This window comes from Schistocerca cancellata, chromosome 6, assembly GCF_023864275.1.
Source record: "Schistocerca cancellata isolate TAMUIC-IGC-003103 chromosome 6, iqSchCanc2.1, whole genome shotgun sequence".
Classification (NCBI taxonomy): Eukaryota; Metazoa; Arthropoda; class Insecta; order Orthoptera; family Acrididae; genus Schistocerca; species Schistocerca cancellata.
Window position 1 is genome coordinate 260950197 of NC_064631.1, and position 131067 is coordinate 261081263.

The 131067-nt window shown below is 40.6% G+C and overlaps 1 protein-coding gene across 1 annotated transcript; it reads right to left on the bottom strand.

Moving 5' to 3' along the window:
• Nucleotides 1–11004: 11004 nt before the first annotated feature.
• On the bottom strand, nucleotides 11005–70901 carry LOC126190913 (transmembrane 9 superfamily member 4). Its single transcript, XM_049931543.1, has 10 exons — nucleotides 70751–70901; nucleotides 69287–69521; nucleotides 60840–61008; nucleotides 60342–60497; nucleotides 43999–44276; nucleotides 39672–39875; nucleotides 33198–33355; nucleotides 18274–18533; nucleotides 13777–13960; nucleotides 11005–13134 (listed from the first exon to the last, which is right to left on the bottom strand). The coding sequence occupies exons 1-10, from the start codon at nucleotides 70751–70753 to the stop codon at nucleotides 12895–12897; spliced, it is 1887 nt and encodes a 628-aa protein (XP_049787500.1). The 5' UTR covers nucleotides 70754–70901; the 3' UTR covers nucleotides 11005–12894.
• Between the last annotated feature and the right edge of the window lie 60166 nt (nucleotides 70902–131067).

Consider the following 131067-nt stretch of genomic DNA (forward strand, 5'->3'; position numbering starts at 1 on the left):
CAGTACTGCCACAATGGAGCATATAAGGCCATACTTGTCATCTTGTTGGCAGTCTTGTGACTCACTCTGAGAATGGCCAGACGTTACGTGGCCGGAATATCAGTGGAGAAAATTTCATTTGCGTGGCTACATGCCCGAAATTTAATGAACTATTTAATTAAATAGTCAGTCAAATTGTAGGAGGGGGCTAATCCAATAACTCAAGTCTGAAAGTGTACCTGTATCAGTGAGGAGGAGGGGTGAGGGTTGGAGGTTTCCTGAGGGGTGGGTGGAGCAGAGGGGCGGGTTGAGGAACAAGAGATTAAGGAGGTGTCAATGCAAAAAAAGGATTATCCCCAGGGGGTCTTAATCGTCATAGCAGAGCAATAGGTTTAGGACCTGCGATCAAAAGAGAACAAAAAGTTTGCACCTGGGTACATACTTGCCCCTGAATGTAGGCAACACGCACAAACAAACTATCTCAGAACATACATTGCTTTACTACTGCTTACTAGTATCCTAACAGTCGTGTGAAGTTAGTACCCTTTTTTCGAGAAATGTACATTTTTTTCATAGTTCTTGATAGATGTGCCATAGTTCTAGAGTTATTTGTACAAAATTTCAATATTTCTGCAGAATTTAACGAAGAAAACAACAATACTCGAAAAAAATTTCGTATTGAAAATGTTCTTTGTCAGTTTCCGCAAAATGTTAATTCATACAACAGTTCTGAGGACAGTTCTGAACAGAACTCCAAGAGTTCTATCGAAAATCATAATAACATTTTTTTGTGCAGCTAATAGTTAACGAGATAATTGCAATTTAAGGAGAGAATCTTTTCACTTCCTGTTAAGTTGGTACCCTTTTTTCAGAAATGTATATTATTTTCAGAGTTCTTGATAGATATGCCATAGTTCTAGAGTTCTTTGTACAAAATTTCAATAGTTCTGCAGAATTTAGCGAAGAAAACAATACTCGAAAAAATTTTGGTATGGAAACCATTCTTTGCCAATTTTCGCAAAAAGTACATTTGTACAACAGTTCTTAGGACAGTTCTGAACAGAACCCCAAGAGCTCTATCGAAAATCCTAATAACATTTCTTGTGCAGCTAATAGTTTACGAGATAATTGCAATTTAAGGAAGAAACCTTTACACTTAATGTGAAGTTAGCACCATTTTTTCAGAAATATATTTTTTCAGAGTTCTTAATAGATATGCCATAGCTCTAGAGTTCTTTGTACAAAATTTGAATAGATCTGCAGAATTTAGCGAAGAAAACAACAATGTATAAGATAGCTGCTTCAGGAACCCTTTCCTTCTGATACAATTCTTACTGTTGGCACCATAAATCACTTGTGCATAGATTCCAACCATATTGATCATTACAAAAATATAACCGTGGACCAACGGCGCACATTTCTTGTAGCATTGTAGAAAGCATTCAGCTTATCCATTGTGAAAATACAACACTTGACACTATTGTAAAATTTACAATGGATCACTTCCGTTTATCTCCAGTGTCAGCATCTATCGAATTATCTCCATGCAAACGCGTGCCGGGATCACACACTTCCCACTTCCCCTTTTTAGGTATGGAGGAAACTAGAGTTCAGTCTTGTGGAAGCCAAAATAGGAACTGTGGGCATCTCATCCTTTACTGATAGCAAACTCTCATCGTGCCAACAAAAGAAAAATTCTCCCTTCATTGCTCCATTATCAATCCAATACTAGTAAACCAGTTGTGCTTTCACATTTCGACCTGACTGATATATAGGTTTACACAGTCACAGAACAACATCGAAATGTTTATTGCTCAGTTGGTACAATCCTTCTCGTTGCAACACAACGTATATTTCCAAATTGTACAGGTAAAATACTTAAGAATCCACAAAAGCATAGATTTTAAATCCATATTTATTTGTTTTGATAGGTACATACTGGCGAAAACTGCACCTTCCACTGAATCCTTCCAGCTTCTTGTCTACTGTAAAATTTTCTCCAAGGGTATAAGATTTCTGGTAGCTGTGTACAAACACAGTAAATATTTCCCGAATTCTGTTAGCTTGTCTAATAGTCTACTTTCAACACAAATAGCGCGACTGTAAAATCTAAGGCACCCCACAATAAATTTGAAAGGTTTTATGTTCATTATGAGGCGAAATTTTTCAATGCCATCCCCATCAGTTCACACAGGTCTTCCAGGCTTTATCTGTTACTTTTGTTAACAACAGTTAAAAACAATTCAATAACATAGATTGATTTTACCCCTCTCTCATGCTAAAATGAAGCTTTTGACGCTCTCAAAATGCTTATTGGAATACAAAACTACAATAGACGAAGTATCGTCATCTATGAGGCAATTACAGCATCACAAAGGCTGCTTTGGCTACGCCTATTGGTCCAGGTAAATTTCGATAAATATTATCCTCTTTGAACAATATGCTTACATGCTTTGGATTTCTTCAACATGATCTAGTACATCCCACTTAAAATAATAAAATTCCTATAAAATAACGCTATCAGGAGCAGTGTATTAATTTGATATTTGACGTTCATCAACAGAGCACTAGCGTCGATACTGAATCATCCAACAATGAAAAGCATACAGAGAAAGGAAGCTATAACGAGAAGGCGCCAGTCCTGCCAATTGGAGACAAGTAATTTACAGAATCACACAACAATGAAAAGCATTAGGAGAAGAGAGGCTATTAACGAGAAGGCGCCAATATTGCCAATTGTTGAAAACTAATTTAGAGAAAATTTCGACGTGTATCAATCTGAACACATGCGCCCGATGGAATGATAATAAATGAGACCTCTCAAGACCAAAAAATAATAAATAAAACACAGCAACAATGCAAAAGTTTTAGCACTACATCTGGAAACAATTAACACATGAACTGCCGCTTTTAAACAATCGGCAAGTGACGTCAGCGTAGCAGTTACAATAGTGGTAGCATCAAGGCTTCTTGTGGTAGCATCAAAGCTAATGACAACAACAGCTGCACTTTTTAGGTGGCGCTCGCCGCATCGTGTTAAGGTGCCCGCCAGCACTGCATTTCAAAAAAATGGCTCTGAGCACTATGAGACTTAACTGCTGAGGTCATCAGTCCCCTAGAACTTAGAACTACTTAAATCTAAATAACCTAAGGACATCACACATATCCATCCCCGAGGCAGGACTCGAACCTGTGACTGTAGCAGTCGCGTGGTTTCGGACTGAAGCACCTAGAACTGCTCGGCCACCGTGGCCGGCAGAACAGTAATGAAACAGGTTTACAAATAGTTCACAGCTAACAGCTCAACCCTTAATCTTACAAAGGAACATATTAGGTAATATGATAGATAAAAAATCTACTCACTAAGCGGCTGCAGAAGAAGACACATATTAAAAAAGTAGTAGGTATGCAAGCTTTCGGAGCCAGTGGCTCCTTCTTCCAGTGAAAGGGTTGAAGGATAAAGAAGAGGGGTGAATGAAGAGGGCTGGATAGGTTTAAGGAACGGAGCAGAGTTTGGAAAAGTCATCCAGTCAGGGAAGACTTACTAGATGAGATGAGAAGGAAAGAAATATATTAGGTACTTCCAAACGAATCAAAATGCCTTACAAGAACAAGAAGTAAAGATCAATGAGTATACACTGGATGAGGTTCTTCCTGTGCATCCACATTGATAATAAATTGAGGTAGCACCAGCACATCGTTAAATTAATCAAAAAGTTCAGTTCTGCCTGTTTTGCAGTTAGAAATCTCTCTCACTGTCTTGACCCGCAGAAAGGATTTCTACAATATGTTTACTCGGTTCTGTCTCACTGCATAATTACAATGTCAATACAACTAGCACCTGTAAATGTGGCCGACAGAAGTGTGCAGTAAGCAAACTATATAAAGTTATTCGCTGAACATCTTGCAGCAGCTTTTCCAGGGACCTGGATATTCTTACACTTACATGCCAAAACATACAATGGTGTCCAAAATTAAAGCAACACACTGCTATTTTCCCATGTTGTGTCTGACTCACAGTACAATCATATAAAATGCCAACATGTGTCCGTACAATCGTGTTCTGTATGGAAGATGGCATTCCTATCCATGAACAACATGCCGATATTGTCAAGGTACCTATCAAATGAGGTAGGGTTTGCCGGATAGCTCCACATCCACAGTCACTGTGTATACAGTCACAGGTAATGCAGTATGGCATAAGGAAGATGCCTACCAGAGACTCTATGGTGGAGCACCATAAGAAGGATGGAAGCAAGACAGTCGCAAACTGATGTGACCTGAAGGCTTCATGTGAATTGTTCTGTTATTTCTTGGATGTGTCGACAATTTATAGAGACCAAAACAGTGTCCTGAAGACTGGGGCAGGGCCGACCATTATAGGGATGGGCAAAATTATGTGAACACCTGAACTTATTAGGGAATGGTTTATCAACAAGGGGTTGGACCCTCATTTGCCCGTAATACAGCTGCGATTGTTCTTGGTATTCTGGCATATAATGATTGTATAGTCTCCAGTGGAATTTTATGCCACTCTTCTATCTGAACGTCTACTAACTCCTGTGGTGATGAGGCAGGCAGAAATCTGCTCCAGAGTCTGCACTCCGATACCACCCACAGGGGTTTGATAATGTTCGAATCCGGACTTTGCTGGCCAGGGAAGACGCTGCAGTCCAGTTACATGATCCTCATACCACGATTGTACTGTCCTGGCTGTGTGAATGGGTGCATTATTGTCCTGCAATATGGCACCATTGCTGGGGAACAGAATGTGAATCATGAGGTGCACCTGATCACCTAAAATGTTCACATAATCATTGGCTGTGACACGGCCTTTGAGATTAAAGATAGGACCAGCAGAATACGACTGCCCACACCATCACACTTTCACCTCCATGCTTTACCATTGGAATCAAGCAATCAGGACTGTAGGATTCTTTTGGCATTATCCAGACGTAAACCCGGCTGAAAATGCTGACTCATTGGACAATACGACATGTTTCCACTGATCAGCTGTCCAGGATTTATGCTCCTGACACCATGTTTTACACTTCTTTGCATTGGTTGTCATCACTAATGATTTCAGTATAGCAGCTCGTCCATGAATATTCACCTTACAGAGTTCTCGGCAGACAGTGCCGATACTGGGTCTCGAAGATGGCTATTGAGCTCTGCAGCCATTTTAGCCGGCACAGCTTTTTGTTGTTTCGACACAATTCGTATTAGCGTATGACAATCTCTGTCATTTATTTTTGATTTGCGCCCACTATTAGGTTTACAAGATGATGTCTTTCCATGCTTTGTGTAGGCTGTCATGACTGTTTGAAACAGTTGCTCTTGAAACATTCAGAAGTTGGCTGTCTTGGTTACTGATGCTCCAGCTAATCGGACCCCCATAATGTGCACTCTTTGGAACTCATTTATGTCCTTCATTGCACCTCAGCCTCGACCTCTGAATACAAATATGAACTGTGCAAAACTCATAAACAACCTGCACTGATGCCTAGTCTGTACCACACACATACAGTCCAGTGCAGCATGTGCCTTACCTGCGTTGTTGACTGCCAAACACAACCATCCCATTATTACCACTGTTCACATTATTTTGCCTATCCCCTGTATGACATCAAAAAGAGGGTGCAGTGATACCACCATAGTACTGCATGGAAACTCGCATCTGATCTCTCAGCATCCACTGGACAGGTTGTATCGAGACAAATGGTATACAGAAGGCTTCGGCAGAGTAGCCTTCATTGTCAGAGACCTTCTACTTGTGTACCTCTGATGCATCTTTATAGAAGTAAACATCTAGAGTGGTCATCAACATGCCACCTGGACAGTTGAACATTGAGCCAGAGTTATTTTTGCAGATGAGTCCTGATTTGGTCTGGAGTAAGATTCTCAACGCATTCCCATCTGGAGGGACCGTGCAACACAATTTTGGAATCCAAGCATGGTGGAAAGACACAAATATGAGGAGGATCCTTAATGGTGTGGACATGGATTATGTTGACCACTGAATCGGCATGGTTTAACTGCTGTCAGGTATTGCAACGAGATCTTGAGACCTCACGTGCGGTTGTTATGAGGTGGTGTGGGCCCAGACTTTGTGTTGATGGACGATAATGCTTGACCTCATAGAGCACAGGTGTTAGAAATGGAAGATACTACATGCACAGCATGGCCTGCAAACTCTCCCAATTTGAATCTCATAGAGCATGTCTGGGATGTGCTAGGGATACAGGTTGCATTATGTCAGCATCCACCAACCACTCTCAAAGACTTACAGGCAGCTCTGCAGTAAGAATGGGTGTTATTGCCTCAACATGAAACTGATTACATCACTCATAGCATGCCCTGACTTTGTCAGGCCTGTATTGCAGCCAGATGTGGTGACAACACCATGCTGAGCAAATTAACCAGTTCCAGAATGTCTGCAAATCTTTTAAGTTGGAAGAAATGAACATGTTTGTCTACCATTATCCATATTGCAGTTGTTTACACTGTTTGTTCTTTACATTGTTTCTACTTTACTGCCTGTTTACAATGATTTGTGGAAAAATAATTGCAACCTTGCAAAACTGTCATTTGTTGCTTTAATTTTGGACACCAGTGTATATTCCTTAATGGGTCTGTGATTTATAACAGTGAATTTCTTATGAACTCACAAACAATACTAGAACTAAAAACGATTTCATTATAGGCTATGCACCACTATCTAGTGTTCAGAATGGAATTTTATGCTTTGGTGCAAAAGTGTGTAACAGGTTGCAGGAGACATAAGGCAGAAAACTGAAAATCTCCAAATATTCGGTATCAAAGAAGAAAGAAACTTCATCATCCACTATTACCATAACATATCAGAATACGTGGCCTCAGGGACTTAAATTCTGCAAAACTTTAATGTTTAATACAAATAGATATCTTTTATTTCCCAGTTTAAAACAGGTTATAGCAGTCTGTCTAAAATTAAAAAAATGCTTTGTTTGAAGAACTGCATTAAAAAACCACAGGTGAGTAGTAAGACACATCCCCCCCCCCCCTTTCAAAGCAGCTTTTTTTCTCCTGATATACTTATGTAAAGTAATCTGTAAGTAGTTCTCTTCATTAGCAGTCTGAATAGATTATCTCCGATCATGAGTTGCTAGAGTACTATACACAAGTAGCCTGTTTCTCAGCTCCCATTTTTATTTACTAATTAAAAAAAAAAAGTGCAAATGACTCCAAGCACTGTAGAACTTAACATCTGAGGTCATCAGTCCCCTAGACTTAGAACTACTGAAACCTAACTAACCTAAGGACATCACACACATACATGCGCGAAGCAGGATTCAAACCTGCGACTGTAGCAGCAGTGCAGTCCCAGACAGAAGCGCCTAGAACCACTCGGCCACAGCAGATGGCAATTCAAACAAAGCAATGTACAGTTTACTCTCCACTATCTATATAATGGCAAATTCAAGACCTCTTTTTAATACAATTATTAGTTGTGTGTAGTTTCATCCTCAAGTACAACATTTTTTATAAATTGAAGGAGTGGCTGCTGAGGTATTCTTTTGCTTTGGTTTTATCTACCAGTAACCACTGTGAATCCCTGAAGAGATACAATGTCCATATGAAAATGACTTTGTTCCAATAGTGTGGTTGTGAATTGCACATTTCATCCTACTCTTGTAATGATCTAAATTATCATTCGGAAGTATATCTATTGGCATGCAAATTTAAAAATCCCGACATCCTTGAAGCAGCTTCTGTAAGATGTTCGGTTGTCAATTTCACATAATTTGCTTATTGCACACTCCTGTAGACTAAATAATCTTTTTAGTCTTTGCAGCATTGCCCTGTAGATTATGCCATAAGACTGTATAGAATGAAAGCATGCTAGTGATCCTGACTGCAGGTCAACACAATGAGAGACACTTATAACCGCAAAGCAGGCAGAAGTGTGTGTGTGTGTGTGTGTGTGTGTGTGTGTGTGTGTGTGTGTGTGTGTGTGTTGTAATTTTATCTATATGCTAGTGCTATCTCAATCTGTTATATATCTGGATGCCCAAGTAATTCACACATGAGCGTCATCCAGAGTAATCTTTTTGATCTTCACTTCTTGTACCTGTAAGTCATTTTGATTTGTGTGGAACTGCATAACAACATTTTCTGTAAGAGATAAAATGTCTGTGAACCACCTGTTCCATTATTCTCCTGGCTGTGTCTAGTATGGATGTATTTGAGCCCTTTATCAATAATGTCATCAGAAAACATTACAGTTTTTGAAGGGTCCTTGAATGTCCTAGGTAAATCATTTATGTAGACTAAGAACGGAAGTGCGCCAAGCACTGAACCTTGTGACACAATAAAGACGTGTACCCAAACACAAGGAATGGAAAGCATGGCTGAGAAATTCGTACAACAACTGCTGAACAAAAATGAGGTCACATGGAAGCATGCTCTGCTCCGAAAAGAGTCCCAAAATGATCCAAACATTTTTTTTTTTTTTCAAAAATTATCACAAGTTACAAAACTTGATGCTATGCTTCAGATCCTGAACCAAAGCAACAATCAAGCCAGTCGATGACTTCAAGTTCACCTCGCCCCAAGAAAGCTCGTCAGGTGAAATCAAACATTAAAACAATGCTGATTTAATGTTCTTATGTGAGAGGCGTCGACCACTGAGAGTTTGTTCTGCAGAGTCAGACAGTTAACTAGGCAATCTACTTGGAAATTTTGAAAAGATTATGTAACAGTGTGTGACAGAAACAGCCTGATTTGTGGCAGTTAGGTGAGTGGTTTTTCCATCATGACAACACCCCTGCCCACACAACCCTGTGTACAACAGTTCTTGACCAAAAATGGTGACACCTATTCCTCACCCCCAACGCTCACCCGACCTTGCCCCATGTCACTCTTTTTGTCTTCTAGAATGGGAAGATGCATGAAAGGAATGTGTTTTGCTCATATTGCTGAGATGCTGTCAAGCATCACTAAAGATGAATTCAAATGTTTTGAAAAACTGAATAACAGATTACACAAGTGTATTAGTGCAAATGGTGAGTACTGAAAGGGGCTGAAGGTTTGTGCATAAATGTGAACAAATAATGTCAAAGACTAGATAAAGTAGCTCAAAATGTTCCATACTTCCACAAGAAATTTAAGCCACCAAGATAGTTTAGTTCATCTGGACATCTTTATCATTTTGCCTTCTAAAGCCTGTTACATTATTTATAAATCTGCGAGTAATACAACAACAACAATGTGAAATGGAATAAATATGTAAAATTGGTAGTATGGAAGACATGGATTAGTTGGAAAAATTGCAGGAAACTGCAGTTTACCTTTTAAATTTAAGAATAGTGCTACCTGATCTACAATACTCTTTCCATCTTTTGACTCATTACCAAACTTGCCTGATGGAAGATGTTTAAAGAATTTGCAATATTCTGTTAGGATCATAATACGTCAATATAAACCATATCAAATGGTAACAAAGACTAAAATTGAAATAGCTGGAAGAATGGTAATGTTCTCACAAAATCCTCTTAGATAAATTTAGAGAACCAGATTTGTGATATACTGTGCAATCACTCTATCTTCATTGTTTATTCTGGATAGGAACCACGAGGATAACATAAGGTATATTAATAAGCATATAGGAGCTCATTAAATCCACATTTTGCTCACTGCACACATGAAACAAGTAGGACACAGAGTAGTTAATAATGGTACAAAGCACACACTGCAACACTCTGTACAGTGGCTTATGGAGTACATGTGGTTGTAATCATAAATGCACCCATACCAATTAAAATTTAATATGTGAAATACATTAATTATTTCAAAAACTTTCTCAAGCACATTTATTATATGAGGTTCATTCAAATGAAACCGGGTCAGTGCATCTACCATTGCCTTACACATAACTGCAGGCACGGTGGCGCCATGTGCACCGTTCGATGTTGCATAGCACCAGTGTGGTTTCACGCCAAAGAGAAGGTGGTCACACAAGTTATTGTCCACTACCGAACATACTGGCAAGTAAGCAGGAACAACGAGGAGTGATTCGATTTTTGGCGGCGGAGGGAGTAGGAGGCCGTGAAATGTATAGATGGATGAAGGATCTGTGTGGTGAGTACAGTCCGAGTCGTTCGAGTTTTGTGGAATGGCACAAAAAATTCCTACAGGGGCGCGAGTCACTGGAAGACTATGGTCGTTCTGGACAGGCTCATTGTGTTACAACACGGGAAATGGTTGCAGACATGAATGCTTTAGACTTTGAGAACTGCATAATCACTGTGGACGAGATCCATCGGTTACCGGTTATCAGCATCAGCACCCACCCTCATCCCCCCCCCCCCAAGCAGCCTACTAGCTTCTTCAAGGATGGAATCTACTGGCTAGTGTCACAATGGGATAAATGTCTGAACAGTTTTGGCGACTATTTTTGAGTATGTGTTCTGTGTACAATTACATTTTTGAGTTAATAAAATCATTACCTTTACTTTACACTAGTGACCAGCTTTCATTTGAATGCCCCTTATAAATAACTGTCACAGAACAGTTATATAATGAAATGTTGGTTACAAATTGCAAAAAATTTTCATAAAGCATTATGAACCTATCACAAAATAATGTTTATATGGTAATGAAAGTTCAACAGAATGCAAATAATTTAGAAGTAAATAGGTGAATTCACTGAATGGTGGGCATGTAGAGTCACCGACAGGCACAAAAAAAAAAAAAAGAATGAAAACTTTGCTTGCTTTCAGATGAATTCTATTACAAGTTAGAGCATGTAGGCGCACCTGCAAACGCCAGGGCCACTACATGCATTCTAGCCCATAAAAGGATCCGTCCAGAAGCTAGCAAAGTTTTCATTCTTTTTTTGATGACTCAAGTCTGCCATTGTTCGGCAAGTTGCCCCTTTTACTCCTAAATTATTTACAAAATAATGTTTTACAACATTCAGCAACAAATCACCACACACTCTCATTCAAATGTGGACTATATTCAGGAAGAATGACTACTACTATCTTTACAACAATAAAACATTAAACCTTTATTGTATGCAGACTAATGAGCATTTATCATCATTGTTACCATAATGACAGACTTTAGACAGTACAAAGCTTTCCTCATTTATCTCAATACGAAAGCAGCAACCTTTTATTTGTCACTAAGTACAGTCTGTATCCAATGATTATGTAAATCTTACAGCAAGTTAACGGTTCTAGAATTAGAAGCATTTTGCATTATTCAAATCTGATGTTTAATTTAGAACTCTGAAGCAGTGCTAGTCAAAGTTGCATCGATTTCTTATAGCTGCCAACACTGCTTGTAATGCGTAGTTTTAATTACTGATGCATATATATGCCTTGCAGTTGCTTAAACACTGTTAAGCAATTTACTGATCTATGACTGTGTGGTTCAACCCAACTCTTGAAAGAACACAAAGAGTACTAAAAAAACCACAACAATAATGAATTAGTCTTGAGGATATGCAGTTTGTTTATTGGTAATTCATTTGTTTTACATTTAATACTGAAACTTCTGCGATCGAAGTGTCATCAGCAGTACCTGAATCAGTATAACTGGACAGTCCTTCCACTCCTTTGTCCTATACTAATAACCAATTCCTAGTACTTGTTTCCATGGTCAATAAATAAATACAATACATAAAACTATCACAGGTCATGCACATTTATTCAGGCAGCAAAATAATTTAAAAATGCCTGTTACAAACAAAATAACAAACAACTTTCACTTATTGATATAATGCTCCGTAACACACAGATTTCTTAAATTGTGCAATGGCTACAGAGAAGTACAAAATGGCAATAGAATCTATATTAAACTCTCTCTCTCTCTCTCTCTCTCTCTCTCTCTCTCTCTCTCTCTCTCTCTCTCGCACACACACACACACACACACACACACACACACACACACACACACACACACAGAGAGAGTTACTTCCACTTACTTTCAAACTTAATTACACTTGCAAATTTGGAAATATAAAATGATCTTTACTCCAACTGTATACGCTTTCAACATTAAGAGATGGGCACACAATTAAAGCTCCATCTGTGATTATAATTTTTTCAGTATTTAATATTACAACACACAAATGAAGCACTTTCCTGAACTACTGTAATCCAATAAGCACACAAGAGACTCCAGTAGTAGGACAATACATCTGTCAACCACAACTTCACTGAACAAATCTTTATAAGACATCATACGGAATAAGGTACACAATACACATTAACTCATAATTGTTAAATAAAATTGGTACATGTCAAAGTAGAGCATTCAGAGATATATTATGTTTTTACACTTTTTATATTACATAAAAATATATTTTTAAGAAACTGTGTTCATTGCTAGTAAATACAAGATATTACTACTAAACAATATCATGGTCAATAAAGAACATGCAAACACTTTTACACATTCATTTGCAAACTATACATCTGAGAAAACAGCCAGTACAGCACAATATTACTGATATAAATTCTCATCATAGAGAGAACACAGGATGCAGCTCTCTTATCACCACATTCCTGTCCAGTGGTAACATATGCAGCAAGCTCTCACTAATGAAGAACTTTATTAAAATATATTTGCACATTTAAATATATGATAATCACATATTAAAACTTTTTTCTTTTTCTTTTTTTTTTTGGTATTGTGTGACTGACAGTACTGAGACTATTAGGTTACCAAGCTTTACAATTTCTTTCACTGCTGCAACCACAGCTCTCAGTACTGCTTAGAGAGTGTTTATTTCAAACAGAACTGCAGAATTACAACCTTTAACTACAACAGTAAAGATGACATGAGGGATTCTCCAACTGCCAATGGTCCCCACTTTCATAAATAACCACAGTCCGTGAGATCTGCTGCACAACAAATTCAAAATATCAGTCAATCTTCACAGCAGCATAAATCTTCCGAATAAATGCATATGCTGCAAAAAAACCGATAGTTCCAGTAAGAAGCCAAAATGTTATCACCATAATAGCTGTGTAGCCGAAATATAACAATGTGGGAATGAACTCTGTTATTTCCAGCTTGCTGACAAAATAAAATACTGAATATGCAAAGACATATATTGCTGACCCTCCTGAAACTACAAAACTTCTCCACCACCAATGGTAATCCTGAAAAAAGAAAATGCACCAGTTACAAATAAAAGTCTTTGGCAGGCTGTACAGTAAACCAACAGATGGAGAACCAACTAACAGAAAACCAACTGACTTGCAGCATGTGTACATAAAAATATCTGGAGATCATAGACACTGTCCACGTGTGTGTGTGTGTGTGTGTGTGTGTGTGTGTGTGTGTGTGGTGTGTGTGTTACTCTGTATTAAATACTACACAAGTAATTTAAAAAATTGGCATGACAATCCACGGTCTGTGTGTGTGTGTGTGTGTGTGTGTGTGTGTGTGTGTGTGTGTGTGTGTTACTCTGTATTAAATACTACACAAGTAATTTAAAAAATTGGCATGACAATCCATGCACCCATGATGTTGAACATGTAATTTCTTTTTAAACAGCATACTATACTATGACAGTTACAGCATACATTTCTGAAAGGTTACATCTCGAACTACAGTGACTCTATCAGAGTACATACTCTGAATCAACATACACATTTATTAACAGTGAATATAGTCTTCCAAAAAGATTAACTAGTGTTCCTGCTTATATTAAATTCTTTCCTGTGTTTTCCTGCAGTTTAGGTATCAGGTAATAAACTAATACTTTACTGATTTTCTTAAAAGAAAAATGCACTGCTTACCTCACCACACAGCTGGAAGTACACCATTACAATTGATATCTGGGAGCATGATATCACCAAGATAATGAACACAAGGAACAGGAAACCAAACAGATAGTAGAATTGATTTTCCCAAATTGCAGAGAATATGAAAAACAGCTCAATAAATACAGCTCCAAATGGCAGTACACCTGCCATTAAAGTGCTGAAAACAAAGGAATAACAAAAAGTTGCTTATTTATGAATACTCCAAACTTCAATTCTAATCACTAACAAGACTCTCATTCTCTTCATTCTAATTAAAAGCCGTTTTCTGTTGTGGAACAGCACACTGACTTCACAGTCATTTATGGAGGAGGAGGGGGAGGGGGAGACTGAAGTTCTACTGGACATGAATAGGTGCGATATCTATTAAGAGACGGACAAACATGACAGTGTTCACATTGAATGACTTCAGAAAATTCTAGGAAACCAAACTCCAGTTAGCTGAAGCAGGTTTCATTGGTTGGTTGGCTAGCTGGTTGGATGGCTGAATAGTTGGTGTATTAGTCACACATTCCATGGGCCACTTTAATAATATATTATAATCATGTGAAATGAGTACATTTACAGGTTAATAAATTAATTTGTGTTTAAATATTGCAAACCATTTACAGATGAGTTCACAAAATACATAAAAATATTTTAAACGGAATTATAAAACTTCATAGTACATAAAGTAGCGATGGCTGAAAATTTATTGCCAGCTGCGTTTTGCAGGAGCCAGTAACATTACAGAGTTTATAGGACTGCTCATGAAGATTATGGACACTTGTGAGTGTAACTGCGAGAGTTAGAACTTATGAAGCATGCACCCCTCTGAAAACAGCAAGATATATTTGGATATCACACAACTCAGTATAATGACTTTCCAGTTCGGCAGCCTGATCATTTGGTCAACAACAACTGTACAATTGCGAGATTCAGACCAAACCACAATTTTAGTAACTATTTTTTGTTCTACTGTGATCATTTGTTTGTTTATAGAAAACCAAAAATTAATACAATGAACTTCACAGTTCACAATAAGATTTTATCAGCCTTCAAAATAGCACTTGTGGTTTCTGTACCACTCAACGTCCTGTTCACAGTCCTTCCAATTCAATTACCATCTGCATCTGGCAAAGCAGGGTGTCTTTGAGCTGAGTAAGAAGTCCTCCATTTTCTGCCACCATCTCCCATTCATCACACATTGACAGAGGTCCTTGGCACGAAGTCAGGCTAGTTTTCTTGCATGGTCCATTTCATTTGCAACCGTATGTTTTCAATGGGCTGAGGTTCGGTGCAGGAGGAGGTTAGCTGAGAAGAGAAATCTCATTCTCTTCTCCAAACCACTCCTGCACTGCATCTGTTACATGTATTGGAGACTGATCCTGCCGGAAACAGATTAATCCCTCAAGGTATATCTGTCACAAAGATGAGATCATAACATTATCCATAATATGAGTATATTGAGCAGCATTAAGTCTGACATTTATCTTTAAGTGTTTCAACACCAAGGGAACACTTCCAGCACCAAACTGTCACCGACATAAAGCCGCTGCAAAATTATTCGGAGATATATCTGAGATCACAACAGACACATCAGTCACTGTGGAAAATACTGATTTGTCAGAAAATATCACATTCCACTAGTCATTTACTGTTCACATCTAACACAATCACCATTAAGTTCCATGTAAAAGCAACTTTCTTCAGCTATATCTTGCTTTTCACCACTATCATCATTCTTTCACTATTGATGGCCAATCCTCTTCAGGACAAAACACGCTCTTCTGGAACCATAACTGCCTGCACCTCTTTACTTTTTACTGATAAAATTTGTGCCAACAAATAACATCTAGCCACAACAGAAAGAAGAGAGGGCACTAGTCACAGACCTTATGCTCGAACATGCGTTTTGAACTTAGTGCTCAAAGTATATTTGGGTGATACCTTATTTCATCATTTCACATCTGCTGACATGACGTGGGTGACCTCTTGTTTCATCATGTCATGCCTGCTGATGCAACCATTTCTTGCAAATGCCTAAATACAAACGTCTATGTCCAACTAGCAATTCACTTATTGCTGCAAGTAATGTCTTCCCAACCCACAAAAAAAAGAAATAATGCATGAGGGCCATTTTGAGATCCTGGCAGTGGCTGTTTGTGTGTATGAAATAAGCCTGAGCAATATTATAAGGATACACTAGTGCAACCTTCCGGAAGTTATTTGAGGGGGCGTACATTAGGAAACATGAGTTCTATCAGAATACTTTCAGTGTGACAGGAAGGTAAGTTTTCTGGTAAACAGCAATTTGCATTACTTTCTTAAAACTGCCAGAGTGACCTTTTGGATTAAATGGTCCTGGCTCAACTGTCTGGAAAACAAACATGAGTAAGTTGCTAAGTGAAGTACCGCACAAACAGTATATAGATTAAGTAACTAACTTTCAAAGCATGGTAAAAGAAACCCATTGATGGAATACACTCACAAATAATACCACACACATTAAATTTTATCTGTACATGCCGAGTATGTAACGTGGTCACAAAGATGTCAACCTCTCTAACATATAGAATCAGTCATAGATTTAATGAAACTGCTGCAGTCATTACTCTGCTAATAACTATCACTGACAATGAAAAGAGGCAAGACAGCAAGTAAATAGGCACAACCGAGTAGACAGACATATGAACTGATTTTATTAAGTGGATCTACGCATTCTTTGTTGGAGTGTCTACAATAAGAAATAGTGCAGATAATGAGCTAATGGAGGATCAGTGGATAACATAAAAATACAAGCAAGGGTTCCATGAATGCATAAGCCTGAAGATAATAACATGTGGTATCATATTGACATCCAGGAAATAACTGAAATCAAATGCAAGGACCCATAAAAATTAGAAATGAGAAATTCTCACAATTTTAATTATGAGGGTAATCCCAAAAGTAAGGTTTCCTATTTTTTTATAAGCGTAGAACTCTGTTTGTGTGGCAGTTGATCACACTGTTATGAAGAGTGCTTCACACGCTTTGTGTTAACATGCACACGCCGCGCTGAGGTGCTCAGTCTTGGCTTGGCAGCCATTGAGAATGGAGCACCCGTTGGATGTCACCGCCAAGTGCGATTTGCACACAGTTATTTGGTTTTTGAACGCAAAGGGCACTGCATCGATTGAAATCGATCGCCAATTGACTGAAGTGTATGGTGAGTCGTGCATGGATGTCAAAAATTCGTAAGTGATGTAGAGAGTTTGTAGTTGGTCAGACCGAAATTCAAGGCGAACAAAGGAGCAGGAGACCATCAATTTCTGAGGAGACAGTGTTGAAGGTTGAGCAAAGCATGCATGAAGATCAGCGGATCAGGATGATCTCTGCACGTTGGTTACTGGGGTTCCTGAAGCACCACTCACAGAATTTTAAGGGAAACATTGAACTACCGGAAGGTGTGTGCAAGATTGGTGCCACGCATGCTGACTGAGGACCACATGCAGCAAACGAGTTGATGCTTCCCGCGCATTTCTTCACTGCCTTGCAGCCGAACAGGACAACTTTCTGGACTCAATTGTCGCGGGTGACGAAACCTGGGCATACAACTTTACACCCGAGACCAAACAACAATCACGCCAGTGGCGGCATCCTTCTTTGCCAAAGCCGCAGAAATTCAAACAAACACAGTACGCCGGTAAAGTCATGACAACAGCTTTTTGGGATCAGAAAGGGGTATTGTTGGTCGACTTTATGCCCATTGGGAGCACAATTAATGCTGACAGGTACTGTGAGACTCTGAAAAAACTCAAACGTGTAATTCACAACCGGAGAAGAGGAATGTTGAACAAAGGCATACACATTCTCCTTGACAATGCTCGCCCACACATCGCTCAGCAAAACCGTTGCTCTCCTGCAACAGTTTCAATGGAACATAATCACCCAGCCACCCTATAGTCTTGACTTGGCACCCAGTGACTATCATCTGTTCCCTAAGTTAAAAACAACATTTGGCCGGAAAGCGATTCAGCTCCGACGACGAGGTGAAAGAAAAAGTTCATAACTTCCTGAACAGCATGGCAGTAAGTTGGTATGACATGGACATACAAAAACTGCCACAGCGTCTATAAAATTGCATCGACAGAATTGGTGATTATGTCAAAAAATAGCTAAATTTTCAAGCCGTAAACTGATGTAAACCATTGTAGAAATAAACATGTCTGTGTACTTATAAAAAAATAGGAGACCTTACTTTGGGATTACCCTCATTTTTAAATGCATTTTATTACCTTTAGAGCTAACCAGAACTTTTTAATTTACTATTCTGTTAACACCTCTATTCCATAACACTAAGACATATGCAAGACAGTTGAAAGTTTACCGCAAAATGTATGCAAATGCACTGAATGAAATAAGATACATTACATATTACTCAAAACATAGGCAAAATGGCAAAATAAGTATTTACTTGTCACTAAAAAAATCATTAAGTCATTGATCACTCACCACAGGAAAGGATTCATGTACCAAAGTTGATCTGGGACTTGACGTGGAATCTGATTTGTCCGTACTGGATGCTGGAAAGGCTGTTTGCGAAACCCAAAGTAATAACCCAAGTATACAAGTGGTAAGGAAATGCCAAACCACATGCATAACAGTGACACCATTGTGGAGAATGGTACTGCACCACTGGAATGTTTCCCCCAGATAAAAAAGTTTAAGAAGAAACAAACTCCAAAAACAATTGCTGGATAAAAAGTGGCAGTCTGAAACAGAACAAAACAGTATGTGCTGAAAGCTGATACTTACACTATCAGTACAGAAAACATAATGTACAAGAAACCAATGAGCACAAAAAAGGCAAAATAGAAAGATTAGGATTTAATGACCACACCAAGACACTTATTAGAGACAGAACAAGCTGGGACAGCAAAAGAAGGGGAAAGAAAACTCCTATTGTCATGTGACATAGTATGACTCATTCTTCCCATCTTATGTTTTTCTACCCCCTTAAAAAACCAATTTTTTGCTAATTTTTATCTTGTCTTCAATACATTTAAATCTTTTACACTCAATTGTTCAGGCTATCATTTTGTTTGTCCTGTTTACAGTGATGTAATTAGTTTTCACTTAGACATACACAACCTGAAAATATAATTAATTGATGACAGCATTACAGTTCACAATATGTAAAACCTGTGAGTTAACCAATACACTTGAGAAAGGTGACCAACATCAACAGAATATCTGTTGATAAAATACTCTGAATTATCAAAAACTAATTGACTGAAGAGATAATTAGCATTCAAGTTCACAACCATCCCAGATTTCATCATAACCATTCTTAGAGTCGGAACTTCGACTAATTTTTTGTTACTTTAATTTTTCTGTACAATATGACAGATAACCTTCATCAATTAACTAACTCATTAATAATTTCATGTAATTTACCCTAATTTCTATAAGTAAAAGGCAATGTCCCAACTGACTGACTGACTGACTCACTCACTCACTGAAACATCGTCCCCAGCCCAGACCACTAAGGATAGAAACTTTAAATTTGCAGAAGGTGTTTACCTTATCCTGCAACAGTTGTTTAAAAATGCATTTTTTAAATTTCCATGTTTATGGGGGTGAAATAGGAAATGAAAGGCTTTTGAAAGTAGGTTGTTATTAAGGCAATTTTTAAGGAAGACCTATGAAAACTGGTATCTGGTTCCTTAATGAGAAATAAAGAAACACAAGTTTCAGCAGTTTTGGAAATTTAACCCCTACGCTGGTGAAATAGTGGGTAAAAGACTTTTTTTGTCAGTAAATCATTATTAAAGAACTGCTTAAGTATTTTAAAAGCAACACTGATGACAACTGTTATTTGACAGAGTGGGGGAGAGTGGGGGGAGAGTGGGGGAGAGTGGGGGAGAGTGGGGGAGAGTGGGGGAGAGTGGGGGAGAGTGGGGGAGAGTGGGGGAGAGTGGGGGAGAGTGGGGGAGAGTGGGGGAGAGTGGGGGAGAGTGGGGGAGAGTGGGGGAGAGTGGGGGAGAGTGGGGGAGAGTGGGGGAGAGTGGGGGAGAGTGGGGGAGAGTGGGGGAGAGTGGGGGAGAGTGGGGGAGAGTGGGGGAGAGTGGGGGAGAGTGGGGGAGAGTGGGGGAGAGTGGGGGAGAGTGGGGGAGAGTGGGGGAGAGTGGGGGAGAGTGGGGGAGAGTGGGGGAGAGTGGGGGAGAGTGGGGGAGAGTGGGGGAGAGTGGGGGAGAGTGGGGGAGAGTGGGGGAGAGTGGGGGAGAGTGGGGGAGAGTGGGGGAGAGTGGGGGAGAGTGGGGGAGAGTGGGGGAGAGTGGGGGAGAGTGGGGGAGAGTGGGGGAGAGTGGGGGAGAGTGGGGGAGAGTGGGGGAGAGTGGGGGAGAGTGGGGGAGAGTGGGGGAGAGTGGGGGAGAGTGGGGGAGAGTGGGGGAGAGTGGGGGAGAGTGGGGGAGAGTGGGGGAGAGTGGGGGAGAGTGGGGGAGAGTGGGGGAGAGTGGGGGAGAGTGGGGGAGAGTGGGGGAGAGTGGGGGAGAGTGGGGGAGAGTGGGGGAGAGTGGGGGAGAGTGGGGGAGAGTGGGGGAGAGTGGGGGAGAGTGGGGGAGAGTGGGGGAGAGTGGGGGAGAGTGGGGGAGAGTGGGGGAGAGTGGGGGGAGAGTGGGGGAGAGTGGGGGAGAGTGGGGGAGAGTGGGGGAGAGTGGGGGAGAGTGGGGGAGAGTGGGGGAGAGTGGGGGAGAGTGGGGGAGAGTGGGGGAGAGTGGGGGAGAGTGGGGGAGAGTGGGGGAGAGTGGGGGAGAGTGGGGGAGAGTGGGGGAGAGTGGGGGAGAGTGGGGGAGAGTGGGGGAGAGTGGGGGAGAGTGGGGGAGAGTGGGGGAGAGTGGGGGAGAGTGGGGGAGAGTGGGGGAGAGTGGGGGAGAGTGGGGGAGAGTGGGGGAGAGTGGGGGAGAGTGGGGGAGAGTGGGGGAGAGTGGGGGAGAGTGGGGGAGAGTGGGGGAGAGTGGGGGAGAGTGGGGGAGAGTGGGGGAGAGTGGGGGAGAGTGGGGGAGAGTGGGGGAGAGTGGGGGAGAGTGGGGGAGAGTGGGGGAGAGTGGGGGAGAGTGGGGGAGAGTGGGGGAGAGTGGGGGAGAGTGGGGGAGAGTGGGGGAGAGTGGGGGAGAGTGGGGGAGAGTGGGGGAGAGTGGGGGAGAGTGGGGGAGAGTGGGGGAGAGTGGGGGAGAGTGGGGGAGAGTGGGGGAGAGTGGGGGAGAGTGGGGGAGAGTGGGGGAGAGTGGGGGAGAGTGGGGAGAGTGGGGGAGAGTGGGGGAGAGTGGGGGAGAGTGGGGGAGAGTGGGGGAGAGTGGGGGAGAGTGGGGGAGAGTGGGGGAGAGTGGGGGAGAGTGGGGGAGAGTGGGGGAGAGTGGGGGAGAGTGGGGGAGAGTGGGGGAGAGTGGGGGAGAGTGGGGGAGAGTGGGGGAGAGTGGGGGAGAGTGGGGGAGAGTGGGGGAGAGTGGGGGAGAGTGGGGGAGAGTGGGGGAGAGTGGGGGAGAGTGGGGGAGAGTGGGGGAGAGTGGGGGAGAGTGGGGGAGAGTGGGGGAGAGTGGGGGAGAGTGGGGGAGAGTGGGGGAGAGTGGGGGAGAGTGGGGGAGAGTGGGGGAGAGTGGGGGAGAGTGGGGGAGAGTGGGGGAGAGTGGGGGAGAGTGGAGAGTGGAGAGGGAGGAGAAAAGAAAAAAACAGTTTTTAAATGATTTTGGAAAATCAATCCCTTACGGAAGTGAAATAGGGGATGAAAATATTTTATGAAATTAGTTCATTATGAAAGCATTTTCAAAGCTAAATCTATGAAAGTTTCTACTAGGCTTCTTTTGAAATAAAAAATACATGTTTCACTGTTCTTGGAAATTCAACCCGTGAAGCAGCGGGCAATAAGCTAGTGGGCAATATGGCACTGAAACACCTAAGCAAGAGCATCCACTTCGTTGAGCAGTAACAGTGCATATGTATTTTTAAATCTCTAACCAACAACATTTTCTATAAACTAAAATTCCATAGAAATTGTTGTCTATCCAAAACAGTAAAATCTAGCCTACCTGATTTTCAAAGCAGAATGTACTTTATGAAGTAACAATTTAATCTTACACCCATCTTTCAGTAATCCAATGTCACCCAAAATTGGTAGTTCGCAGTTAGAAAGTCCACAAGTAAAACCTATGTCAGGTGCAAAAATATGCGCACTGTCATCTATGGAACTAAGAACTTTAATATTTAATAATTTTCAAGTTATTACTGTAACCTATATTAATGAACATTTTAAGTGAATTATGTTGTAATTAGCTGGAGTATGGAATATTATTTCCATCGAAGCAAGAGCTTGTTGGACAAAGTGATGCTCACTAACTGAATTAGATTAACTACTGAGGGGTAATTCACTATAATAAATTACAACAGAGTACTAAGTGCAAAATGTAACATTTTCAAGCAAATGTGTACTGTATTTTGTGCCACAATAGAATAATTAACTTTTCCACTAGACTGAGATTGTTAGGTAATGTAGGCGCTGGCCTTGTTCAGTGAACCAACAATTTTTCACTGTTAACAAACAGGTCACTGTTATTCCTAATCAAACTTTGCAAGGAATAAATGTTTGTGTTAATGCAAACTAAATGGTGGTGATTTGTACATTTTTATACATTCAGCGTCCCACCCTCATGTAAACTTTCAGCACAGCCGTGATCAAGAGGTGTTACTGAGGAGAGACTACAAGAACCAGGTCAGTGTCCTTTTCAACTGCATCATCGTGACATTTGCCTTAAGCAATTTAGGGAAAGTACCAAAAATCCTAAACCTGTACGGCCAGGCATAGATTTAACTGCCATTCTTCTGAATGCGAGTTAAGTGTCATTGCCGTACAGTACTCAATAATGGTCGTAGCTGGTGAAGGAGGAGCAATTACTGAAGTGTACAGCGTAAGGTAAAGAACTGTCTTGGTAAAATGTTTTATTGTTCCAGGTTCACTTAGCAGACCTCATGTATACAAGTTCTCAAAGTCTTTTGAAGGGTGATAGCCAGTCTAATTAAGACTGAAGACAATTCTAAAAACAGATTTTACTCGCAATACACACAGAGCACAGAAAGCCACAGTTTATTATGTTATATAAACAGCATTTTCTGCCAGGGAATAAAATTGTGCAATAAATGACCCATGAGAACAACGGCTAATTCAGGTAATGTATTCAAAAGGGAATAACAGTGTAACTTAAAAATAAATACTACATTGTCAAGTATTACTTAGGTAAAGTGTAGGGAATGGTAAAAATCTACTATAAATTAATAATACAACATCTCTGACTTTTTACAACATCCTAACATTAAAAATGGAATTGGAGACACTTTTCGAGTAATGTAACATTAAAAAAGGGTTAAATAAGTTTTGCTTAAAATTGTACTCACTGCCTCCCAAAATTACTTGTGGCAACATGCACATTGCCACAACCTGTAAAATGCTGCAATTTCGGCTACATGTTCTAAAATTTTCTTTTAAAAACATGGATAATATGAAAAGATAACTAAAAAATAAGAAAGGGATATGTACAACCTATGACAAAGTTCAGTGAACAGTCCTGTAACATTAACGTAGATGACCTATGAACTACAGTTACCTTACTGTCCTTCGAAATAGTCACCTCCTACAACTATGCACCACTGAGCTCTGCACTTCATGTCCTGGAAACTTTGCATGAAGTCCTCCTTTGTGATGGTGTTCAACAGCCGTGTCACGTTTCGTTGGGTGCCAGGAATATTATCAAATCTCTTTCCTTTCAAAGCGAGTTTGAGTGATGATATTGGCTGTGTGTGGGCAAGCGTTGTTGTGAACAAAAAAACAGGAACTTTGTTGTGCATACTGGGGTCGTAACCTGCGGAGACGTTGCATGAAAAGGGTCAAAATTTCAACGTACTGTGCAGCATTCAGTATTGTTTCGTCAGGTAGAAATTCCTTGTGGATAATTCCTTGACTACTGAAAAAGGTGATAAGCATTGTTTTGATGCATGATTTTTCGGCTCTGACCTTTTTCCAACACGGTGATGTTGGAGAACGCCATTCTATGCTTCACCGCTTCGTTTCAGAGTTGTACCAGAGACACCAGGTTTCATCCTTAGTGAATACGGTTCAGGAAATTGGGTGTCGCATCCATCATTTCACCAAAATCCTGTGAAGCCTCTAAACATGACTGCTTCTGATCATCAGTCAAGTGATGTGGCAGAAGACAATTTTTCTCTTCCCTAACTCCTGGGTAAGGATTTGTCACACAGATTCACGGTTCACCTGCAGTTCATCCGTTATCATGCGCACAGTTAATCAACTGTTGTTCATGATTAATGTCCTCACTTTCTCAATGTTTTCGTCACTGACGGAAGTCGCCGGTCATCCACTATGTGGACTGTCAGAAACACTTTCCCAGTCTCCTTCAAAACGAGTGAACCACTCTTACACACACTTAAATGGACAGTGTTTGATCCCCATAAACACGTACCAGCATTGCATGCATTTCTTTCAGTGTCTTACCAAGCTTAAAACAAAACTTTAAATTGATCCTTTGTTCATTCATTGTCCTGTTCTCAGTTCAGAACCAACGCACTAAAGAAGCACTTCATCCAACAGGTCTAACATGGAACACACAGGGTGCTCAACTGAACTATGCTGGGGGCAGATTACCAACACCGGGGGCTATGCAGGTGCAGTGTTGTGAGTTGCCAGTGTTGCCTGATTGACCGTTCTGACTTCATTCACCAAATTTTATTGTCAGGGGTTGTAGTTTGCTGATGACTTACAGAAAATATGGATGAGTCAGTCACCCAAGTAACATATTAATAACTCCTCCCTAGACTTTGTTGGACATTTCACAGAATCTTCAAAGTCGTGCCACATTTGTCTCATTGTCAACAAAAATAAAACTTAGGTCTACAAATACATCAGACACTACCCTAATGTCAGAAGGTAAAAGTAGTCAACTAAAATGTGGCACACTGTATTTGTACACCACAATCACCATACACTGGAAGGTCCTATCGTTGGAGTAAGAAGCCACGCATTATGCATTCTGTAGACAGGTGAGAAGGACCTCATCCCTTCTGCATGGTTGTAAGGAAATAAGCTACAGCCATGTTTGCTGATTTTGCTAACAGCAGCTTATTGTCCATCACTCCAACGATTCTTTTTCCCAACTAGACATGACTCTGTCCCCCAGAAGTGAGTTCATCACATGTCAGGGCGATGATCCATGAACCACCGTATTACCATTGTTTCTCTCCTTTGCTGCTACATCTGCCAATTTGTTGCTATGAATTACCATGTACCCTGGCAGCCAGCAGGACTACACCTCCTTCCCAAGACACTGTATGTGAGAAAGGCAGTTCTGTACATTCTGCTGTATTGTCTGCTGAGTATAGTATTGTAGAAACAGTAGACCACTAAAGAAGAGGGAGCGGATGAGGAATATTTCAATCCAAATGCTTCTCATTTGCTCCAATGCCCTCGAGGCTACAGGTAATTGCATAATCACAGAAATTCATGTAGTTACGGGAGCTTGAGGACACAATCAGGAAATATCACTGAGCCGAGACTTGTCTGTAAATACAGCTATAATGTACTGGTGCTCATATAAAATTTCTTTAAAAAAATTGTCCTAAAAACATGTGCCAGAGTGCACTTTCTCTTTTACCTCACTACCTCTAAAAATTACTCAAGGCTGCTCCTGTAAATTGGGTGGCAATCAGTCACAATACGGAATATGATTTGGTACTTGACCCACACAAAGTATCTAGTTCAAGCTTCACATACAACCCAAATGGTCTCATTGCTCAGAGACAATTTGAGAAAATTTCTTACATAGCAAGGCTAACAATGGTTTGGTACGCTCAAGACTGAAACATAGAGAATCTTACATGCCTGGCCCACCATTTGCTGCTTGATGGTAAGTGGTAGCCTCTAGCTTCAGCACAGAGACTTGGTATAGGGCTCGTCCTGAAGAACGTGGTCAGAATCAATGGTGTGTAGGTAAGTAGGTCTCTATAATCCATATGCTGTGCAACCATAATCTAGCCAGAATCTCATGAAAACTTTATAAAACTCAAGCAGACAGGCCCTGTATCCTACCCTGTTGTTGTTGTTGTTGTTGTTGTTGTTGTTGTCTTCAGTCCTGAGACTAGTTTGATGCAGCTCTCCATGCTTCTCTATCCTGTGCAAGCTTCTTCATCTCTAAGTACCTACTGCAACCTACATCCTTCTGAATCTATTTAGTGTATTCATCTCTTGGTCTCCCTCTACGATTTTTACCCTCCACGCTGCCCTCCACTGATAAATTTGTGATCCCTTGATGCCTCAACACATGTCCTACCAACCGATCCCTTCTTAAAGTCAAGTTGTGCTACAAACTTCTCTTCTCCCCAATCCTATTCAATACTTCCTCATTAGTTATGTGATCTACCCATCTAATCTTCAGCATTCTTCTGTAGCACCACATTTCAAAAGCTTCTATTCTCTTCTTATCTAACCTATTTATCGTCCACGTTTCATATCCATACATGGCTACACTTCATACAAACACTGTTAGGAAAGACTTCCCGATACTTAAATCTATACTCAATGTTAACAAATTTCTCTTCTTCAGAAATGCTTTCCTTGCCATTGCCAGTCTGCATTTTATATCTTCTCTACTTCGACCATCATCAGTTATTTTGCTCCCTAAATAGCAAAACTCCTTTACTACTTTAAGTGTCTCATTTCCTAATCTAATTCCCTCGGCATCACCTGACTTAATTCGACTACGTTCCATTATCCTCTTATGCTTTTGTTGATATTCATCTTATACCCTCCTTTCAAGACACTATCCATTCCATCCAACTGCTCTTCCAAGTCCTTTGCTGTCTCTGACAGAATTACAATGTCATCGGCGAACCTCAACGTTTTTATTTCTTCTCCATGGATTTTAATACCTACTCCAATTTTTTTTTCCTTCACTGCTTCCTCAATATACAGATTGAATAACATCGGGGAGAGGCTACAACCCTGTCTCACTCCCTTCCCAACCACTGCTTCCCTTTCATGCCCCTTGACTCTTATAACTGCCATCTGGTTTCTGTACAAATTGTAAATAGCCTTTCGCTCCCTGTATTTTACCCCTGCCACCTTCAGAATTTGAAAGAGAGTATTCCAATCAACATTGTCAAAAGCTTTCTCTAAGTCTACAAATGCTAGAAATGTAGGTTTGCCTTTCCTTAATCTAGCTTCTAAGATAAGTCATAGGGTCAGTATTGCCTCACGTGTTCCAACATTTCTATGGAATGATCTTCCCCGAGGTCGGCTTCTATTAGTTTTTCCATTTGTCTGTAAAGAATCCGCGTTAGTATTTTGCAGCCATGACTTATTAAACTGATAGTTTGGTAATTTTCACATCTGTCAACACCTGCTTTCTTTGGGATAGGAATTATTATATTCTTCTTGAAGCCTGAGGGTATTTCACCTGTTTCATACATCTTGCTCACCAGATGGTAGAGTTTTGTCAGGACTGGCTCTCCCAAGACTGTCAGTAGTTCTAATGGAATGTTGTCTACTCCCGGGGCCTTGTTTCGACTCAGGTCTTTCAGTGCTCTGTCAAACTCTTCACACAGTATCGTATCTCCCATTTCATCTTCACCCAAATCCTCTTCCATTTTCATAATATTGTCCCCAAGTACATTGCCCTTGTACAGACCCTCTATATACTCCTTCCACCTTTCTGCTTTCCCTTCTTTGCTTAGAACTGGGTTTCCATCTGAGCTTTTGATATTCGTACAAGTGGTTCTCTTTACTCTGAAGGTCTCTCTAATTTTCCTGTAGGCTGTATCTATCTTACCCCTAGTGAGATAAGCCTCTACATCCTTACATTTGTCCTCTAGCCATGCCTGCTTAGCCATTTTGCACTTCCTGTTGATCTCATTTTTGAGACGTTTGTATTCCTTTTTGCCTGCTTCATTTACTGCATTTTTATATTTTCTCCTTTCATCAATTAAATTTAGTATTTCTTCTGTCACCCAAGGATTTCTACTAGCCCTAGTCTTTTTACCTACTTGATCCTCTGCTGCCTTCACTACTTCATCCCTCAGAGCTACCCATTCTTCTTCTACTGTATTTCTTTCCCCCATTTCTGTCAATTGTTCCCTTATGCTCTCCCTGAAACTCTACAACCTCTGGTGTAGTCAGTTTATCCAGGTCCCATCTACTTAAATTCTCACCTTTTTGCAGTTTCTTCAGTTTTAATCTACAGATCATAACCAATAGATTGTGGTCAGAGTCCACATCTGCTCCTGGAAATGTCTTACAATTTAAAACCTGGTTCCTAAATCTCTGTCTTACCATTATATAATCTATCTGATACCTTTTAGTATCTCCAGGATTCTTCCATGTATACAACCTTCTTTTATGATTCTTGAACCAAGTGTTAGCTATGATTAACTTATGCTCTGTGCAAAATTCTACAAGGCGGCTTCCTCTTTCATTTCTTAGCCCCAATCCATATTCACCTACATTTCCTTCTCTCCCTTTTCCTACTACAGAATTCCAGTTACCCATGACTATTAAATTTTCGTCAGCCTTCACTATCTGAATAATTTCTTTTATTTCATCATACATTTCTTCAATTTCTTCGCCATCTGCAGAGCTAGTTGGCATATAAACTTGTACTACTGTAGTAGGCGTGGGCTTTGTATCTATCTCGGCCACAATAATGTGTTCACTAAGCTGTTTGTAGTAGCTTACCCGCATTCCTATTTTCCTATTCATTATTAAATCTACTCCTGCATTAAATCCTATTTGATTTTGTGTTTGTAACCCTATAGTCACCTGACCAGAAGTCTTGTTCCTCCTTCCACCAAACTTCACTAATTCCCACTATATCTAACTTTAACCTATCCATTTTCCTTTTTAAATTTTCTAACCTACCTGCCCGATTAAGGGATCTGACATTACACGTTCCGATCCGTAGAACGCCAGCTTTCTTTCTCCTGATAACGACATCCTCTTGAGCAGTCCCCGCCCGGAGATCCGAATGGGGGACTATTTTATCTCCGGAATATTTTACCCAAGACGATGCCATCATCATTTAACCATACAGTAAAGCTGCATGCCCTCGGGAAAAATTACGGCCGTAGTTTCCCCTTGCTTTCAGCCGTTAGCAGTACCAGCACAGCAAGGCCATTTTGGTTTGTGTTACAAGGCCAGATCAGTCAATCATCCAGACTGTTGCCCTTGCAACTACTGAAAAGGCTGCTGCCCCTCTTCAGGAACCACACGTTTGTCTGGCCTCTCAACAGATACCCCTCCGTTGTGGTTGCACCTACGGTACGGCTATCTGTATCGCTGAGGCACGCAAGCCTCCCCACCAACGCCAAGGTCCATGGTTCATGGACATCTATAAATAAGTCACATCAAGATATTCACTGCCTTCTAGGTCCTTTAAGTGTGGAATCAAGTATGAGGCTCAGAAACTACAAAACTATGTCCCTCGTTGGCAAGATACCAAAAGATTTTGGGTACAACCCTGGTGTATGATCGCTCCATTTAGTGCCCACTACTGGTGGAGACTGAACAGAGTTAGTCCCATGGAGTGCACAACCAGCTCATTGGTGTCCTAGGTGTGCTACACATAATTGACTCAAGAGGGCACACAAGCACCCTTTTGGAGGTGGAATGTTCCTCAAAGATAATGCTCACAATTCAGTAGTGACGATGTGGTGTATACTCTTCCTAAAGGTACTAGTCACACGCAAGGTGCTGCAGGCAAGTAAGTGAATATGACTGTACTTCTGAATAGTAGGTTTCCGTATCATTTGTTTGTAACAAACTATGGTAGATATGTTAGGAGGCTTTTTCATCTAATGTAAACATCTCCCCCTCCCTATAAAACAAACCTGCTGCCTTGTGTGGTTTTCAATGTTCTAATACAACACATTGCCATCGGTGTGACCATTAGGCCACGTGGCCTGTTCTCGAACTTCCTGAGAGACCAACCATGGTGTTCCTGTGTCCTGTGACATGCTGTGAGCAAATGTGTAAAGGAATTACATTAAACAGCAGCTGTTGTTACATAAAACCATATTTACTGTCACAATTAATTTCAGCCCCTAGGCCAATTTCAAGTAATCAGGAAATGGTTATCACAAAAGAAGTTTACAATCTGTTGTAACGAAAAAGCACCCTTCATATCAGGCTGGACAAATGACATGTTATTTTGTCCAACAGTGCTCCTCATCTTGGATATACTGCATAACTAATTACTAATCACTTGAGAATGGTCTAGAGGTCAAAACAGGTTGTAATAATAAAAAGAGCTGGTTTTTAATAATAACGAGTAACAGGTAATGATGCAGCATGTCCAAGATCAGGAGCATGTTAGATGAAACAACAGTATACAGTTCCCTTTCTATGCCCTTAATGAGGAGAATTTTCTGAACAGCATGGCTACTCACCAGTTTTGGTGAACTAGCCCAATTGTTGCACTGTGGCACATCTATCTGCTATTATAATCTGCAATAATAAACAGTTACTCTTGTCAGACACACAGTTTTTCAAAACAGAGGTTTCCCTCTAGTCCAGCTATTCAAAGTACACCACTGATAAGGTGGAACATGAAAAGCTCCGTATCTGCACAGTGTCAGAGAAGGTGTGCACCACACTTTGGATAACCACTTATGACCAGGCTCAAATCCATTGATACTTCTTTCCTTATCAATCGTGCATGCAGCTGTTGAACCAGTGGCCTATACAACGTCCGACAATATCCCAGTAACATGACATGCTAAACGCCATTGTGGCAACAGCTCTCACTGACGCTGCAACCTTATGTAATTCATATGCTCCTGAGTGTACTTTCACATTATATAACAGCAACATAAAAAATTAAACAATGGATAATCCAGGATGGAATGTAACAGTACCAGAGAAGGAAAGTTGCTACTCACCATATGGCAGAGATGCTGAGTCGCAATAGGCACAGCAAAAAGATTCACACAATTATAGCTTTCGGCCATTAAGTGTAGTTTCAGCTCTCTGAGACTGCAGACGTGTGTGCAAGCTGCGTTTGTGCGCGCGCGCGCGGAAATGCGAGCGCGTTTGTGTGTGTGTGTGTGTGTGTGTGTGTGTGTGTGTGTGTGTGTGTGTGTGTGTGTCTACTGCTGACAAAGGCCTTAATGGCCGAAAGCTATAGTTGTGTGAATCTATTTGCTGTGCTGTGCCTATCGTGAGTCAGCATCTCTGCTATAAGGTGAGTAGCAACTTTCCTTCTCTGGTATTGCAACATCAAAAATTCTCAGCTTGGCATAGAGACATTGATTTTTTTTATAAAAATGATAGATCACTATTCCCTACATAGAGGTGGTGTTGAGATGCAGGTGGCAAATGGAAATACTGAACTTTTGAGCTGAGAACTCTCATGTTTTCAAAACTCATCTAGTGCAGTCCCCATCAATCACTCTTTCCTTCCTGACTGGTAAGTTTCTCCTGCTCTGGGGTTCTGGGCAACTTTTCCAAACTCTCCCAGTTTCCTGCAGTTATTTTTCTTCACCCGTCTTCCTTCACCTTCACACTTTGTCAGGAGGAGGAGCCACTGGTTCCAAAAGCTTGCAAATTTCAATACCTTTATGTGTGTTTTCTCCTGCCACTGCTTGTTGAGCAGATTTTTTATCTACACAATTACATCAAAGTATATTTTCTGGTGCAACTTGCAATGTGTAAGGCAACAATATTAAAACTAGGGAAAAAAGGTTATTCTTGAAGTTATGTGGAACCAGCCAGCATAAGCCTTAAACAAGCAAAGTTTGATAATGTGAACGAGTTTTTAAGTAAATTAAGGATAACTGATGGACATTAGGTGAAGCTATTTTACAATAAAAATTCCCTCCCTCCCCCAAACTAAGGTACTGACCCATACTTCTATAACTATAGCTCGTGTCACATACACTGGCCTACTACTGGCTACTTCATATATAATTTCCAGGATGAATTGTACTGTCCCTAAGACAGCAGCACTTTATGTATGGCAAGCTAGGTCAGTTTGTAAAAGTGTTATGAACTTTAAAAAAAGAGTGACTTGTAATCAAATGGCTGTGGCAACATACTGTATAAACTCTGTTCTGCATGGAAGTCAGCTTACAGGCACTGGAGCATTTGAGTAATCTCCAATGTTCTATATAATCCATCAAAGAGAATCAGATTTGGCATAAAGATACATAAAGTATGCTCTTCTCTTCAGAGAATGGATGCTGTTCTAATCAGAAGATACATGCTGGAAGAGAGGAACTGTGAGAGACTCTGGGGAACAGAGAACTATTAACATGGAACAATTAACATGGAACAATTAACATGGAACAATTAACACAATTAACATGGACAACCAGTGTAGCTCTACCAACCTGCTCAGGGATTTGCTAGGCACAACAACTCACTCATGCTGTAAGACCAACAAGAAAAAATATGCCACCCGTGCTCAATAGAACTAAACTGAGGAAAGAGGAACTAACATTTGCTTTATGAAACAATATTCTTGCAGTGAAATGGGTTGCTTGGAAAAACTTTCACCTAATGTCAACATTTAATGACAGACCAGAGTATTTGGAGGTGCTGGACAAAAGGTTAAGACCGAACTGTTTTATCGACTTCAACCAAGAAATGGGTGGAATTGACAAATGTGATCATCTGTCCTCATATCCACTTACGAGAAGATTTTCAAGGAGTATCAGAAGATGTATTTATATCCCTGGACACACCAATGTTAAATGCAAGAATAATTTGCCACATACTGAACCCAGCACCCAAGACAATTTCAATGACATTCTGGCTCATTGCGGCAGAGCAGCTCTTGAAGAATGTACTTTTCCATTCTACACTTGTAAGGGACAATAAAGTAATGTAGAAATTCCACTAAGGCTTCAAGCCGCAAGCTGGAGAATTTTCCAGTGAAAATAGTGCCAACTTGGACAAAAACTAATTGCTCTAGAAGGAGCAAAATATGTTATGAATGAAGAGAACATGGGGGAAACCTGTTTCGAATGTAATGTTTGTTTAGTTGCCCTTCATGTGGATGAATGTTTCACAATATACCATACACAACTGGACAACATATGAATGTTTGTGACAAATAAAAAACAATCACTTTTTGTAAGCTGTAGTGCTAATGACTGGAATTACTGATTTAGCATAACCCGCGAGTATAAATTTACGTATTAATCACAGAATTTTTCCGTCAAGTAAAAATTTGTTCTATATGTCTCCTGCCGCACTTATAACAAGGAATCCTCGTATATACCTGAAAGAAAAAAACAATTCCCTAATACATCCTTGTTATGAATTACAGTGGTGTAAATGCGGCACAATACAAAATGCACAAATGTCCCAACAAATAACCTACCAGAAAAGCTGCCCTCTTCCATTCTCTTCCTTTCATTGTCTTATATAACCTTGCAGAAAAATAACCAGCAATCAGACCCATAAAGACGTAGAGAAAAATTGCTGCAGTCATGAGGGCTCCCCGAGATGCCGGTGAAAGCATGCCCAGCATTGCAAAGACTAAAAAACAACACAATGGAATAATAAGCACAGATGTATGTACGCACAATGTAACATAAAAAAAAATCAATACAATTTAAGTCCGTTTAACACTGATGAAACACACACAGTCAAAAGACAAAAATAATTACTATATCACTGTCTGCTGGAGGCACACTTAATCAACTCATATTTGGAAAGACTTCAGTCTCATACATCTCAGGATGTGAATGTTTCGCTCATTCAAGTTCTGCAAACAAAACCAAGAAATAAACATTCTGTGGGAGCAACACCATGAATGAGGTTAACTAATCTTGTGTACAATTATTGTAAACACCATCTCATTCACAATTCAAAGAACAGTGTTTCAACAACAAAAAATATGCAAATAACAAACTGATCATATTTTAAACTTAATTGACAAACTATTATGTATAAATCTGATGCAGAAGAAAAGAATTGTTATGTATTTAATCATAAGCAACTTTAAGATCCGATTACCTATATTTTTTCATGTGGTCAAATGTAACAGCAAACATTAACAAGAAAAGGAAATCATTTATGAAAATTGCAATTATATTCTCTCAATATTCACACACACACACACACACACACACACACACACACACACACCAAGAACAGTTTTATCTCCCAATGTGGCGGCATGTTTCACGTAGGTCAGTAAAAATAACACGTAATTCACTTAATTTCTCAAGGCAAACATTCACTCGTTCACAATGTCATTAAATGTAATGAACTATATTTTCTGTATTGGTAACATCATTTCTGTATCTCTTGTAGCCATACTCCATAGCAGTAAGACTGTGGTACAGATACATCTTGTACTGCCCCCAGAATTTTACGAAAGTCTGGAGACACTTGTGTTCCAGCCGTTTCGAACACGCATTATTTTAAAGCAGGGCATAAGGATGAGCATGGGATACTGCACCCATTTATTGTTTGTGCAGGCGAAACTGGCAGGGAGATAATTCGTTGGTGCTGGCAAGTGTTCAGCACGACCTGCCAAGAATAAACAAATACGGCCCGGAAGCTCCGTGGCCGGCTGCAAAGAGTAATGTAGTATTGTATTGTTAAAAAACAAATGGAGAGACTCAAAATAGTGACTGTTTATTAGACATTGAACTGCTGTTGAGAGTACATGGACTGGGCGTGGATAGTCAGCCAGATAAAAGCTTATGTATTAATTGTGTTCAAAAATGTGTAATTAATTGATTGTGGGTGCCCGGTAATGTGTGGGCTTAGGTCATAAAGTTTAGTTTTTTTTTTGTACAAAGTGGAAATAAATATGTTCTGGTACATTGAATGATATTCCAAGAGTATCATATTTTTTAAATAAGAAGAGAGAGGGGAGAGAGTGAAAATGTCCCCTTCCTAGCAGTGAAATCTTCGGAGAAGCGTCCGGTGCTACCAGAAGACATTGGCGCTGCAAGAAAGCAGAACCAGCATTCTTCAACAATTAAGGCCACGAAAATGCTTAAGCTGTATAGAGAGAGCTTAACATTACACCAGGCCACCAGTCTGTAATACTAAAACACTATGCTGGAACCTGATACAAGCTGTAACGTAGTGGCAAATTCAGTTTTCAATTTCGTCTAAATATTGACTGAATTTAAAAAGTTTTCATAATCTACTCATTAAGCAGTATACTATTATGTTAACACTTCAACACAATAAGATGAATATTACAGTTCAAAACTGTGTCTTTGTCTTGAGGCAGCATAATGCATGGCACACAGATACCCAGACTTCATTCACCCATTATTTGAGAATGATAGCAATTAAGTGGCTTCCAACAAATTTTACACACAATTTCAAATCTCTATGAAACTTTTTCTCACCCCCCCCCCCCCCCCCAAAAATGGTGAATGGGATAATGTTTATCGCTTACTACATGTTTGCTGTTCATGCAATATCAGCATTAGACATGAAGGTTTAATTTATTACTTCTTTACTACTCACTATATTTGCAAACAATATCTACATATATTATCACTCAATGTATCTGCAATATTGTATCATTGTACCTCACACAGTTCAGGAGATATGTAAAACATGGAGATGTGGAAAAACTAGCTTTTGCTTAAAACGGAGTGCAAATTACCCTGTTTATATTCATCTAGTGTTTCACAATGTGAGCTCTTAGCAACTACCAACAAACTTTAAGCACAGTGTCAAATCTTCCCCAAACGTTTTCTCACTTAACATGCTTAAAGGAAAACATGTGACACATTAACTTATTTATAATTTAAGCTGTTTTATATATGGGAGTTCGATTCTTCAAAGAAATGAAGGTTTTCTGATTTGAAATACCAATGCACTGTGCACAAATGTCAAATTCTACATCTAAATAACTAACAATGTTTGATGCATATAGAATCCCCTTTTCGCCATAGTTTGTCTTCTTTAACAAGGAAGCAATCCGACAAGAACCAGAACAAGCCCTACATTTTGAACTTAGGTTCTCTTTTCCTTCAGTCCCTACATTATTTCTGTTGGCCCTCTCTCAATGTTGACATTCCTGCCTCCTGTCCACCACTAGAATATCAGCACAGTCTTCCGTATACAACAAACGACTTTTACCATGTAACTCTCAGCTTCAATCTATTTTCATCTGTCTTTATGACTTCTACAATATGATCAAGTGCCCAACTTCATGAATTCTGATGATGTTGTTATAGCCCTTATGCTTCTGTCTTGAGCACTACTTAAGCTTATTTTTAACAATAACACAAATTCTTCCCTTTTACATTTATGAATTTTGTGTAAAAATCCTAAGATTCCCAATTCCAGGTTTAAGCAAAAATAAAAATGCCACCATCTATCACATAACTCTACAACCCTGTTGTCATGCTCTGAAATGAGAAATATCCTCCCCATCCATCACACATTGGTATTCTGCCAGCCACCAAACCTATGCAATATCCTTGTCTGTCCCTGTTCCACCCCTGCCCCAAACCCTTGCCTCATGGCTCATATCCCTGCAATAGACCTAGATGTAAGACCTGTCCCGTACATCCTCCCACTACCACCCACTCCAGTCCTGCCATCTCCTATTGTATCAAAGGCAGGCCACCTGTGAAAGCTACTACATGGTCTATCAACTTAGCTGTAATCGATGTGCCATGTTGTATGTGGGCATGACCGCTCACAAAATGTCTGTCCACAAAATAACTACCGCCAAACTGTGGCCAAGAGACAGCTGGACCACCCAGTTACAGAGCATGTCACCCATACTTGACTTCAACAGCTGCTTCACAGCCTGTGCCATCTGAATTCTCCCTACCTACATAAGCTTTTGTCAACTGTACAAGTGAGAACTATCCCTACAAAGTATCCTACATTTCTGTAACCCCTTGGATTCAACGTTCACTAGTCCCTGGCCTCCACCTGCCTATACTCTTCCCTGCTCCCACTCCCGCAAGTGCACCTAAATAGTCCTTTCCACTTCTTTACTCTCCCCTTCTCTACTCTTCCCTTCGCTCCCTCTCCCCTTGCCCTCTAGCACAGCTACCCGATACTGCAACTAGTAGCCCACCATCCTGTCCCCACTACATCCTTCCATACTCCCACAGGCAGCACTAGCATTTTTCACCATCCCTTCTCTGCTAACTCTCCTGTATCCCTGCTATCAACTTCAGTAAAAATCACTGCTCACCTCACACACAGTTGCACAAGGCATTTCCACCCACCCACAGAATACAATGCCACTAAACCTTTCATATTTTTGTTACTCCATCCCAGATTTTCCACATTTTGTACATGTAATTTCCACTATTAGATCTGAAATAATTGAGTGAATGAATTAATGATATTTTCCTCCGACTACGCCACAGAATCCAATGAAAAGTACAGTGAGCATCTAAAGAATACGTGTATTCTATTTCACAAACTCCAAACTCTTCTTTGAAGTGAAGTGGTACAATCCTGAGAAGGAGATCACACACACTCAAAAACCACTGAAAAAAAAAAGGTTTTTTTCCATCATTAAACAACCATGCAAAGCATGAAGGGTTGAAGGTGACTAATTTATGACTCTGAAGTTCAATGTAATTTTAAGTTACCTCTGTAGAGGTCAATACATTATATGGAACCTACATTAAGATTAAATTATTTAATTGGATAGATAAAAAATCTACTCACCAATCAGCAGTAGAACACACACATAAAAGACTGTTGTGATTGGCAAGCTTTTGGAGCCAGTGGCTCCTTCAGGCAGAAGGGTTGAAGGGGAAGGAAGGAAGGTGAAGGAAAAGGACTGGAGAGGTCTACAAAAAGGGGTACATTTTAAGAAAGTCACCCAGAACGGGGATCAGGAGAGACTTCCCAAAATCTACCCCTTTTCCTAGACCTCTCCAGTCCTTTTTGTTCACCCTTCTTCCTTCCCCTTCAACCCTTCTGCCTGAAGAATGAACCACTGGCTCCAAAAGCTTGCCAATCACAACAGTCTCTTGTGTGTGTGTTTTGCCGCCACTTGGTGAGTAGATTTTTTTTATCTATCCAATTAAATAATTTTATCAGTAATTGTTTGTTTTCATTGTTCTACATTAAGATGAGACATAAATGTGTAAATAAACTGTGTTCTGGTTAATGCATACTCAAAATTTTGATGTGTCATACTACTGAAGTTATGTCTAGGTAAATGTACAGAAAACTTTCTTCTTTCTGTTCTCCCTGTAACTGTATACGACTTGAACCAACTAGTACAGTAACTGAATTGTCCTAGGCAACAAGAACAACATCCTAGATTTTGTTTTGTGCTTGTTTATCATGCTACAGCTCCGATATAAGTTGGGGTTACCTTTACTTCTCCCATCGTGAGCACTATACTCAGGATTTTCAACTAATACATGAAATGTTTTTCTTTTATTTCCGAATGCTGTATCTTCCTACATTTAATAACAATGGTTTGCTTCTAGCACATAAATGTGCATTTCTGAAAAACAAGAGATTAGCCTAATTTTAGGTTTTGGTATTAGTATTCAAACACTCAGTAAGGACCCAACTAGACTGTACACAACAAATGATTTTCATAAGGTGATGCAAGTCTGAAGGGTTACAGAAAGTTCCTGTGAACCACTAGTACCCAGCATGGTAAATATAATACTACCTTCCATTTTTGAAATCTTAATAATTTTAGCTGGGAATATGCAAATTTACAGCCAAACTGATTTTCAGATACATGATTTTGAAGGTGATAAACTTATTTTAACAAATAGATGATAACAGTTCTACATGAGCATGAATATGGACTACGTCTCATCTCCATACTCCTTCGGACAATTAATCAAGACAACAGCCACAAAAAGAAACGTACACTCACAATGCGAGAGCTCTGATGATTACATCTGCTCATAACACAGCAGACAACATGTCTTCTGATACAACAGATATGCATTGTCTACTGAATAAATATGGAGCAGTAACTTTTGTGGTATTGAGTATCAATACCACACCACGAGTATCAATGTTGGCAATGGAATTGGAAGTTTCCATTAGATGCCAATAGCGGTCATGCAGGATCAGGCATATCCATTAGAGCATGCTCCCTGAGCCATGCCTTCAGCGGCTCAGTACCACAGGTGGTTTCTGCCACTGCAATATAGACGGCTTGCGGCAGCCAGACAGCCGACTCGTGGTCAGAGCATCTCCAATATCTGATGCTATGTAGAAGAGACTTAATCATGACTCCAGAACCATCACTCATGCTTTAATTCAGAGAGCTTCCTCCTTGTTGACACTAACATGGCAGGACTCTACTTCGTGCTGCATTATTTGTAACGAGTCTTCATTCGCTTGGAGAAATACAAGTTTACGGAAATCCTCTGTTTACTGTGTTAAATTTTTCACTCATCATTTCTGCTTTTGTCCAGCTTTCCTACAACAGTTGCCACAACACTCTGGAGCCCGCCTCTCCTTACCATCGTGTACAAAGTCTTACACAACAACTTTCATTATCAATTTAATGGTTATTAACTAGGAGACTTGTGTAAAGAATACTAAGAATATAACACTGAACCTGACAAAGCTTTCATTTAAGTATTTGAATGATGTTTTGTTACTGTGCTTACTGAGCAACAGTAAACTTACTTCAGATCATACTGAATCCCTGTTTTTCAGATGCTAGATGAGCAAACTTCATGCTTCAAGCGTATGTAACAACTGGTTTGTAACAACTTTCAGTTTTGTGATTATTTAATACTAAATCACAAACTGAAGAAGTTGTAGCAATTTATTTGGCCATTAATTTACAAAAAACTATACACATCTCACAACATTATTTAAACTCTAACTAACATGAAACGTAGTACTAACTTACATATTGTTATCAGTGCCATGAAAAATATCTGGATCCCACTTCCAATGACTGCTGCAAACAATCTTGAGTAACGTGGTGGTCTAAACACATCACCATGAACTAGTTTCCATCCAGTCTCTTCAATAGTTTCATCAGGTCCCTCATCAGCATTATATCTAGCAATGTCTCGCCGTAATGTCCGTACCATAATCATTGTTAATATGCCTGCAATATAAAGATGATACATTTCAGATTTTAGCTTTGACACCAAATCAGTAGAGACTCACATTACACATTACAAAAATTACAGAGCAATTATAAAATGTAGTCAAAATATAGTTTATACTCTCTCGTTTGTTTCGAGTATACTTTTCTATCAGACGCACCTTGACCCTACGCCCAGCCAATGACCAAAACTTATTATTAAAACAGAGAACAGTGCATGTCCATGAGAGTTAACAGCCATTTAAACTGTTACAAACACAGTCAAACCACACACAATGTTTTGTATACGTAATTTAAAACCTGGATGTAACGACCACTTGCTCAGTTTGTATGTGCCCTTGAGATGCAACTGACATTATTAAAACAAGGCTGGAACATGAACACAAGATAATGAAATCATCACAAACAAATAACTTTGAACTAGGTCCCTCACAAAGTACAAAAGTCTCTCGTTCACAGTTGTTTAACACAGTGACTCCAATTAGGTATAAGCAAAACTGTTTCATAGGAGATGAACTGCATTATGATGGAAGATGTTTCTCTACATCCCATCCTTTGGACCATTTAGATTCTTGTACCTCTGGAATTGTCACAGATTTCTCCAGCTTAGTTGTTGCCTGCATTGCAGATAGCTTAAGGCTGGTGTACCAGCAGTAAAATGACCTCTCTTGGATCTTTCTTGTAGTGGACACCACAGCCAAGCGTACTGAATGAGAGACACACCACGATATTTTTGAGATCCTTGCCTGCTCATACACACAGTTTTTGCTTAAAAAGGGTGTTTACCCACACCAAGGTGCCATAGGTATGTAAATGGCACCATCTCTCAGTTAACTCTCAAATCTGCCTTTTTAAGCCACAACTAGTTGTGTAACTAGGAAGTTAACTAAACAGAAAAATATATACTATCTCTTGGACTCATTTATGTTGAAAGGAAGCAAAGAACTTCCCAACTGTTATGCCTCATGAAAAAGTCAGTTGTCCTGATGACTGTGTAGCTAATGAGAATGATTTTAATATAACTACTGGGGTAAATGTGGTCCTTGCCAGGTTTCCAGGAGAATCATCAATATCACAATCCTCTATGAATTGGTACTGCTAACTTAATTTCATTAAAGAGGCCGAAGAAGTTGACCACTGATCTTGTATAATACGTTGTAACATTCTAAAATAAATTTTAATACATCACAGCACACTGGCATGAAACTGGCAACCTAAAATCTGCCTCCCACATTTAAAACTAATAATTCACAGACTCAGTACTGACTGAATTAACATTACAGTAGAGCCCCAGTATTCCAAACTAATTAAACTAATTGGGCCTGTCACCTGTTCGGATTCAGAAATGTTACGATTGTTTGAGGGGAAAAAATTATATACGGTATACAGCTATTGGATAGGATAAACAGCAACAAAGTAACCTAGCATAGCGATGTGAGGAAGTGGCAATGTTGCGAATACCACGCACAATACTCTCCAACAACACAACTACATAGCCGATCACATGTGGTAGTTGCTAACTTGTTCAGGGGAGCTAAATAACAATAGTTTCGCTGCTGTTAATAGATATTCAAGTACAGTACTGTGTAAGTCGATCCAAATTATTCTGAATAATTTGGATCGACTTACACAGTACTGTGTTCACTCTTATCACCCATAAATTAATACGACACATAAAACAAGTGTTATCCCAACCCCACAGTATAATGTCAAACAAACAAAAACATAGTTCCTGAACATTAAAAGAAAAAACTGCAAGTGCTTAAGCTACTTGACATTAGGGAAAGACCTACAAAATTGGCTATTGAATTTGGTGTTGGGAAAGCCACCATCAGTGGCTGGATAAAATAAACCTCAGGACAATTGAAAGCTTCTGCAACACAACTGGTGCAAAAACTTTGTAACACCACCACAACTCCACAGGGATTTTCTTGTGGTTTACTCAGAAAGGCAAAAAGGTGTTCCTTGTTAATGGTGAGCCAACATCTACTGCCAACAATGGGTGGTTAGACCACTGGATAAAGAGACAGGATATGACAATTAATGATAAGTGGAGAAAAATTAGCAACTGATATTGCCACCAAGGATGCATTCTTACATAAGTGTGTGAACTTGATATCATCAGAAAATTACTTGCCCCATCTAGTCTAGAATGCTCAAAAAACTGGACTGAATTTCAAAGGACTTCCTGCAAAAAGTCTTGCTTCAAAAAAAAGTCGTCTGAAACAGGTTCCAAAATGAATAAACAACACATTACTGTTGTAGCCTGTAGAAACGCCACAGCAACAAGCAAATTATTGCTCATGTAATTGGAAAGTGCGCAAAACCAGGAGACCTAAAAAGATATGAATATGAAAGCTCTCCCTGTTTATTACAAAAATCAAAGTAAAGCTTGGACGACACTTTTGACTGAAAATGCTCATTACACCCTTCAGAAATGCCGTCAAATGTAAGTTCTATCTTGCAACCAATGGATCTAGGTGTGTCACAAAAGCTTAAGTTGGATACCAGAAAAATCCTCTACAATTTCTAATTGAAAGAGAGAACTGTTACATCTTAGAAAAAAATTACAAAAACAACAGTAAAGAATGTTATCTGTTGGCTATCTGAGGCTAGGGATGAATCTAACAAAGATGTAATACAAACGTTGTTGAAGAAACTGTGGCCAAATTCTGTGTTTGAAGAAACCCCATCCATTCTGCCATCAGACAATAATGATATCCATCAGTTTGTCCAAAAATCCCACGGTACGAAGAAGCAGGGGAAAATTGCCTTCAAGAATGGATATCAATCTATGATAACGGTTATCAAGAAGTGTCTGTTGAAGCCATTGTCTCCAGAGCCCAGGATCAACCCAAAGACAACTCAAAAGATAATAAAAGAGAAGACACCCCTGAACGTACTGTGTCATATTCTGACGGTGCAGATGCACTTGAATTGACACTATACTATGTAGAACAGCACACTGTTGCCACACCAACCAACATGATGTTCACGTGATGCTGGCACATCATCATACCATCAAGTAGGTTCTGTTCTTCATGGAAAAATAAGATTACCAATTTTGCACATTACTGTAAGTGAACATTACAGTACTGTTTCATAAGCGTGACACTGTACTGCAGTTACCAATGCAAACATTTCGTCCCGAGAAACTGTATTTCAATAATGAGTTGTTAACTTCTACAGTACAATAAAATCATTTTTTTTACATTAAAAATAAGCTTTTTATTTATTTTTTCCTCCATCCCAGATTTGGTTCTGACTACACAAAATTTTGGATTTGCAGGGTTCCACTGCTTAATTGCTCTTCTCAACAAAAAGCAAATACCTTGATTCGCAGAAATTGTGATACTGGTCAAATGTTCTCTGACTGTTCAAATAAATGTTAAGTATTAAAAAACATTTTTTACTTTGAATAAGTGTTAGTGACTGTCACACCTTTACTAAATATTGATGTAGTGGTCTGTCACTAACAAATTTCATGCAATTAATTAATTACTTCCTACCAGAAGTATTATTTACATTTGATCTAGTAAGTCAGTTTTACAGTAAATTTGTACTGTAAAACCTCTTTCCCCTACAACCACATCTGAGATTTCAAGAGAAGATAGAAAAGTGCCAAGATTACAGCAACATAAGTAAATAGGTGAAATGGTGCCTGCAAGAGCAAGATACAAGATAAATACAGCCATTGGAAATCAAGTTATTTAGCAAAATTATAATGGACAGAAATTTTAAAATGGAGACAACACAATATCCTTAAGTAAAAAGTATGATGAGATAGTAACTCCACGTGTGCTCCTATTTTCATTTGTTTTCTGTCTGTCCAAAAAAAACATTTTGTCTCAAACTGAGGTTAAATTACCCTTGTATTGTCTCATTTCCTTATCTCTTGACGACAGTAGTGCCACTTCCAGACCCATTTGATGAATGGATCTATGCTGGACCGAGGCAGTTCCACGTGTTAAAACTCTCAATATTTGGATGTCTTTGTGATCGTTTGATACTTTTTGCATTTCCTGATTTACTTCATGAGGCATATTAGAAGAATGATGATTTAACAAACATAATTTTGCACTGCATTACAAGACACATTATCCAAAGACTATTTTTTACTTACCAGACAGAAACAGGACGACAACCAGAGAATTCACAATAGAAAACCAGTGGATCTGAACATCATTCATTCCTAAATATATATCCCATCTGGATGCCCAACTGATTTCTGATGCTTTCCATTCAACTGAATATGTGAAGAAAAGCTTTGTTCCACCACGTTTATTAACAAATTGGGGCCTTGGATTCTCACGAATTATACATGTGTCACCAGTAACTGTTAAATCTGACTGATCAACACTTTGAGCTTCTACTTCAAACCCAACGACACGATAAACATCCCTGAAAATTGAAGTAATTCACATGTAGAGAATATAAATTTTGGACCTGCAATATACTTAGATTTAAATAAGTAAATTCTCTTACAGAAAAATATTACTTCCACACACACACACACACACACACACACACACACACACACACAAAACAATGGTGGTGGTAGCAGCAGTATTAGAAACTGTCAATCAATGTAGTTGCAGCAACATTGTAGTAATTAGCTGCTGGACTAAAGAATTCTGAAATTGAGGGGAGCAGAGAGTCTACGAAATATTTATAACAGTAAGGAAGAAAAGTTATCACATATTAGAAATGTGAATATGCCACTACAATAACATGAATACCAATACATTACATTTAACACATCAGACCACACTAACCCACTATATAACACTCACAAGTGGGATACATAACTCTACAGCACAAACAAATTGTGTTTCACACTTCTCCTTATACAATCTCTAACAGAAGTCAATCACCACAATGCCTACTGTAATAAAATACACCCCACAAATGCAATTCATTTCACCAATGATGAAATGACCAACACAGAGGAGGTACAGAGAACTCCACACTGCCCCTGTGGCTAAGGAATGGATGTAAAATGAAAAGGTAGGAAGGTTAAGTACGGTTTAAGTTTCCACTGACAATGAAGTGATTGAAGGCAGATCACTAGGCTGGATTGGGGGCAGCCATGCCCTATCAAAGGAACTATCCCAGTGTTCACCCTACATGACATAGGGAAATCAGGGAGAAACTAAATCTGGATAGCTGAATGGGGATTAGAGCCACCATCCTCCCAAATACAATTCCAGTGTCTTACCACTGCACCACCTCAATTAGTAAAATGGCTATGGTGTAAGAGTTACTGACAAGGAACTTATTGTCCCCACTTCTAGCTGCTCTTTGCATTAATACACAGCTTTTCTCTGGCACAGTACAGTGACAATATGTAAGCAGTGCATGCTGAAATCTTCCATTTCTGGTACTGCTATAATCTAACTCTCTTTATCTCCAGTATGTTTTAGCATCTACACCAGCGATACTTCATAAAAAGATGTTTGGATCTCTATAAAGGTGTCCACGAATTTCAAGGTGATCTCTCTGCTTTTAGGAGCATGTTATGAGTACTGTAAAAGACAAGGAATTTTACTTGATGGTCAAGGCAGGTGTAAGTCCTGAAAACTACACAAAGCAAGTAGAAGAAAGAGCCACTATGTTTGCCTTCATGGACAGATTTCTGAACACAACTACACCTGTACTACAGATTTCAGTAAATTGTGTCAGATGATGGTAATGGTGTCAGCAAAATGAAACTGATTACACACACTGTGATGTGAAGCAAACATTCGATTTTACAAAATAAATACTTTGCTAACAGAACCAGTGATTGTGCCCACATCACAGTAAGTGCTCTTTCACAGTGTGGCATTGGCTGTGGAGCCAAGGCCATAAAATTTTTGGATACTGACTGTGAAAGCTGGAAGCCACTTTTACATACATTTAATCAGTAACATATGGGGTATTTCAATGGCAATGATAAATATTGCATAAGACAGTGGTTTCAAGTGAGAAAGGTTATACAAAAATGTGTCCAACTTTCAATGGATGTGACGGCATCCTGAAGTTAATGTACACAGTTTGCCTATCTCAAGCAGATAATCAGCACTCTTAAATCTGATGTTTTGGGCAAATAAGGCTGAAGTCCACTAAAATCTGCAGTGACTACCTAATATACTGGCACACATTTTTGTAGTTCCTGAATACGCTAACATGACAATTATTTACAGGTTTTAAATTAAATTCTCTTGCTGCCTGTGAAGACAACCACAGTACATTTCCTAACTGCAGAGTAATGAGTTCACCAAGGTCCTCTTGGGTTTTCAGCTACATGGAATTAATGCATTTCCTAGTACATATTCCTACAGAACATGGCCTCAAGTATCATAAGGATGAAGTGCAAGTCGTCATTGAGTCATAACAATTTAGTCCCAGTTGTATAGCCATTTAAAGTTGTACATCCATTCCACTTAAAAACATACAGTAAACAATATGTCATACTGGCTTGTACTATTTTCATACCCAGTGGCTAGAATTTCCACACAAGAAATGAAGTTTGATGGCTGGAATTTTGTTGATACATAAATATTATTCATGTTATTCATTGATAAATTTACTTTCTTGTGCAGCGGATCAACAGTATTGGCAATGTGATAAAAAATCATAACCAATGTGGAGGTATAGTTTCCACATCACTTCTCTATAATTACCTTATTTATCCAATTATAAGAAGAGGTTTTTTCCCAAATTCATGATACAAAAAATACAGGTTCACCTTATATTCACAAATTAAACTATTGCTGCTGAGGTCAACATTTTTACCTTGTTTAGTACAGTCTATAGGGGTAGTCTTATATTTGGAGATAAGTTTTGGCTAATGATGTCATATACACATTTATTTTGAAGAATTGAGGAGGGTAAATAGCTTTTAAATTCTATTATCTTACAAACTGTTGTTGTATTTGAACATATTTGCAATAAACTTTCTCATAGATGTATGGATATCGTATACAAACATTAATGCCACTTTTTAAGTAAAGGTAAGAATCAAATACAGAAATGTCCTTTGAAAAACATTAGTTTATTCAGAATCCAGACCAAAATTTTATTTGGTTGCAAGAGACCATAAGTGGATCGCAGGTCATGTATTAGAATACCAGGAGAAACATTACCAGCTTTCAATTGGCTTTACAACATGGTGACAGATTAATTTTCCTTTTTGTTTCAACTGACTAACATGAAATGTCTGACAGAGGAAATACTTCACGTTAAACTGTCTGTAATTGTTAACGCAAGAATAATTTACATCAGCAAGACCCGTCATGGAGACAGTACCAACAGACAGCGAGACAAGTGGAAGTTTAAGAAAGGGACTGAATTTTAGTTGCAATCTTTTATTTATGTATTGGTTGGTGTTGTTACATATGACCTGCACACTACAAGATATTGCAGCTTGTTTCTCACAGTTGCTCAAGTTCAGCATTTTGGAAGGGTTGGATAGGGTGCAGTGACACCAGCTTGGCTGATAGCTAGGACGACTGCAGGGAGGGGAACAGTGAGCAAGCAGCAAATTTCTTTGTGTTGCCACTATGCGAATTTGTACCACATACTTTGGTTTTTTATGAACATCTGCCACATTTAAACTGCAGTTTGCCTGAATATATTTGCAGCCAGAATCGAATTGTCTTTAAAACTGGATGAACACTCAATAACAGTATTCATTTCTGCAGGAGAAGATGGTAGTGTAGAGAGGGGCTAGAGTCATACTTACATGTTTCTTGCTGCAATGTTGTCAACACTCACCGTGAAGTAGGATGGGAATGAAAGGGAGTGTGTCAGCTGCTGGCTCTGCGCAGCCATCAGGAGAGCAGGGAATAGACACTGCGTGTGGAAGCAAAAGACACTAACATATTCACGCCAGAACAGAAGCAAAATCAGATACGTATCTGGATTAAAACAACTATGTTCTCACGATCCACTCTAACTAAAACCTCAGGAATAGCAACATATTCGGAAGAAATAGCCAAATTTTTGTGGCAAGGAAGATATATATTTCACAGCTGCACTGTTGGGATGACAACGATTATCGGAAAGAGAGATACTACAGATGACAGTGTTAGTAAGCAAAAATGGTAGAAAAATTAATGTAAACCATCTATTTGTTTATTTCTCCTAGTATTACCAAATTGTAGACAATACGTGGTGTAAGTTTAGAATTGTTGTTGTTGTGGTCTTCAGTCCTGAGACGGGTTTGATGCAGCTCTTCATGCTACTCTATCCCATGCAAGATTCTTCATCTCCCAGTACCCACTGCAACCTACATCCTTCTGAATCTGCTTAGTGTATTCATCTCTTGGTCTCCCTCTACGATTTTTACCCTCCACACTGCCCTCCAATACTAAATTGGTGATCCTTTGATACTTCAGAACATGTCCTACCAACCGATCCCTTCTTCTAGTCAAGTTGTGCCACAAACTTCTCTTCTCCCCAATCCTATTCAATACTTCCTCATTAGTTATGTGATCTACCCACCTAATCTTCAGCATTCTTCTGTAGCACCACATTTCAAAAGCTTCTATTCTCTTCTTGTCTAAACTATTTATCCTCCACGTTTCACTTCCATACATGTTTACACTCCATACAAATACTCTCAAAGATGATTTCCTGACACTTAAATCTATACTCGATGTTAACAAATTTCTCTTCTTCAGAAATGCGTTCTTTGCCATTGCCAGTCTACATTTTATATCCTCCCTACTTCGACCATCATCAGTTATTTTGCTCCCCAAATAGCTAAACTCCTTTACTACTTTAAGTGTCTTATTTCCTAATCTAATTCCCTCCGAATCACGTGAATTAATTCGACTACATTCCATTATCCTCGTTTTGCTTTTGTTGATGTTCATCTTATATCCTCCTTTCAAGACACTAACCATTCCGTTCAACTGTTCTTCCAAGTCCTTTGCTGTCTCTGACAGAATTACAATGTCATCAGTGAACCTCAAAGTTTTTATTCCTTCTCCATGGATTTTAATACCTACTCCGAATTTTTCTTTTGTTACCTTCACTGCTTCCTCAATATACAGATTGAATAACATCGGGGAGAGGCTACAACCCTGTCTCACTCCCTTCCCAACCACTGCTTCCCTTTCATGTCCCTCGACTCTTATAACTGCCATCTGGTTTCTGCACAAATTGTAAATAGCCTTTCGCTCCCTATATTTTACCGCTGCCACCTTCAGAATTTGAAAGAGAGTATTCCAATCAACATTGTCCAAAGCTTTCTCTAAGTCTACAAACGCTAGAAACGTAGGTTTGCCCTTCCTTAATCTAGCTTCTAAGATAAGTCATAGGGTCCGTATTGCCTCACGTGTTCCAACATTTCCACGGAATGATCTTCCCCGAGGTCGGCTTCTATTAGTTTTTCCATTCGTCTGTAAAGAATTCGCATTAGTATTTTGCAGCCATGACTTATTAAACTGATAGTTCGGTAATTTTCCCATCTGTCAACACCTGCTTTCTTTGGGTTTGGAATTATTATATTCTTCTTGAAGTCTGAGGGTATTTCACCTGTTTCATACATCTTGCTCACCAGATGGTAGAGTTTTGTCAGGACTGGCTGTCTCAAGGCCGTCAGTAGTACTAATGGAATGTTGTCTACTCCGGGGGCCTTGTTTCGACTCAGGTCTTTCAGTGCTCTGTCAAACTCTTCACCCTCTTCCATTTTGATAATATTGTCCTCAAGTACATCACCCTTGTATAGACCCTCTACATACTCCTTCCACCTTTCTGCTTTCCCTTCTTTGCTTAGAACTGGGTTTCCATCTGAGCTCTTGATGTTCATGTAAGTGGTTCTCTCATCTCCAAAGGTCACTTTAATTTTCCTGTAGGCAGTATCTATCTTACCCCTAGTGATACTCGCTTCTACATCCTTACATTTGTCCTCTAGCCATGCCTGCTTAGCCATTTTGCACTTCTTGTCAATCTCATTTTTGAGACGTTTGTATTCCTTTTTGCCTGCTTCATTTACTGCATTTTTATATTTTCTCCTTTCATCAATTAAATTCAATATTTCTTCTGTTACCCAAGGATTTCTACTAGCCCTAGTCTTTTTACCTACTTGATCCTTTGCTGCCTTCACTACTTCATCCCTCAAAGCTACCCATTCTTCTTCTACTGTATTTCTTTTCCCCATTCCTGTCAACTGTTCCCTTATGCTCTCCCTGAATCTCTGTACAACCTCTGCTTTAGTCAGTTTATCCAGGTCCCATCTCCTTAAATTCCCACCTTTTTGCAGTTTCTTCAGTTTTAATCTACAGTTCATAACCAATAGATTGTGGTCAGAGTCCACATCTGCTCCTGGAAATGTCTTACAATTTAAAACCTGGTTCCTAAATCTCTGTCTTACCATTATATAATCTATCTGATACCTTTTAGTATCTCCAGGATTCTTCCATGTATACAACCTTCTTTTATGATTCTTGAACCAAGTGTTAGCTATGATTAACTTATGCTCTGTGCAAAATTCTACAAGGCGGCTTCCTCTTTCATTTCTTAGCCCCAATCCATATTCACCTACATTTCCTTCTCTCCCTTTTCCTACTACAGAATTCCAGTTACCCATGACTATTAAATTTTCGTCAGCCTTCACTATCTGAATAATTTCTTTTATTTCATCAGACATTTCTTCAATTTCTTTGTCATCTGCAGAGCTAGTTGGCATATAAACTTGTACTACTGTAGTAGGCGTGGGCTTCGTATCTATCTTGGCCACAATAATGCATTCACTATGCTGTTTGTAATAGCTTACCCGCATTCCTATTTTCTTATTTATTATTAAACCCACTCCTGCATTAATCCTATTTGATTTTGTGTTTATAACCCTGTAGACACCTGACCAGAAGTCTTGTTCCTCCTGCCACCGAACTTCACTAATTCCCACTATAACTAACTTTAACCTATCCATTTTCCTTTTTAAAGTTTCTAACCTACCTGCCCGATTAAGGGATCTGACATTCCACGTTCCGATCCGTAGAACGCCAGCTTTCTTTCTCCTGATAATGACATCCTCTTGAGTAGTCCTCGCCCGGAGATCCGAATGGGGGACTATTTTACCTCCGGAATATTTTACCCAAGAGGATGCCATCATCATTTAACCATACAGTAAAGCTGCATGCCCTCGGGAAAAATTACGGCCGTAGTTTCCCCTTGCTTTCAGCCGTTAGCAGTACCAGCACAGCAAGGCCGTTTTGGTTAGTGTTACAAGGCCAGATCAGTCAATCATCCAGACCGTTGCCCCTGCAACTACTGAAAAGACTGCTGCCCCTCTTCAGGAACCACACGTTTGTCTGGCCTCTCAACAGACACCCCTCTGTTGTGGTTGCACCTACGGTATGGCTATCTGTATCGCTGAGGCACGCAAGCCTCCCCACCAACGGCAAGTTCCATGGTTCATGGGAGGAAGTTTAGAATAGGTATAATTTAATTTTTTGGCAGATACTTTGTCAATAAAATACTTTGGGAGTTTTGATTATCCACAGTACGTTAAAAATAAAATTTTCTCAAGCAGCATCTTTAAAAAAAAGGGGGGAGGGGTGTCTTTTATCTACGATTGCCTTATACTTGGGTAAATAACGTTATGTGGTATAGTGTAATACACAATGTGTTAATTAGGGTTGTTGTCTTATATAGTACTACACTGTCTTGCAAAGCTGATATACTGAGATTTATTGCAATGTTCGTGGCTTCTTTTGCTAATCATAGTGACCATGTTCTTTGAATTGCCAAAGGTCCCTACACCTCCTATGCATCAAACAACACATCATTTAAACCTAACATTTTCCTAAACTGATGAAGGTGGTTCGATGAACCCTTTGCCAGGCACTTGGGGGACAAACTTTATACCGCGTTGCCTGAATATGCTATATATCAGACTGTGGTATATGTGGTTTCTACACACTTTCACAATGAGAAGTTACAATTTTCATTGGGTGTTGTTAAGCACGAACAAAATTTCACGAAAATATAGAGTACTTGCATAACCTATTGAAGCAACAGTGTTTGGTAATAATCAAAACGAGCACAACGATCATAATGATCATAAATTATTCATTGTCTATATTTCTGTGCGCTTGTTACAATGTCACAGAAATGGAAAGCATATTCTTTAAGTGATAAACTGAAAATTATTGATCATGTGAAGAATGGTTGAACTAAAGCAGTTTTATTGCATGAGTGTGGTGTAGCTGAAGGAACACACTGGGGATGGGTAAAAGAAGAGAACGGACTTTGAAGTTTTGTAAAAAGAATGAAAGTGATTTGGAAATGGACAGAAAAAGGACTGGACTAGGAAAAGACAGTGAACCTGATGAACACCTTTAGACGTCATTTTTATTAAAGGCCACGCTGAAAATTTTCACTTTGATTTACATGGAAACAAAGATTTTGTAGCTTCTGACGGATAGTTTTTTACTGCTGGACAGTTTTCAAATTGAACCTGCTTCACAGTTTCCTGAAATTCTACACAAAGTAATGAGTAATGACAGATGAAGTTTAAATAACCATCAAGCATGTAACTGTGATGAAACGGCACTTTATTATCGATTGCTTCCAACCAGAGAGAAAGGAAAAAAAAATTTTTTTTAATCAGGAAATAATGTAGGTTTGAAAACGAATAAAAAGAGAATAACTCTCCTTAAGCAGAAACCTCTTAATACAGCTGAAAGTAAAAACCCCAGATGTTTCAAGCATATAAACACGTCATCATTACAATTCACTTACAAGCATTCAAAGGATGTTCGGATGACATATGACATTTTCAGCAGCTGGTTTCAAGAAGAGTTTGTTCTGTCAGTAAGAAAGAACCAAAGGTCACTTAAGCTGAGAGAAGAAGTTCTACTAATATTTGATCACTGTCCAGCTCATCCACCTACTGATGTGTTGCTATCACAAAATAGAAAATCAGAAGTTTGTTTTTGCAAAAAAAAAAAAAAAAAAAAAAAAAAAAAAAAAAAAAAAAAAAAACTTTTTTTGTTTTTTTGATGGGGCGGGGGTGGGGTAGGGTGGGGGGTGGGAGGGTGTCATCAGTCTTTTAACTGGTTTGATGTGGCCCACCATTAATTCTTCTCCTGTGCTAACCTCTTCACCCCAGAGTGGCACTTGCAACCTACGTCCTCAATTATTTGCTGGCTGTATTCCAATCTTTGTCTTCCTCTACAGCTCCCTCCAGTACCATGGAAGTCATTCCCTAATGTCTTAAGAGATGTCCTATCATCCTATCCCTTCTCCTTATCAGTGTTTTCCACATATTCCTTTCCTCTCCAATTCTGCGCAAAACCTCCTCATTCCTTCCTTACCAGTCCGCCTAATTTTCAACATTTGTCTGTATCACCACATCTCAAATGCTTCGATTCTCTTCTGTTCCAGTTTTCCTGCAGTCCATGTTTCACTACCATACAATGCTGCACTACAGACTTCTCAGAAATCTCTTCCTCAAATTAAGGCCTATGTCTGATACTAGTAGACCTCTTGGCCAGGAATTCCATTTTTGCCATTGCTAGTCTGCTTTTGCTGTCCTCCTTGCTCTGTCCATCATTGGTTATTTTACTGCCTAGGTATCAGAATTCCTTAACTTCATCTACTTCATGACCATCAATCCTGATCTTAAATTGCTCGCTGTTCTCATTTCTGCTACTTCTCATTACTTTCGTCTTTCTTCGATTTACTCTCAGTCTACATTCTGTACTCATTAGACTGTTCATTCCATTCGGCAGATCATGTAATTTTCCTTCACTTTCGCTCAGGACACCAATGTCATCAGTAAATTGTATCATTGATATCATTTCACCTTGAGTTTTAATTCCATTCCTGAAACTTTCTTTTATTTCCATCATTGCTTCCTCGATGTTCAGATTGAACAGTAGGGGCAAAAGGCTACACATCCTTGTCTTACACCCTTTTTAATCTGAGCACTTTGTTCTTGATTGTCCACTCTTATTATTCCCTCTTGGCTCTTGTACATATTGTACATTACCCATCTCTCCCTATAGCTTACCCATATTTTTCTCAGAATTTCAAACATCTTGGACCATTTTACACTGTTGACTGCTTTTTCCAGGTCGACAAATCCTATGAATGTGTCTTGATTTTTCTTTCGTCTTGTTTCCATTATCAACCACAATGTCAGAATTGCCTCTCTCGTCCCTTTACCTTTTCTAAAGCCAAACTGATCATCATCTAGCACATCCTCAATTTTCTTTTCCATTCTTTTGTATATTATTCTTGTCAGCAACTTGGATGCACGAGTTGTTAAGCTGATTTTACGATAATTCCCACACTTGTCACCTCTTACAGTCTTCTGAATCGTGTAGATATTTTTCCGTAGTCAGATGGTATATCGCTGGGCTCATACATTCTACACAACAATGTGAATAGTCATTTTGTTGTAACTTCCCCCAATGATTTTAGAAATTTTGATGGAATGTTATCTATCCCTCCTGCCTTATTTGATCTTAAGCCATCCAAAGCTCTTAAATTCTGATTCTAATACTTGATCCCCCAATCTCTTCTAAATCGACTCCTGTTTCTTCTTCTATTACATCAGACAAATCTTTCCCTGCATAGAGGCTTTTAGTGTCTTCTTTCCACCTATCCACTCTCTCCTCTACATTTAGCATTGGAACTCCCATTGCCACTCTAGCTTTTAATGCCACCGAAGGCTGGTTTGACTTTCCTGTACGCTGAGTCTGTCCTTCTGACAATCATTTCCGTTTCGATTTCTTCACATTTTTCAGGCAGCCTTTTCGTCTTAGCTTCCCTGCACTTCCTATTTATGTCATTCCTCAGTGACTTGTATTTCTGTACTCCTGAGTCTCCCAGAACATTTTTGTACTTCCTGTTCTCATTGATCAGCTGGAGTACTACTACTGTTATCCATGGTTTCTTCGCAGTTACCTTCTTTGTACCTATGTTTTTCTTCCCAACTTCTGTGATAACCCTTTTTTGGTGATGTCCATTCCTCTTCAACTGTACTGCCTACTGCGCTATTCCTTATTGCTGTATCTATAGCGTTAGAGAACTTCAAACGTATCTCGTCATTCCTTAGTACTTCCGTATCCCACTTCTTTGCGTATTGATTCTTCCTGACTAATGTCTTGAACTTCAGCCTACTCTTCATCACTACTATATTGTGATCTGAGTGTATATCTGCTCCTGTGTATGCCTTACAATCCAGTATCTGATTTCGGAATCTCTGTCTGACCATGATGTTATCTAACTGAAATCTTCCCGTATCTCCCGGCCTTTTCCAAGTATACCTCCTCCTCTTGTGATTCTTGAACAGAGTATTCCCTATTACTAGCTGAAATTTGTTACAGAACTCAATTAGTCTTTCTCCTTTGTCATTCCTTGTCCCAAGCCCATATTCTCCTGTAACCTTTTTGCCTACTCCTTCCCCTACAACTGCATTCCAGTCCCCCATGACTATTAGATTTACATCTCCCTTTACATACTGTATTAACCCTTCAATATCCTCATATTTTCTCTCTCTCCATCTTCAGCTTTTGACGTCAGCAAGTATATCTGAACTATCATTGTCGGTGTTCATTTGCCTGAACTGTTCACAACAACACACTGTCTGCCCTACTTTCCTATTCATAACAAATCCTACTACTCCTGTTATACCATTTTCTGCTGCTGTTGATACTATCCTATACTCATCTGACCAAAAATCCTTGTCTTCTTTCCATTTCATGTCACTGACCCCTCCTAAATGTACATTGAGTCTTTGCATTTTCCTTTTCAGATTTTCTAGTTTCCCTCCCACATTCAAGCTTCTGACATTCTGCACCCTGACTCTTCGAACACTATCCTTTTGTTGAAGATTCAACCTTTTTTCATGGTCGCCTCCCCATCAGCAGTCCTCTCCTGGAGATCAGAATGGGGGACTATTCCAGAATCTTTTGCCAATATAGAGATGATAATGACACTTTTTCAATTACAGGCCCCATGTCCTGTGGATACAAATTACATGTCTTTAATGCAGTTGTTTCTGCTGCCTTCTGCATCCTCATACTGTCAATCATTGCTGATTCTTTCACCTTTGGGGACTGTTTCCCACCCTTAGGACAAGAGTGTGCCTGAGCCTCTGTCCGTTGCTCCACTCTCTTTGACAAGGCCGTTGGCAGAATGAGGATGACTTCTTATGCCGGAAGTGTTTGGCTGCCAATGCTGATTATTAATCAAAATTTAGGCAGTGGTCGGATTCGAACCCAGGACGTTTTGATTACAGGGCATCATATGAGCATTTATGGCCATGAACTGCCCACTTCAATAGTAAATTCAAATGGGGTAACGGAAATGTTCTTGAAATCTGCAAATATTGAGAGTGTTGCATATTCAGTAGGCCTGGCATGGCAAAGCATCAAAGCATCGGTCCAACCACTGTTAGGAATTGCTGGAAAAAGCGTCCCATTGAAGAAAATGCAAAAGATGAATGGTGTAGTGACATAGATTTCAACAGCAATGATATCCAGTCTGCATGTGATGTTCTGCAGTGGCAATATTGATCTTTAAGACTTGAACCACAACGAAGAACCAATTTCGGAAATCACAGATAACAAGGAAATTTTTTATGGTGTTCGAAATGAAAGGAATGAAGCAGTCAAGGGCGAGGGCGATGAAGATGAAAGTATACATGATCTTCCCTGTACACGTGAAATACTGGATAACATAAGTAAAGTGATTACATGGTGTAGTGCTTTGAGAATTTCCACATAAATTCCAGAACCACTCGGCCATCTCGAAGACACAATATTTTAAATGTAAGTGAGAGAGAGCCTATTTACTGCGCATCACCTTTCTGTGTGTGCAGGTTTGAAGTTTATTGTGAGATGATATAGGTGTGGCTGTCGAACGGCACCAGCAAGTGTTTGCCAGTCGCGCCATGAAAGCCGTAGTGAAAGAACAAGGAGTGTTTATGTATTCTGTGCTGTTTTGTAACTTTGACAATTGTAGTGGGAAAAAAAAGAACAGTTGAGATATTGTTAATTAATGCTTGTTTTGGACTTTGAGAGGACATGACGTGTATTCAGATTCATATTGAAAAAGAACATTGTTATGAAGCCAACCCTACCTTATTTGTAAATCTACTTTGTTTCTACGCTTTGGAGATGTGGAAACAGATTTGTAAAAGTCTGATGTTCAAATATACGTCAGTAAGTGAAGGAAAAGAAACTGCGTACATCTGCTTATTTTATAAGAAGAAAGAGTCTTGAGAAATTCCTGGTCCTAGCAAATATACTTCGGAGAAGAGAAAAGGAGGTTGCAGCAGCAAGCTAACCAGCATGGAAAGTCAGTTAACAATCTCAAGTAAGTCGTATCGTTAAAGAAGTGGGTGTTTACACACATACTTCACCACTTAAAGTCATTCAAAGCGTTAGAATGGATGGAGCGACAAAGTGAACAGAGTGACAAAGCAAATCAAACCAAATTGAGTAGCTGTACCTGAGTATAAAACAATAAGCACTAAGGAAACTGCATGAAATGACATACCAAAGAAGGTAACAGACTTTTGAAAACAGTAGAATAATGACATACTGTAGCTTGTAGGCAGTGATGCAAATTTTCATACTGTACTTGACAGTTTACTTTATACACCATACTGAAATTCTTGTTATTGTTTGGTCAATGTTTGAATGAAGTTTGTCTAGTTGCTGCACTCTACTTGGCAAGTTTCCGAAATGTTTTACTTCTAATGTTCTTTACAATTAAATACAGTATAGTACCAAGTGTACAATATTGCATTACATGTTCTTCTCAACTTACCATGTTTAGTTTGTCATTACAAGCATCACTCTCGCTATACCATGTTGACGCTATAATGTGTGAGTAAAGCGTGTCACCCAACAACTGAGTTATACTGAACTATTACTGTAAGGGTATATGAAAGGATCTAAGTGATTAATTACACCATTAGCACTGGAATCAGTCAACTGAGAATTATGTAGAAAAGCCCATCTGGTGTGTTTCAATAAGGAATAACCAGACAAATTTAGTTTTATGAATTTCACATGCCAAACAAATCTACTGAACAAAACATAAGGAAGCAGAATTCACCCACAAAGGAGGCCACTTACAAACTTTCATCCAAGAGTATTTTTCATACTCATGGTACCATTATCGATTCTCCTTCACTCCTGTCTCAGTGTTAAATAACTTCTCCTTAGATCTGTGAACACAGATACCACAAGACAGACCTAAGTGGAGAATTTTATGTTACGTTTGTGTGACTGCACAAATAGTTGCCACAAGATGGCACGTGAAAGCTCAACCTGTGAGCATATGTTACATTCTACCTAATCTTGTGATCAGAAATCTGCTTTTTGGATCAGTCCACAAACAATGAATGTACAATCTGTAATAAATATGCTTATGTTTGATGTGTGAAAGAACAGTTAGTGTCTTAGTGCTTTTATGAGCCTTGGAAACTAACAATTACTGTGAGTTTCTTAAACCTCAATGAAGTTTTAAAATTCATAAAATTATTCTTCACTTTAAAATCAATGAAGTTCAAATTGAAATGACAATTGAAATAAACTGAATACTATCTCTAGTCTATTTAAAACCCTTTGTGTATGTAGTAGTTGTGTGTGAGGAGGAATGACAGAAGCTGAAGCTCTTTTCAAGCTGCTTATACGAGGGTCAATCAATAATTAGAGAGACAAATCGGTATGGAGGAAAAAAGCATTTATTTTACAAAACAATACTATTCCTACTTTTCAACATAATCCCCTTGAACATTTATGCACTTGTTCCAACAGGCAACAAAATAACACTATCTTGATGTTTGAACCAATTTCCCACAAACTTTTTCACGACCTTGTCGTCCTGGAACCTCTTCCCACGTAATGCCTCTTTCAGTGCACCAAACAAATGGAAATCACTAGGTGCTAAATCAGGACTGTAAGAGGAATGAGGCAGTACTTCCCAGCCCATTTTGTCGATGGTTTCACGGGTTAGGTGAGCAAAATGAGAACATATGTTGTCTTGCTTGAGAATCGCACCTCTCCTCTGAGATCCACAGCATGTCTCTCTTTCTCTCATGGCTGGCTTCACAGTTGTTTAAAAGCAAATCAAGTAGTATTGCCTGTTCATTGTACACTGCTCTTCGAGATAAGTCACAAAGACACTGGACCTTCAGCATCCCAAAACACCATCAACATGACTTTTCCTGCTGATGATTGGGTCTTGAATTTTTTCTTGATAGGATAGTTGGTGTGCTTCCACTCCATGCATTGTCTTTTAGATTCTGGATCATCAAAGTGAACCCAAGTTTCATCACAAGTTAAAATTTTGTTGAGGAAGTGCTCACTTTCTATTTCATAACATTCCTTTAGCTCTGTGCACACTCTCAACCTTGTTTCCTTGGATAGCTGTGTCAACTCCTTTGGGACTCATCTTGCACATGTTTTGCATTACTTGAGCTTGTTACAGATAATGTTATGAACTGTACTACTACTACTACTACTACTACTACTACTACTACTACCACCACCACCACCACCACCACCACCACCAGTAGTTTCCACAGTCACATGGCGGTCAGCACGAATAATGTCATCAATTTGACTTTCAAGTGAGGGAGATGAAACTGCAACTGGTCAGCCAGAACGGTGTTCATCAGTCACTACTGAGTCAAGACCATTTTTGAACTGCTCTACCCACTTGTAAAAATTTGCACAATTCATACAACCTTCACCATAATCTTTAGACATTCTACAGTATATATTCACTGGTTTCTCGCCTGCAGCAAGTAAAAAACGAATAATAGAATGTTGTTCAACTAATGTGGAAGTTTCAAGCAGACTCACCATCTTGAAATGTATTTTTGAGGTTATAAACAAAACAATATTGATATATCAGCTGATCAGGGCTCATCCCAGTGATGTCAACTTAAAGCCATAAAAGCACCAAACTTGCCCTACTAACAGATTTTTCCCCAGACCAGTTTGTCTCCTTATTAATGAATGACCCTCATATTTTTGTCAGAAATAATTTCATTTAGTGATGTACTCCCTTTCACTGCATCTGTAAGCCAAATCAACACTCCTAACTCCAAACATGAAAATTAAATTAGACTAAGTGTAAACAATGTTTTGAAAATACTGATCTCAACCCACCATTAAAACTTCAGAATGTGTTATATAAAGATATCTATCTCACAAGCCAAAAAGTCTATCTACTGGGGGATAAGCATTCAACTGTCCTCAAAGCTTCAATGGTTCGGTAAATACATGCAAAATTGTTCTATTTTAATGACCAAAGTAGTTGTGTCACTAACACACAATCCAGATTTTTGTGACTTAAATGTTTTAAATTACATTTTTTAAAACATTCAATGCTCAAGTATAATTTCATGACAGAATAAAGGCACAGATAAAGCAACAAGCCCAACAAAAAATGAAACTTAACTGTAAGTGAACAGGAACAGAATATCACCAGAATATAACTTACTTATTTTCTGTGTGGTACAGCAGGATTAGCTTCAGATGATTATTAATATAAACTCCCTCACGTGTGCTACCACCAAGCCGGTAGCCATGCTCGTACTGCACTTCTCCCGTCTCAGGATTTCTTTTCCTTGTGGCACATGGGAGATTATCTACCAGCCTGTTGATACATTTTTTTTTAAGGAAACAACATTTCACTATAAAACACAGACAAATATAAAAATATTTAAGAATGTTATTAAAACAGAACTCTGTTCTACAATTCCTGAGCATACATTCTATCAATGTTAAAATTCCAGTGCCTACTGACTACACCTACATCATTACCTTTACAGAATGACATAATGCTTATTCATCTGACGAATCAGCTGTTATTATTTTATGATTGTGAAACTTTAATACAGCAATAACAGTCACCATTTACTTATAAAAATTAGTGAAGGGAGGTACTGTGATACCGAAAAGAATAATCTTATTAAATGAGAAACTACACAGTACTAACAGGTGGACAAAATATTCATGCTGTATTCGGTTGATAGCCTTTTGTGAAGCTTCAGCATCCCAGTTCATTGGTCCATGAGAAGGATGACACAGCAATCGACATTTAATGTTTTCAGCCATTCGAACTTCATATGGTGTGTTGACTATTCGATCGCCTCTTAACACTTCACCTGAAAAACAGATAAAAGAAGTCCATTAACCCCAAGTTTAAACAATGAAAACTAACTTCATTAATGTACCTTAATATACAATTCATCCACAACTGAATGTTTATCAATGACTGCAACTGATTATGCAATACACAGGAACAACTTTCGTTTACTGCTTCAATTACTTTTTAAATAAAAAGTCTTATGTTTTCTGGTCAAGACATCACCAGATGGATTTCATTCACAATTCCTTAATACATGTCATGTTATAACATTTACTGTTAATAAACCACTGTACTACCAACAAATACCCTCTGGGGAAGAGAATGCATGATTATGAACAATTATTACAACAGGAACACAATGTTCATATAAATGGTAAATGTTGACCACCCACCAATATGAGTGCACTCACTGGATTACTTACTTCTTTCTTGCAATTTACAGCAGTACATATACAAATAAACAACACTCCGTATTGGAAAAGTAATCAAATTGCTTCACCATACGAGACGAAATTTGCTTGTGTTATAAAAACAAAATCTATCTGGATGTAATCCATGTAGACTGTCCTAATACCTCCATAATCCACTTGTAACTCAGAACTGGTATGCACATTTCAGTAGTCCAGAGAAATACAGATCACAGGAAACACAGCTTTGCATAACTGGCTTTTCTAAGTAACATCGAGGCACGTATTACCTCATAAGTAACAACAAAATAATGCCAAGGGCAAGAAAATAAAAAGTGTGATTTATTGGCACTGTAATGTTAAAAATATTTCCAATTTGTCGTAAGACCACTAGTGACAGCATGTGAGCATCTGTCAAACCTAACAATAGAGGGAAAATGTGATTTAGTACTGTAAGTTCTTCCAAAAGTAATTCTAGGTATTAATTATTCATGAATTATCAATCAAGAAAAAATTATCAACGAGACACGTTGCCGCAAGGTGTAGCATTTCCTCGGAAAATTTTACTCAAATGTTAAGTTACAGATACTGTCAAACATAACAAAATGTTTATGGCACAAATTACTTGAATATGAAATACACCACTAACCAAACGTCCAACACAAAATACATCAAGTATTTTCTTCTGATGATACTGGTGGTTAAGTAGGCCTACAGAGGAACCAAAGGATGGGGCATGAGAGAGGGGGAGGGGTGTATTGTCAACCCAAATACAAATAAATTAAAGAAGGCACTCTGAAAATATAACAATAATAATAATAATAATAATAATAATAAAACAATTTTAAAAATTTAAAAATAATAAACAATAAAAAATTTAAAAAATGTTGTCTGTGGCAATTTACTTTCCTTCACAAATATCAAACAATAAACCAAATTGCGTTTCTGCTTATCAGGCATCAGCTGATCCACACAGAAACAAAACCTCACTTGAAGGGGAGCTTTCAGCAGGCAGCAGTTCCTTCATACAGTAACATATATATATCAATAAATAAATTAAACCCATTTCATTCCTGTTGTGCCTCCCTAGCCGTGAGTTCTCTATGATTTTCCTACTCAGCCCTTGATTAGTCCACTCCAACTGCCATGCAAATTAAAGGAAGACAAAAAATTAGTTGCACCTAAGAGCAAAAGTTTTTAACAGAGCACATAAAGATCTAAGAAGAAGTGAAGTACAATGGCCGAGGGGGTGCAGAAGGATCAGGCAATTCCACAAGGTTGGCTACAGTTGTGTCTAGAGTTCCATTTCCCTGATAAACTATCTTTTTTAATAACTGTTTTACATTTAACTTTCGCAAAAGGAGGCAAAGTGGAGCATGTGTGTCCACAGCATTCCCATGTTGAAATGTAAAATCCAATTTGGAAAGACAGACCCACAAAATTATCATTTAGGAAAGACTGGCCACGTGAGATTCATGATGAATCATCATGCAACCTATGTATGATGTTATTGGATCAGCCACAGCAGCTAATGTTTGTAATGTGATGGAAAAATTTAATTATTTATTTAATAATAATTAAAGAAAGTTGGTATACTACATTCTCACACACAGTGGCACATTTGGCACTACAAGAGCAGTCAATTTTGACATAAAATTGGGTTCAGCACTGCATGTGTTCATTTACAGGCCCACTACTGTAGACAAGACCTAAAGGTAACACCGAAGTCCCATACATTCATTACTAGGACCCAGATTTTAATGACTGAAAAAATAGCAAAATATGCAAGCATCTATAACCTAAAATTTGTACAAATATGACATTACAAATAAAATATGACTTAATGTAAGTTTATTTAAAAACATTCTTGTTGAATTTTTTATATCTGATATAATACAAAATTTACTTGTGAACTAATTGTTAGTATAGTACTTACTTTTTGCAGTGTTTGAAACTGTAATTTATTTTTGAAATATCTGCATGTGTCTCAAAAAACACGAAGTACAGTGAAAACAATAACACCTATCCACACAATAAGACCATGTTTTTACTGCTGCACATCACCTGTTTGAAAATATTTCAAAATCATTAAGACATTGTGCCCATCTTTAGTTTCTGCAAAGTTGCACTGGATCACATTGTGCATTTTCAAATTTTTTATTTTCAAAGATCTACAGTTACTGCTGAGGATAGCTTTGTATTTAGAAAAGCTCCTCTCCACATCACAGGAGTGTATCTGAAGGTGGTGAGATCACTGCAGGCTTGCTTTGATTCACTGCCTTCAAGTAGTGGCTTTTCCAGAAGGTCTGTCACTAATACTGCACACTGTATCCAGGATCCCACTGGTGAACATTTTGCAATTTGTCGCTCACTTTCTGAGCCCCATGACCAAGAGCTCAAGCCAGCTCATTCTACACATGTTGCACAACAACCAGGGTGTCACAATTGAGTACCAATGGCTTCTAGTTGCGCAATGGCTTTTGATAATACTGAAAAGTTGGCATTGATGTATGCCAAGTTTTCATACAAATATCTGTAAAGGGTGCTTTCACAGTTTTGATAGTACCCAATTCATCGCTATCAATTTCACAAAAGTTTATCTTTATTTTGGTGTAGCTGAAGCAGTAATACTCAGTCGCATTAAGCCAAGAGGCCCATAATCTAAGAACAGGCTGAGGGGGGAAGGACAGTGAAGGTATTCTCCTTTCATTTCTGCACATGTAGTGGAGCATTCTCGTAGATTTTCTTGCCACAGGAAATTAATCTGTCCACATCACGGTAATCTGACCACACATCATCTGCAATTTTGCATAACACATGTGCAATGAAAAATCAAACTGGGGTAGAGACTCTGAAGCCCCTTTGCTGCTTTAGCCATCTCTTAGTAGTAGCAAAACACTGATTCTTTTCACAATAGCTGGCCACAGCAGCTTCATAGAGTTGTCAAACAAAATGGCAACTCTCTCAAGATCTTCACGCATTAGGAGGAACATTGCTTCAGGTCTGCCAACTTTTACAACACCACAAACAACATTTGCAACATAAAACCCATTCACATCAGTTGTTTCAACTATGGGCATTAAAACCTTGTGGTCAGTAACACTAGTTTATATTTGTTGAGCACCTCATCATACCATACAGGTAAACAGTTCTTGCTCAGTGTAGATTCACCTGGAACTTTATCTGTTGTGCTCTTCTTGAAGAACTGGCTGAAGTTTAGATTCTTCAGCTTCTCCAATGAGATGTAACAAGACACCATCATCTCATACAAGTCCTTGAAGAATAATTTCACAGTGGAAGTTTGACCTGTCCACTCAAATACAGCAATTGTCTGCTGTCATTTCCAGCACTTCTCTTCACACAGCTGCTGTGGTTGGTAATATTACAGTGTTGTTGCACATAAAGTGCTTTTCTGCCCTAACCTTAACTTCACATAGATTACAAAATAATGTTTCCCCATTTGGTTAGTGCTGAAAAAACTCTCCAAAATCGTGAACAAAATCTTGCAACTTCATGCTATTGGAGAACTTTACTTTTGGCAAGTTGAACCAGAGGGAGCTTATATTCAAACGGAATAGTATGACCGCATGTGCGATGTTTATTATGTCAGAAGGCACTTTTGTTAGAGCTGAGATCGTTCTGTCAACACCCGTAAAAATGTCTTAAGTTCAGCAAACTAACTAGTCTGTTATGCTGCTTTTGTATTAAAGTTCTGATACATAAAGCTTTATCGTAATTGTGTTTGTGTTAATTTGTGACATCACCTGGACTACTGCAAAACACACATAATGTTGGCCAAAATATGACTTTATATGCACAATAAAAAGAACTTTTTTCTACACTATAATTCCTGGATTCATGCAGAAACTTGCAAAATTCACTGTAACATTCAAGAAAAAAGACCACGACTTATCATTAAGATCCAGGCACTATTCATTACTGATTCCAAGTGCACTAATTTAACAGCAGGACACAGGGTGAAGGAACCACCACCATTAAAACCACCAGAAGTGCTATGCATAGCAGTAGTTTCAATTTATACAAAGCACTTCCAATACCAGACTGCCTTTCCATTTTCTCATACTGGCTGGTCAACACTCTCCTGACAGTGAGTGGCCAACAGCAGAGGGCTCGCAAATCTCTGGGTGGAAGGCAGAGGTGGGTATTTGCCACATGGCTGCCCTTTATGCCTCAAAAATAGGTTTGAAGTATTCCCCATCACTGAAAGCACAATGATAGATGGTGTAAAAGAGGTGTCCTGCTTCACGGTGTAGTTTCCTGTTAAAATACCTAAACAAATCAGCCAATATATTACTTCCCTCTACATGTATCTCAAGAAAAGACCATGAACATTAAATCAGAGAGATTCAAGCTAACAGAGGCTTACCAACAATCATTCTTCCTGAAAACCATTCACGACTATAATAGGAGAGAAAGTGACAGGTGCACAAAGCAACCTTCATCGCACACACCATGAAGTGGTTTGACGAGACTGACTGTAGGTTCAACATAAGGAAAACACAGAATAATCTAAACAAAAGTTTGATTTAACGGGGATGTAAATCTCACTTCTTACAAGCATCTTAATGACTTCGGTATTTTTTGGACAACTTGACAATGGATAAAGAATCAACCACAAAGGACTGCTAAAGTGACAGTCAAACTGTCATGCAAATACATACAGCAAAACTGATGTTTGGGCAGTATCACTGACTCCACCCACTTGTTTGTGACAACAGTGAGCTGTCCAAGCTGCAGCTGCAGACAGTTTATGGACGGTTGACAACCACCTGAACTCTGAGAATTTTCCTCCCGTTGATTGTCTCACACATTTGAATAGCTGCTGTTTCTTCCCACGTTTTGCGTTTGCTGCAAGGTACTCAAACTCTGCTTTGAGTAATATTTTTCAGATAAAGCAATTAAAACTTTTTAAACAAATCTTCGTATTTTATTTTCTTGTTGTGAATTATAAAATACATTATTTTCTATCAGCCAGTGGAAGTTTCTGTCTTTGGAGTGTAAAGCGAAGAAAAAATTATCTTAGGGATGAAATGTTACAAGGACAAGAACAAAAAAAAAAAAAAACATTATAAAGGTCATATATTTAAACTGACTGCTTTATATATACTTAAATGTATGTGTATTTCTACAAAACTAATCAACTAATCATCAATTCAGTACATTGGCAATGTGCACTAGGAAATGTTGCTTTGTATATGCCAATGGACTGCAACACAAATTAAATACATATTTTCCATTTATCTAATTATTTGTGTGTTTTGGGTAACTGGTTAAATTTCTGAAATTCCAAGATATTCTCTCCTGCCCCCCCCCCCCCCCATTTTTTATTTCCAATATGGTGATCACTGAATACTGTCATCATGTTATCTGCCTTCCACAACTCCCTTTGGGTTGTTAGAGAATGAGAGAATCTTTAATCAGTCTTTGGTGCAGGTTCTCCAACTAGTCTCTGAGCAGAGGACAACAGAAAATATGCTTACGGCCCTATGGAAACATGATGGTTACAGCTTGAAAGATGAGGCACTACAAATTCATATTCTTCTGCTTTGGTGCCAACTATACACTGCATCCAAATTTTTATTGAAATCAGTCCCACTAACAACAACTACACTACTACTGAAAATGCAACTTCATGGAGGACAGTAAAACAATAAATTTTACGTATTGTGGGTATGCAGTGTAACATAAAAAGTGCACAACTAAATTTGTACGGAATTTGGGGATGTACATCCTGCAAAATTCAGCACACAGAACTGACACCTCAAGCAGCAACAATGGCCCTAATGTGACGGGACATCGAATTGAATCGAGTTTAGTTGGCCAACAGAGGAACGACATTGCTGCCGCAACTCTGCACCCCATGTGATCGATTACAATGGGTAGTGAGTGCTGGTGCACCAGTATCTTGATAATCCTTTACCAGATGCTTTCACTGGGTGAGAGATCTGGAGAACTGCTGGCCGAGGCAAAAGTCGAATACTCTGTTCGTCAATGCTGGTCAGGAAAGCATGGGTGACAAAATCCCATATCATCTTGCTGAAAAATAATGACATGTAGGACACAAGGACAGGGCTCAACCACCACCCTTAACAGTTCAGAAATGTAATACTTTTAGACCAAATCATCAGTTGTTGTAAGAAGAGGTGACTGTATTGTAGATCAGCAGTTCCCGATTGATGGGCCGCAGGCAGTGTGGCAGTGAATGCTGGTCAAGAGTCAAGGACAAGACAAAAATTATCGGGAGCCTTAGGGCTTTCACTTGTCAGTCATCAAGGCAATGATTAAAGAATGAAATAAGAGTTAAAATACCCTCTGGTATCCTATACTACTCACAAGGGAATGTTCCATCCTGTAATGCCAAAACCTATCTTGTCTCCCCCCCTCCTGCCAACAGGATGAATGAATTAAAAGAAGCTGCTATGACGGACTGTCAGTATTTTTTTAAATGTTGCAAATGATCAATATCGTGTGCCACAAGGCAGCTGGAAGTGTCCACCCCTACAGACTGTGCTACAGTGTTGGCGTGCAGTATCGGCTGGCTGCTCACCACTGTTCACAAGAATGACTTGCTTGGATCTGTTCTTCTAACATCGAAACACAACAAGAAGAAAGGTTAGTGTTTTATGTCCTGTCCACAGCTAAGACCATTAGAGATAAAGCTTGGCTCAGATTTCATACTATTGGAGAGGAAAGGAAGTGGCGACGGCTCTTTTAAGAAACGATCCCAGCATTTGCATGGAGTGAATTGGATGACCTTTGAAAACCATTATCTGGATGGCCAACCTGAGATTGAACCCAGCATTCTCCTATGCCAGTTGAGGGTGTTAGCCACATCAGTAACTCATTAAGTCCCTGTGGAGATAATGTAAACTAGTTATCACTGAGTTTTCTTCATAACTCTCAGCTAACAGAATTTTGTGGAACTGCAACAGAGTTAGCTACGGGGGCACTATGTTTTCTTCACAGAGTTTTTGTGATGCTGTATGCACAGCCAGTGCTCACCTGTAAAGATAATGTGATGCTACTCCAGTGTCAGTGTTGCCAGTGGGAAACCCCTGTTGGCCCACCACATTCCACTGACACATCAACAGAAGCTATAAAACAGACACTGTACTAACAGTATGTGGTGCTTCCAATATTGTGGTGATATCTATGTGGATATTTGCCTTGCTGCAAATAAACCCATTTCCTGATTCGAGATATGTGACATGGCTGTATGATCCTGTATAGCTGAGTGAACCATGTGTCTGTCCTTTTAGGTGGCAGTCCCTTGGGGCACTTGAAATGATGCATGACATTGAGCATAGCCTTCCTGAATCCACAGATTCCACATATGCTCATAAAACAAATACCAGCAATGATCACAGGTATTTGTTAGCCTTTTTTTTCCATCTTGTCGCCCCACCTCCCCTGTAGGTTTTTAGGTTTCCTTTTGCTTCCTTTTCACTCTATTTTTAACCCTACACTTTGCACAACCATTTTAATGTTGATATTTTCTTACCATACTTTGCAATAAGTGCTGATTATACTGACTTTTGGTTCTGTCTAATGAACTATAAAACTAATTTATCAGCATTGCAGTACATGAAAAAATAAAGTCAACATATTGGAAAACCAGTTTGCTCCCAGTGCAAGTATTAGGCTACCTGCATTTAAGAGCATAGCAGGAGCTATGTGATACACAGATACAAAATTTCAATCAAAGTAAAGGAAACTTAAGAATTATACATTACAAGAAGGCAGGCAGAGAGACTTACAAAAGATTACTGACACCTCAAGTACAAGATTTACACAACAAAGTAACTGCAGAAGAAACATATTGCTCTAAAAGTCCTGCAAAACAATTTGTAAATTAAAGTGGATTACCTAAATTTTCTGATTTGTATACAATGGTCCCATTCTTAGGGCGACAAAAATCCAAAGAATAATATTCATATGGTAACTGTGTGTGAGTACTGGTCATTTTCACTGCCTTAACATCTATCCGAGATCCCTTCTTGAATTCCACAGGTGCAACACCTGGTATGTAAAATGCTTCTCCAACATGACAGCACACTAGTACCGAAACCAATGTCAGATAACTTCTCACCATTACCTGTAACTAGAGAAATAAATCAACATAAACACAAAGCAACAATAGCCAAGACGAACCATAAATACAACCAAAACACAAATAACAAAGGCCAAGCCCATGACCAAAACACTGTCATACTAATTTATTTATTACCACTTTACAATCACACAAAGGAAAAAATGCGGGCACAAAAAACGTAATTACAATTTTTTGTAACAGCCACCATAAGAAGCAAAAACAATATATGAAATAGGCAAGTGTCAAGAGGAATAGGATAAAAATAGTGTAATACAACAATGAACTTTATGGACGACCTTTGCTCGCTCCTACAGCATTAAAAAAAAAAGTTTATTCCAACGCGGCCAGGTTTTCTCTGCAGTGAGGGGTGAGGCAGAGGGGAACAGTTATTCTAACAGCAAGAGACACTAACTAGTAAATGTATCACATTTTATTCGCAATCTCTCAGCATTCTACTCGTGCAGTTTCCATGGAGAGAGAAAGAAAGGAAAAAAAAAGAAAAAAAAGCATGAAGGCCTACAGCATGTGGGTAACAAAAGGTGAAAAACTTACAGTATTGACAAAAATGCCACATGTCGAGCACATGGAACTTCGTAAATGCCCCTACAAAACATTCCAACTAACGCGAATTAATTACGAATACTTTCTTAACCTCAACGATAATAAGTGAAGTTTACAACAAAGAAGAGCAAATCAAAATTACGTCTTTCACACTGTAATACGAGAAAAACTATTGCATGAAATACTGTATCCCGTCAAGGAATCTGTTGACTACTTAAGTGTACAAATTTTGAAACAAAAACATGAGTAAGGGATCGTATAACTATCATAAAACGGAGAGAAGAGCTGTAAGCAAACATGCTAAGGCAAGACAAAGGGTTGCCGGCTTTCACGGCACATAACATATATACTCAAGTGAAATGCCAAATTATCCATCATTAAAACTTCTATTGGTTGAATCTCTCACATTTTAGTAAATGGTATGCTATGCGGTAACGTCCTGTCATTGATATCTCACACTTGCTCCAACAAACTGTCACTATGTTGACAAATATGATTTAACCAGACATAGGATAAGCTGAGTACATGGCTACGTATCCACCGGTTCCCTGTCTAGTGAAATGAAAATATCACAGTGGAATAAGCAAATATCGTAGTATACGGATAACAACTTCCATAAGGTAACGCTGCAGCTACTCTATATCATTACGACAATAGAATATACGAGATCCACTAACCATAATTAACAAATTTTCACACCAACTTTAATTGCCACCGTGTCATAAAACTACTGCTACAACCTCATGTCCAAAACACTGATTACGTTCGCATGTATATTTCGTATACACACAGGCGAATAGCTTGGAAGAGATATACATACACCGACTCCCATCACTGACGTTTGTATAAGCGATATATTGCAATCGATAAATAGTTAAAAACATCACAAAAAAGGTTAGAATATTCATAACTTATTCGTTGTAATTACGTCTACTAAATCATACAAGGCAGGGTATATCACAGAGTGACTATATAAATTATTCTTCAGGAACTGATAAGAGATTTTATTTAGTTCATAGTTAAAAATTAACTTAATAGACAACGCAGAATCACAGTTGTGAGATTTTTTTTATTCTTTTTCAATATCTGAATTGCATGATGACCCATAGTGTTTTTGCTTAAGCCAGTGTAGTTACATCTGTTTATCAGTTCCGTCCAAGTTACGTTGTTTCAATTTTGTATGAAAGAGACCAATTTTATAATGAATGAAATATGTTTTTGATCACATTCTTTCGAGTTGTCATTTTCACGTCGTGGTACAAGGATCTATAGCAGTTTCTAACAGTTTATTGATGTTTATTATTTAAGTTGCATTGTCTACGACAGTAGCAGTATAACTTTCGAAAAAAAAATCGGATAAAACGCTACCAAGCAAATTTCAAGACGGATGAAATTTACTTGTGCCAGAATTGTGAAATGCGTAGTGCCTGTGAAATTCGGGATGAACTTATTAAGTTCCATTGATGTTAGCACAATATAGTGTAAAAGGCGGAGTATTGTATGTGGACTGGAGAGGCATATTGATTTTTTTTTAATTTGATAAATATTTCTAGCTACAAATTGGAAACTCTCTCTCTCTCCCCGTCTCTCTCTTTCTATCTGTCTGGCTACCTGTCTATCTACCTACCTCTACCTTTCTCTCCACACATGACAATTCCTGTATCATTTACATTAGGATGAAATAGAAGACACTATATTATGACTTATCTGAGTGGCGGAGAAGGGCCAAAGCTAGCACAGCCTGCGTTGTTGCCAAATTTATTCAAAACGTCAGCTGTCACTACACTCTGTCATGCCTTCCACTTTGTTGACGTCACCACACCCACGCCTGCTCCTCCCTCCCCTCTGTTATTTCCCTGTGCCAACTTCCCCTTCCCTCCACCACTTGTGAATTGGCGGGAAAAAAGGCCCAGTCTGTGTTGAGCTGCTGGAGAAGAAGAACATAAGGTATGGTCTGCATGTATTACACTGTAGCCTTGCAGCCGCCGTCACCATCCCCACTTCGCACCATGCACTAACCCCACCTGTCCCTACCTTCAGCCATCTGCAGCCCCCACTTGGGAATACACAGGAAAAAGTCACAGTCTGTGCTGAGCTGGTGGAGAGGAAGGGCATAAGGTACTGTTTCTATTCGTTTTGGTCCTACAGATGCCTCCTCATTCTGCTGTTCCCAGCTGCCTCCACAGCCATCCACATCATTGATGCCATTGACTGCATGTGTGACGTCTACAAACTCTCTCTCCTACCCCTGAGGGCTCAACTGAGCTGGTTTACAGTGACACCACTGTATTGCTGTATGCTCTAGTCCACATTACCACTCGACAAACACCTTACAGCCCTGCTGCTCGAAACAGCGCTCTCTTTATTTCTCGTCCTTTTCTGTTGCCCCAGAGGGCTCACCTTCGTGCACAAAGGTTTCTGGTAGGAGCTGACAGCGCTCTCACTCGTGTCTGACCTTTCACAACCCTTCAGCTAGTGTGGTAGACCGGTCGAAGCTACTCTTTGAGGCTTCTCTTTGCTGGTACCTCTATTCCTCCCTCTTGTCTATACCCGATTGAAACACTTAGCACTGAATTGTGGTCTCTTGAGCGTACTCCCGCTATTCAGATATAGTATTACACGTTAAACAAGTGCTATTTCGTGTTAAGGTTTTCCAGAAGTTTCTCTGAACCGAGACATCCCTTCAGCTAGAGTGTTAGACTGGTCAAAGCTACTCTTTGATGCTTTTCATTGCTGATACTTTCATACCTATACCCGCTGGAAATTCTTATGGTCTCTCTTTCGTTGGACTTACTATCATGTGAGAGATGCTCACAAAACTGCTTTCGAAAATAATGAAGTCCACGTGCATCTGACGACGGAATTCAATCAAAAATCCTCCCTAAACGTGCTTACAGATTGTGTGCAAAGATTGCACAGCGAACATGTGCGAAGCTGCCAGGCCTGAGTCTGCAGTGATGGCCTGCAAGCACATGGGCAGAACTGCAGGGTCTTGAGTGCGCAGCAGCAGCCAGTGGGCGATTCCTCAACTGCCAGGTGAGTGATGCCTGCACATCGCAAATTGCAGAGGCATTATGTGCAAGAGCTCGCATTTAGACGGTCCCCTATACTTGCTACCAAAAACCTCATCTTTGTACCACAATTTTCGTGATAAAAACTTCGAAAACATTCGAAAACACCACTCACCTATTATACCAAACACTGTATAGCCCCAGTTTCTTAACGATACTCTCTGGCGTTTTCGTCCTATTTCACTGTCTCAGAGGACTTGCACTGAATTAGTTTGCAATACACCCTTCTGAAACCTCATCCACTAGAAAAAACTCTAAAATTACGGATCTTATAACAAAACTGGTGCTCAAAACACACAGATCACAGTGCCACATCTGATGGAATATGTATCAGAAAGATCTTCTAAAACAACCACCAATCGAAATTGTCGTGCGAAGCAGTTACATGCCACCCACATTGTCATGAAACACACCACCCTCCCTACTTTCAGATCATTATACACCGTGCTAACACATGAAATCGACCAAAGCATCGAAAAAACCTCGAAAAATCAATGTAATACAAAACCAGCAACCAGAACAGTGGAGGGAGCCACAAGTGTTCACGTAAGTGTAACAGGACCAACTATTTAAGTTCACAACTTGACAGGTGAAGGGCACTGAGAGGGGCAACCTCCTATTCTTCTTCTTCTCCCCTCTCCCCTAACCCTCGCGTTGGTTTCTCCGGTCTGCTTGCATGTTGTACCTTGTTGGTGGTAGAAACAAAGAGGAAGTGGTATTGCTTTGATGTGGAGAATGGTTGGATGGTGATACAGCATTTCCAGTCCAAAGAAACTACTCATGGACGGAATCTCCACCTGCAGAGCTTTCAGAACAAGATTTACTTAGAGCCACGTGGGATTAGCCGAGTGGTCTAGGGCGCTGCAGTTATGGACTGTGCGGCTGGTCCGGCGGAGGTTCGAGTCGTCCCTCGGGTATGGGTATGTGTGTTTGTCCTTAGGATAATTTAGGCTAAGTAGTGTGTAAGCTTAGGGACTGATGACCTTGCCAGTTAAGTCCCATAAGATTCCACACACATTTGACATTTTGCTTAGAGCTGGCGACAAGAGCTTTTTGCCAGGGAAAGCATTCTCCAGCATGTAATTGGGTGGTGGAAAATCTACTGCTGAGTTCCTCTCATATAACACGCTGTCATTTCGCAAAACTAAAAACACTTGAACTTTCCAAGATAACTCATCAATATTCTCATCTATCATATCTAATTAACATGTATCCAGGGGCGGTGGCAAGGGGGGGGGGGGAGCTACAGGGGCTATAGCCCCCCCCCCCACATGGAGTATCATATTACACTAGATAAAATGACTCCAACAGATTCAATCATTTTTTTATAATTATGTAGCAATATAGGTTACAATGCAGTCCAAACATATTTTAACAAAATAATAAGAGCGGCAAATAGCTTACTACCTAAACCAATAAATATCATTTATCTTAAAATAGGCGTCTTATTATTTACTAATACACATTTTTCACCCTGAACTCCAAAACAGTTACCAAAAACTATTTTAAGCAATATCAAATTTTACCAATTTGTCGGTAGAGAACCCCAACTCTCCTTTTGTTAAGCCATATTCCATTCCCCCCCCCCATTAGACACCCCTTGACCGACTTCTAGAATAGTCCCTGCATGTACCACATGAAAAGATAAGGAAACGTCACTGCACTGGCCAGGTGCGTGGTAGCTCTCCTGCGTTGCCAAGTGGGCCCTCCCTTGCAGTTATTGGTGGGTGGTAACCCATGAGCTGGAGGGGACGGGGGGGGGGGGGGGGGGGGAGCCAAGATGCAGTGAGCGCCAAAGTGCTGCGACCGGCACCTGTGTAACATGAGGACCACACTGATACATCACAATCAATCACAATCATGTGTACATGGCGTCAAACTTTTAACATTACTGGATGATACCGAGCGGGGTGGCGCAGTGGTTAGACACTGGACTCGCATTCAGGAGGACGGCGGTTCAATCCCGCGTCCGGCCATCCTGATTTAGGTTTTCCGTGATTTCCCTAAATCACTCCAGGCAAATGCTGGGATGGTTCCTCTGACAGGGCACGGCCGACTTCCTTCCCAATCCTTCCCTAATCCGATGAGACCGATGACCACGCTGTCTGGTCTCCTTCCCCAAACCAACCGACCAACCAATTACTGGATGATAGCTACCAAGCGTTATGAAACACTCCTCCACAGTTCTTGCATCCCTCCAATCGCCCTGAAACATACATCAGTATTTACTGCAAATATCAAGACATGGTGAAAATAAGGTCTTTTGCTAAAATTAAGACACAGCTCTCCATTGCTTATAACAGCGCACTATAGAAAACGGAAACTTGGTTGAAAACATGTATTATTTCGTAACATCCAACGGAGTACAAGGTTGGGGAGGCTGACAAATCATTAAAATTCTCGATGGAAATGGGGTTTTAATTACCAAGTCTCTCCAAATAGCCTAGCATTCATGTACACGAAATTTATGTTGCCATTTGGCGTAAATACATACACACACACACGCACATACACACACACACACACACACACACACACACACACATGGTAAAAATGTGGTCTTTTCTGGGCGTTACAGCATGTATAAAGGCGCACTGTAGTAAACTAAATTGTGTGTTTGGAACCTCTGTGCTACTCTGTCTGTGTTATTTCATAACATCTAGGCAGTGTGAAAGGTCAGAATGTCATCAAACTTTACGCTCCATAACGATTGCATTTGCTAACTATCCTACAGCCTCCATCTGCACTGTTAGCTGCTGGTTTGAAAACACTCTTAAAATAAGCAGGGGAGCAGTACCGCGCCCCATGAGACAAAGCGCTTCACACTAAGGTAAATTAATCATGTTCCCACATTCTTTGTTATTTGCAAACACCGTCTTTTCAACAATCCCTCACAGTTGTGACTAGGGCCTCCCGTCGGGTAGGCCGTTCGCCGGATGCAGATCTTTCGAGCTGAGGCCACTTCAGCGACTTGCGCGTCGATGGGGATGAAATGATGATGATTAGGACAACACTCAGTCCCTGAGCGAAGAAAATCTCGGACCCAGCCGGGAATCGAACCCGGGCCCTTAGGATTTACATTCTATCGTGCTGACCACTCAGCTGGGGGCAGACCCCTCACAGTTGATCTTACACCATGCGACGTCGAGCTTTCTACGTACAGCTCCGAGAAGGGCGTCCTGTTGCCAGTAAGAAACGCTGCCTTCCGGTGTCTTGTGAGCACACACACTGTTCCTTATATTGAAAATATCTTCACTTTCCAGTGTGAGAGCAACACCTCAGCGTTCTGTAAACAGAAAACCATGATCTAAACATACAACATCATCCAGAATAATCTCGCCACGCAAAAGATACGCAGTGGTAAATATACATAGCACTGTTAACATTCTGCAGCGTATTCTCCTCTCTCTGCACGCCAAGTGATGCTTGTCCTGAATCACTCGCCACAGTGAAGCAAAGAATAACGCTTTCCTGATGCATACATGATTTAATCACAGTGAGATCAGTCTGTTCCAGGATTCTCTTGTCATGTAAGCAGCGACTATCTTTTTAGAGACATCGGTACTATGACAGAAGAAGTTACATCAGGTCACCATCAGGTGATGTAAGCAGCCAAATGATATCTCCTCAAAAACGAGACGCACAATTAAATGCAGAGCTCATTTTCTTCAGAAACAATCCAAACTTATCGAGTTTATGTCTTCCACATTTTCTCAGTAAGAAACACCTCCTCTGTTCTGTGATGTGAGAGCAGTTATTCTTGTGATGTGTAGCTTTTGGTGTTAATGTCGATTTATATTTCAGTGTCTAAATAGTGACTGTATGGTGGTGCAAAAGCTGAAACGTCCCCTTAGAACAATTTATATACGACTGTGCTGATAAACCTCTTACACTATTTGCTTTTCAAACAGCTGAGCAAAACTGAACGTACTCAAACATTCACTAAAGTGACACACAATATTTTTAGCGCAACGCAGTCTGACTATCAAAGATCCCTGCAAAAGAATAGCCCTGAGTAACATTAACCTATACCTTTCACAAATCACTTACCTCACAAAAATCTTCGTTACTCGAACTACTGCAATACAGCGAGCGCCACTACTGCCAGCTAAATAATCATAATATATGTAATTTCAAAACTCCGCCATTTCCTTCCACACATCCACCACTGCTGGCGGCTCACCTCTAACTGCGCAACGCTACGCGCTGTTCACATCCAGCTGCCGCTGCCCAACACTACAATGGCAGACAACAATGCAAACTAGCCACAGGCTGCACAGCACAGCCAGTGATTTTCATACAGAGCGCTACGTAACGTTGCCAATAAGAAAATATAAACAGCCTACTTACATAGCCCCCATGCTCCCCACAAAAAAATTTTACAAATCGTTTTGGGCAGTGGCCAATAATGATTTGAAAAATTTTTTCATAATTACAATAACAAAGATATCAAATGCACACACTTATTGATACAATGTTGGTCAAAAGCTAAAATTTTCTCACAGTCCATAAAGACAGTCCTGATCATTCATCACAGTAAAACTGCCGTTTCTTTTATCAAAGTCTGAGCAGTAAAAGACAATGCACACCGAAGTAGTGGATGTCCATGCAGTCTTGAAGAAGTAGTGTTGTCCTTCCAACAGAAAGACAGTGCTGACTCTTGACATGCTGACAGGTAATGGGCCACAACAGAGCAAACCCACAGCAGAGTCAGTCGAAGTTGATGAATATTGGTAGGTAGGTCATCACAGAGTAGACCCACTGTAGTCCTGGTAGAGATTGTGTTATTGGTGGGCCACCAGAGGTGCAGACCCACTGCAGTCCTTGTAGAAATAATGGTATTGGTGAGTCATCAGAGATGCAGACCCACTGTAGTCCTTGTAGAGATGGCCAGCAGCCATCTGTTGCGACTGTGCTGATAAACCTCTTACACTATTTGCTTTTCAAACAGCTGAGCAAAACTGAACGTACTCAAACATTCACTAAAGTGACACACATTATTTTTAGCGCAACGCAGTCTGACTATCAAAGATCCCTGCAAAAGAATGGCCCTGAGTAACATTAACCTATACCTTTCACAAATCACTTACCTCACAAAAATCTTCGTTACTCGAACTACTGCAATACAGCGAGCGCCACTACTGCCAGCTAAATAATCATAATATATGTAATTTCAAAACTCCGCCATTTCCTTCCACACATCCACCACTGCTGGCGGCTCACCTCTAACTGCGCAACGCTACGCGCTGTTCACATCCAGCTGCCGCTGCCCAACACTACAGTGGCAGACAACAATGCAAACTAGCCACAGGCTGCACACAGCACAGCCAGTGATTTTCATACAGAGCGCTACGTAACGTTGCCAATAAGAAAATATAAACAGCCTACTTACAAAGCATATCAAAACTCTTACAAAACTAGAATATACAAGAACCCGCTATTCATCTTCTTCTAGTATAGGTCTGTGGAAATGGCTTGCTTCCATGTATCAACACATGCATATTTAGTAGTAGCTTGCCGTCGAATATGAAATTGACTGTTTGTGTTTTGCCTTCATGTGAAAGATACTGTTCCATATCGCTACTTCATGCTTTTCAAATATATGTAATAGCTGCAGGCAAAAGAATTTATTTACAGACATTAACTTTGAGTACTCTCAGACTGATAATTGGATGGAACCATGACCGCTTTTTATTATCATCACACACACCTACACACAGAAACTACGTACTGAAATCCACCACGAATTTGGCCCTGAGTGTTAGTAAACTCCAAAGATATCTGTTCATAATGAGTCTGACAGTATCACATTTACCACGAATCTCATCTGCAGCGATCGGTTCTTGTCACTGCAAAGTGCACTAACCAATATTGCATGTACATGGTATAAAACGAAGGGTACACAGAATTAGGAAACATCACATAAGTGAAACACATCACAAATAATAATGAGTAGAGATATTTATAGATATCTGAAAGGCATTAGGTACAGTACTAAACTAGGAACAAGAGGCACTGCATCGAATGTTCATCCTAAATGTAAGTAACTTGCATATGTCTCTAGTAAGCATAACACCATGGCAAAGGTTATCGATATCCATAAAAGATTTATAAAACAGATCCAGCAGCAATGTAGATTTTTTATCACTGACGTTGTTGTTTTCGGGTGTAAAGTATTGTCTATAGGCTTCAAAAATGGTTCAAAGGGCTCTAAACACTATGGGGCTTAACATCTGAGGTCATCAGTCTCCTTATTTACAGGCACAAGTGAACTAATGTAACCATTAGATTCCTTTAGGAATCAAGCACTATCGTCGTAACTGCCGTCTGCTTCACGTCTGCTGTGCAGCGAGCTACCTTAATTTAAGTATTAACTGTATTTTTCTTACTTGTCACTTCTTCTTCCGTGTGTATTTGCTTTTAGGAAGCTTTAATTGTCGGGTGCTATTAATAGTGTTCCATAGATTTTGTGTTCGTTTTGAATACAGTCAGAGAGAGTCCCTTTAGTCAACCATAGTGCCAGTAGTGCTAGTGTTTGTTTTCAATACAGTCCAGAGACAGGTAGTGCTATTTTCATTGTTTTTCTACAAGAAGTGGCTATCAACCACAGTTTAGTGAATAAACAGCCGCCTTTAGTGAATTAGCAGTCTAGTTAAAGGTTGATTAACTCCCTTCAGTAAATTGATTCCTTAGGATGGATAGGATGTGTGACTGCTGTGTACGGACGCAGGAGGAGCTGGCCACTGTTCGCGAACAGCTGAGCGTGTTGATGGCCGCGGTCAGTCGCCTTCAGGCTGCTGCCTCGGAGTGTAGCGGCAGTGGGGAGTCTGGTGCGTCGCAAGGTAAACCCCAGGTGTTACATGCTTCACCCACTGTCCCTGCTGTCGAGACATCTTCGCGGGTACCGGGCGCGGTTGGGCCACCCTCTCCCCAAGGGGAGTGGCGGGTTCAGCGGCGTTCGCTGCGCACGAGGCGGAAGGTCAATGTGGAGGCTGGCCGTGTGGCATCGCCCGCTCTGCCTGTGAGTGGACATCTGTGGCTGCTCCTTCAGCAAGGTCCGAGCAGGCACACGGGGGAAGGGGTCTATTAGTTATTGGGAGCTCCAACGTTAGGCAGGTGATGGAGCCCCTTAGGGAAATAGCGGGAAGGTCGGGGAAGAAGGCCAGTGTTCACTCTGTCTGCTTGCTGGGGGGTCCCATCCGAGATGTGGAGGAGGCCCTACCGGCGGCTATAGAGAGCACTGGGTGCACCCGACTGCAAATTGTTGCTCATGTCGGCACCAATGACTCCTGCCGTCTGGGTTCAGAGGTCATCCTCAGTTCGTACAGGCGGTTGGCGGAATTGGTGAAGGCGGAAAGCCTCACTCGCGGGGTGGAATCAGAGCTAACTATTTGTAGTATCGTTCCCAGAACCGATCGCGGTCCTCTGGTTTGGAGCCGAGTGGAAGGCTTAAACCAGAGGCTCAGACGATTCTGCGGAGATCTGGGGTGCAAATTTCTCGACCTCCGCTATCGGGTGGAGAAATGTAGGGCCCCCCTGAATAGGTCAGGCGTGCACTACACGCCGGAAGCGGCTACAAGGGTAGCGGAGTACGTGTGGAGTGCACATGGGGGTTTTTTAGGTTAGAGAATCCCCTCCCTAGGCCCGACAAGACGCCTCCTGAGACGCGGCAAGATAGGAGTAGGCAAAATGCAACAGGGAATAACAATATTAATGTGCTAATAGTAAACTGCAGGAGCGTCTATAGAAAGGTCCCAGAACTGCTCTCATTAATAAACGGTCACAACGCCCATATAGTACTAGGGACAGAAAGTTGGCTGAAACCAGACGTAAACAGTAATGAAATCCTAAACTCAGATTGGAATGTATACCGCGGAGACAGGCTGGACAGTGAAGGGGGAGGCGTGTTTATAGCGATAAGAAGTGCAATAGTATCGAAGGAAATTGACGGAGATCCGAAATGTGAAATGATTTGGGTGAAGGTCACGGTTAAAGCAGGCTCAGACATGGTAATTGGATGTCTCTATAGGCCCCCTGGCTCAGCAGCTGTTGTGGCTGAGCACCTGAAGGATAATTTGGAAAATATTTCGAGTAGATTTCCCCACCATGTTATAGTTCTTGGTGGAGATTTTAATTTGCCGGATATAGACTGGGAGACTCAAACGTTCATAACGGGTGGCAGGGACAAAGAATCCAGTGAAATTTTTTTAAGTGCTTTATCTGAAAACTACCTTGAGCAGTTAAACAGAGAACCGACTCGTGGCGATAACATATTAGACCTTCTGGTGACAAACAGACCCGAACTATTTGAAATAGTTAATGCAGAACAGGGAATCAGCGATCATAAAGCGGTTACGGCATCGATGATTTCAGCCGTAAATAGGAATATTAAAAAGGGTAGGAAGATTTTTCTGTTTAGAAAAAGTGACAAAAAGCAGATTTCAGAGTACTTGTTGGCTCAACACAAAAGTTTTGTCTCAAGTACAGATAGTGTTGAGGATCAGTGGACAAAGTTCAAAACCGTCGTACATTATGCGTTAGATGAGTATGTGCCAAGCAAGATCGTAAGAGATGGAAAAGAGCCACCATGGTACAACAACCGAGTTAGAAAACTGCTGCGGAAGCAAAGGGAACTTCACAGCAAACATAAACATAGCCAAAGCCTTGCAGACAAACAAAAATTACGCGAAGCGAAATGTAGTGTGAGGAGGGCTATGCGAGAGGCGTTCAATGAATTCGAAAGTAAAGTTCTATGTACTGACTTGGCAGAAAATCCTAAGAAATTTTGGTCTTATGTCAAAGCGGTAGGTGGATCAAAACAAAATGTCCAGACACTCTGTGACCAAAATGGTACTGAAACAGAGGATGACAGACTAAAGGCCGAAATACTAAATGTCTTTTTCCAAAGTTGTTTCACAGAGGAAGATTGCACTGTAGTTCCTTCTCTAGATTGTCGCACAGATGACAAAATGGTAGATATCGAAATAGACGACAGAGGGATAGAGAAACAATTAAAATCGCTCAAAAGAGGAAAGGCCTCTGGACCTGATGGGATACCAGTTCAATTTTACACAGAGTACGCGAAGGAACTTGCCCCACTTCTTGCAGCGGTGTACCGTAGGTCTCTAGAACAGCGTAGCGTTCCAAAGGATTGGAAAAGGGCACAGGTCATCCCCGTTTTCAAGAAGGGACGTCGAACAGATGTGCAGAACTATAGACCTATATCTCTAACGTCGATCAGTTGTAGAATTTTGGAACACGTATTGTGTTCGAGTATAATGACTTTTCTGGAGACTAGAAATCTACTCTGTAGGAATCAGCATGGGTTTCGAAAAAGACGGTCATGTGAAACCCAGCTCGCGCTATTCGTCCATGAGACTCAGAGGGCCATAGACACGGGTTCCCAGGTAGATGCCGTGTTTCTTGACTTCCGCAAGGCGTTCGATACAGTTCCCCACAGTCGTTTAATGGACAAAGTAAGAGCATATGGACTATAAGACCAATTGTGTGATTGGATTGAGGAGTTCCTAGATAACAGGACGCAGCATGTCATTCTCAATGGAGAGAAGTCTTCCGAAGTAAGAGTGATTTCAGGTGTGCCGCAGGGGAGTGTCATAGGACCGTTGCTATTCACAATATACATAAATGACCTGGTGGATGACATCGGAAGTTCACTGAGGCTTTTTGCAGATGATGCTGTGGTGTATCGAGAGGTTGTAACAATGGAAAATTGTACTGAAATGCAGGAGGATCTGCAGCGAATTGACGCATGGTGCAGGGAATGGCAATTGAATCTCAATGTAGACAAGTGTAATGTGCTGCGAATACACAGAAAGATAGATCCTTTATCATTTAGCTACAAAATAGCAGGTCAGCGACTGGAAGCAGTTAATACCATAAATTATCTGGGAGTACGCATTAGGAGTGATTTAAAATGGAATGATCATATAATGTTGATCGTCGGTAAAGCAGATGCCAGACTGAGATTCATTGGAAGAATCCTAAGGAAATGCAATCCGAAAACAAAGGAAGTAGGTTACAGTACGCTTGTTCGCCCACTGCTTGAATATTGCTCAGCGGTGTGGGATCCGTACCAGATAGGGTTGATAGAAGATATAGAGAAGATCCAACGGAGAGCAGTGCGCTTCGTTACAGGATCATTTAGTAATCGCGAAAGCGTTACGGAGATGATAGATAAACTCCAGTGGAAGACTCTGCAGGAGAGACGCTCAGTAGCTCGGTACGGGCTTTTGTCAAAGTTTCGAGAACATACCTTCACCAAAGAGTCAAGCAGTATATTGCTCCCTCCTACGTATATCTCGTGAAGAGACCATGAGGATAAAATCAGAGAGATTAGAGCCCACACAGAGGCAAACCGACAATCCTTCTTTCCACGAACAATACGAGACTGGAATAGAAGGGAGAACCGATAGAGGTACTCAAGGTACCCTCCGCCACACACCGTCAGGTGGCTTGCGGAGTATGGATGTAGATGTAGATGTAGACATACAAGGACATGGCACTGACGCATAACTTAATTGAAATATCTTGAAAATAAGCTTGCAGGAAATAGACACAAGTCCTTTTACTTAGGAAAGAAAATGATCATATAACTTTAACTATCCACCCAAATTTAACAGATAGAATCAAAGCTTAGTAAATCATTCGATAGCTATACCTATTATCCATAAAGTGAGAAACTTGCTGTTCCAACTCCGAAAATTTTGTGGACTTTTCATCACCATCAGCTGTAAACAAGATCAATAGACAACTAACAGCATCGGAGGCATCTAGAAACATTTTGCAGTGGATATGGTGATAAAGCCATTGAACAGAGCATGGCAAGAAAATGATTTCTTATTTGAAATTACAGACACATCAGGTTTTGATGAAGATCGTTTAACACAGTAAGCTATATTCATCCATTTCAGAATGATTGAGAACTAACACATGTAATGAATTGTGATCATTCCATGGTCATGTAGCACTTGAATCCAGTGGGGGTTCAAAAATCGTGTGTATGGTGAAAGTTCTCTTGAAATAATAAAAATACGAGTCAAAGTTCTCTTTGAATAATAAAAATAGGACTGACATACTGTTTCTGATCGAAAGCTCTGAGCTGTAACAATAAATGACCTGTCATAATGAAGATTGCACTATCAATATGACGGCAAAGTTGCACTGTGATACTAATTAATTGTCTTAATTTAAAGGGAAGTTTTTCATACTGTAAAAGTTATCAACCTGACTGCAAGAATTTTGAACAGTATAAACTGCCTGAATAATGAACTTTGACATGAAACCTACAACAATTAGATTTGCAAGACTGATCACAAAAACTGTCTCTGAATGATATAAGCTGGTCCTGATTGGAAAAAAAGAACAAAATATTTAGTCCTTACCTTTATTCAGCACAGATCTGGATAACGTGTTGCAGTATTGCTCTGTCTTGGCGCCACTGTGCTAAAGCTGCAAATTACTGTATCAACACAGAGACACTCAAGAAGTGTAATTAGTTCTCTGTTAATTGCAAATCGAAGTATTGTCCGAACACACTTGGTTCCATAATCAATTAAAAACAGTAAGAGGATGGTTGGTAAAAAAAATGAAATATGTGGATAAATGATAACATTACGTTTTTTGTATACTGTGAGATTTTAAATTTGATGAACATCTTAACATCCAAACAAGATGCCTTCCTATCTCTCAACTCCAACAGTTCTTAGTACAATAACCAAGTTAGTCCGATGGCGCAGCAACAGTGAAAAAGAAGTAACATCATTATAATATTTGCCTCTTACATCCCATTAGACTTCCTCCTTCACAAATCAGTTTCCTTTACAATCATGTTGATAAAACGCAGCGCTAAATTGAGACTTTACATTTGAAACATAACATTGTCGTTGCTTCCTCACTCTAACACAGATTAGCATTATCTGCTTCATCACTCTAACACTGCTTAACATTGATGGGCCCACTGCCCTCGCGAGCATCAGAGATACTATCCTCACTTCTGTGATATAGTTTCACAAGATCGCTGCTAGCTCACAAGCGATTCAGATACCAAAATTATACATGAAACCTGTCAATGGTTAGCGATTGCTGTAAGTCAGAATCACAAAGTGAGCAGGTTGCATCAGTGCCTGCTCGCCAACAATTGGTTCATGAAAACACCAACCATTCCCATCCTGTATCGCTACTGGTGACAGGAAACGATGTTTTGATACTAACATAGGGGAAAAAGAAAGTAATAACTGAGCCCAAACAAAGCAGACATGTAAACAATATCATAGACGTTTCGTGTATGGTACTACTGTAGATGGAAGTTTGGGTTAATCGCCCAAAAACATCCATCATCACAGCGCTAACTTTGCAGGCGTAACACGTAGAGCTTCAATACAAGTCCGCAATATCATGTCATTACAGGAATGAAAACTATTGACTTGTATCGTTCAATATAATGAAGAGTGATCAGCCCAGGGGTTCTGTACATATCCTAGTCGTACAGATGGTAAAATAACAAACTGTTAACTGTCTAGAACTCTTTGACAGCCTGTTAATGTTTCTAATTAGAGACAGGAAAGGAGACATGAAATGAGAAAAATCCAGAGTACATTTCATCTGAGCCAGTGGCATGCATTGACGAAGGTGTATTTGTGTTTAAAAACTGATTATTCTAAAGACAGAAGTAGACTGAGGCACCTGCATTACGCAGATGTTGGTGCAGCTATGCACCAGCTGAATACATCCACAAAATAGACATTCTCCAATTTGGAGGAAGCTGGTAGTGCTCATGAACCTTGGATACAGTGTTTACGTTAACAGATGATAATAAAGTCCAGACCTCTTCCACCAGTTTAAAACGATTGTGCTAGTATTCATAGCAAATAACTAAAAGACGAAATTACATTCGTTGGTTCAATGCTCTCACTCAAGCGATTTGTTAAAGGAGAACTGTTGATGGGTTTGTAGCTCTATTTCTGTATACAGATAGCTGAGTTTCATTTGTCTATGGTAGGAGAAACTGTTGAAGTCTGTCACAGAACGGTGGGAGGTGACTATCCACCTCAATTTACTGGTGAATATATAGACAGAAGCTTAATAAACATAAACATTGTCCATAGTAGGCTGTAATGCGATGTTTATTTAATTGTGCGATTAGCTAATTCAGACTAAGCGTCATTGTAAGGCACCTGTAAACCCAAAAATAAAAGGACTAAACTGTCTACATAGATCATCAGTTATAAATACAGGGTTATTACAAATGATTGAAGCGATTTCACAGCTCTACAATAACTTTATTATTTGAGATATTTTCACAATGCTTTGCACACACATACAAAAACTCAAAAAGTTTTTTTAGGCATTCACAAATGTTCGATATGTGCTCCTTTAGTGATTCGGCAGACATCAAGCCGATAATCAAGTTCCTCCCACACTCGGCGCAGCATGTCCCCATCAATGAGTTCGAAAGCATCGTTGATGCGAGCTCGCAGTTCTGGCACGTTTCTTGGTAGAGGAGGTTTAAACACTGAATCTTTCACATAACCCCACAGAAAGAAATCGCATGGGGTTAAGTCGGGAGAGCGTGGAGGCCATGACATGAATTGCTGATCATGATCTCCACCACGACCGATCCATCGGTTTTCCATCTCCTGTTTAAGAAATGCCGAACATCATGATGGAAGTGCGGTGGAGCATCATCCTGTTGAAAGATGAAGTCGGCGCTGTCGGTTTCCAGTCGTGGCATGAGCCAATTTTCCGCGGGCTACGCGTGAAACTTGCCCGCACGCGTTCAACCGTTTCTTCGCTCACTGCAGGTCGACCCATTGATTTCCCCTTACAGATGCATCCAGAAGCTTTAAACTGCGCATACCATCGCCGAATGGAGTTAGCAGTTGGTGGATCTTTGTTGAACTTCGTCCTGAAGTGTCGTTGCGCTGTTATGACTGACTGATGTGAGTGCATTTCAAGCACGACATAAGCTTTCTCGGCTCCTGTCGCCATTTTGTCTCACTGCGCTCTCGAGCGCTCTGGCGGCAGAAACCTGAAGTGCGGCTTCAGCCGAACAAAACTTTATGAGTTTTTCTACGTATCTGTAGTGTGTCGTGATCAAATGTCAATGAATGGAGCTACAGTGAATTTATGAAATCGCTTCAATCATTTGTAACAGCCCTGTAACATTTAACACACCTTCCATCAACATAAAAAATTACTGAACAAGTTTGTTACTTACATTTGCATCATCTGTATTTCATGTCGTTTCCAAATCACTCTTATTTACAAATAAAAAGTAGGCAAATTACGTCATTTTTCGAAAGGATCCACACTACAGTAACAGCTTATAAGGTAGTAAGTAGCAGGATAAGGGCGGCGTCACCCTATTCTGCATTGTTGAATAATTTGTTCAAGAAAGCGGATCCAAGATGGCGATCATTCTTGTAGCAACGTTACAGTCACGTCATGGAGGGAAGTTCAAATTTTGGTGGCAAAATAGGTCAATTGAACTACTTCCACTAACCTAACCCCCTCCCCTCCACCATCGGGAAATTGGGCGGGAAAAGGAGTTAGTCTGTGCTGGGCTGCCAGATAGGACAGATGTAAGTCTTTGCTTCGTAAGCATTGTTTATTTGAACAATCTAGGTTGTCATAGACGATTGCTCCATCTAGTGTGTTCACCACGATATCTGAGGTCCAACTGACCAAGTTCACAACACCGCCACCAGAGGGTGCTGTCGGCCCTCCCACTCTCCCCTCCCATTACGTAATCCAAGATGGCGGTCAGGGGAAAATTGCGGGGAGAGGACCTTAACATGTGTCTAACTGATGGACTGGGAGGACAGATGAAATTATTTACTGTGTTCTCTGAATGAGATGTCTGTCCTGGGGAAGGAGGAGTTTTACAGATACGTTACCTGTAATCATGCAGCTGAGGACTGTGTCCATAGCAGTGATATTTGGTGAAGATGAATACTCTTCATCAAATAATGAAGATGCAGTGATTCTTGAGTTTCTCCCGGCGTATTTGATAATCAAAATATCCACGGGTGTGCTGCTGGTCTTAGTGTCCAACGGGCACAATATTTCGGCGATCATACATGTCGGATCTCCGTGCCGGCACGTTCACAGGAGCTCAGTCCGTCAGTTCACCTGATGATGGCGACATGTATGATCGCCGAAATATTGTGCCCGTTGGACACTATAGACCGGCAGCACACCCGTGGATATTTTGATTATCAAATACGCCGGGAGAAACTCAAGAATCACATCATACACTTTTACGGGGAGGAGATGTATCGCAGCATGAAGAAATTTGAAAAGTTGCGCCACCGTAGATGTCGTTTGCTAAGTACTCTTGCCTTTCTAAAGAGATGTCGTTCCGAGAATGTTGTTCCAAATTTTGCTAAGGTTATGCATCACATCGATTCTGCAGCAGCTAAGAGAATCAAGAAACGAGCCAGCCTCGCATTGGTACGTGAGAGAGTGCAATTCACCCGCCGGAGCCTTGAGTTTATCTCACAGGAATTACTCAAACTACATTTGCAACTGGCTAGTAAGTTCACTTCTTTTTCCTGGGATTGGATTGATGGTGTCACCTGGGTGTCAGCTGATTCCGCCCATAAGAAGGCTACGGGACGTCAAACAGCTAAGTTCTCACGTCTCCTTGACAAACCACCTCTGCAGGTGGTTGAGTGATGATGCGGTCTCGGTTTTGCAGAAAGGTCTCAACTTCGCTCCCACCCCCAAGTTCACTCCGGTCGCAGAAATTGTTAGTGCTGTTGAACAGGTTGCAGCTCGACTTCCGCCAGAATCAGCCGAGGAAATACGTCGTGAAACTTGTCGTGCGTTGACGAAATCCAAGCCGATGAAGTCAAATATCAGCAGTAAAGAGAGGGCGGCCATTCGTGATCTGAGGGAGCGCTCTGAAATTGTTGTCTTACCGGCTGACAAAGGCAATGCTACAGTTGTTGTCTCCCATAAGGACTACACTGATAAGATGCAGAGCCTGCTAAATGACGATTCCTACCGGAAGATCAGCGTTGACCCTACAAAGAAGGTGGAGAACAAGATGAGGGCGCTTCTCAAGGACGCAGATTTACCGGAGGGTGACGCTAAGAAATTGTTACCTCAAGGTCCGGTACCGCCTAGACTATATGGACTCCCGAAGGTTCCAAAGAGGGGGTACCATTACGCCCCATTGTCAGCAACATCAGGGCACCTACATATTTGTTGGCCAAATACCTGACGGGAATATTAAGTCCTTATGTGGGTAAATGCCCTCATTACATCCGTAATTCCGTGGATTTTGTTAAACGCCTTGATAGCTTCAGGTTGGAGGAGTCAGATATCATGGTGAGTTTTGACGTCGTTTCCTTGTTTATGAGGGTACCCCTTCGAGAGTCACTAGAATTGATTAGTCAGAAGTTTGACGAGAAGACCACTGAACTTTTTAGGCATGTCTTGACTTCCACGTATTTTCTTTTTAATGGAGAATACTACGAACAAACGGAGGGAGTCGCCATGGGTAGCCCACTCTCACCAGTGGTAGCGAATTTATACATGGAGAACCTCGAGGATGAAGTCCTGTCGTCATCCATATGGAAACCCACTTGCTTTTTCCGTTACGTGGACGACACGTTCGTCATCTGGCCACATGGTATGGATAAACTCGTTGACTTCCTTACACATCTAAACTCCATACACCCCAACATCAAATTCACTATGGAGACTGAAACGGAGGGTAAATTACCTTTCCTTGACGTCTTGGTCAAGAGAAGGGCTGACGGCACCCTAGGTCATGGGGTGTATCGGAAGACAACGCACACTGATCTGTATTTGCACGCAGACAGCTGCCACCACCCTTCACAGAGGAACGGGGTACTTAAAACTCTAGTACATAGGGCGCGCACTATCTCTGACGCAGAGAGTCTACCCCAGGAATTGGAACACCTGAGAACTGTATTTCGAAAAAATGAGTACTCAGAGTGGCAGATTCAACGTGCTCTCCGCCCAACCACTGCAGCACAACCTGTTGAGATGGATGAAGTCACGAGGGAGGAGGTAGGCACTGCATTTATTCCATACACAGGCGCACTCTCGGGGAAAATCGCCCGCATTCTGAAGAAACACCAGGTCGGAACTGTGTTTTGTCATCCAAATAAAACTCGTGCAGGTTCGAATCCTGTCTCGGGCATGGATGTGTGTGATGTTCTTAGGTTAGTTAGGTTTAAGTAGTTCTAAGTTCTAGGGGACTGATGACCACAGATGTTAAGTCCCATAGTGCTCAGAGCCATTTGAACCATTTTTGAAAACTCGTGCACTGGTGGGGAGCGCCAAAAATTACCTCGGTTTGAGGAAGGCCGGCGTGTACCAGATTCCGTGTCAATGTGGCAAGTCGTATATTGGTCAGACGATGCGTACCGTCGAGGATCGATGCCGTGAACACCAGAGGCACACTCGACTGATGTATCCGAGCAAGTCGGCGGTCGCTGAACATTGTTTGTCGGAAAATCACGCCATGGAGTATGACCGCACGAGGATTCTGGTACAGACGTCGAGATACTGGGACAGCGTTGTTAGAGAGGCCATCGAAATTCGCACCAATGACGACCTCATAAACCGTGACTGTGGCTATAATCTTAGCAAGGCTTGGGAACCAGCGATTGGGTTAATCAAGAGTAAATCGAGCACCAATGACGACCTCATAAACCGTGACTGTGGCTATAATCTTAGCAAGGCTTGGGAACCAGCGATTGGGTTAATCAAGAGTAAATCGAGCAAACGTATAGTTGTGACGACCACGGCGGACAGAGCCATCACACCGACGTCATCTCAGACGCCGTCGCAATCTGTTCCACCGCGCGACCGTGGCGCGGGGCGCGGACCGCGGAGGGAGCGCGCCGCGGGCGGAGGGTATTTAAATCGGCCGCCGCCGCGACCGAACCCAGTTTCCTCTGAGCAACCATAGCGTACGGTTCTCCGTGCCGGCACGTTCACAGGAGCTCAGTCCGTCAGTTCACCTGATGATGGAGACATGTATGATCGCCGAAATATTGTGCCCGTTGGACACTATAGACCGGCAGCACACCCGTGGTCATTTTGATAAGGAAGATGCAGCTGGATGGGGCTAAGTTACCCTTTGCAACTCATGCTGATAAATGCATGTGCTGTAATTCTAGAGCATTCGATAAAAGTTCACTCAGCCTTCTGAAGCACAGGAGTCAAGAAGTTTACTTCAGTGAGCACATTCCCTGCCCCCAGTGGCCATGCACTGGCTAATGGCATGGCCACGTGGTTGCGGAAGGAGTGGCCGTGTACTGCCTGTAGTGTGGGAAATACCTGCACCCTTCCTTTTTCGCATCCACAGAGATCAGATACCCTTTTTCATAGAACATGAACTGCTTCGATAGTTATTATTTTGGTGTTTAAGCAATGTGCAGAATATTTTACATACATTACTTGAAGTGGTCACAGGAACTAAATGAGCAACTGCACAAAGAAAGAGAGAGAGACAAAGCTCTGCAGATGGTGCGAAAATATTTAAACAATCACGCTTTATTCCTAGGAATATCACCGCCACCCCATCTGAAAACAGACACTAAAAAAAAAAAATCCCGAGACACTTGTGAAGCTTCGCACGCTTTTGTGGGAAATACCCTTGTCTTTGAGCACTGCTTCAGGAGTTACTAAATACAATTGTATATGTCTCTAAATACACATTCAAAAAGTTCGCTGCACAGTACTTTGCCTGAATTTTGCTGTGTATACGGCCATACTTTACGCCACACTGACTCTAAAAAGCTAGCGGCACACTTGTAAAAACTTCCAGAGATGCTTGGCGCGCTTTTGTGGGAAATACCACAGCCTTCCCTTGTCTTCAAGCATGAGCTGCTTTAGGAGATACTAAATCCTGTTAAATACGTCTCTAAATATACTTTCAAAAAGATCGCTGCACAGAAGATTGCCTCAAATTTGCGATGTATATCGCTACTCTTGAACACTGACTAAAAAGATTGCCGCATACTTGTGAAACTTCCATAAGACACTTCACACGCTTTTGTGGGAAACAAACCCCGAAACCGATGTCAGGTGCAATATCTGATTTTACACGCCAAATCGACGAAATTTGGAAGTCAAAATAAATATCTCTGTAATTTAAACAGAGCGCTCACTTCATTTCGAGGTTTAGCTGCTTGTTTGAAGACACTGCCAGAGAGAGAAAAATTTCTGAGTCATACAGCTGCTGTCCGCAGCTCGTAGTCGTGCGGTAGCGTTCTCGCTTCCCGCGCCCGGGTTCCCGGGTTCGATTCCCAGCGGGGTCAGGGATTTTCTCTGCCTCGTGATGACTGGGTGTTGTGGGATGTCCTTAGGTTAGTTAGGTTTAAGTAGTTCTAAGTTCTAGGGGACTGATGACCATAGATGTTAAGTCCCATAGTGCTCAGAGCCATACAGCTGCTGTGGTCATCTCTTTACAGAAACGATAGTGGGCATAGTTATATTTGCTACTGCTGGAGTCAGAGACATTATTTTCCTCATTTCTCGAAGCACACTCTGGTGTCGTAGCACAGAAGGGAAAATCAGAGCAATTACACTAACAGAATTCGAAGTACTGTCCTATGGACGAGAAAAAGGGCCGGAATTTTCGATGTCCTACAGTTGCTGCTCTGGATATGTTCTAAAGCGACAATGGAGGTAGAGGGATATCATTCCATCTGTCCGAACCAGGGGTGAATGGTCTACTAGGACTTGTCTCTGAACACTCGAGCAAAGAAGACACCACTTGACTCTCAGACATCACAGAACTTTCGTTAGATACCTTGCCCCGTCTTGTTCAAACCACTGCATAGAGGCATCTATGCGCTGCACAAAGCATATCTTGTGACTCTCTGACGTTATGGAACTTCTTATGAAAGGAGCATTGTGATTGGTTCTTACAGAATTTACCCACCAAACCGCTGTTGCTGCCGATATGGGTCCACTGTCCACAATTCTCTGCAGACAGATCAATTTCGAGACTGTAAAACTATTTTGTACAGATCGAAAAAAGACATACAGTTGTCATACTCCACTGGCTGTTAAATCCTGCAAAAGTGGTCTACAGAACTTGAAACAGGAAACTATCGCCAAAGACGTATCCCCAATTACACTGCTCTGCTACTGTCGAGGAAAGTTTGAAGTTTTCAGCGTGAAACCAATCTCCAACCGGGCTATATTACCTCATACCATATCGATGTAGTAAACACACAATTCCTATCCCGCACCATACAAAATCATCACTTCTGCATCCTACTTGTAGCTCTGGACTACCAGACACTCCTCGTACATATACCGCGAAGATGAACAGATTCACCCCCCCCCCCCCAACAACTTAAGCATATGCACTGCATATAATCCTTGCATATTTCCCTTGAGGTCGGTCGCGAGTCAATTACCACCACACTCGCCTGCCTGATATGCGATCACAGCGCCCTCAGCGGATCATGGACATTCTCTGAACTGGGCTTGTTCCCCTCGGCAAAAAGGCGTTTCTGTCTCTGGTCCCAAACTGCTTGCTTGCTTTCTTGCTCCCATGCTTTCTACAGCCATCTCCAGACTCTTGGATTAGAAGAACATATGTATTTTCACAAGGTTTTCCAGAAATGATACCATTTATGCGACAGTGCTCTGAAGCAGCCACATATTAGTACGCTACTAATCGCTTGCACAGTATAATTCCGAAGAGAAAAAGTGGAAATTATACCTCTGAAAACCCGAAATGTTATCGAGGTGGAACATGCTGCAAATCACTGAGTAACTAGAAACGTATCTGGTCTGTGAAGATCTTTACGCGAAAACTCGAAAAAATTGGTAGATCCACTCATATTTTTTAAAGCAAATACTGATGTCAATGATATAACAGACTCCAAATCATCCTTCTACTTTACAAAGTCAGCTAAGGTGTTTATCATGTCTAGAGGAACAGCAAACGTCTCTTTCACTTGTCTTTCACCATCTAGATGCACACAATACACACCACAATCGATGTTCTCTCAATCAAATAAATATTGGAAATATGTAGAAGTAGTCAGTCAGACAATGTACATGGGAGGAAATAATTGTCCAGTGCAAACACACGTCCGTATTTGAGTCTTCTAAAGTTTCCACAAAGGACACACGCGATCGCGAAGGCTGCTCAACACATACTAAGTATTAGTTCGCAATTCATCCTTGTAAAGGGCAACACAGTTACGTTAGCTGCAGTTCTGTACCCCAGCCGGCCTCTCCGATTTGGACGGCTGCCTCCATAAGCTGGAAACGTCAACTGCCCTCAAGTGTACTCCTGCACCCAGGCAGAATAGTCCTAGGAAACCAGATGCATATATTTTAGCACTGTACTTACAGTTAAATATTATAATTACAATCTCAATCTGATAAGATTTGACAATGAACAAAGTATCGGAACTACACCCTCCTGATGACTGTCGCTCTGGAAGTATGAAAATGTATACAATTTTTATGACTGGACATAATTTTCTACATAAAAATATCTTTCACCTCCCTGACAGTTATTTCAGTTTTCCACGTCAGATCCAATACTTCCTTATGACAGGACACAGTCGTTTTTTTTACACATATCGAAACACAGACCACAGCACACAAATTTTTTAAGTCCTCTGATCACAGCAAATCTATCACACATCCCCTACTAAGTATATAATACTTTGCCAATACATGTAAGCTGGCGATACTAAACAATACTGAGCGAAAATCCGCATAGGATGGATGTGTCTCATTTGTTTTTCTTGCGAGTGGTACCAGTATGTTTCAGGAAGAGAGATGTAATCGTCTCATGAGCCACCAGCTATTAAAAAAACATGATTCCAACGGCTATGCTACTGTCACAAGCAGACTTGGTTCTACAGGTGCACACAAATATCGCTAACGATAATCGTGTTACAAACTATACAAGCTTTATAAATCGAGGTATGGCATTACCTCCGAATGAACTGGTTTTCCCATACATATACTGAACATTGAATATAGATGGTAATTGCAGAAGAGTGTATTAGCAGACCGAAAGCGCGGGTGAACGTCTCCAACAGTGTAACCTTATAATAAAATCATAGAATTTAGACAGCGGTTCATCTAAGGAACGTGGTATGGATCTGGTATTTGCAATTCCCTAACTCCGCCATTAGATATTTCTCCAGTATTTGTAACGCATTCTATCCTGATGCCACGACAGAGGTTCTGCGATATATCCACAGGGTTATCGGCAGTGGAGGATGGTAGTTGATTAAGAATGATCATGTACAGTAGATGTTGTGCTATGCAAGGATTCACTTTAAGGAAATGCAACACTAGATTGAGGTCGTAAGAAATGTACAAAATATATTGGCTTTTCAGATCTGTAGCGTTACGCATTCTGATATAAATGCTGTCTACGATTTGGAATCAAGTCTTTCCATTCAATCACATTTTGGCGTTGGATCCTATGGAAATGTCTTTTAATGATTACAGTCAATGCTTAATAATATTTGTGGCACTCTCATATCTCGAAGCGAGTCACCTTTTTCGAACCTATCTGCTGCAGTAAAACTCCAGCGTGGTTTTAGACAGCCCCTATACATCTTGTAACTGTACTCAGTCTCTGTCCCAGCCATCCCTGCAGCTTTGTGCATGTGATCGTCCCAATTTAAGTCGGAACTGAGCAGAAGTCAGAGAGCATTACATCTAGCACCTTCTGCAATCCGTGGAGAAAAAGGGGGAGCTGAGTTAATACAGCAGGACCATGTTTTGGCCACTTGGAGGAAATGGGAACATGTCGTTGTACCTCTGCCAAACATGTACAGTGTGTAAGGCCAGCGCCAAACGAAACTTTCTCCTGCAACACAAGCTAGTGTAAAAGACAGTATGTTCAGTTACAGGAACTGGGAGAAGAATGAGGATTTTGCTACTGCATTGCAGTGTGTTTCCAAATTACATAATTACATACAGGTACTGCACTCCAAAGGAACTTTGCATCACTCAGGATGCATTCACATCTGTCACACAAACATTCTCTCTCTATCATCTTTATTTTGTACCATTCAACAGTGAAAAAAACTATGACCCATAAAAACTCAGCTAACTTCATCCGACAGAGAACTCGATATTCATAGTGAAAACAAATACTGACTGTGTACTGGCATCGAGCATATGTGGCGATCCTGTTACATATACAGATATTGAACAACTCAGTCGCCTGCACAGACCAGTGTAAAGTTTGATCATCAGTACTGTAGGAGGACCATATCCCACAGACTACAGTCGCAATAGGGAGTCCCTATGTCCATGTGCTGTTGTTTTATTCTTTGTTTTTTTTCTGCTGTAACACATCCAAGCAGAGTAATGACCACAGCTTCGTACATTGCTATACATTTTTTTTCCACCACGTCTTTGAGGTCTGTGGCAGATTCTAAACTGATATTGACATCTCTTGATCCATTGGCTCCCACAGAAAACTGGACATCTCATAGTGTAAATCATGTTCCTACTGCTCCCAAAACACACACACTTGGTGGTCGAAATAAGAGACAGTCATAACATACGGAAACTGGAAGAGTTTTGTAGCATTCTGGAGCGTTTCCAAAGGTGATTGATGACATCTATATTTAAACTCATCTTTCATGGTGATGGCATTGCTTATTGCTCGGTGTCTTATTTTGACTGATTCCCCATACTGTACCAAGATTCAAAGCTGATAATGCGATCAATTTTAACAATTTTACCAGTTTTTCCGAACTTTCAATACCGACCAATGACGCGGCAGCATGCTTCCCAATTTCTGTATCATTGGTAAAACTGCCCTTCCTCTACTTTGCGAGTACTGTATACTAGATTGTGAATGTATATAGACGGCTGTGCAGTACCATTCATTGTTAATTCTCAAACATATATACCAAAGTATACCAGACACCAATCTACATATTTCTAGCACTTCGATCTAGTGCATAATTTACAGTTATGATTGCTCATCTTTCCCTTTGCGGATGGGAGTCACAGAGGATTCTCGCATTCTTAGGATAAAGTTAGAGATTGAAAATTTTCTTCACATTGTCTCTGATGAACCTTCCCTGCAACACTGTCAGCAATTTAATCTGCAGCACACCAAAAGCAGACCTCTGCATTCCATGCCTCGTGAAGGAGCAGAGCGAGCCAAGTCCATAACTGCTGTTCCACACCATCTTACTCACTGCATCCATCCAAACGCACAAAATCTCTCCAGATGTGCGCATGTCGAGGAGGTTAGCACCCCTTATTAGGGTGTATAGTAGATACGACGGTGTTGTGATGATATAACAGACAATTAAGATAAAACCTGTGGTTTTTATGCATGATGGAACTCCAAACAGATGGAATTTGAAGCATTTTACGTAAATCAACTGTGCTATCACTTCTAAAGTAATGTTCTATGTCTGTAATCAGTACCGAGAAGGTATTGGTAAGAGAGAACATAAACATATGCACTCATAAGGCTACACGGTTCTGCACTTAAAACACATTAGTGCTAGAGCAGTGCAGTTTCTGACCTATTAGTCATGTAGAATGTAACGCAGTTAATATTACAGTGTATGAAATGTATTTCCAGTACATGACATACATTCTCCTTGCGATATTCTCTACAATAAACTATGGCGATGAACTATAAAATCTAGAAACTACCACCTTGAACACCAAAGAGAACATTAATTCTTTGTGTTACATGCACAGTATAGCTTTCAGAGGTTTTTAGCGCCCACTGTTCACATCTGTTCACATCCAATCACTATTCAGATATTACAGTACGCTCGCATCAATCCTATAAAATGGTCGTTAGTAATGGAGAATACCTCTTACAAGGAAACAGAACAAATGCATAGCAGCAGTGTTTAACATGTAAAATTAAACATTATGCTGCCACAAACTCCATAAACAGGACAAATGTCAAGTAGATATATACACGGGGAGCGAAACTACCAGTTTCCTCTATTTTTTCGAGTTTTCACATAAAGATCTTCACAGACAAGAATCTTTCCAGTTACTCAGTGGTTTGCAGCACGTTCCACCTCACTGCACCTTGCTAAAAGTCCGGGCTTCTAGAGACAAAATTTCTACTCTTCACCTTCGGTATTACACTGTGCAAGAGATCGGTATCATACTGCTACGTGGCTGCTTTCGAGCACTTTCGCGTAAATGGTATGATATTCTGCCAAACCACGTGAAAATACCTGCGTTCTTGTAATCCCAGAGGCCGGAGATGGCTGTAGAAAGCATGGCTGCAACAAAGCAAGCAAGCAGGTTGGGGCTGGAAACAGAATCGCCTTTGTGCTGAGGGAAACTAGCCCAGCCTTTGTGCACTAGTTCAGAGAACACCTGCAGGCTGCTGAGGGCGCCGTGATCGGATATCAGGCAGGCCTGTGTGGGGGCAGTTGACTCATGACTGACCTCACAGGAAATATCCCTGACTCCAGCAGTAGGAAATGTAAGCTATGCCCACTTATCGTTTCCATAAGGTGATGGAGACCACAGCAGCTGCATGACTCAGAAATTTTTCTCTCTCTGGCAGTGCCTTCAAACAAGTAGTAAAAACTAGAAATGTTGTGAGTGCAAGTATTATATATGATGCGCATGCGAACTTTTTTTTTTTTGGGTCATTCAATCTTCACAGTATATGTACGTGTGTTTGGCGGTTGATAACTATAAGCAGGATGCAGAAGTGATGATTTTGTATAGTGTAGGATACAAATTGTGTGTTTACTACATTGATGCAGTATGTTGCGATGTAGCCCAGTTGGAGATTTATTTCACACTGAAAAATTTTAGCTTTTCTTGACTGTAGCAGAGCAGTGTAATTGAGGAAATACCTTTGGCTATAGTTTCCGTATTTCATGATTTGCAGACCACTCATGCAGGCATTAACTATCAGCGAAATATGACTGCTATATGTAAAGCCTCGTAATTGGTCTGTCTGGAGAAAATGGCGGACGGTGCACCCATATCGGCAGCAGCGCAGTTTGAAGGATAAATTCTGTAAGAACCAATCACAATGCTCCTTTCATAAGAAGTTCCATAACGTCAGAGAGTCACAAGACATGCTTTGTGTGGGGCATATGTGCCTCTGCAGACTGTTTCAAACAAGACAAGGCAAGATATCTAACGAATGTCCTGTGACGTCTAAGAGTCAAGTGATGTCTTCTTTGTTAGGTCAGTTGGGATGATGTCCCTCTCTGCCATTGTCGCTTTAGAGCATATCCAGTGCAGCAGCTGTAGGACATCGAAAAATTTCGGCTATTTTTCTCGTCTGTAGGACAGTGCTTCGAATTCTGTTAGTGTAATTGTTGTGATTTTCGCGTCTGTGCATACGCACCAGAGTTTGCTTCGTGAAGTGACGTAAATAGTAGCAAATGTGAGCTGTGCCCACTTACCGTTTCCATAAGTGATGGAGACCACAGCAGCTGTACGACTCAGAAATTTTTCTCTTTCTGGCAGTGTCTTCAAACAAGTAGTTAAAATTCGAAATGTTATGAGCGCCCTTTATATTACAAAGGTATTTATTTCGACTTCCAAATTTCGTCGTTTTGGCGTGTAAAATCAGATATTGCAGCTGATATCGTTTTCAGGATCCGTTTACCACAAAAGCGTGTGAAGTGTCTCAGGGAGTTTTCACCAGTATGCAGCGATCTTTTTTAGAGTCCGTGTTCGAGTGTTGTGGTATACATCGCAAAATTGAGACAAACTTCTGTGCAGCTTTCTTTTTTGAAAGTTTATTTAGACATATACTCTGTTGGATTTAGAAACTCCTGGAGCAGCTCGTGATCGAAGACAAGGGAATGATGTGGTATTTTCCACACAAGCGCGCGAAGCATCTCTGGAAGGTTTCACAGGTGTACCGCAATCTTTTTAGAAACAGTATGGTGTGAACTATGGCGGTATACGTCGCAGAGTTCAGGCAAACTACTGTGCAGTGATATTTCTGAAAGTTTATTTAGAGGCATGTTCAGTTATATTTATTAACTCCTGAAGCAGCTCGTGCTCAAATACAAGAGTATTTCCACAAAAGCGTCCGAAGTGTCTCAGGGGTGGCTTCACAAGTGTGTCGTGATCTTTTATTTTTTAGATTACGTGTTCAAGTGCGGTGGTGATGGTATTCCTTGGAACAGAACGTACTTGTTTCAATTTTCTCGTATCATCTGTAGAGCTCTCTCTCTCTCTCTCTCTCTTTTCACATAATAACGTTACCACATTTAACCAAAACATTAGTATATTAAAGAAAAAAGTAGATTCTCACAAAAGCAAAGTAAGAAATAATGTCACCATTTTCCACCAAAATATTCCGGGATTGAAGAATAAAGTAGATGAGCTCCTGTTTTGTTTAGATGACATTGAATCTGATAATGTAATAGATATACTATACCTGTCTGAGCATCACATTGTGTCTGATATGGAAAAGGTAAATACACTCCTGGAAATTGAAATAAGAACACCGTGAATTCATTGTCCCAGGAAGGGGAAACTTTATTGACACATTCATGGGGTCAGATACATCACATGATCACACTGACAGAACCACAGGCACATAGACACAGGCAACAGAGCATGCACAATGTCGGCACTAGTACAGTGTATATCCACCTTTCGCAGCAATGCAGGCTGCTATTCTCCCATGGAGACGATCGTAGAGATGCTGGATGTAGTCCTGTGGAACGGCTTGCCATGCCATTTCCACCTGGCGCCTCAGTTGGACCAGCGTTCGTGCTGGACGTGCAGACCGCGTGAGACGACGCTTCATCCAGTCCCAAATATGCTCAATGGGGGACAGATCCGGAGATCTTGCTGGCCAGGGTAGTTGACTTACACCTTCTAGAGCACGTTGGGTGGCACGGAATACATGCGGACGTGCATTGTCCTGTTGGAACAGCAAGTTCCCTTCCCGGTCTAGGAATGGTAGAACGATGGGTTCGATGACGGTTTGGATGTACCGTGCACTATTCAGTGTCCCCTCGACGATCACCAGTGGTGTACGTCCAGTGTAGGAGATCGCTCCCCACACCATGATGCCGGGTGTTGGCCCTGTGTGCCTCGGTCGTATGCAGTCCTGATTGTGGCGCTCACCTGCACGGCGCCAAACACGCATACGACCATCATTGGCACCAAGGCAGAAGCGACTCTCATCGCTGAAGACGACACGTCTCCATTCGTCCCTCCATTCACGCCTGTCGCGACACCACTGGAGGCGGGCTGCACGATGTTGGGGCGTGAGCGGAAGACAGCCTAACGGTGTGCGGGACCGTAGCCCAGCTTCATGGAGACGGTTGCGAATGGTCCTCGCCGATACCCCAGGAGCAACAGTGTCCCCAATTTGCTGGGAAGTGGCGGTGCGGTCCCCTACGGCGCTGCGTAGGATCCTACGGTCTTGGCGTGCATCCGTGCGTTGCTGCGTCCGGTCCCAGGTCGACGGGCACGTGCACCTTCCGCCGACCACTGGCGACAACATCGATGTACTGTGGAGACCTCACGCCCCACGTGTTGAGCAATTCGGCGGTACGTCCACCCGGCCTCCCGCATGCCCACTATACGCCCTCGCTCAAAGTCCGTCAACTGCACATACGGTTCACGTCCACGCTGTCGCGGCATGCTACCAGTGTTAAAGACTGCGATGGAGCTCCGTATGCCACGGCAAACTGGCTGACACTGACGGCGGCGGTGCACAAATGCTGCGCAGCTAGCGCCATTCGACGGCCAACACCGCGGTTCCTGGTGTGTCCGCTGTGGCGTGCGTGTGATCATTGCTTGTACAGCCCTCTCGCAGTGTCCGGAGCAAGTATGGTGGGTCTGACACACCGGTGTCAATGTGTTCTTTTTTCCATTTCCAGGAGTGTATCAGTGGTTATAAACTAGCTGCACATATGAGTAGAGAGAATAAGATGAGAGGAGGAGTTGCCATATATGTCAAAAGTTATCACTGCGTAAAAAGTTAGATACAAAAAAGTTTTGTCTAGAGCAACATATAGATGCATGTGCCTGACAACTTAAACTGAAGGAGGGCTCTTTTATAATTGTAACAGTATATAGGTCCCATTCAGGAAACTTTCATTTATTCCTGGAAAACTTGGATGCCTTGTTGTGCTATCTGTCACATAGGGGAAAGCAAATTATTATTAATGCGGACTTCAGTGTTGATTCACTGAAAGAGTGTAATGGGAAGAATGACCTGGAAGTCTTGCTCGGTTCTTTAAATTTGACATCTGTCATTAATTGTCCTACTCGGGTAATAAAGGACAGCAGCACATTGATAGATAACACTTTTATAGACCAAGGTAAGTTTAAAAACATAAATTCTTGTCCTGTTGAGAATGGCCTTTCTGATCATGGTGCTCAGCTAGTTACAGTATATGATATAGCTCCATTCAGTAATTCAAAACTACCCTCCAAAGTTGTGCGTTCAATTAACGACTCAACAATTAGAAATTTCAGAGAAAATCTTCAGCAGTTAGACTAGGATGAGGTGTACAAGGAACCTGATGCTAATTTAAAATATAACTTATTTCATGATACACTTGTAAGAGAATGTGAAAACTGTTTCCTCAAGAAAATAGTTAAATCTAATTATAAGAAACCATGCAAAAAACCTTGGCTTACTAAAGGAATAAAAATACCTTGTAACCACAAAAGGGAACTGTATCTAACAACAAGAAAGAGTAATACCCAGAAACAGCCAAATGTTATAAAAACTACTGTGGTACATTAAGAAAGGTTATTAAAAAGTTCTGAAGCATGTGCATTATGTCTGAGATTAATACCTCTGATAACAAAATCAAAACAATTTGGAATATTATTACAAGCGAGACAGGGCAACCAAGAGTACAGGATGATGGCATTACCATCAAAGTGAATGGAAAATTGTGGCACTTTAGTTCCCGTGACATCTTCAAGTTATCTGTGTGACTATTCCACACATTGCTGAAACATCGGAAGTAATTACTGCTGAAGCAGTTTGTGTTCAACGGAATAAGGTATCCGATCACTAGGGATAGGAAAGAGGAAGGGTGCGGGTATTTCTAATGCAATAGGAAGTATGCAGCCACTCCAGCCGCTAACACGTGGCCATGCTGTGAGCCAGCGCATGGGTTCTGGAGGTAAGGATTACACGCACCGTAGTAAATTTCTTACCTCTTGCTCTTTGGTGCATCACCTTCACCAGATATCATTGCTATCAACACAATCTGCTGCTGCATGATTACAGCTAATACGCCCATTTAACTCCTCCTCCTCCAGGACAGACATCTCATCATTGAACACAATAAACAATTATATCTGTCCTTCCAGTCCATCTATTAGACACAGACTGAGTCCTTTTCACGCCATTTTTCCCCAAACCGTTATCTCGGATTATGCCATGGTGGGTGAGAGAATGAGGGCCGATAGAGCCCTCTGGTGATTGCTTTGTGAATGAGGTCAGTTGAACTCTGGATCTGCTGGTGAACACACTAGATGGAGATATTGTCTATGACAACTCAGATTGCTCTAATAAACAATGCTTACGAAGTAAAGACTTGTAACCACCCTATCCATCAGTCCAGTACAGAGTCCTTTTCCCACCAATTTCCCAATGGGGGAGTGGAGGGGAGGGGAGGATGGGATGGGGGTTAGGTTAGTAGAGGTAGCCCAATTGACCTACCTTCCCACCAAAATTTGAACTTCTCGCCATGATGTAACTGCAATGTTGCCATATCTATCGGCGCCATCTTGGATTTGCCATGTTGAATAAATTTGACAACAATGCAGAGTGGGGTACGCCAGTCTTGCCTTACTACTAACGTATTCTGAATTTCTCATATCATAGGATCGTTACATACATTGCTGGCATGACTATGATATGTGCTATCGAGAGTTTTAAAGCCTTTGCATGAATGTGTATCCATGACTAGCTGCTGTCAGTTACAACGTTGTTGTACATAGAGAAAAATTCAGAATACGATCTTGAAAGGCGTTATGTAGTGTGGATCCTTTCGTAAAATGATGGAATAGGCCTTTAATGTTTTACCTTAATGCGAGGTGTGTAAAGTATTATTGATACCTGGAGATGTATGCAGACAGTATAGTGCTTTTCATTTGTGGTTTTACAAGTGCTTGACAATTACGCTTAGTCAAATTTGCTAACTGCATGATTAAATAAACATCACATTACAGCCTACTATGAACTATGTTTACGTTTATTAAGCATTTGGAGGATTTGGAACCCACAAAATACAAAATTTTGTGTATAGAAGCTTTGAAAATCCCTTATAGAGACCACTATATAACATTATCCAATACATTCCTGAAATCAAAGCATACTTCTACTCTCTGTCAATGCATACTGAACACTGTGATGGACTCTGCAGATGTAAAAAGTATATTAATGCATTAAGATGTAGTGGGAAAACCATTTACAGTGCATGAAGTGCATAAATGATGAACTAATCCGAATGAAATTGCTTATTGACACTGTGCCCAAGACCACTTTACAAGCTGAAATATGTAATTATTAGCCATGAGGCGATATTAATATACATATTTGTTTCTATATGCTGTAATTCATAGAAATTAAGGTATTAGGTTGATCTTGTTTATTATACTCTGAGACTGTGTTGGGGATATTCATCTTTGAAATGTCTGATAGAACACTGGGTTTCATTGCATGCAATAGAAAATCATCTGTATGTAGCAACCAATGGGTTAACAACAACCCTTAATAAGCAATCATTAGCCAGGTTCATCAGCCCCAGTGCAAATAGAACTCAGATGACATGTAAAGGCTACTCCACATTAACCCCTAAGCATAAGCTTGACTTCCTAATTTTTCTACTAGCTTACAGACAGTTCTTATTCAACCCATCTGATTTGTTGCAAGGAGATGAATTCACTTGTAATAACCCTCCATTAAATCATAACACCTCTAGAACCCTGTTAAATACCAATGAAGATTCTGAATGATGAGACATGTTTTCATCTAGAAGGAAAACGTGGAAGATTAAATTCTATGGCATTAAACACTGTAATGCGCTTACCATCAGCTGACTCTACCTCCATCCCTGCCTCCCCCACCACTGTCTCCTCCTTCTCCCTTGCGATCTCATCGAGAAGACTATCTGTTTCTGCCTAGAGCTCCTCATCTGCGGACAACAACGAAAATAATGTATATATAGTTAAATTTGTTGAAGCACATACATGATTCGAAATGCCTAGAGGTATATTCAACTACACAGAAAGCGTGCAAGATCAAATTCTACCGTATTAAACACGGTGAAGCGCTTACCATCAAGCAGTTCTGCTTTCATTTCATACTCTGAGAGCTGTAGGAGTTCCTCTGTGGACGGTAATGAATAGCATTACACCACTGTGTGTTATTTATTTGCAATTATATCAGCTGACTGAAGATGCTGCAACTAGGTCATGTGCCTCCATTGAACTCTGCAGTGTCACCTGTGGATATTGCATCTCATTTAGCATCACCCATCAACATAAAAATGTGGACAGATTCCACCGTGTCAGCAAATTGTTCCGGAAAAAAGAAGATGGAACTATCACAATGATTGTCTTACAAAACTACATATATATGTGGAAGAAGAAATACCGTTGTTAAATAAATAATTACTAAGAAAGTGAGACTTATACCAAATCTGTGGAGCCATAGTACGAATAGATCGAGGACGATAGTGATAACTGTCAGAGCAGTAAGCTGTCGAAGTGAAGCAGAGTCATGGGTAGTTAGTGAAGAGGTTTCACGTTGGATACAGCCCCAATGAACGAATGCTTGTCAAATACCACAAATAATGACACGACGTGGCCAGGAACCCCTCTGTGGGAGGAAGCGATTCATTCCTATAGATGCCAACATCAGAGTTGTTCCCCGAATCTAGGGCCACCAGCAAAGTTTTGCTATATTAGATCCTCAGAGAAACGACAGGAAGAGTTTCCAACTGTGGTCCTTATCTGTTAGAGTGGTCGGTACCCCAGCATTGTCAAGCAGTTCGTCGACGCGCTTGTCCCCTGGTAAGAAAACGCCACCTGTCCAGGGAGAGTGCTTCCGGTGTTGTGACAGGAGGTGTGAACCTGGCTTTCCCAGACCATTGTCCCACGCAGTTGTCGGTAGCGGTCTGGGTAGTTGAAAACTTGACCTCAAATACAGCTCATCGGGCACGTTCTACGGCACATACATGCACTCAGCCTCAGAGTACTCGATCACAGCAGAATGCCCTCCCTATTTCGTGACTTCCAACCGAGTAAAAAACTGAACACACCCGGAGCTGTCGAAGAGTTCTAGGCCATTAATAGTTTGTTGTTATTCCTCGGTTGTGAAGCACATTATCTCGCCATGCCATACCGATCAGAATAATGCTCATGCAGCAAGCTGTATCTGATTCTGTCTTGTGAGAATTGCTGTTATTTTGACGTCGCTATGATTCGGATATGTATAGCACTCCTGGGCTGAACTCTATCACTTTTCATTACGTTGAACCATACAAACCGATAGTTTTCATTCACATAATGGGCTCCCGACATGGTATTTCTGACTTCTATTGAAGCTCTACGTCTTACACCTGCAAAATTAGCGCTGTGATGGTGGATCTTTTAACGTGATTAAGTCACAGCTTCATCCAACGTAGTGTCTCGATGTATTATTCATATGCAAAACGTCTATGATATCATTTACATGTCCAGGTGGTCATGAACAGGTATCTGCGACAAATTTTGTGGATGGGTGTTATCATGGAGTAACACAATTTCGCGCTGTCTTTCTAGTCGTTGTTCTTGGACCGCATCTGCAGGATGCTACAGCTGTTGGCAATAAAGATCAACAGTGATAGTTACACCTCACGGAAGCAATTTATAATACACCACACCGTCGGTCTTCCACCAGATGCATAATATCACCTTTGTGGCTGTGAACAGGTCTTTGTACTGGAAGTTGCTGCTTTGTTTGGGCTCAGTTATTGCGATCTTTTTCCCCTATGTTGGCATAAAGACACAGTTTCTTGTCTCCAGAAACGATACAGGATAGGAATGGCTTTCTTCATGAATCTATTGTTGGCGAGTTGCCACTGATGCACATGTAATTACAGGGTGACAATTATTGAACTATACTTACAAACGCTTTATTCAACACGTAAACGTCACTACAGATATTCGGATTTAGGTTATGACATGTTCGATATGCCTGGCATCATTTGCAATGATGTTGCGCAGACGAATGGCGAAATTCTGCATGACCCGCTGAAGTGTCGGAACGTCGATGAACTCCTGATTGACTCCAGAATGAGATTTTCGCTCTGCAGCGAAGTGCGCTGATATGAAACTTCCTGGCAGATTAAAACTGTGTGCCGGATCGAGACTCGAACTCGGGACCTTTGCCTTTCGCGGGCAAGTGCTCTACCAACAGAGATACCCAAGCACGAATCACACCCCGTCCTCAAAGCTTTACTTCTGCCAGTACCTCGTCTCCTACCTTCCAAACTTTACAGAAGCTCTCCTGCGAACCATGCAGAACTAGCACTCCTGAAAGAAAGGATATTGCGGAGACATGGCCGCGAAAGGCAAAGATCCCGAGTTCGAGTGTAATATAAAACTTTTTTTTCATAATGTGGGGCCATAGTCATAAAATATTTCTTTAAAGTCAGTACCGCCATTACACTGTTTTTTATTTGCAGTGTTACATTTACACGATCATGATTTCAGCTTTAAAGTGCCATTATCAAGTGTTTTAATGTTATACAGTGCCTAAGATGGTATACTGTCGTATTTAAAATACAATATTAGACACATTGTCTAAGGGTCAATATTTCTGGTAAAAGCCTACTGCTTTGTTTTATCACTGAGTATAACATCTTCAAGATGGTATACTCAGTGATAAAACAAAGCAGTAGGCCTTTACTATAAATACTGACCCTTAGACAATGTGTCTAATAGTGTATTTTAAATACGACAGTATGCCATCTTAAGCACTGTATAACATAAAACCATTTGATAATGACACTTTAAAGCTGAAATCATGATCGTGTAAATGTAACACTGCAAATAAAAAACAGTCTAATAGCGGTACTGACTTTAAAGGAACTAATGGAAAATGCTCAGAAGATCTGACGATTTTATTTCACATATTTCAATAATTGTCACCCTGTGCCTGCTCACGTTGTAATATTGATTTGGGCCAATGCAAACCATGTACCCGATTTTTGAACCCCCATTGGATTCAAACGTTATACGATAGTCGAATGGTCACAGTTCATTACCGAGTGAGGTGACACAGTAGTTAGCACACTGGATTCGCATTCTGTAGGACGACAGTTCAAACCCACGTCCGGCGATCCTCGTTAAGATTTTCCGTGATTTTCCTAAATCGCTTCAGCAAAATGCCCAAAGTGACTTAGATTCCTTTGAAAGGGCACAGCCGATTTCCTTCCCTAATCCGATGGGACCGATGACCTCGCTGTTTGCTCCTCTCCCCCAAATCAACCAATCAACAGTTCATTACATGTGTTTGTTCTCGAGTACCCTGACATGGATGAATGTAGGTTAATATGTTAAACAACTTTCATCAAAACTTGGCCAGTGACTATTGTCAAATGAGAAACCATTTTCTTGCCATGCTCTTGCCAATGGAATTATCACCATACACACCGCAAAATGTTTCTAGTTGCGTCTAGTGCTTTCAGCTGTCTATTGATCTGATTTACAGCTGACAGGGACGAAAAGTCCACAAAATTTTCGAAGGTGGACCACCTAGTTTCACATACTACAGATAATAGGGAAAGCCGTGGAATGGTTTACTTAGTTTAGACTCTATCTGTTAAATATGTTTGGATAATTAAATTGACACGATCATTTTTTCTCCTAAATGAAAGGACTTGTGTCTATCCCCTACAAGCTTACTTTCAAGATATCCTTTTATGTCGACAGTGCTTATATCCTAAAGGAATCTAATGGTTACATTAGTTCACTTCTGCCTATAGCCAATATTTCACAACCGAGAACAACAACATCAATGAAGAAAAACAATTACATCGCTGCTGGCTTTATTTTATAAATCTTTCATGGATATCGATAACCTTAGCCACAGTGTTAAGCTTACTAGAGAAATATGCAACTAACTTTCATTTAGGTTGAACATTCGATGTAGTGCCTGATGTTGCCAGTTTAGTACTATACCTAATGCCTTCCAGGTTTGTATAAATCTCTCTGTTCGTTAACAACTGTGTTGTGTTTCACTCAAGTGATGTCTCCTGATTCTGTGTACTCTTCTTTTTATACTGTGTACATGTAGTATTAGTTAGTGCTCTTTGCAATTACGAGAACCGATCATTGCAGATGAGATTCGTGGTAAATGTGATGCTGTCTGATTCGTTTTGAACAGGTGCATGAAAAACACACAAGCATGACGATAATAAAAAAGAGCGGTATCTGCTCCATCCGATTTTCAGTTTGAGAGCATTCACAGTTGATGTCTGTAAGTAAATTCTCATGCACAAAGCTATTACATGTATTTGAAATGCGTGAAATATCAATATGGAACAATATTTTTCACATGTAGGCAAAAACACAGTCATTTGCACATTCGATGGCAAGCTACCATAAAATTGCTTTTGTTGCTACATGGAGGAAAGTCGTTTCCATAGACGTGTACTGGAAGAAGTCCAATTGAGGGTCATTGTATGTTGTAGTTCTGTATATAAGTTCTGATACACTTTCACACCACCATCATTATCTATTTAGACTTTGAGGTATAAACCAACATTAACACCAAAAACTACACGTCACAAGATCAACTGCTCTCACATCACCAGACATAGATGGTGTTTCTTACTGAGAAAATGTGGAAGCAATAAACTCAGTAAGTTTGGATCGTTTACGTAGGAGATGAGCTCCGTATTTAATCGCATGTTCCGCGTTTAAAGAGATATCATTTGACTGCTGGCAATAGTTGGTGACTCGGTGCAACTATTGTTGTCAGTGAGGCGTGGCGCCTTATATTACTCCTGTCTAGAGCCAGTGTATCAGGAGAATGACTCATGCGTGCACAGTGACAGTTGGTCTGAAGCAGGTTCAGTCGAGTACATAGTTCTAATTTTCATCTACTAGAGGACAATAGCGGACAGGACTAAACGGAAAGAACTATAATGTAGTTAAGAATTTTGACCACCGGAGTCTAGTAGAGCTCAGAGACCCAGAGTCCAGTAGCGCTCAGAGACATTCAAGAAACATTTCAAGAGAATGTTTTTGTGAATTGTCCTGTTATTCCTTGAAGGCTTTTTTGTTTATTTATGTTTGTACAGTTTTGTTTATGCTTTTAGTAGTCTGAATGACGCTTGAATGTAGTCTAAAGTAAATATGTAGATCATTGTTCTACTGATGAATGCTGCACGAACTAGTGTGAGAAGGTTTTTAAGACAATGTGAATGCAGAATTTTGTATCATAGATAAGTAAGTTTATGGTAAAAGGGAAGCTAATTCGAGTGCAAATGAAAATAGTTAATAACATAAAGTATAAACAAAATATCAGAATATTAAATATTTATTTGGGGTAAATGCACAGTTCGAAAGTTATGTTGATTGATTAGTCATGAAAAGCGAGAACTAACGCGGGGGAATAATGTTTTTCTATTGACCTGAAAGAAAACTGACCAATCATAACGGAGTATTCTTCGCGCATCTTTTCTCTTCAAGATATAGAATACTTAAAGCAGTCTAAGGAGTCAGAGCCCAGCCTTTCACTGGTATGGTCGTGTGTTGTATGAGCTCCGAAGGAAATTATAATTTGTCGGTTTTAGTTGTGCTACATGTTTCAAAAGTGTTTTAAAGTGAAGGCATATTTATGCCTGTGTCTTTTCTTAGAAAGCACGGATTTTTAAGTAGTTTTGTGTATGGGAATAGACAGTAATTTCGCGTAGCGTATTGAGTAGATCGTTGACTAAAAACTTGAGTGCATTAGACACCGATTAACTTAATAGTATGGAGAGCATTTTCATTTAAGAACAATTCGTGCTTAGTAGCTGTTCAGATTTCAGGAAATACATTACCATAAACTTGCTTAAGTGAATGAAAGGGTTTGTGCATGAGTGTGTTAAGATTAGCATGGGCTTGGCAGTGAACGCGTACATCTCAAGGTTCAGAATATACCGACGTTTTGCCAGTATTTCCACCTTTCATTCAAAATTAAGACCTTTTCCCGATTCTTAGAATAGTTACGTTGTACGCAGCCTAGTGCTAGTTGCAGTACGGTAGGTTTCTGCTCGGCGTTCCTATCGGCGATCTGCTGCAACGAGTTCATAGGTAGGTGCAAGTAATGGACGTACGTAACCGCGCCGCAGCAATAGTACCGATGTGTCTAAAACGATTGACGCTACTCACATGACAAGAGGAGCCTGGAACAGACTGATCGCTAGTCTCCCACCAGAATCATTTCACCGCGATAAAATCATGTATCCCACAGGAAAGCGTTGTCCTCCTCTTCGCTGTGGCGAGTGATTCAGGACCAGCATCAGTTGGCGTGGAGAGAGAGGAGAACACGCCACATAATGTTCACAGTGTTATGTATATTTACTACTGCACACATTTTGCGTGGTGAGGTTATTCTGGATGATGTTAGGTGTTCAGGTCTTGCCTTTCCGTTTACAGAGCGCTGAGGTGTTGCTCTCACACTAGAAAATGATTATCTGAGTGCTCACAAGATACCGGAAGGTAGCGTTTCTTATTGACAATAGGACACCCTACGTGGAGCTGTACGTAGAAAGCTCAACGTCGCAGGATGTAAAACCAATTGTCAGGGGTAGTAGATAAGACGGTGTTTGCTAACAGCAAAGAAGGTGAAAACTTGATTAGTCTACAGCAATGTGAAGCACGTCGTCTCATGGGGTGTGGTACTGTTCCCCTGATTACTTTAACAGTGTTTTCGAACCAGCAACTTACAATATACATAGGGGTTTATAGGATCGTAAACGCAATCGTTAAGGAGCGTTAAGTTTGATGGCCTTCCGACCTTTCACACTGCCTAGATGTTATGAAGTAACACAGACAGAGTAGCACAGTTTACTAGAACGCGCCTTTCTACACGCTGTAATGGCCGGTAAAGACTGTATTTTTGTCGTGTGTGTGTGTGTGTGTGTGTGTGTGTGTGTGTATTTACCCTAAATAATTTGGTAGGGTGGGCTCGGACAACCTCGGAGAGGCACCACGCACCCAGGCAGTGCAACCACGTCTTCTCATCTTTTCACGTAACACGTATTAATTAGGCTTGAGGAGAGAGGAATTTGGAAAGTTCAGGTGAGTTGCAGATTCGCGAAATTACAGCGTGTTATATGAGAGGAAGTCCAGAGCAGATTTTCCACCACCAACGAACGCAGTTCAACCGCATGCCCTGTCGTCGCCAGCTTTAAGGAAATCGTGTTCTGAAGTGTCTGCAGGAGCAGAGTTCTCATGGAATCTTTGTTCCATCCTGTAGTGTCTGCAGTCGGCAGGAAAAAACTAACGATCAAGTCTGAACACACTTTATTTAACTAAAAGGCCTTCTTGACGTGCACTAATTTCCAGACTCAAGAACAACAAGAAACACAATAATTCTAGTGGTGGCAAAAACCAAATAAAACTTATAAGATAATGAAAAGAAATAACAACAACCAAAATACTACGCTACACAATTCCAAAGTGGCGTTACGTCCAACAAAATACAAATTTCTACAGAAGACTACAACGAGTATCTACTGGGCTAGTGCCGGCGTAGGTATTGGCTGGAGCTGTCCTAGTTGTAGGTGCACACTGCCGGTCTAACTCTGCTGGCGTGCTTATAACACAGATTCCGCGGAGTACTACACTAAGTCACATTAGTTCCAATCGGCGGATGTCTGTTGCATGGTTTTCACGAAGTAGTGCCGTATTTACGCGGAAGGTCTATTGATGTTTACGTTCACTGGCGATGTGAGCTCTTGAAGGGAAGTCGGAGCCCACCTTGCTTCTCTGTTGTGTGGGCCCTCTAACTGATAAGAGGCCGCTACGACACGTCCATGAATGGTTTCTGTGGGCTGTAAACGCTATATCACTGTCAAACGATCCTCCACATCAAAGCAAAACAACCGCCCATTTGTTACTACCAGTAACAAGTTATAGCAGGCAAGCAGACCAGAGAAATTAACGCGAGGGTTAAGAGAGTAGAGAGAAGGAGAAGGATAGGAGGTTGCTTCTCCCACCACCCTACATCTTTCAATTGTGAACTTGCTTAATTGGTCCTCCGACACCTAGGTGAACACTTACAGCTGCCTCCCTGTTCTGGCTGATAGCTTTTATTACAGTGATTTTTCGTGATTTTTTCGATGTTTTGGTCGATTTCAGGTGTTAGCACTGTGTATAATGATCTGAAAGAAGGGCGGATGGTGTGTTTCATGACAATTAATGGCTTCTCACGACAATTTCGAGTGGTGGTTGTTTTAGAAGATCTTCCTGCTACATATTCCTTCAGATGTGGCACTGTGATCTGTATGTTTCGAGCATCAAGGTGGTTTGCCAGTTCAGTTATAAGATCTGTTATTTTAGAGCTTTTCCTTGTTGATGAGGTTTTCGAAGAGTGCACTGTGAACTAACTCTCCGCTAGCCCTCTGGGACAGTGGAATAGGATGAGGTCACCAGAAAGCATCGATTAGAGAACCAGGGCTGTAGAGTGTTTGGTGGAATAGGTGGGTGGTTTTTTATCACGAGAATTGCGGTACGAAGATGAGGTATTTGATAGCGGGTATTGGGGACCGCCTAAATGCAAGCTCGTGCGCCACACATGCCTATGCGGTTAGCCAACTGCTAGCATCACTGACCCGGCAGCTGAGCCTTTGTTCGTGGTCTAGATCCTTTTAATTCCAATCTCAGTTACTTTTCTGTTAACGATGAGTTATTAAAGATTTTATTTGTGTGTTAAAGATATTACTTCTTGCACCTTTTTATAGAAAACCATACACAGTAAAAATGGCAGAAGAAAGCTTGGTATGTCATGAAATTAACAGAATGTTTGCATGGAATGTTACAGAACTATCTGATAGTTGTTACAATATCCCATTAGTTGTAGTTGCAAAATCACATAGACCAGTGCAACTGGTACTTGATACAAGAGCAGTGGACAGAATAACTGAAATGGAATTAGACAGGAACCCTGTCACTGAGGAATTGCTAACTATATTTACGGGAATATAATACATAAGTACTACGGACTTAATAACAGGTTATCGGCAAATACTGCTACATGTGTAGTAACGAAAACACACTTCATTTTTGATTAAAGGGAAATGTTATTACTTCAAAGTTTTATTATTTACACTTATGTTTCATTCTCAATTTTTATTAGAACATTCGGATGAGGCTACAGGACGTCACTTAAGGGACAAGATCCTAATCTGGTAGTAGTATCTTACACTTGGTCAGAACATATTCAGATCCTAGATCACCTATTTTCAAGATTACATTCTCGGGGAATAACAATAAAGCTCTCAAAGTCACAGCTTGGAAGTAGTGAGGTAAAATTTCTTGAGCACATTATAAGAATACATCAGGAAATAAACCAGATACTCACAGATTCGATGCAATTAGCCACTGTCCAGAACCATCTAAGAGAAGACCACTTAAATCATATTTAAATTTAGTCAGGTTATACAGATAATTCATCCAAGAGCCTATTTTATATGCACTACATATGATGTCATTACTCAAACATAACTTACCTTGGAAATGGACACAGAATTGTAAATCAGGGTTCAGTTTGATAAGAAAGAGTTTAGTGACACTACCATCCAGATTTCAATTGATCATTCCACTTAATAACGAAAACGTCAGGTTATGGTCAAGAGAAATATACATATTTGGATATTCAGAATTGCACAATAGGTTTTGCAATCAGAATTTTAACCAGCCAAGAGAGAAATTAGCTGTTAAAATTTTTTTACAATTTTTTTTTTACCTTTTATCTGGACATAAAACAATAGTACATAGTGACCATAGTGCAATAACTCTGTTGTAGGAAGGTAGGCTTTTAAACAGCAGACTCACATGGTGGACCTTGTTCCTAAAAGAATTTAATTTCACACTGCAGTATGTCAAAGGTGTAGACAGTTTGGTATCAGGTGCCATTTCCAGACTACCACTGGGATAGTAGTCTGAATATCCAAAGTTAGAATACTTTTGCAATTTATTTGCAAATGTAAATAAGTATGAAAGAGCAGCAGATCTAATCTTAAATTAGGTTTAGCACAAGTGTTGGAGTTGTATGTTAAAGAGACACATTCAGCCATACTTAGCAAAGCCCATACAAAATTAACATATACTGGAGTGTATACAAGGACCTATTTTTTCACAAGAGTAACAAACCAAATAGATGGTAGTCATGCATTCCAAATTAACATATTATGTATTGGTATTCACATCTGGGTTATGAGGATTTTGGACCAAAGAAATGCACGTTATATATAAGAAAGCACTATTATTTTAGGAAGTTGTCATGACATGTTAAGGAAGTCGTGATTAGTTTGTCAAGATTCAGAGAATGAAGATGAATACTTTACTTTATCCTATTATTCCTGTGGCTTTGTGGGATTTGGTGTTCATGGACTTTTTTGGCCCTCTGCCTAGATGGAGGAGAAGTTTGGTGTACATCTTCATTGTCTTAGAATGTTGGTCTAAGGTAGTGACATTGCATCTTTTGATACTTGCAACTACACTAAGTATAATTTCCAAACTAAGAGATGATCACTTTAAGAATCTAGCTAAACTTAAGGATTTATTGTCGGACAGTGGTGCTCAATGCATTGTTAAGTGGTTCCAGGAATTTTTGGGGACAGGTGTGAACCACATATTGATTTCAAAATACTACCACAAGCAATGTGGCTGAAAGAATTAAGTGAGAACTAGGTAGGTAATGTAGAACTTATTGTGCAAATCATCATTCTAACTGAATAGATTTTGCAAGAGATTTTGAGCAGGCCATGAATGAATTGCCATCTTCTGTAATGTGTATTTCAGTGCTAGAAGTAGAAGGGAAGCAAATTGAAGCGGAATAAACAGATAAAATGGACAGCAGATGATGAGGATGATGCGCTCATGCTGGGAGCAAATATTAAAGAAACATTAATTAAGGAAGGAGTAAGAAGAAGAAAGAGATGGGAAAAGGGAGCTCGAGTATTTTTTGAGGTAAGTTTCGTTCTCTTAGCTAAGAATCAAAGAAAAGCGTGAAAAGTGATAAACTAATAAGTACGTCCTTTCCCTTATATGAAGGACCTTTGTAATTATTAGAATACCTCATCTGATAATGGCAGTGTGAACTGTCCCGGCACTGGGAAGGGAAAGGCAAGCATAGTATACAAGACTTACAGCCTTTCATCAGAAGTCAACCTGTCATATAATAAAATTATCAAAATTTGAAGTAAAGGGATGTCCAAAAGGACATTGTAACTGCTCAAGGGAACACTTGAGATATGGATATTAATTGGACTAAGTTATACTGTAAATATATAAAACTATATTTAAAAAGAGGACTTTGGAAGTTTAATTGATGAAATATGATACTGGAAGCTTTCATAGTGGGTGACTGTGGATAAGGTGTTATGGCAATGGACTTTAAATCTAGAGATTCATGAGATCTAGAGATTCATGAGCCCAAACTGAGAGGTGTCACATGGTAGGATGAATTAAAAGGTGTGGTAATGTAGTATTAGCGAAGCTGGGGTATAGCTTTATGATAGCATGCTACTAGGATTATTTGACTTAGGTGAGAAACTCTGGGTGTTAGTCCAAGGTATAATTAAGTAATAGGGGAATTCGAAACGAACTATGGGAATACCAACTTCTTGTGGCCCATATAGTGAATTCAGCGATGCCTATGACTGTTAATCAACTGATGAGACCGAAGTTTTCCCTCACGCAAGATCTCTCCTCTTCCCATTTAGTGTTGGAAGATAAGAAGGCTATTCTTGTAGTCATAGTGACAGTAACATTAGGAGTATCACTACAACCAACCATTACAAGAGCCATATTTGTTACTATGTTACCAGGTTCCTGAGTGTCACTCCAATGTAGCCCTAACTTTTGGTGTGAAACGATGTGACAAACGATGAAAACCTAAATCAGTACAACTATTATATGTTTATGATTACAGGGTAAGTCATTTCTACTCTCTTCAAGTAGTTAAAATTTTTGGGATGGATTTCTATAGTTTTCTAGGGAAAGGTAGCTGTAAATAAAATAAGTACATTAAGACTTCGATGTAAATAGAGGGAGCTTATGTTATCACAGGCATATTAAATGCATTAATTGGTGCTAGTAGTGGAACAAGGGGGGGGGGGGGGTGCCACCCCACTCTCCATTGTTGCCAGATGTATCCAAGACGGCGGCGATGACGTCATCCAAGATGGCGGCCTGCAGACTTGACAACAGCACATGATGTCATCCAAGATGGCGGATTTTGCCAAGAAGTTTGGACTTTGGTGGGAAGATAGGTCAATTGGGCTACCTCCAATAATCTCATCCCCCTCCCATCCCATCCCCCAGAAAATGGTGGGAAGTTGAAATTACATCACCACAACTTTTGCAGGATGAACTAGGATCAGAATACCAGGTCACCAATTTTTTAAACGTAGTGCTGGTCTGGAGCAGGTGACAGAGGATTTAGGATCACTTTGCAAAGATTTCACTAGTGAAGACACCGTGGTTATAGTGGGTGGGGGAGGTAACAGTATTGACAGAGATCCTGGGTACAGTATAGAGTGTGACCTGCCGAAGATTGCATCAGCATCGAAGCATACTAGTGTTGAGTTTGTATCTGTTCTTGGGCGCCATGACCGACCTTATTTGAACTCTTCTATCAAGAGAGTTAATTTGGAGCTGGAATGGCTGCTCATGTCGGGTGCGGGGTCACACATTGGTGTGGTTCATGTTGATTCTCTCAGTAGGTGGGATTATACTAGGCATGGCCTTCACCTCAACAGGAAGGGGAAGGGTAAATTGGCTGGGGAAATAGCAGGAAAGTTAAAGGGGGGAGGCACTGTCATGAGTGGTAAAATACCAGTGGTTATAGGATTCAGAAAAGACCCTTTTTTAGGGTAGGGAGGACAGAAAGCAAGCAAATTTTAAGAGAGGTTAGAACTGAGACAAACCTTCAGTTTGAGAAAGAAATCAAAAAACATAATTCCAGCTTATTACATCAGCATAAACAGCCATTGGTTAAGAATTTTCAACTGTCAGCAGATATTTTAACTCCACCCAATTTTAACTCAGTCAATGTGAAATGTCAGCTATCTTTATTGCATCAAAATATTCGAGGACTGAGAAATAAAATTAATGAATTAACTATCTGCATAGAATTAGAGTCTTCAAACCCAGCTGACATAATCTGCCTCTCTGAACATCATGTGACCACTGGTATAGAACTTTTAAGTGTTACAGGGTTTAGGTTAGCATCTCACTTTTGTAGATCAGAAATGGAGAAAGGAGGAGTTGCCACATTCATCAGGAACTGTCATAAATTTAAGAACATAGACATTCATAAATTTTGCCTAGAACAGCATATGGAAGTATGTGCAACAGAATTAGATTTTCACAAAAAATCTTTCATAATATTAAGTGTATATCGAGCACCTGCAGGTAACTTTAATCTGTTTGTAAACCACCTTGAAGCTGTGCTGGCCCATTTAACAACCAAAAACAAAGAAATAGTGGTTGCTGGTGATTTCAATGTAGATTTCCTTAAAGACTCTCCAAATAAGAACTTATTTGAGTTAGTAACACTATCATTCAACTTAATTCCCACAGTAAAGTTCCCCACTAGGATAGCCACTTGCTCACAAACAGCCATTGATAATATCTTTATAGAAAAGTCCAATGAACAAAATTATATTACAAAACCAATAGTCAATGGCCTCTCAGACCATGACCTGCAGTTCCTTCTGTCAAATGATAATACTGAACAGGATATAAAATCTGTTAAATCTGAGCTCAAGAGGGTAATCAGTAAGCCAAAAATTGATTATTTTAGGACACTCCTCAGAGACATTCACTGGACTGATGTTTACAGTGCTCATGGCATGAATGAAAAATATAACATTTTTGCTAATAAAGTGCTTACCTTATTCGAACACTGCTTTCCCCCAAAACTTACCAAGGTTAGAGCAAAGTCTACAAAGAAGCCATGGATTACTCGAGGAATAGGGGTATCTTGTAAAACAAAAAGAAAACTGTATCTGTCAATCCGAAACATTTCCAATGTTGATGCTATAGCACATTATAAGAAATACTGCAAAATATTAAAGGCTGTAATACGGATGTCAAAGCAAATATATTACAAGGAAAAGATAGTCATATCAGATAACAAAATAAAGACAATATGGGATATAGTGAAGGAGGAGACTGGTAGAACCAGACATGAAGAGGAACAAATAGCATTAAGAGTAAATGATACATTGATGACAGATGTGTATAGTGTTGCAGAACTTTTTAACAAACATTTTATAACTGTTACTGAAAAGATGGGCTTGTCAGGTTCGGTAGATGCTGCTATGGATTACCTTAGACCAGACATTTCAAGTAACTTCCATAATATGAATTTGACCCTCACTACCCCAACAGAAATAATGTCCATCATAAAATCTTTAAAATCAAAAACATCTAGTGGGTATGATGAAATATCAACAAAGTTAATTAAAGAATGTGATTCTGAGCTAAGTAACATATTAAGCTATCTGTGTAACCAGTCGTTTATCAGTGGAATATTTCCTGAATGGCTGAAATATGCTGAAGTTAAGCCACTGTTTAAGAAGGGAGATAAAGAAATAGCATCAAATTTCCGTCCAATTTCACTGTTGCCAGCATTCTCAAAAATTTTCGAAAAAGTAATGTACAGTCGTCTTTATAACCATCTTATCTCAAATAACATACTGTCAAATTCACAGTTTGGATTTCTAAAAGGTTCTGATATTGAGAAGGCTATCTACACTTACAGTGAAAATGTGCTTAATTCATTAGACAAAAAATTGCAGGCAACTGGTATATTTTGTGATCTGTCAAAGGCATTTGACTGTGTAAATCACAATATCCTTTTAAGTAAACTAGAATATTATAGTGTAACAGGAAATGCTGCAAAATGGTTCAAATCTTATATCTCTGGCAGGAAACAAAGGGTGTTATTAGGAAAGAGACATGTATCAAGCTATCAGACATCATCCAACTGAGAACTAATTATATGTGGGGTCCCACAAGTTTCCATTTTGGGGCCCTTACTTTTTCTTGTGTATATCAATGACCTTTCATCAGTAACATTACCAGATGCCAAGTTTGTTTTGTTTGCTGATGATACAAACATTGCAATAAATAGCAAATCAAGTGTAGTCTTAGAAAGATCAGCCAATAAAATATTTGTGGACATTAATCACTGGTTCCTAGCCAATTCTTTGTCACTAAACTTTGAAAAAACACACTACATGCAGTTCAGAACTTGTAAGGGGTGTCCCAAAAGTATATGTCTAACATACGATGACAAGAAGATAGAAAAAGTGGACAGTATTAAATTCTTGGGATTACAGCTTGATAATAAATTCAACTGGGAGGAGCACACCACAGAACTGCTGAAGCGTCTTAACAAATCTCTGTTTGCAATGCGAATTTTGTCAGACATAGGGGATATAAAAATGAAAAAGCTGGCATACTATGCTTACTTTCATTCCATAATGTCATATGGGATTATTTTTTGGGGTAATTCATCAAGCCAAGCTAAAGTTTTCCGGGCACAAAAACGTGCAGAAACAATTATATGTGGTGTGAACTCAAGAACATCCTGCAGAAGCCTGTTTAGGGAACTAGGGATACTAACTACGGCTTCCCAATATATTTATTCCTTAATGAAATTTGTCATTAAAAATATATCACTTTTTCAAACCAACAGCTCAATTCATGGAATCAATACTAGAAATAAGAATAATCTTCACAAGGATTTAAAGTCACTTAGTCTTGTACAAAAAGGTGTGCATTATTCAGGAACACACATTTTCAATAACTTGCCAGCAGCCATAAAAAGCTTAACAACCAATGAAATTCAGTTTAAGAGAAGCCTAAAGGATTTATTGGTGGCCAACTCCTTCTACTCCATTGATGAATTTCTTAGTAAAACCAACTGATTTGTATATAAGTACAACATAACTTCTGCACAATTTCAGTGCAGTAATGTGTTCACTGAAAATTTGTGTGTGTGTGTGTGTGTGTGTGTGTGTGTGTGTGTGTGTGTGTGTGTGTGTAAGTATAATCTAACTTCTGCACCATTTCAGTGCAGTAATGTGTTCATTGTAAATAAGAATTACAGTAGTTGTATTACATGTTTATTACCTTATAAATAAATAAAAAACTTTTTTATTTTAAATTCAGTGCATTAGTATTTGTAAAATGACTCTTAGTGTTCATTAAAAAATGACGATCATTCCACTTGGGACCTGTGGAATGGTACATTAGCTTATTTGTTTTAATTGTAAATATTTGTCATGTATTGTTGTTTTTCTGACATGTTCCACATCCTGGAGGACCTCCTCACTACGGATCAATTGGAATGAAAGTAAATCTAATCTAATCTAATCTAATCAACACACCTCTAATAACATAAGAAAATGGCGGGAAAATAGTTCACTTGGGCTACCTCCACTAACCTAAGTCATCTGACTGCCACCGCTTCCTAGGAATTGGTGGTAAATTTTAATTTTGGAGGGAAGATAGGTCAATTGTGCTATCTCTACTAACCTAAGAAAATGGCGGGAAAGAAAGGGCAGTCAGACTACCTTCACTTTAGTCATCCGATAGCCATCTCATCCTAGGAAATGGCGGGAAGACGACTCAACCTGTGCTGGAATTAAGTCTTTATTTTTCATGCACTATTTATTTAAATATTTAGAGGCAGTACCACCATCAAGTGTGGTCGCCATGTGGTATGGAGTCCAATTGACCTAGTACACAGCACTGCCACTAGTGGGCACTGCCGTCCATTCTGTGATGTAACCCAAGATGAATGTCTGGAGGGCAAAATGACTCAGCCTGTGCTGGGCTGATCGAAAGAGGAAGGAGTGTACTTTATTTATTTTGGAATAATTTATTTAGCGATGGAATTTAGATAGTATATTTATTACACTGATACAAAACACACGTTCTGACATGCTTGGGATCACATCACACAGCCTACAGACCTGTAAACTACTCGTAAATAACTTAAATAATGCTCTGCAGACACGCAAACAACTTCTAAATTATCAAAATAATTTCACTACACAGCACACAGACATGCAAACTCCTCATAAACGATGCAGCACACTGATGTGCAGACACGAAATCTACTTGTAAACTGTCCAAATAACACATAGCACAGCCCACGGACCTGGTCACAAAATAATGCAACAGACACCCAAACAACGTGTGCAGGCACCGCCTGCCGACCCCCTGTCCACTGGACCGCAAATGAGGCTACTGCACACGCTCCCAGAAGTGAAATGGCCGTCAGCTGCCAAGACACATATAGGTGTCCATTCGGGTCCCTCAAGCATGAGACGGCAGTATCCCTTTCATACTTGACACCCGAGAAATTGCTCTCGAAATATGAAATCACCTAGGCACCATTGCTGACGTGACCAGATGAGAGCCAAGACCAATTTGCAGAGCGCAGACGCCCCAAGGGCGCGCATGCCTGGGCGCTGCCGCAAGCCACTGCCAGATGCAAGCCAGCACGAACCATCACTCTCACGCCACTGCTGCCTTCAGGGAGCAGGTGAAAGTTGGGTCTATTTTCGGGTATACAGTTAGAGATCTTCGAGTGTTATACTGATGTCACAGAGCTCCAAGGCACGCTCACACCAGTCCCACATGCGAGACGCCTGTGCCATCACTGATGCAATACCTGCAGATACTGACGTCACAGAATAGCACAGGGTGCAATGTTCCTAGCGATCCGAACAGGACATGTGAGCTGCATCTAGCCGTGCACACGTACCTAGTGTGGCTGACGCATCGCACGAAATGTTCATTCTGCTGTCAAAATACGTCTCAGGAACGTTAAAAGTTATCACCACTAAAATCCTGTGCACGCTCGCGAATATACCGTTAACAATAAAAGCATTCTTGTTGTTTGGAAAGTTAGCACTCTCTAAGCATAGACAGCGGGAAATCAGAACAATTACACAAACAGAATTCGAATCACTGCCTTACAGAAGAGAAAAAAATGAGTGGAACTTTCGGTATCCTACAGCTACAGGTCTGGAGATGTCCTAATGCCACAGTGGCGGATGAGTGACGGCATCCCCGCCAGAGATGGATGGCCTGCGCCAACTTGTCTTTGAACACTTGCTTCCTCAGAACTTTCTGTACAAACCTTGCCTACATTTTGTTCGAATAAATTTGTAGACGCTCCTACATCCCAGCACAAAGAATGTCTTGTGCATGAATGGAGCATTATGATTGTTTTTGTACAGATCACCATATTGCACCGACAATTAAAGCCTGCAAAGTGGCCTACAAAACGTCAAATACGAAAAGACTCTTACTCAATTACACTGCTCTCCCACTGAGGATAGGAGCTTGAATATTTGAGGGCAAAACAAATCCTCAACCCAGAAATATATCAACGTGTACCACGTCGATGTAGTAAACATGCAATTTGTATCCCACACCATACAAAATCAGCCCTTTTATACTGTTCGTACATATAACGCGATGACAGCACTGTATACGCTCCTCGCAGAACTGGATATTCCCCTCGGCAGTTATCCACCCCAGACAGGTGACCCGGGCGCCCTCAGTAGACCAAAGTCACTCTCAGAACTGTTCTACAAATTTCGGCTCGTTCCCGCTCGTCACAACCGCGTTATTGTTTCTGGCCCGGACCTGCTTGCTAGCTTGCTTTTTCTACACCCATCTCCGCACTCTGGGATTACAAGAACACATGCATTTTAGAATGTTTTGCCATAATATTATACCATTTTCGCAGTACTTCTCGATATCAAGCATACGGCAGTATCCTACCGATCACTTGTGCAACATAATTCCGAAGATATAGACTGGAAATTATTTCTCTATAAACCCGAAACTTTAGCTAGGTAGGGCACACACTAAACCACTAACTAACTATAAACTTGTAACGTCTGCTAAGACATTTACGAGGAAACTCGGAAAAAAATAGAGAAAATTGATATTTCCACTCGTGAATACCGATGTTGCTGATGTATCACATTCCAAATCGTCCCTATAATTTACAAGTTCAACTGAGGTGTTTCTCATGTTTAGAGAACTGGCAAACGTGTCTTCCACATGCTAGATGCACGCAACACAATCGATCTTCTCTCCACTAAATAAAGGCGCGAAATGTGCAGAAGCAGTCAACTGAACAATTTTCATGGGAGGGAATGATGGTTGAGCGCAAACACACCTCCATATTCAATCTTCTTAAGTTGCCACACGATCACGAAAGCTATCCAACACATACTAAGTATTAGTTCGCTATTCGGTCGTGTAGAAGACAACACGGTTAAGTCATTTACATTCCTACACTCCAACAGGCCTCTCCATTCAGACAGCTCCTACCGTTAAAGGGAAATGTGCATCATCCCCACACAGGTCACTGGCGCTGCACGCCAAGCACACACAGATAGAATCATCATCCTAATAAATCTGTCACATATGTACACTCCTGGAAATGGAAGAAAGAACACATTGACACCGGTGTGTCAGACCCACCATACTTGCTCCGGACACTGCGAGAGGGCTGTACAAGCAATGATCACACGCACGGCACAGCGGACACACCAGGAACCGCGGTGTTGGCCGTCGAATGGCGCTAGCTGCGCAGCATTTGTGCACCGCCGCCGTCAGTGTCAGCCAGTTTGCCGTGGCATACGGAGCTCCATCGCAGTCTTTAACACTGGTAGCATGCCGCGACAGCGTGGACGTGAACCGTATGTGCAGTTGACGGACTTTGAACGAGGGCGTATAGTGGGCATGCGGGAGGCCGGGTGGACGTACCGCCGAATTGCTCAACACGTGGGGCGTGAGGTCTCCACAGTACATCGATGTTGTCGCCAGTGGTCGGCGGAAGGTGCACGTGCCCGTCGACCTGGGACCGGACCGCAGCGACGCACGGATGCACGCCAAGACCGTAGGATCCTACGCAGTGCCGTAGGGGACCGCACCGCCACTTCCCAGCAAATTAGGGACACTGTTGCTCCTGGGGTATCGGCGAGGACAATTCGCAACCGTCTCCATGAAGCTGGGCTACGGTCCCGCACACCGTTAGGCCGTCTTCCGCTCACGCCCCAACATCGTGCAGCCCGCCTCCAGTGGTGTCGCGACAGGCGTGAATGGAGGGACGAATGGAGACGTGTCGTCTTCAGCGATGAGAGTCGCTTCTGCCTTGGTGCCAATGATGGTCGTATGCGTGTTTGGCGCCGTGCAGGTGAGCGCCACAATCAGGACTGCATATGACCGAGGCACACAGGGCCAACACCCGGCATCATGGTGTGGAGAGCGATCTCCTACACTGGCCGTACACCACTGGTGATCGTCGAGGGGACACTGAATAGTGCACGGTACATCCAAACCGTCATCGAACCCATCGTTCTACCATTCCTAGACCGGCAAGGGAACTTGCTGTTCCAACAGGACAATGCACGTCCGCATGTATCCCGTGCCACCCAACGTGCTCTAGAAGGTGTAAGTCAACTACCCTGGCCAGCAAGATCTCCGGATCTGTCCCCCATTGAGCATGTTTGGGACTGGATGAAGCGTCGTCTCACGCGGTCTGCACGTCCAGCACGAACGCTGGTCCAACTGAGGCGCCAGGTGGAAATGGCATGGCAAGCCGTTCCACAGGACTACATCCAGCATCTCTACGATCGTCTCCATGGGAGAATAGCAGCCTGCATTGCTGCGAAAGGTGGATATACACTGTACTAGTGCCGACATTGTGCATGCTCTGTTGCCTGTGTCTATGTGCCTGTGGTTCTGTCAGTGTGATCATGTGATGTATCTGACCCCAGGAATGTGTCAATAAAGTTTCCCCTTCCTGGGACAATGAATTCACGATGTTCTTATTTCAATTTCCAGGAGTGTATTTTATCCCTGTACTTACAACTAAATGTTACAATCACGGTCTCAGTTGAACGACATTTGACAATGAGCGAAGTATCGGAAATACACCCTTTTGACACCCTATGGCTCTGCAAATAGAAATATCAGTACTATTCTTATGACTTGACATACTCTTCCCTTTGCTATCACAGTACTCGACGTCAAATCCATACCTTCCTTACGAATGGACATAGTCTTTTTCTTTGTGCATGTCGGTACACAAACACATACTTTATAAGCCTGATGCTCAAGGTGAACCTATCATGTACCCCCTACTACTACGTGTAATACGTCATCAATAATTTATCACTGGCGATAAGAAATAATACTGACCATAAATCAACGATGGGTAGACATGTCTCATCAGTTTTTCTTGCAAGTGCTATCACTGTGTCTTACAAAGAGAGGTTTGCATTATTTTGTGAGCAGGTCTGTAGTCTGTGCTATGCGTTATTTGGACAGTTTACAAGTTGATGTCGTTTCTCCACATCAGTGTACTGTATTATTTAGGAGGAGTTTGCAAGCCTGTGTGCTGTGTACTGAAATTATTCCAGTAATTTAGGAGTTGTTTGTGTGTCTGCAGAGCATTATTTCAGTAATTTACGAGTAGTTTACAGGCCTGTAGGCTGCGTGGTGTGACCCCAAGCATGTCATAGCTTGTGTTTTGTATCAGTGTAATAAATATACTATCTAAAATCCATCGTTAAATAAATTGTTCCAAAATAAATAAAGTACACTCCTTCCTCTCTCGAGCAGCCCAGCACAAGCTGGGTCATTTTCCCCTCCAGACATGCATCTTGGGTTACATCACGGAATGGACGACAGCACTCTCTGGTGGCAGTACTGTGTACTAGGTCAGTAGTACTCTGGACCCTATGGTGACCACACTGTTTCCCACCATTTCCCCCCGCCATCTTGGATTACATCACAGAATGGACAACAGTGCCTCTGGTGGCAATACGGTGTATTGGATCAGTTGGACTCCATACCCCATGGCGACTACACTTGATGGTGGTACTGCCTCTAATTTTTTAAATAAATAGTGCATGCAAAATAAATACTTAATTCCAGCACAGGTTGAGTCCTCTTCCCACCATTTCCTGGTATGAGGTGGCGGACAACTTAGATTAGTGAAGGTAGTCCAAGTTACCTTTCTTTCCCGCCATTTTCTTAGATTAGTAGAGATAGCCCAATTGACCTATCTTCCCTTCAAAATTCAAATTTCCCGCCAATCCCTAGGAACAGGTGGCGGTCAGATGACTTAGGTTAGTGGAGGTAGCCCACGTGACCTATTTTCCCGCCATTTTCTTAAGTTAGTAGAGGTGTGTTGTGTTGTGGTAATGTAATTTGAACTTCCCGCCATTTTCTGGTTGAGGGGAGAGGAGGGCGTCTGGTTAGTGGAGGTAGCCCAATTGACCTATGTTCCGGCCAAAATTCAAACATCCTGGCAAAATTCACCATCTTGGATGACGTCATTGCCGACTTCTTGGATACATCTGGCAACACTGGAGAGTGGGGTGACACCCCCATTGTTCCACTATTGTTGCTATGTTGTTCAAAACAATTACAGGAATAGTGATAATCCATGGAGTATTTCTTAATCTATGAAGTGGCTAGACCTAGATAACTATTACTCTACAATAATGACAAACCGAATTTTTTCACCACAGTTATTGAATCTGATGGAACTAATTGTTGTATTTGTGTGTATAGTGAACAGTACTAGATAGGATAACTAGCAGTTTCAGAGTCTGGCATAGTAACATCTGTGTAGCTTCCTTACTCAGATTGTGGTTGTAGGGCAATTGTTAGTTGTAGTAGTGGGCAGTATGCTGGTTAGAAGCTAAGTTCTGTCCTACAAAAGTATGGGATAAAAGTATGGGATAAAACACATTTGTCTTATTCGAACAACTACAACCAATCATAATGTAATCACCTTCCATGACTACCAATACAGTATACTTGTTGTTTCTTTATGATTGTAATTTGATTGTGGATCTCTTCGCTACAAATTCCTCCACCTGCTTGAAAGTTTTGGGCTCCACATAATGTAAGGATCGACTTGTCAGGTTGATCAAAACTACTAAATGACGTGACTGAAACGAAAATGTAATTGCTTGTTCATTTGCACTGCAAAGATAACATAACATTAATCCAACAAATTCTGAGACAATACTAGCCATATAGTCTGTCTATAAACACATGAGCATGCAGCTGTTTTGGTTGAGGAAGTCCACCTTTACCGAAGAACACAACAGCTGCAGTACAGGCACAACCAAAATCGGTTGTCCGTTTCCTGTCCAGCAGTGTAGGGAAACAAGAGGTGATTTATGTTGATTTTAATCGTGTGATTTTAGTTATCACCATCAGCGATTTTATTTAATGTATTTTATGATACACTTAGTTACTCAGAAGTAATGGATGAGAGTACAATATTGCAAGAAAATGAGCATCATATGAAGATGAGGTATTTTCCGAGTAAAGAGCGCTTGGTCTCTAATGTAATTACGGCTTGCATTAAGCTGTTGGCACAATAAGAACAAAGGGCTAATATTGCCAGTTCCAATCAAAGGGCTACTTTTATACAAATATCAGCCTTTCCACAATAGGATGCATCAAAAAGGAACGCAAAACCAAATCATGTAGTTTACTAGAATCGTCAAGAAAGAGCGTCAAGAAATTTGGGAAAAAATACATGATTTTAAACGGATTTCCAAAATCGGTAAATCGGCAAATGGTGAAGAACTTTCACAAAAATAAAAAATAGTGCCAACATTAAGCAAATTACTTACTGCAGTAAAACATAAAAGCAGTTTTCCTTAGCAGAAAGATATTTTGCACAAGACACTACATGAAATTGAATTTATCATTAAGAGTCCTTTAAGTAAAACAATGATTCTGAGAGAGAGAACTGATGTAATTGACTGGCGATGCAAATACTTGATACAAGTAAGGAAATTAAGAGTGCAAGATGGTGAGTTACCTTACATCGACAAAACTTGGGTGGACAACAAACAACATCACTATCAGAAAACGTTGGCACGGTTATAGTGTTAATGCCAGCAGGGATAATGGTAGTAGAAACAACAGTGGTAAACATTGTACCCAATACTGGGTTTATTTATTAGTCTTTATCAATGTTATTCTCACCAATATCTTTCCCATTATATACTATACATTTATTCCAGCGCTTTTTCCAATTCCCTATACACTTCTAGAATTGTATCTTTGGAATAGCTTTAAGTTCTCTCAGCGATGAATTTTGAATTTCATCTATGTTCGTAAAAGACTAGCCTCTAAGGTTTTCTTTATTTCTGGTACAAAAAGTCACAGGGGACGAATATGGAGGCAAGGGCATCGCTATAGTATCGCTTTTGGCCGAAAACTCAGGAACACGCAAGGAAGTGTACCCAGGTGTGTCATCATGGTGCAAAAACCATGAATTTTTCCGCCACAAATCCTGACTTTTCTGTATTACGTTACACAAGACGGCATTGAGCTTGTAAGTAGTACTCCTTATTGATTTGTGAATGGTGATCAGTTTTATTCAGACGAAACATGGTTTTGCATTTTTTCGAATTTTTGATTTCTGATTTTCTTTCATATTATTTGTATGGTAAAGCCTCTTTGGTGCGACTGTGGCTGTAGCTGGGCCTGCATTACACAAATTATTTGCATAATACCCACACTCAGTCCACATAAACATCATACCACAGTAGTACCACTGTCAAGGGACGCTATGTTTCAATACCGCTCATGGAGGGATGCCCATTGAAGCACCCTCTGCCCGCCAATGGGAGTACTTGGACCATTCACATGGAGCGCACCAGGTGGGTTGGTGAGACAGCGTCGTTATTTGGGGCTCTCTCTTGCCTGCCAGCTCAGTCCATGACGATACGTGTCCACTATTTCTTCCCTTTGGGAGTTCAGTGCCTCTCAGTTTCGCAAGCTGTCACTTACTTTAATCATAAGTATATGTCTGAGTAAAATTAAACCTTATTATCTTCATAAAGAAAAATTTTATCTTTATTTTATATAAGAATTAGTGAATTTACTCATGGCACTTTTGTTGCCATATTCCTGTAATCACTTTCAGAACTCAAACTAATAATCAAATTAACTAAATGAATAAGATTGAACCTTAAATTGCTGGTGTACCTATTACCACCACCATAAAATAAAAACAGTGACTAGTAGATGGAGTATGAATGAAAACGCCTATTTAAATTCACAAAATAATGACAAGTTTTATTAAACCTTTAGTAACTACAACTTACCCACCCTGTTGGCCGTGCGGTCCAACACACGGCTTTCCGGGCGGGAAGGAGTGCCTGGTCCCCAGCACAAATCCACCCAGCGGATTTGTGTCAAGGTCCGGCGAACCGGCCAGTCTGTGGACGGTTTTTAGGCGGTTTTCCATCTGCCTCGGCAAATGCAGAATGGTTCCCCTTGTTCTGCCTCAGTTACACTATGTCAGCAATTGCTGCTCAAACAAGTTCTCCACATATGCGTACACCACCATTACTCAACCACGCAGACATCTTGTGTGAGACGCTCCCTGGGGGTCCACTGGGGGCCAAACCACACACTAACCTTGGGTTCAGTGTGGGGCGGCAGAGGAGTGAAGTGGACTGCGGTATTCGTCGTGGGGTTGTGGACCACCGCAGCTGCGGCGGGGATGGAGCCTCTCCATCGTTTCTAGGTCCCCGGTTAACATACAATACAATACAACTACAAGTTTCTGGAGAACCAGCTAACAAATCTTACACAAAAATGACAAA

Coding starts and splice junctions, on each gene's coding strand:
- LOC126190913 (XM_049931543.1), bottom strand. Junction 44,277..60,341: donor CTGTACCACACAGAAAATAA/GTAAGTTATATT, acceptor TTCAATTTTCAG/GGATGTTTATCGTGTCGTTG. Junction 13,961..18,273: donor TACATGAATCCTTTCCTGTG/GTGAGTGATCAA, acceptor CTTTGTTTTCAG/CACTTTAATGGCAGGTGTAC.